The 143,544-nt window shown below is 44.5% G+C and overlaps 2 protein-coding genes and 1 non-coding gene across 4 annotated transcripts; 1 reads left to right on the top strand and 2 right to left on the bottom strand.

Annotated features, from left to right (window-relative positions):
* Positions 1 to 5,047: 5,047 nt before the first annotated feature.
* LOC115838448 lies at positions 5,048 to 5,244 on the bottom strand. The gene has a single exon (XR_004033475.1). It is a non-coding gene; the product is annotated as a small nucleolar RNA SNORA74 (small nucleolar RNA).
* Positions 5,245 to 38,716: 33,472 nt separating this feature from the next.
* Positions 38,717 to 83,845, top strand: RAB1A (RAB1A, member RAS oncogene family). 2 transcript variants are annotated; one of them, XM_030828291.1, is made up of 6 exons: positions 38,717 to 39,023; positions 64,036 to 64,108; positions 72,238 to 72,333; positions 80,635 to 80,730; positions 82,652 to 82,783; positions 83,026 to 83,845. In XM_030828291.1, exons 1-6 carry the CDS (start codon positions 39,001 to 39,003, stop codon positions 83,221 to 83,223), a joined length of 618 nt encoding a protein of 205 aa, XP_030684151.1. In that variant the 5' UTR covers positions 38,717 to 39,000; the 3' UTR covers positions 83,224 to 83,845. The 2 variants fall into 2 exon arrangements, with proteins under 2 accessions (XP_030684151.1, XP_030684152.1); XM_030828292.1 differs by lacking the exon at positions 80,635 to 80,730 and having other exon boundaries at positions 38,732 to 39,023; positions 83,026 to 83,838.
* A 3,324-nt stretch (positions 83,846 to 87,169) lies between these two features.
* Positions 87,170 to 115,318, bottom strand: CEP68 (centrosomal protein 68). The gene is made up of 7 exons (XM_030828290.1): positions 115,174 to 115,318; positions 101,881 to 102,283; positions 98,700 to 100,226; positions 97,273 to 97,395; positions 93,711 to 93,807; positions 88,987 to 89,160; positions 87,170 to 88,061 (listed from the first exon to the last, which is right to left on the bottom strand). The coding sequence occupies exons 2-6, from the start codon at positions 102,235 to 102,237 to the stop codon at positions 88,991 to 88,993; spliced, it is 2,274 nt and encodes a 757-aa protein (XP_030684150.1). The 5' UTR covers positions 102,238 to 102,283; positions 115,174 to 115,318; the 3' UTR covers positions 87,170 to 88,061; positions 88,987 to 88,990.
* Between the last annotated feature and the right edge of the window lie 28,226 nt (positions 115,319 to 143,544).

The following is a 143,544-nucleotide window of genomic DNA, read 5'->3' as shown; positions in this document are numbered from 1 at the left end:
GGTAGCATCCTTTGAGCCTAGGAGTTCGAGGCTGTGATGAGTCATGATCATGCCAGTGCACTCCAGACTGGGTGACAAAGCAAGACCCCCTCTCAATAATCAGTGAATCCATCTTTTTGTAGTTATGCCCAAGGACCAGGTACAGGAAAGGAGTTTGCCCTGAAGCTACAGATACCCTATTTTATGTCAGCTGTGGACAGGCTATGAATAATATTTACGAGGAAAGAAAATAGTTCTAGTTTTTAAAAAATATTTAAATATGTCTTGCTTCTTTGGACTGTCATACTTTCAGTTTTTAACCAGTTTATTTTGTGTAGGTTGATGTGAGGAGCACCTTTAAAAAAGTGTTAACTCTGTGGTTAAAAAAAATCAAAATTGTCATTCAGCTTCTTAATTTCCTAAATTAGCCTCTGAATTTGATTGGTTTGCTTTGAGTTTGTGCTGAAAACTGAACTGAATCTTTGCCAGTTCAGACAGCAATATTGTGACTTGATATCTTCTTCTTCTTTTTTTTTTTTTTTTTTGAGACAGGGTCTCACTCTGCTGTCACCCAGGCTGGAGTGCGGTGGGGTGATCACAGCTCACTGTAGCCTTTACCTCCCAGGCTCAGGTGATCCTCCCACCAGAGCCTCCCAAGTAGCTGGGACTACAGGTGCGCAACAAAGCCCAGTAAATTTTTTTGTAAAGATGGGGTTTCACCACATTACCCAGGCTGGTCTTGAACTCCTGGACTCAAGTGATCTGCCTACCTTGCCCTCTCAAAGTGCTGAGATTGCAGGCATGAGCCACCATGCCCAGCTGACCTCTTCATTCTTTATGGAGTCTCTGCCCCTGGGTGTATTAGGGTGCTCATTTCAAACAATCAAAAGGAATTATTTGATTCCTTTCGTAATTACCCCAGTCTTAAGAAGACTAAGAAAAAAAATAGTTTGTTCCACAAGTGTGAAGAAGAAATTCTGAAATTAGAAGGACAATTTGCATGCATGCCTTTTGTATCTGCCTCTTTATATTTTGGTAAATTTCAGCAATCAGCTGGGTGCAGTGGCTCACGCCTGTAATCCCAGCACTTTGGGAGGCTGAGGTGGGTAGATCACCTGAGGTTAGGAGTTCAAAGGCAGCCCAGCCAACATGGTGAAACCATGTTTCGACTAAAAATACAAAAATTAGCTAGGCGTGGTGGTGTGCACCAGTAATCCCAGCTACTGGGGAGGCCAAGGCAGAAGAATCGCTTGAACCTGGGAAGCAGGGGTTGCAGTGAGCGGAGATCGTGCCATTGCACTCCACCCTGGGCAATAAGAGTGAAATTCTGTCTCCAAAAAAAAAAAAAAAAAATCAGCAATCAGAAGAAAATGTCTGCCCGCCCTACATTACACCTACTTTTTCAGGTTCCTCCTCCCTTAATGGTTGCTCCTTCTCCCAGACCTCTTACCCTTGGGGTGCCCCAGGGCTCCTTCCTTGACCCTGGTCATTATCTGCATTCATTTCCTCCCTTATCTCATTGATTTGGGGGATTTTACATTCCTTTCAGGAATGCCAGAGTATTCAAGAGTGAAGCAACAAGATGTTTCCTACTCTGAAATGGCTCAGTTAAACAAACAAATAAAAGCATGTACAAATAGGCAAATATGGCTGGGCGTGGTGGCTCATGCCTGTAATACCAGCACTTTTGGAGGCCAAAGCGAGAGGATTGCATGAGCCCAGGAGTTTGAAACTAGCCTGGGCAACAAAGTGAGAACCTGTCTCTATTTTTATTTTAAAAAGATAGAGAAATATAGAACTAATATGGCAAAATGTTAATAATTGTTGAATGAAGGTAGAAGGTATATGTACTAAATGTATGCACATTTGTGTATGCTTAAAAATGTTCACGTTAAAAGGATGGAAAAAAATGAATAACTATTATCTATCTACATACTTACAACTCCCAAATTATGTCTCCTGCTCAGACCTCTCTCCTGAACTCCAGATTCACATATCCAAAGCCCACTTATGGCCCCATTTGGATGTCAAAGCAGTGTATCCAAAACTGAACTCCTGATCTACCCTCAAGCCTGCTGCATCAGCAGCTTCCCCACCACAGCTGATGACAACTCCATTTTTTGTAATTGTTCAGGCTTCAAACCTTGGAGTCACTTTGACTCTTTTCTTTCTCTCCCAGCCCGCATCCCATCCCTCTGTAAATTCTGTTGGTTCTGTTTGCAGAACTCATCCAGAATGTGATCCTTTTATACCCCTGCCACTCTACACGCTGGTTTGAACCACTCTCAGCTCTTGCCTGGATCATTACAGTAGGCTCCCAACCTGTCCCACCTGGTCTCCTTGTTTCTGTCTTGTCCCCTTCAGTCTATTCTCAACAGGGAGGCCACAGAGACCACTCCCCCGGCTTTTTTTGTTGTTGTTGTTGAGACAGAGTCTCGCTCTGTCGCCCAGGCTGGAGTGCAGTGGCACAATTTCGGCTCACTGCAACCTCCACCTCCCGGGTTCAACGCCATTCTCCTGCCTCAGCCTCCCGAGTAGCTGGGACTACAGGCGCCTGCCACAATGCCCAGCTAATTTTGTTTTTTGTTTTTTGTTTTTGTATTATTAGTACAGACGGGGTTTCACCATGTTAGCCAGGATGGTCTTGATCTCCTGACTTTGTGATCTGCCTGCCTCGGCCTCCCAAAGTGTTGGGATTACAGGCTTGAGCCACAGTGCCTGGCCCCCACCCCACCTTTTTTTTTTTTTTTTTTTTTTTAAGACATTGTCGGCCGGGCGCGGTGGCTCACGCTTGTAATCCCAGCACTTTGGGAGGCTGAGGCGGGCGGATCACGAGGTCAGGAGATTGAGACCACGGTGAAACCCTGTCTCTACTAAAAATACAAAAAATTAGCCAGGCGTGGTGGCAGGTGCCTGTAGTCCCAGCTACTCGGAGATGCTGAGGCAGGAGAATGGCATGAACCCGGGAGGCAGAGCTTGCAGTGAGCCAAGGTCGTGCCACTGCACTCCAGCCTGGGTGACAGAGCGAGACTCCATCTCCAAAAAAAAAAAAAAGACATTGTCTTGCTCTGTCACCCAGGCTGGAGTGCAATGGCATGATCTCAGCTCACTGCAACCTACGCCTCCTGGGTTCAAGCGATTCTCCTTTCTCCTGCCTTAGCTGCCCAAGTAGCTGGGATTACAGGCGCCGCCACCACATCCAGCTACTTTTTGTATTTTCAGTACAGATGGGGTTTCACCATGTTGGCCTGGCTGGTCTCGATCTCCTGACCTCAGGTGATCCACCCACCTCAGTCTCCCAAAGTGCTGGAATTATAGGCATCAGCCACTGCTCCTGGCCCACAGAGACCCTTTAAAATGAAAGCCAAATTGAGTTCCTCTCTGCTCAAAAGTCCTTTATTCAGAGGAAGCAAGGAAACAGTGGAAACTGAAATCCTTCAACAGCCCCAGGCCCTACCCAATCTCCTTGACCTTCCCACCTGGCCCACTATGCAGTACTTTGGCCTCCTTGCTGTTTCTGGAATAAGCCACTATACTGCTTTCTTGGGACTCTGTGCAACTGTTACCACTTCCTGGATTGTTCTTCCCCTAAACATTTGCACCGTTTGCTTAAAATTAATTCTCAACAAATCTTACCCTTAAGATTGCAACTTGCTTCTCCACACAAGCCAGATCCACCTAACCTTGATCTTATTTCACTATAGCACTCACCACCTTCTCACACATTACCTGATTTCCTTCTGCATTATGTTTCTCGTCTGTCACCTTCACTTGAATATCAGCTTGGTGAGGATAGGAATGTTTTACTTGCTGTTACATATCATGTGCCTAGAACAGTACTCAGCTCAGCGTGGGGCCTGGCACACAATATTTGTGGAATGAATGAATAGGTACACTTCCGTTGTATCTCTTAAGCAGAAGGACCTATAATGATAACGTTTATAGGTCAGAAATGAAACTTAGCTGGGCACAGTGGCTCACGCCTATAATCTCAGGATTTTGGGAGGCTGAGGTGGGAGGATGGCTTGAGGCCGGGAGTTCCAGACCAGCCTGAACAACATAGTGAAACTCCATTTCTACAGAAAAATCAAAACATTAGCCAGGCGTGGTGGTGCACGCCTGTAGTCCCAGCTAACTTGGGGAGGCTGAGGTGGGTGAATTGCTTGGGCCTGGGAGGTCGAGGCTGTAGTGAACTGTGATCGTGCCACTGCACTCCAGCCTGGCCAACAGAGTGAGACCCTGTCTCAAAAAACAAAACAAAACAAAACAAAAGCAAAAACAAACAAAAAAATTAAACTTGGCTGGGCATGGTGGCTCACACCTGTAATCCCAGGACTTTGAGAGGCTGAGGCACAAGGACTTCTTGAGCTCAGGAGTCAAGACAAACCTGGGTAACATAGCAAGACCCTATCTCTAAAAAAAAAAAATCTTTTCGAAAGAAATTAAACTGAACCCAAAACTTTTTTTTTTTTTGAGACGGAGTCTTGCTCTGTCGCCCAGGCTGGAGTGCAGTGGCGCAATCTCGGCTCACTGCAAGCTCTGCCTCCCGGGTTCACACCATTCTCCTGCCTCAGCCTTTCCGAGCAGCTGGGACTACAGGCGCCCGCCACCACGCCCGGCTAATTTTTTGTATTTTTAGTAGAGACGGGGTTTCACCGTGGTCTCGATCTCCTGACCTCGTGATCCGCCCGCCTCGGCCTCCCAAAGTGCTGGCATTACAAGCGTGAGCCACCGCGCCCGGCCCTACTTTTTTTTTTTGAAACAGGGTCTTGCTGTGTCACCCAGGCTGGAGTACAGTGGTGCAATTTTGGCTTACTGCAACCTCCACCTCCTGGGTTCAAGCGATCCTCCCACCTCAGCCTCCTGAGTATCTGGGACTACAGGTGCGTGCCATCAGGCCCAGCTAATGTTTTGTATTTTTAGTAGAGACAGGGTTTCACCATGTTGGCCATGCTAGTCTCGAACTCCTGACCTCAAGTGATCTGCCCGCCTCAGCCTCCCAAAGTGCTGGGATTATAGGAGTGAGCCCCCACATCTGGCCTCAAAACTATTTTTTTTAACAGAAAAGATTGTTTGCACTCAGATTAGGACCAACTCCACGGGAGTCATTTCACTCTCAGAGGTGCAAAACACTGCCCAAAGGTACTTGGCCCCACACCAAAACAGCACCCGGAGGCAAGCCTCAATTAAGACAGTGCTTGCTGTTCCAACAGTGAAACACCATCACAGGTATCACACTAGCCAGGAGAGCTAACGACTGCTGGATAAAACTTCTAAAATCCAGAATCCTGAGCTATACTTTCCTTTCACTTCAGTTTGTTCTTTATTTTTTTTTACTATAGTGGTACCAAGCTGTCTGTGAATGGCCTCTTTTGTGAATGATTTCATTATTCTTTTTATTCCATTTGTTGCAATTCTTGGAACTCCTATCAATTCAGCTGTTTCATTGAAACTTTGTACTTCCTTAAAGGAAAATGACACAACTCAATATATTAGAATCAGTGTGGGTTAAAGTCAGAATAAGAATAATCTCCCTTTGACCTGGCAAAATTTAAACAAGTGTCCTATGGGATATGAAGATGTACCTTTGACATCTACTGTTTTTTTTTTTGTTTGTTTTTTGTTTTTTTTGAGACAGAGTCTTACTCTGTCACCCAGGCTGGAGTGCAGTGGCGGGATCTCAGCTCACTGCAACCTCTGCTTCTTGGATTCAAGTGATTCTCATGCCTCAGCCTCCCAAGTAGCTATGATTACAGACACACGCAAGCACACCAGACTAATGTTAGTATTTTTAGTAGAGACAGTGTTTCACTATGTTGGCCAGGCTGGTCTTGAACTCTTGACCTCAAATGATCTGCCTTCCTCGACCTCCCAAAGTGCTGGGATTACAGGAGTGAGTCACCGCTCCCGGCCATGACACCCACTGTCATTAACACTCACCCACATCTTCTACGTTCCATGGCAAGCCAGGTTCTTCCTAAATGTTGTTAGTCCCTTAGACTAGTATGAAAAATTGCTTTTTGACAATGTAATTAGATTTCTCCCAACCTTTCTTGGCTGATCACCTTTCTTGGCGTGGTGGCTCATGCCTGTAATCCTAGCACTTTGGGAGGCCAAGACGGGCAGATCACCGGAGGTCAGGAGTTTGAGACCAGCCTGGCCAACATAGTGAAACCCTGTCTCTACTAAAAATACAAAACTTAGCTGGGCGTGGTGGCAGGCGCCTGTAATCCCAGTTACTTGGGAGGCTGAGGCAGGAGAATCGCTTGAACCAGAGAGGTGGAGGTTGCAGTGAGCCAAGATTATGCCATTGCACTCCAGCCTGGGGGACAAGAGCAAGACTTCATCTCAAAAAAAACCAACCAACCAACCAACCAAACAAAAAACACAGAATTTGGTCTGGGTGTGGTGGCTCAGGCCTGTAATCCCAGTGTTTTGGGAGGCTGAGGCAGGAATATCACTTGAGGCCAGGAGTTTGAGGTTACAGTGAGCTGTGATTGCCCACTGCACTCCAGCCTGGGTGACAGAGCAAGACCCTGTCTCTCAAATAGTAGACAAGGAAAGTGTGGACCCTGTCTATTATTTTCAACTTGTACCAGGAGAAGAGAAACCCCACTGAATAAAAATGCTGACATTTTTATGGATGATAGTATTAAAAAATTATGGGAGCTGGGCACGGTGGCTCACTCCTGTAATTCCAGCACTTTGGGAGGCCGAGGCAGGTGGATCACCTGAGGTTAGGAGTTCGAGACCAGCCTGGCCAACATGGAGAAACCCCATCTCTACTAAAAATACAAAAAATTAGCTGGGCGTGGTAGCAGGCGCCTGTAATCCCAGCTACTTGGGAGGCTGAAGCAGGAGAATCACTTGAACTCGGGAGGTGGAGGTTGCAGTGAGCCGAGATCACGCTATTGCACTCCAGCCTGGGCAACAAGAATGAAACTCTGTCTCAAAAAAAAAAAAAAAGAGAATTATGGGCCGGGTGCGGTGGCTCATGCCTGTAATCCTCTGTAATCTTAGCACTTTGAGAGGCCGAGGCGGGCAGATCACCTGAGGTCAAAAGTTCAAGACTAGCCTGGCCAATATGGTGAAATCCCGTCTCTACTAAAAATACAAAAATTAGCCAGACATGGTGGCGGGCGCCTGTAATCCCAGCTACTCGGGAGGCTGAGGCAGGAGAATCACTTGAACTGGGGAGGTGGAGGTTGCAGTGAGCCAAGATTGCGCCACTGCGCTCCAGCCTGGGCAACAGAGCAAGACTCCGGGAAGCGGAGGTTGCAGTTAGACGAGATTGTGCCACTGCACTCCTGCCTGGGTGACAGAGTGAGATTCTGTCTCCAAAACAAAAACAAATAAGAATTAAAAAAGAGGCAAAATAAGAGCCTAAAAATACACTACCAAGGTAAAAGGTAATACCAAAAAGCTACCTGGTGTCTGGAAGGAATGTTGCAAGAGTGTTATTGTATAATAGGGCTTCACAAACTTTCATGTTCCTAGAAATCACCCGGGGATAGTGTTAGGATGCAGATTCTGATTCAACAGGTCTTGGGTAGGCCTGAGAGTCTGCATTTCTAATAAGCTCCCAAGTGATGCTGATGCTGCTGGTCCAGGAACCTCAGTTTAATGAGTAAAGTAGAGGACATGTGGACCATGGTATCTGCCTTACTTGAAGGCAGTATCTGCCATAGCTGAAACTGATCATCCTCCTCCATGGTCCTCCATTCAGGACTTTTGTGAGGAGTCGAGAGGGGAGCATATTCATTGGCCCCACAGTGGGCTTCTGACTCAAGGAGAACTCTTCCACAGGCTAGGCTTCAAAATGCAAGATGCAGGGGCCTAAGGCAGCTATGACAATTTAGCTGGGCCACTTGGACTAGGAATTTGCACAAAAGCACAGGCCAGGACCCAGAGGTAGTGACTATAACTCCCAAGGGGCCAGATAGGCTTGCCAGTTCCATTCATTCTGTGTGTCCAAAACACTTCCTCCCCTTTTCTTCACATAGTCTGGATACATTCACTCACTCATTTCTTCCTTCAACAAGTGTGTATTGAGCATCTACTCTACTGGAGGCACAGTTCTGGGCTCCAGATATACAATGGAGAGTAAAATAAGGCCCCTCATCTCAAGAAGTTTGCATTCAGACTTTTCAGACAAATTGGTGTATGAATTATATACACTTCCAGGTGATAAAGAAAGTGAGAGGTGAATGAAAATACTCTTTAATTTTTTCACAATTATACTTTAGAGCAGGGGTTCCCAGCCCTCAGGTTATGGACTGGTACTGGTCTGTGGCCTGTTAGGAACCGGCCCGCACAGCAGGCGATGAGTGGCGGGCCAGCAAGCAAAGCTTCATCTGTATTTACAGTCTCTCCCCATGACTCACATTACCACCTGAGCTCTGCCTCCTGTCCGATCAGTGGTGATATCAGATTCTCATAGGAGCATGAAACCTATTGTGAACTGTGCACGCAAGGGATCTAGACTGCATGTTCCTTATGAGAATCTAATGCCAGATGATCTGTCACTGTCTCCCATCATCCCCATATGGGACTGTCTAGTTGCAGGAAAACAAGCTCAAGGTTCCCACATTCTACATTATGGTGAATTGTATGATTATTTCATTATGCATTACAATGTAATATTAATAATAGTAGAAATAAAGTGCACAATACATGTAATGTACTCGCATCATCCCAAATCAATCCACCCCCCCCATTCTGGTCCATGAAAAAATTGGTTTCCACGAAACTGGTGACTGTTGCCAAAATGTTGGGGCCCACTGCTTTAGAGGGCATTTATTTTTAAACAACATTATCTGAAAATGGCATGGGATATGTTGTTGGTTCCCACTTTAATGCTGATCATTTTTTTTTTTTTTTTGAGACAGGGTCTTGCTCTGTCACCCAGGCTGGAGTGCAGTGGCGCCATCTCGGCTCACTGCAAGCTCCACCTCCTGGGTTCACGCCATTCTCCTGCCTCAGCCTCCCAAGTAGCTGGGACTACAGGCGCCCGCCACCACACCCAGCTAATGTTTTTTTTTGTATTTTTAGTAGAGACGGAGTTTCACCGTGTTAGCCAGGATGGTCTCGATCTCCTGACCTTGTGATCCACCTGCCTCGGCCTCCCAAAGTGCTGGGATTACAGGCATGAGCCACCATGCCCGGCCTGAACATTTTTTAAGTACTATTGTAAGATACAAAAGAAAGTCACATACTTATATTGAATGTATGAACTTAAAAGAAAGACTACAAGTCGGCCGGGCGCGGTGGCTCACGCCTGTAATCCCAGCACTTTGGGAGGCCAAGGCGGGCGGATCACGAGGTCAGGAGATCGAGACCACCCTGGCTAACACGGTGAAACCCCGTCTCTACTAAAAATACAAAAAATTAGCCTGGCGAGGTGGCGGGCGCCCGTAGTCCCAGCTCCTTGGGAGGCTGAGGCAGGGGAATGGCGTGAACCCCGGGGGGCGGAGCCTGCGAGCCGAGATCGCACCACTGCACTCCAACCTGGCCGACAGCGAGACTCCGTCTCAAAAAAAAAAAAAAAGACTACAAGTCTTGGGCAGGGCGCGGTGGCTCACGCCTGTAATCGCAGCATTTTAGGAGGCCAAGGCGGGCGGATCACGAGGTTAGAAGATTGAGACCATTCTGGCTAACACGGTGAAACTTCGTCTCTACTAAAAATACAAAAAAAATTAGCCGGGCATGGTAACGGGCGCCTGTAGTCTCAGCTACGCCTGAGGCTGAGTCAGGAGAATGGCGTGAACCTGGGAGGTGGAGCTTGCAGTGAGCCGAGATCACGCCACTGCTCTCCAGCCTGGGCGACAGAGCAAGACTCCATCTCAAAAAAAAAAAAAAAAAAAAGAAAGACTACAAGTCTTTTACTGTGGCATTTAGTAGGAAAATGACAAAACCATGCATATATTTTAACACCTGCAGCTTTCTTAGCACTGTTTTGTGAAGTAATAGTTAATGCATTAAATGGAGCAACTAAAAGCATTTGGAATTCTGACATTCCAAACCAGTCCTTGTTTTCCTTTTTTTTTTTTTTTTTTTTTGAGATGGAGTCTTGCTCTGTCACCCAGTCTGGAGTGCAATGGTGCAATGTCAGCTCACTCTAACCTCAGCCTCCCAGGTTCAAACGATTCTCCTGCCTCAGCCTCCTGTGTAGCTGGGATTACAGGCACATGCCACTATGCCTGGCTAATTTTTGTATTTTCAGTAGAGACGGGGTTTTACTGCGTTGGCCAGGCTGGTGTTGAACTCCTAACCTCAAGTCATCTGCCCACCTCGGCCTCCTAAAGTGCTGGGGTTACAGGTGTGAGCCATGGCGCCTGGCCTGTCCTGGATTTCTACATTAGGAAGCAGTAAAGCACAGCAGTTAAGAACGTAGGTCTTAAGGTCAAATATACTTTGGTTCTAATCTCAGTCCTGCTTCTTGGGAGCCATGTGGCCAAGGGAAAGTTACTTAACCTTTCTGAGCGCTCACTTTCCTCATCTGTAAAGTGGAAATAATAATAATAATAATGCCACCTTCACAGGATATTATTATAGGGGTTAAATAAAGCTATCTGTGTGTAATTCAATATCTACTGGCCTTTATGAATTGGTATACTCATAAAGAGACTCTCAGGCTGGGCGCAGTGGTTCCTGTCTGTAATCCAAATACTTTGGGAGGCTGAGGCAGGAGGATCAGTTGAGGCCAGGAGTTTGAGACTAGCCTGGTCAACATATCGAGATCCTGTCTACAAAATTTTTTAAAATAAAATGTTAAAAACCTATAAAATAAGAGATTCTCTCCTCCTTCCCTCCACAGTCACCCTGCATTACTATTTGGAATAGCCAAAGGGGTGCTTCCTAGTGCCCATCATGACCCACCCCCTGCCCCCACCGCCCATCTGCATCTTCTCCAGATTTGAATCCTCTTCATCCACAGTTGCTGTCTGTGGCCTCATGGTGCTACACTTTGATTCCCTACCCCCAAGCTGTGGTCTCTGGGTACCCTTAATGCTTCCAGGTCTCAGAGTCCAAGAACAGTGCTAGGACAAACAGAAGTGGGAGAAAGGGGCCTCTTCCTCTTCCTTCTCTGTTATTGACGGGTCTCTCAAAGTCCCTCTTGAATAATTCCATCAATGTCTGCCTCTAACCCTCACAAGTGAGCTCAAAACCAGTCCAAAGAAGGAGGTAGGATCCTTTTGCTCTCCTCCCATTCTCCAGTTCCTTAACTTCAGCTTCTCCACTTCTCTGAATGAGCTCAGTGAGTTCCTGTGGGAATGACTTTCTCTTCACATTCTCAGTTTCAAAATAAAAACTCCCTTGCATATGAATCCATATATGTTAACTGAGACTGACTTAGGTGTAGGGGTTCATGGTAGAAGAAAGGTGACTATGCTGTTTATAGCCACCAGGCAACAAATGCCCTGACTTACATGCCTTTAAATATTGACTGCACTTCATCCCACATGAGTTGCGTGACAACTCTTGCAACTTTGAGTAGTATAGAGAATAATTTTGTGCACAATGCACTCTACTAGAGACACACTTAATTTTTTCTGTTACCAACAGAACAAATCAATTTCACAGACATAGTGTCAAACGTTTATTAATAAGATTTTGTGCAAAGGAAAGAAATGGTGTGCTGCTTGTACCTTGCTTTCCCAGTCAATGAGAGAAGCAATATTAATTCTCAACTCCTAATGATCTGAATGATTTTTGAGGTTAATGAACTAAATTCAAGGTTGGGACTCAGAAAAAAAGAATAAAGAGGGCCAATTTTTTCTGAATGTCAGAATGAGCTCAGGGAGTTCCCGTGGGAATGACTTACCTAAGCAATTGGATTTCAGGGATGACCAAAATCACTGGATTGATTATAGTGCAGTTCAACAGGACATTTGGAAACATATTAGATAAAATTCCAAGGAACAGTGAGTGTGCCCATGGATATCACACAGAAAAGAGCTTTTGGTGAATGAAATATTAAGGTTGCATGTTTTTATGTAGAGTATATATTGCTGAATGTTTGATTTGATTTTTTATTGTGGTAAGATACATATAACATAAATTTATCATTTTAACTAGTAAGTATACAGTTCTGTGGCATTAAATACATTCCCTTTGTTGTACAAATCATCACTACTATCCATTGCTAGAACTTTTCCATTATCCCAAAGAGAAACTCTATACCCATTAAAAGATAACTCCCCAGACTTGGCGCAGTGGCTCATGCCTGTAATCCCAGCACTTTGGGAGGCCGAGGTGGGAGGATCACTTGAGGCCAGGAGTTTGAGACCAGCCTGGTCAACATGGTGAAACCCCATCTCTACTAAAAATACAAAAATTAGCTAGGCGTGGTGGCGGGTGCCTGTTATCCCAGCTACTCAGGAGGCTGAGGCAGGAAAATTGCCTGAACCTGGGAGGTGGAGTTTGCAGTGAGCCGAGATTGAGCCACTGCACCCCAGCCTGGGCCACAGAGCGAGACTCCATATCAAACAACAACAACAACAACAAAATATAACTCCTCATTCCCTCCTCCCTCTAGGCCCTGGTAATCACCATTCTACTTCAGTTTCTATGAATTTGACTAATCTGGTACCTCATATAAGTGGAATCATACAATATTTGTTCTATTGTGACTGGCTTACTTCACTTAGCATAATATCTGCAGGGTTCATCCATGTTGTGGCATCTATCAAAATTTCATTCCTTCTTAAGGTTGAATAATATTCCACTGTATTTATATGTACCACATTTTCTTTATCCATTCATTTATTGATGGACATTTAGGTTGAGCTCACCTTTTGGCTATTGTGAATAGTGCTGAAAGGTACATTTTTGACTAATGGAGGACTTTACAGTTATCTCAAAGTACTCTGAAAATAACTTTTTTTTTGTTTTAAATGGAGTCTCACTCTGTCACCCAGGCTGGAGTGCAATGGGGTGATCTCTGCTCATTGCAAACTCCACCTCCCAGGTTCAAGCAATTCTCCCCGCTCAACCTCCCGAGTAGCTGGGATCACAGGCACCCACCATCATGCCCAGCTAATTTTTTTTTTTTTGTATTTTCGTAGAAAGGGGATTTCACCATGTTGGCCAGGCTGGTCTTGAACTCCTGACCTCTGGTGATCCACCTGCCTCGGCCTCCCAAAGTGCTGGGATTACAGGCGTGAGCCACCACGCCCAACCTTGAAAATAACTTTTGTATGAGGAAATTAAAAATAATTCAAGTAAATTTCCCAAGATAATGTAGAGTTTTTATAATTAAGAAAACATTAAAGATATTATAAATCTAAAAGAAACAGAAATTATTGAACATGTTAGAAAAATATCAAGAAATAGCATTCTATAGCTGGGCGCGGTGGCTCACGCCTGTAATTCCAGCACTTTGGGAGGCCGAGGCAGGTGGATCACGAGGTCAGGAGACTGAGACCATCCTGGCTAACATGGTGAAACCCCGTTTTTACTAAAAATACAAAAAATTAGCTGGGCATGGTGGCAGGCGCCTACAGTCCCAGCTACTAGGGAGGCTGAGGCAGGAGAAAGGCGTGAACCCGGGAGGTGGAGCTGGCAGTTAGCTGAGATTGCGCCACTGCACTCCAGCCTGAGCGACAGAGCCAGACTCTGTCTCAAAAAAAAAAAAAAAAAAAAAAAGAAAATGAAAAAGAAATACCATTCTATATATCGTAAGTGAGGAGAAGAATGCGAACCTGTTATTAGGTCTATGCATCATACAGTTCAAAGATAGGTGTTTGCTCTTGGCTGCCTGCCTGATTTAATAATTCTATTTGCATTTAAATGTGGCCAGAACATGGGCAAGAGGGACAATTTTGATCAAATTGTAGTGTTCCCAGGCCAGGCATATCATGTAATCCCATGCCTGTAATCCCAGCACTTTGGGAAGCTAAAGAGGGAGGATCACTTGAACCCAGGAGTTCAAGACCAACCTAAGCAACATAGTGAGATGCCCCCACCACCTCTACAAAAAATAAAAAAAAAAAATTATAGTGTTCCCTTAATGAAAAAATCTTGTCTTTTCCTTTCTATATTAATTCCAGTTCTGAGCTGTAGCTTTTGACCTTCGGATAAAAACTGAATAGAGTTTGGAAATATGTTTAGAACAAACCCACTAAAACAGTGTTTTTCAATTGGAGAACTGTCTGAAACATTTGGCAATGTCTGGAGACAGTTTTGGTTGTCACAACTAGAGGAGTGTGACTAGCATCTTGTGAATAGAGGCCAGGATACTGCGAAACATCCTACAATGCACAGGACAGCTCCCACAGGAAAGAATTATTCAGCCCAAAATGTTAGTGGTGCCACTGTTAAGAAACCCTAATTAAATGAACAATGTCTATCAAACAAGTATAATTAACCCAGAAAGAATTGGTATTTGAAAAAGGATGATAGCTGGGTGCGGTGGCTCAAGGCTGTAATCCCAGCACTTTGGGACAAAGTGGGAGGATTGCTTGAGCTCAAGTGTTCAAGACCAGCCTAGGCAACATGGTGAGACCTTGTCTCTACTAAAAATAAAAAATAAAAAAATAGGCCAGGCATGGTAGCTCATGCCTGTAATCCCAGCACTTTGGGAGGCTGAGGTGGGCAGATCACCTGAGGTCGGGAGTTCAAAACCAACCAGGCCAACAGGGAGAACCCCGTCTCTACTAAAAATACAAAACTAGCTGGGCGTAGTGGCACATGCCTGTAATCCCAGCTGCTCGGGAGGCTGAGGCAGGAGAATTGCTTGAACCCAGGAGGTGGAGGTTACAGTGAGCTGAGATCACGCCATTGCACTCCAGCCTGGGCAACAAGAGAGAAACTCTGTCTCGAAAATAAAATGAGATAAAATAAAATAAAATAATAGCTGGGCGTGGTGGCCTGTGCCTGTAGTCCCAACTACTCAGGAGGCTGAGGCAAGAGGATGGCTTGAGCTCAGGAGATCAAGGCTTCAGTGAACCAAGCATCCAGCCTTCTGGGTGACAGAGTGAGACCCCATCTCAAAACCAAACCAAACCAAAACAAAAATGCAGAGTTATTATACATAACTTCACTCCATTCCAGCATGGGTGACAGCCTGTCAAAAAAAAAAAAAAAAGAAGAAGAAGAAAGCAAGCAAGCAAGCAAGAAAGAAAGAAAGAGAAAGATAAAGAGAAAAAGAGAAAGAGTTAATCAAAATGGAGCTAAATTTCCAGTTCTCATAGAGGTGCTCAGTTCAGCTGGTAACAGGACTCCAATAGTTCCTTCCTTCCTCCCTCACTTCCTTCCTCCCTCCCTCCCTTCCTTCTTTACTTCATTCCCTTCTTCTTTCTTCCTTCCTTATTTTTTTCCTCCCTTTCTTTCTGGTGTAATGATATGAGGGACACTTATACCATCTGCACTACTCATTTTGGAGTTCTATCGTTCATTTTAAAGTGGTAGGGGCTGGACAGAGTGGCTCAAACCTGTAATCCCAGCACTTTGGGAGTCCGGGGCAGGCAGATCACCAGAAGTCAAATCAAGACCAGCCTGGCCAACATGGTTGAAACCCCGTCTCTACTAAAAATACAAAAATTAGCTGGGTATGTTGGTGGGCGCTGGTAATAATCCCAGCTACTTGAGAGGCTGAGGTGGGAGAATCACTTGAACCCGGGAGGTGGAGATTGCAATAAACCAAGACCACACCACTGCACTCCAGCCTGGGTGACAGAGTGAGAATTCATCTCAAAAAAAAAAGAAAAAATTAAGTGTTGGTGGAAAGTATAATGGGTGGAGGGGTTTCAGATTGGAAATCAGGCAGCCTGACAGTCCTACTACCTTGAAGTAGAAAATATTGACCATGTGACTGCAGGCATAGCTTTCCTGACCATCCATTTCCTCCTCTCACAAATGGCCAGGGCCAGTTTTCACTGTGGGATCTGCTCTGGCTTTATGAAGGGTTCACTGCTGCCACCACTTCTAACTAGTTCATGTCTCGTTTAGACTAGTTGGGTGCCCAAGTAAGTCCAGTGTCTTCATTATCACCACAAAAAGTAGATATAATAACTACGTTGCCCACCTCAAAGGGTTTGGAAGGATCTCGTGCAGTTACTGAAAATACTTTCAAAAGCATAACAACTATACAATGTGAGGTCCTAAGGAAAGGAAGAATTGGAAAATACTAAAGATGACAACCCAAAGACCAAAATCTGTATGGTCTCATCTGGGGACTTAGGTGAGGTTATTTTTAAGTTTGTTTTTTTTTTTTTTTTTGAGACGGAGTCTCGCTCTGTCACCCAGGCTGGAGTGCAGTGTTGCGATCTTGGCTCGCTGCAAGCTCCGCCTCCCAGGCTCACACCATTCTCCTGCCTCAGCCTCCTGAGTAGCCGGGACTACAGGTGCCCACCACCATGCCAGGAGAATTTTTTGTATTTTTAGTAGAGACGGTGTTTCACCGTGTTAGCCAGGATGGTCTCGATCTCCTGGCCTCGTGATCCACCTGCATTGGCCTTCCAAAGTGCTGGGATTACAGGTGTGAGCCACCGCGCCCGGCCTAAGTTTGTTTTTTTTAAGCTGAGTTTTTATTTTTTGCGGCCATTTAATTTGAGGGAAAACAAAGGCCATTATGGCATTGAATTTTATCTCAGAGTTATTCAAATCCCTTTTTGGTCACAGGAGAGTAAATTGTAACAGAAAAGAAAAAAAAACCTCCTAAATAATTGGGTCGTCATGGCTTGGATCCATGTGAGCTCTTCTGGGACAAGATTTAATCACTTCATAAATTGCGTATGTTGATTGTGTTATAAATAATAATCCTGTGTGCCTCATTAAGCCCCAATTGCATGTTCTTATGTGAAACTCATTCCTGTTCTTGCCAGCCTGACTAGATGCATTGTCTGTGGAGGTCTGTCTTGGGAAACAGGTGCACCTGGCTCAGTGTTAGCCAGGTGCCAGATGTCTCAAGAGCAGTGAATTTATACGCTCATCAGTTTTGACAACCCATGCACTACGTTAACTGTGTAGACTTCTCTCCTTTCCCTCCCACCTTAACTGGAGGATCAGTTAAAATTAATAAAAATTACCAGATAGGAAAAGTAGCTTGCCTCCTGAGACTTGGGACAATCTGTCTTATACTACATTTAAGACTTGAGATGGAGTTTCACAAAAGGCAAGCCTGTCCTAATTTCTTCTAACAAAACCATTTAAAATATATTTACCTTGAGCCAACTTTTTTTTTGATGCAGCAATGCAAAATAAACCATTGGCTGGGTGCAGTGACTCATGCCTGTAATCCCAACACTTTGGGAGGCCGAGGCGGGTGGATCACCCGAGGTCAGGAGTTCAAGAACAGCCTGGCCAACCTGGTGAAATCCTGTCCCTACTAAAAATACAAAAAAATTAGCCAGGTGTGGCGGCGTGTGACTGTAATTCTAGCTATTTGGGAGGCTGAGGCAGGAGAATCACTCGAACCCGGGAGACGGAGGTTGTAGTGAGCCGAAATTGTGCCACTGCACTCCAAAAGTAAATAAATAAATAAGTAAATAAGTCATAGAAGTAGAATATATTTTCCTTTTTTTTTTTTGAGACAGAGTCTCACTCTGTCACCAGGCTGGAGTGCAGTGGCGCAATCTTGGCTCACTGCAACTTCTGCCTCCTTGCCTCAGCCTCCCGAGCAGCTGGGACTACAGGCATGTGCCACCACGTCCTGCTAATTTTTGCATTTTTAGTAGAGATGGGGTTTAACCATGTTGGCCAGGATGGTCTTGATATCTTGACCTCATGATCTGCCCACCTTGGCCTCCCAAAGTGCTGGGATTACAGACGTGAGCTACCGTGCCTGGCCCTAGATTTTCTTTTAATAATAAAGAATGTAATAAGGAATTCGCACCTGTTTTGTTTTTTTAATTTAATTTAATTTAGGGTTTTTGTTTGTTTGTTTGTTTTTTGACAGAGTCTCATCCTCTGTTGCCCAGAGTGGAGTGCAGTGGCACGATCTCAGCTCACTGCAACCTCTGCCTCCTGGGTTCAAGCGATTCTCCCGCCTCAGCCTCTTGAGTAGCTGGGATTACAGGCGTGCTCTACCATGCCTGGCTAATTTTTGTATTTTTAGTAGAGACAGGGTTTCGCCATGTTGGCCAGGTTGGTCTCAAACTCCTGACCTCATGTGACCTGGCCGCCTTGGCCTCTCATAGTGCTAGGATTACAGGTCTGAGCCACCACACCCAGCCCCACCTTTTTATAATGGTCACTTTACAAAAGATCTATTTAAGTAAAGTTGGACAATATGAAGTTTGCCTTCCTAAGACAGCTGCATAGGACAGTGCTAGTCAAGGTGGGATCCACTGACTAGTACCAGTCTGCAAATGGTTTGCTACCTGTCCATGACAATATAAACACAGAAATTGGGAGTAACTTAATAGCTAGGTAGATTTACAGCAATCTAAGTATATGATTCTTTTTCTAGTACTTTATTTTCATTTCCTTTGGCAGAAGTCTTGGTTCATGCTGGATTGGAAATTTAAGAAGCTGATCCTTCTCCGAGAGCATGTGAGAGGTGCTGTTGTGGGGAGTTCTTCCAGCACTATACCATCTTCTCCAAGTAGTACCGTCCTCGTACATGTTTTCAGGCAGCAGAATTATGCTGTTCTATTCTTAACTGTTCTGCCTCAAAGTGTGAAGACACAGAGCAACCAGAGTTTTCACCTGCAAATAGCAGCTCCTCTGACAGAGAACTGATTTCTATTCCTTCTGTCTTTCTAATCTCCTTAACTCAATTCCAGATAAGACTCATTTTCTTCCAGATCTTACGCCATACAAAAGCATGCCCATGGCTGGGCCTGGTGGCTCAGCCTATAATTCCAGCGCTCTGGGTGGCCAGAGGCAGAAGGATCATTTGAGGCCAGGAATTCGAGAGCAGCCTGGGCAACATAATGAGATCCTGTCTCTACAAAAAAATTTTTTAAAATTAGCTGGGTGCTATGCACGCAACTTTAGTCCTAGTTACTCAGGAGGCTGAGGTGGGAGGATCGCTTGAGTCCAGGAGTTCAAGTTTACAGTGAGCTATCATCATGCCACTGCACTCCAGCCTGGATGACAGAACAAGACCCTGACTCAAACAAATAAACAAACACACAACAACAAGAAGTCATGCCCTGTGCAAGGGGTGTGTGATACTCTGGCTTGGCCCTCTGTTTAGAGAGGTGCTAAGGAGTATCTTTTCTCTCTGGAGCCTTCATATTCCTCCCTTCCATTCCAAGAGGTGGTATGTTGTTATCATTCTTGCATCAGAGATGAGTTAGGGCCGGGTGTGGTGGCTCATGCCTTTAATCCCAGCATTTTGGGAGGCCAAGGTGTGAGGATTGCTTGAGCCCAAGAGTTCAAGACCAGCTGGGGGAACATGGTGAAACCCCACCTCTACAAAAAATACAAAAATTAGCCAGATATGGTGGTGCTCATCTGTGGTCCCAGGTACTAGGAGGCTGAGGTGGGAGGACAGCTTGGGCCTGGGAGGTGGAGGTTGCAGTGAGCTGAGATCCAGTAACAGAGTGAGACCCTGTCTCAAAAAAAAAAAAAGGAAAAAAAAAAAAAAGAACAACATAGTAAGTCCTCTCTGGTCTTAAACTTTCCCCTCTCTTCCCAGATGCATTTACTTTCATGAGGTTGGCAGGCCTACTTCCTGTCTCAGTTTTTGTACTTTGACTATTTTATTTATTTATTTGAACAAAAACTTACAGAGCACAATATCACTTTATTGCTGAATTACAAATCACTCCAAAACTTATTGGCTTAAAATAACAACAATTAATTGTATTATTATCTCTTCCAATTCTCTGAGTTGGCTGGGCTCAGCTAGGCAGTTGTCTCATAAGTTTGCGTTCAGATGGCGGCAGGGGTTGGAGTCACCTTGAAGGCTTCTTCATTCATGGACCTGGTGGGTGATGCTGGCTGTTGGCTAAGACCTCATCTGCAGCTATCAGCTAGAATACCCACATGTAGGCCCTTCATGTGGCCTGGGCTTTTTCACAGCACGGTAGCTAGATTCTAGGAGGGAATATTCCAAGAGGAGTAGGCGGAAGTTGTATTGCCTTTTATGACCTAACTTTGGAAGTCACATGGCATAATTTCCACCATAATCATAGGTTCAAACCCAGATTCAAACTCCCTTCTCCCCATTTCTTCCTTTCTTTCTTTCCTTTTTTTTTTTTTTGTCTGGTCCAAAAATGACAGCCCCTATATCTTGATGAGAGAAATATAAATGTCCCATTGTAAGAAGATGATGTAGGATGAAAAATCCTACCATGGCCATCTTGGAAAATACAGAATGCCACACACACTTATTATGTGCTAGGTACTAAGTGTTTTGCATATCCACAATAAAGATATGGTGCTATTTTGTATGTTTTTAATTTTTACATAAATGGCTTTATGTGGAATCTATCATTTTGTAGCGCTTTTTGTTCAACTTACAGTTTTGAGCTCTAGCAAGCTGATACCTGAGGGCAAATTCATTTCTTTCTCTTTTTTCTTTCTTTCTTCTTTTTTTGGAGACAGGGTCTAGCTCCATTTTCCTAGGCTGGAGTGCAGTGGCACAATCTCGCTCACTGCAACTTCCCAGGTTCAAGTGATTCTTATGCCTCCTGAGTAGCTGGGATTATGGTTACGCAACACCACACCTGGCTAATTTTTGTATTTTTAGTAGAGATGAGGTTTTGCCATGTTGGCCAGGCTGGTCTCAAACTCCTGGCCTCAAGTGATCAACCCAATTTGGCCACCCAAAGTGCTGAGATTACAGACCAAATTCATTGATTTCAATTTCTGCTTTGCATTGTATTCACATTCATATTGTATCATTTTTGCATTCTTTTGTAGGAATATACCACAGTATACCATGTGTCCATTCCCCATGTCCATATATCATCTTCATTTTTTTTTTTTTTTTGAGATGGAGTCTCACTCTGTCACCCAGGATGGAGTACAGTGGCGGGATTTTGGCTCACTGCAACCTCTGCCTGCTGGGTTCAAGCAATTCTCTTGCCTCAGCCTCCTGAGTAGCTGGGACTACAGGCATGCGCCACCATGCCCGGCTAATTTTTTGTAGTTTTAGTAGAGATGGGGTTTCCCCATGCTGGCCTGGCTGGTCTTGAACTCCTGACGTGATCTGCCCGCCTTGGCCTCCCAGAGTGCTGGGATTACAGGTATGAGCCACCTCGCCCGGCCCCATCTTCATTTTTAAATGAAATAATGAACGGGTGTGGTGGCTCGCGCCTGTAATCCCAGCACTTTGGGAGGCAGAGGTGGATGAATCCCTTGAGGCCAGGAGTTTGAGACCAGCTGGGGCAACATGGTGAAACCCCATCTCTACAAAAAAGATTAGCCAGGTGTGGTGGCATGCCCCTATAGTCCCAGCTACTCAGGAGGCTGAGGTGAGAGATTGCTTTTGCCTTGGAGGTGGAGGTTGCAATGAGCCGAGCTTGGGCAACAGAGTGAGACCCCATCTCAAAAAAAAAAAAAAAATCATATAGTACATACATCCTTGAAAAAACCTGCAGTAGCTGAGTGCGGTGGCTCACGCCTGTAATCCCAGCACTTTGGGAGGCTGAGGCAGGCGGATCATGAGGTCAGGAGATCGAGACCATCCTGGCTAACATGGTGAAACCCCGTCTCTACTAAAAATAAAAAAAAAATCAGCCAGGTGTGGTGGCACACACCTGTAGTCCCAGCTACTCTGGAGGGCGAGACAGGAGAATCGCTTGCTCGGGAGGGCGAGACAGGAGAATCGCTTGAACCCCGGAGGTGGAGGTTGCAGTGAGCCGAGATCGTGCCACTGCACTCCAGCTTGGGCGACAGAGCGAGACTCGGTCTCAAAACAAAACAAAACAAAACAAACAAACAAAAAAAACCTACACTGAGTGTCAGCACTTTCCCATGCCACCAAATATTCTCCCAAACACAAAATTTTTAGTGGCTATGTTACAGTATTCATCTATTTATCATGTGAATAGAACATAAATATTTAACTAAGCCCTTAAAGTTGAACTTTTAGGTTGTCTATAATTTTTTTCACTATTATAAATAAAGCCACCACAACTATCACTAACTACAAATATTTGTGAGAATATACATATATTTTTTTTATTTGATTCAAGTGTAGATTGATAGAAATGTGTGTATATTTTTATTATTTCCTTAGGAGAAACTCTTTCAAGAGGAATTATCAGATGAAAAGACGTAAACAATTTTGAGGCTTTCAACACATAAATAATGGGGGCCGGGCGTGGTGACTCATGCCTGTAATCCCAGCACTTTGGGAGGCCGAGGTGGGCAGATCATGAGGTCAGGAGATCGAGACCATCCTGGCTAACACGGTGAACCCCCGTCTCTACTAAAAATACAAAAAAATTAGCTGGGCGTGGTGGCGGGCGCCTGTAGTCCCAGCTACTCGGGAAGCCCGGCAGGAGAATGGCGTAAACCTGGGAGGCAGAGCTTGCAGTGAGCCGAGATCGTGCCACTGCACTCCAGCCTGGGCGACAGAGTGAGACTCCATCTCAAACAAACAAACAAAAAACTATAAATAATGAATCCACATTTTATTTATTTATAGGTTGTAATTAACGTCAGAAACACCTGGGTATGCTCCACCTGACTTAAATAAAACAATGCCCATCAGCTGCAAGCTTCTGTACGCCCTTCCCATTTGATATGATTTGGCTGTGTCCCCACCCAAATCTCATGTTGAATTGTAATCCCCAATGTTGGAGGAGAGGCCTGGTGGGATATGATTGGATCTTGGGGGCAGATCTCCCCTTGCTGTTCTCATGATAGTAAGTTCTCATGAGACCTGGTTGTTTAAAAGTGTTTGGCACCTCCCCTCGCCCTTCCTCCTTCTCCAGCTATGTAAGACATGTCTGCTTCCCCTTCACCTTCTGCCACGATTTTAAGTTTCCTGAGAGACCTCTTCAGCCTTTTGTCCTACATCATAGCCTGCAAAATTGTGAGTCAATGAAACCTCTTTTCTTTATAAATTAACCAGTCTCAGGTAGTTCTTTATAGCAATGCAAGAACAGAGGAATGCACCATTCCATCCCCCTTCCTTCCTCCAGAAAGCCCCACTATGCCTAATTTTTTTTTTTTTTTTTTTAGGCAGTCTTGCTCTGTCACCCAGGATTCTCCTGCCTCAGCCTCCCAAGTAGCTGGGATTACAGGGGCTCGTCACCATGCTGGGCTAATTTTTGTTATTTTTAGCAGAGACGGGGTTTCACCATGTTGGCCAGGATGGTCTCGATCTCCTGACCTCGTGATCCGCATGCCTCGGCCTCCCAAAGTGCTGGGCGTGAGCCACCACGCCTGGCCACTCTGATCCATTCTTTGTCCCTAGTAATCCCTTCAATAGAAATCCTCTTCCCACTCCTGTAGCCTGTTTTGCCAGGATGGTATATAAGCTTCTGAACTCTCTCAGGTATATAGGTAATCACCCTGTGGTTCTTCCCATGTACAAGTTCGTAAAATTTGTATGCCTTTTCCCCTATTCATCTGCCTTTGGTGAGTTGATTTTTTTTTTTTTTTTTTTGAAATGGAGTCTTGCTCTGTCGCCCAGGCTGGAGTGCAATGGCGCGATCTCAGCTCACTGCAACCTCCGCCTCCCAGGTTCAAGCGAGTCTCCTGCCTCAGCCTCCCGAGTAGCTGGGACTACAGGTGCATGCCACCATGCCTGGCTAATTTTTTGTATTTTTGGTAGAGACAGGGTTTCACTGCATTAGCCAGGATGGTCTCAATCTCCTTACCTCATGATCTGCCTGCCTCAGCCTCCCAAAGTGCTGGGATTACAAGTGTGAGCCACCGTGCCTGGCCAGTGAGTTGATTTTTTCAGCAACTCTTCAGAGAGCAAAGGGGAAGTTTCCCTTGGCCTCTACAACAGAATGCTCTCCACCTCCTCCATCAGCCTTCGTAGTGTGCCTCTACCCTCTCACTTCCTGTGCTCCAGCCTCGCTGATTTTGCAAGTCCTTAAATACATCATGTTCCTTCCTGCCACAGGACCTTTGCACATGCTATCTCAGCCTGCCACATCCACCTCTCCACTTCCTCAAGCTAAACTCAACATTTTGCATTAGTTCAAAGATGAGTTTCTCAAAGATGCTTTTTCTGACCTCTGCAGAATTGGTAAGGTGCCCCAGTTATATGTTCCTATTGCACCCTATATTTCTCCACAGCATGTTTCATAACTGTAACTACATATCCTTAATTGCGTAATTACTTTATTTCTCCTAAGGTGCATATTTTTGACATGTTTATGACATAGCTTACCTTAAACATTAACATGGCTTACTATTGTACTGCCATCCTCAACATAATTTTACTATTCCAGGAAACGCTTACCAATGAAGATAAAAGTTGAAAATAGGCCGGGCATGGTGGCTCATGCCTGTAATCCCAGCACTTTGGGAGGCCGAGGCGGGTGGATCACCTGAGGTCAGGGGTTCAAGACCAGCCTGGGTAACCTGGTGAAACCCTGTTTCTATTAAAAATACAAAAAACTTAGCTGGGCATGGTGGCGGGCACCTGTAATCCCAGCTACTTGGGAGGCTGAAGCAGGAGAATCATTTGAACACAGGAGGCGGAGGTTGCAGTGAGCCAGGATTGTGCCATTGCACTCCAGCCTGGGCAACAGAGCAAGACTCTGTCTCAAAAAAAAAAGTTTAAAATAATTTTATTATTGATTTCAGGGACTTCCAGAAAGACCCGTCAATTCTTTAAAATGAGGCATCAAATGAAAAATTGTATCCCAAGATTCTTTGAACCCCTTGCCTCAAATTGCTGTGCCTACCAATCCTAAATTGTTGTATCGTGTCTCTTATCCAGGGCCAGCCAAGACTTCCCTTTTCCCTCATTAAAAGATTCTCCTTAAACCAAATTTTTACAGCTCAATAAATAGCCCAATCTTGCCCTTACTCTCCTCTGAGGTGCCACAAACAAAGACTATCTAGAAAGTGCTCTGCATTACCAGAATAAGCAACAAACTAAATTTTGTCTTAGTGACATTGCTTTGGTGATATTTTGAGGAAGGCATTTTTGATACTAACATCTAATCAATGTGTATATTTAATGTGGTAGCACTTTTTTTTTCTTTCCTGAAAAGCTGTTATGAAACCCATTGTGGCAATCAACGATGCCTCAGATTTGAGGAAATACAGTAATTGATCAATAGATCTCTCTCATGAAATTTTTTTTTTTTTTTGAGACAGAGTCTCAGTCTGTTGCTCAGGCTGGAGTGCAATGGCACGATTTTGGCTCACTGCAACCTCTGCTTTCCAGGTTCAAGTGATTCTTCTGCCTCAGCCTCCCAAGTAGCTGGGATTATAGATGCATGCCACCATGCCCACGTAATTTTTGTATTTTAGTAGAAATAAGATTTCACCATATTGGCCAGGCTGGTCTTGAACTCCTGATCTCAAGTGATCCACCCGCCTCAGCCTCCCAAAGTGCTAGGATTCACAGGCGTGAGCCACCACGCCCAGCCTCTCATGAGAATTTACATTATCCATGAGGGTCTAGACTTGGTGAGTTTTGATCACTGGTAGATCTCCATATCACAACAGAATAGGTAATTAATACATAATTGAGTGAATGAGTGGATCAATGAATAGTTGAAAGATCAACACAGAATGGATTTCATGGAGTATGCAAAGGCAACTCTTACTGATAAGACTTCCTGGCTGACCCTCTTGTGGCAAAGTGAGTAGGAAAAGATAACTGCACTTTCTCACCCTTCCACTCTAACCCAATTCCAGAGAATACCGCTCAATATATAACATTTTACATAGAGCTCTGATGTGAACTCATATTGTCATGTAGCTGCTTATCTGCTCGTTCAGGATTCTGATTTGCCCAGCCTAGTTATGTGGTATCACCATTAGATGAAATAGAAGTTGTCCACAGGGTTGTTGTCAATGACAAGGGAGCGAAGATGGGTTCCTTTGGGGCACATAGCATGTTGTTATGGCTTGGCTGACAGAAGAGTGTCAGCCCACATTGAGTAACCAGTGAGGAAGGCTATGGTGCCACACCCATAGGTGGTGCCACAGCAGCAGCAATCTGTCATAAGAGAGCCATTATTGAGATTTATCAAACAGTGGTTTGGTTGATAGAAGCCTCTCATTGTTACATACATATTAGAATACAAGTGACCAGAGGACTGTGACTTGCTTTTTTATTGAGTTTATCTAGAAACTTCACATACTAAACATTTCCTCAGTGCTTAAAACATCTTAGACACTGTGTAAAGTGCTTTGAGACATATAATTTTTTTATTTTTTAGAGATGGGGTCTTGCTATGTTACACATGCTGGAATACAGTGGCACAAGACATCTCCCAAACTCCTGGGCTCAAGCAATCTTCCTACCTTAGCCTCTCAAGTAGCTGGAACCACAGACACATACTATGGTGCCCAGTGATATATTGATTTTTTTTGTGTGTGAGATGGACAGTCTGGCTCTGTCGCCCAGGCTGGAGTGCAGTGGCACGATCTCGGCTCACTGCAACTTCCACCTCTTGGGTTCAAGCGATTCTCCTGTCTCAGCCTCCCAAGTAACTGGGACTACAGGCACATGCACGCCTCGCTAATTTTTGTATTTTTGTATTTTTATTTATTTATTTTTGAGACGGAGTTTCGCTCTTGTTGCCCAGGTGGAGTGCAATGGCGCTATCTCGGCTCACTGCAAACTCCGCCTCCTGGGTTCAAGCGATTTTCCTGCTTCAGCCTCCTGAGTAGCTGGATTACAGGCGCTCGCAGCCTTACTTGGCTAATTTTTGTATTTTTAGTAGAGACGGGGTTTTACCATGTTGGCCAGGCTAGTCTCACCGCCCGCCTTGGCCTCCCAAAGTGCTGGGATTACAGAGGTGAGCCACCATGCCCAGCCAGAAAGTGGACTTTAAACTGCATCTTTAGAATGAGGAAGACTTGAAGAAATAGAGAAAGGAGGCATGCTTCAGGTCTAGATTTTGGGAAAGGAGACAAAAGCAGAGGGAGTTTACATTTTTGAGGCATCCTCTATGGAAGGCACTGCCACAAACATCAGCTTCATTTAATCATCTCAAAGAATGTGTAGGATAGTGATGGTAATGAGGGCCCTGCCCTCAAGGGTACAAATATGACATTTATAACAATGAGACAACAATAGATGTTAAGTTAGAAAACACTGAACTGAATATAATCAGGTGTGGCTCAGCTCTTGTTTGCTGGTGATTTTTTTTTTTTTTTTTTTTTTTGAGACAGAGTCTCACTCTGTCGCCCAGTCTGGAATGCAGTGGCATGATCTTGGCTCACTGCAACCTCTGCCTCCTGGGTTCAAGCGATTCTCCTGCCTCAGCCTCCTGAGTAGCTAGGAGTACAGGCACATGCCACCATGCCTGGCTAATTTGTGTATTTTCAGTAAAGATGGGGTTTCCCCATGTTGGCCAGGCTGGTCTCAAACTCCTGACCCCAAGTGATCTGTCTGCCTTGGCCTCCCAAAGTGCTAGAATTATAGGAGTAAGCCACCACACCCGGCTTGCTGGTGGATTTCTTGGGTTCCAGGAACTAAGTCCTAAAGCTATCCTGATTGACTAAGATCAGGTAGGTGGGTGAGAGCTGGGTAAGGTTGGAGGTATGCTCTGAAACAGGTCGTCCAGGTTGACTAACTGAGCCTTGTGTCACCCTGAGCCCAGGGTATCTGGAATGGTTCCCAGCCTATTTAGAGAATTTCAATTTGACTTCATCCAACACACTTGTGGCCTGTCCTACCTATTGCTGAAGGCCACACGATGGTGGCCTTGGCAGTACCCTGGCCTCATATGGAATATTTCACCATGGGAGTCAGGGAACTAGGTGTTCAGTTAGATGTTCCTTTCAGAGGATCAAAGGCCTGGACTCTGGTATCTACGGTAGATCCCTTCTTTTGCCCTTTCTTCCCACTGACCATTCCTGGATGGACAGAATTTTTTTTTTTTTTTTTTTTGAGATGGAATCTCGCTCTGTCTCCCGGTCTGGAGTGCAGTGGCACAATCTAAGCTCACTGCAACCTTTGCCTCCCGGGTTCAAGCAATTCTCCTGCCTCAGTCTCCCAAGTAGCTCGGATTACAGGCGTCTGCCACCATGCCCCAATAATTTTTTGTATTTTTACTGGAGAAAGGGTTTCACCATGTTGGCCATGCTAGTCTCAAACTCCTGGCCTCAGGTGATTCCCCCACCTTGGCCTCCCAAAGTTCTGGGATTATAGGCGTGAGCCACCATGCCCTGCCTGAAATTTCTGATCTGTTAGGCATCAATGTATTACTCCTCTTCCTGGAAGATGGGCTGATTTATTTCTGGCTGAGGAAAAAGTAAAAAGATTTATGTCATCCTAAAGCTTATTAATATGACAGTTCTGGCCAGGCTCGGTGGCTCATGCCTGTAATCCCAGCACTTTGGGAGGCCGAGGCAGGTGGATCACCTGAGGACAGGAGTTCAAGACCAGCCTGGCCAACATGGTGAAACCTTGTCTCTACTAATAGTACAAAAATTAGCCAGGTGTGATGGCGTACACCTGTAATCCCAGCTACTAGGGAGGCTGAGGCAGGAGAATCGCTTGATCCCAGGAGGCAGAGGTTGTAGTGAGCCAAGATCACACCATTGCACTCCAGCCTGGGCAACAAGAGTGAAACTCCACCTCAAAAAGAAAAAAAAAAAAATTACAGTTTTTCCTGAGGAGCCCATCAACGAATATGTCCAACATCTATTAGGTATAAAGCACTGTGCTAAATGCTGCTGGGAAAGAGTACAGAAGGGTAAAGAAAGCTTCCTGCACTCAAGGAGCTTAGCTGGAAAAACAAAACATACACACGTAGAAAACATACACATGTAAAATTATAACTAATTGTATACTAATTGCTATCCAATGGAACTTTCTGCAGTGATGGAAATGTCTCTATCTGCACTAATATGGTAGCCACTAGCCACATGTGGCTGTTGAGCACTTGAAATATGGATAGCACAACTGAGGAGCTGAATAATTGAAATTTAACTTAATTTTAAACACATTAAATAGCCATATGTGTCTCATGGCTTCTTTTTTTTTTTTTTTTTTTTTTTTTTTTTTTTTTTTTTTTTTTTGTTGCCCAGGCTGGAGTGCAATGGTGTGATCTCGGCTCACTGCAACCTCCACCTCGCAGGTTCAAGCGATTCTCCTGCCTCAGCCTTCCCAAGTAGCTGGGATTACAGGCATGTGCCACCAAGCCCGGCTAATTTTGTATTTTTAGTAGAGATGGGGTTTCTCCATGTAGGTCAGGCTGGTCTCGAACTCCCGACCTCAGGTGATCTGCCCAGCCTCCCAAAGTGCTGGGATTACAGGCGTGAGCCACCGCGCCCAGTCTTTTTTTTTTTTTTTTTTTTATGTCTTCTTAACTGGACAGCTTAGTATGAGACGTTCCATGCACACTAAAAAGAAGAACTGAGGTAGATCACAAAAGATGAAGGTCATCCATTTCAGGTTGATGTGGACAGGTAAGGTTTCCAGGAAGGGGTCCCAACTAGAGTTGGGACCTTAAAGACATGTAGGATTCTGAAAGGACAATAAGTAGAAAGTAATACTAGGTTCTGGGACTTTTCAGAGAACTGTTGAGGAAACCAGAGAGTAAATATGGAACAGAGTAGAGTCCTCTTCTGGCTTTCATTTCATCTATGGTGTTAAAAAGATAATTGGAGGCTGGGTGCAGTGGCTCACACCTGCAATACTTTGGGAGGCTGAGGCAGGCAGATCTCTTGAGCCCAGAAGTTCGAGACCAGCATGGGCAACATGGTGAAACCCCATCTCCACAAAAAATAAAAACATTAGCTGGGCATGGTGGTGCGCACCTGTGGTTCCAGCTACTTGGGAGGCTGAGGTGGGAAGATCTCTTGAGCCTGGGATGTAGAGATGGCAGTGAGCCATGATCGGGCCACTGCATTCCAGCCTGGGTGACAGAGTGAGACCCTGTCTCAAAAGAAAAAAAAAATACAACAAAAACAAAAACAAAACTCAACACTGCTCGAGAATTTATTGTTTGTTCCAGTCAAAACTTGATGATAAGGAGATAAGCCCTGAACCCCCTCTTAGAGCAGTTACTTTAGAAAGTTTGCAATTATATGGCCAAGTGTGGTGGCTCATGCCTATAATCTCAGCACTTCGGGAGGCAAAGCTGGGAGGATCACTAGAGCCCAGGAGTTCAAAACGAGCATGGGCAACACAGGGACACCTCATCTCTCCCTCTCTCTTTTTTTTTTGAGATGGAGTTTGGCTCTTGTTGCCCAGGCTGGAGTGCAGTAGTGCGATCTCGGCTCACCGCAACCTCTGCCTCCCGGGTTAAAGCAATTCTCCTGCCTCAGCCTCCCGAGTAGCTGGGATTATAGGCATATGCCACCACACCTGGCTAGTATTGTATTTTTAGTAGAGACAGGGCTTCTCCTTGGTCAGGCTGGTCTTGAACTCCTGAACTCAGGTGATGTGCCCGCCTCGGCCTCCCAAAGTGTTGGGATTACAGGCATGAGCCACCACGCCCAGCCATCTCATCTCTATTAAATATATATATGAAAGTTTGCAGTGATAAATCCCTTTTCTTCCCTTTGAGATGTAAATCTACCACCCAGAATGGTTCTTCAAGGACCTGAAAGCCTCTCTTTGAAAGGCCAACATTCAAGGAGGTAACTCTTGCCCTTACTCCCAGCCCAGTGGGCACCTTGCTGTAACTTGCACCACTGCCTCCTGTCATAAAGATGCAAAAAGTTTATTTCTCCTCCAGATAAGTGCCAGTGAACAATCCCAGGTAGCCTAATCACATGGACTAGCCCCCTTAACACCCGTCAATGCCTTTCCCTTAGCACATCACAGCCTTTAAAAAGTCTCCTGCCTTTTGCTTCCACGATGTTGAGTTTGGCTTACACTGGGCACTCTTCCCTATTGCAATAGTTATTTCTGAATAAAGTCTATCCTTAATATTTTAACTAGTGCCTGGCTTTGTTTACCTTTGATAGTTCTATTTTTTTGTGCTGATTCAGAAGGGGAACAATGTCTAGTATTTCCAGTACTTTCACACCAGGGCAGCTCTAAGTCTGACCTCAAGCCATACAGCACTGCCTGTCTTCCTCCTCCATCCCACTCCAAGCCTCTCCTTGTCTGTTTGCTCACTTGGGGCCCTGGTTCCCTTGTGGGAAGGTAAGCTGGATATCTCTGGGTTGTCTTTATCTCCTCCCTTCATGCCTTTAGAGTCTATCTCCTCCTTTCTGGCATCTCCCCTTCTTTCCCTTCTTGATGCAACTGCCCCAGGTCAGGATACAACATCTCTTGCCTGAATGAATCGAATTACCTTTTTTTCTTATTTATTTATTTATTTATTTTTTATAGAGATGGGAGTCTACCTATGTTGACCAGACTGGTCTCATGGAACTTCTGGCCTCAAGCAATCCTCCCATCTCTGCCTCCTAAAGTGCTGGGATTACAAGGCTGAGACACCACGCCCAGCTTTAATTACCTTTTAACTAATCTTCCTACCTCCAGTTTCCACAGAGTTCCCAAGAGTTCCTTCTAAAACACTGAACTGGGCTGGGCACGGTGGCTGACGCCTGTAATCCCAGCACTTTGGGAGGCCGAGGGAGGCGGATCACGAGGTCAGGAGTTCGAGACCAGTCTGGCCAACATACTGAAACGCTGCCTCTACTAAAAATGCAAAAATTAGCCAGGCGTGGTTGCAGGCATCTGTAATCCCAGCTACTATGGAGGCTGAGGCGGGAGAATTACTTGAACCCAGGAGGCAGAGGTTGCAGTGAGCTGAAATCGTGCCACTGGACTCCAGCCTAGGCAACAGAGTGAGACTCCGTCTCAAAAAATAAAATAAAATAAAATAAAATAAAATAATAAAATAAAATAAAATAAACACTGAACTGATGAGCTCACATCCCTTCCTTCTCATTACTCTTCTTGGCTCTCCACTGCCTACTGAATAGAGTCTAAATCCCTTAGCAGGCATCAGGGCTCCCCATGATCTGACCTTAGCCTAAACTTCTCCTACCTCATCTCCCGTGGAACCTGTGATCACTATTCCTTAAACACATGTGCATTTTCACACGTTTGTGATTCTGCTTACATCCTCTTGTCATTCTGAGATAAATGGCCTCCTCACTCCCATTTCTGCCAATGATCAAAATTTTATCCCTTTTTAAGACCTAACTCAAATAATACCTCCTTCATGAAACTGTTCCCAGTTGTTTGAGTTGGAATTGTTTCTTTCCTCTGTACTTCCACTTTCATTTTTTTTTTTAGATGGAGTCTCACTGTCGCCCAGGCTGGAGTGCAGTGATGCAATCTCAGCTCACTGCAACCTTTGCCTCCTGGGCTGAAGTGACCCTCCTGCCTCAGCCTCCCAGGCAGCTGGGAACACAGATGTGTGTCACCATGCCTGGCTAATTTTTGTATTATATTTTTGGTAGACATGGGATTTCACCATGTTGCCTAGGCTGGTCTCAAACTCCTGAGCTCAAGTGATCCACTCACCTCAGCCTACCAAAGTGCTGGGATTACAGGCGTGAGCCACCATGCCCAGCCCACCTTGTATCTTTTTTTTTTTTTTGAGATGGAGTCTCGCTCTGTCTCCCAGGCTGGAGTGCAGTGGCACGATCTCAGCTCACTGCAACCTCTGCCTCCTGGGTTCAAGCGATTCTTCGGCCTCAGCTTCCTGAGTAGCTGGGATTACAGGCGCCTGCCACACTGTGCCTGGCTAATTTTTGTATTTTTAGTAGAGACGGCGTTTCACCATCTTGGCCAGGCTGGTCTCGAACTCCTGACCTTGTGATCCACAGGCCTTAGCCTCCCAAAGTGCTAGGATTACAGGAGTGAGCCACTGCACCCGGCCAACTGAGGTATAATTTATGTACAGTTAGGTTACCCCTTTTTGGCACACAGTTGTTGTTGTTGTTGTTTTTGAGACGGAGTCTTGCTCTGTCACCCAGGCTGGAGTGCAGTGGCACTATCTCAGCTCACTGCAACCTCCACCACCCAGGTTCAAGCAATTCTCCTGTCTCAGCCTCCCCAGTAGCTGGGACTATAGGCGCATGCCACCATGCCTGGCAAATTTTTGTATTTTTAGTAGAGACAGGGTTTCACCATAATGATCAGGTTGGTCTTGAACTCCTGGCCTCAGGTGATCTACCTGCCTCAGCCTCCCAAAGTGCTGGGATTACAGGCGTGAGCCACCACGCCCGGCCTCAGCACATAGTTCTAAGAGTTTTGACAAGCATATGCATTTGAGTTACTAATCATCACCACAATGAAGATATAGAATATTTCCACCAAACCAAAAAGTTCCTAGCCTGGGAAACATAGTGAGACCCCATCTCTTTAAAAAATTTAAAAATTAGCTGGGCATAATGGCACATGCCTATAGTCCCAGCTACTTGAGAAGCTGAGGTGGATCACTGGAGCCCAGGAGGTTGAGGCTACAGTGATCTGTGACCATGCCACTGCACTCCAGCCTGGGTGACAGAGCGAGACCCTGTCTCAAAAAACAAAAACAAAAACAAAAAAATTCCCTTGTGGCTCTTTGTAGAAAATTCCCTCCTCCCATTCCTAGTTTCTGGCAATCATCGATCTGATTTCTGTTCCTATACAGTTTGTATCATTTTAATCTATTTTTGCATTTTTCCTATAGGGCTTGTCTGTGTTCTCATCTTTCTCCTGCTGGATCTTAATTTCGTTGAAGACAGAAAGCTGTAATAATTTATCTTTGTATTCCTCACTGTTCCAAACACAAGTACAAAACACATTTACTATGTGTCAGGTCATAAACATTTGATAAAAGCAGGAGGGAGGAAAAGGAAAAGGAAGGAAGAAAAAACTTTTAAAAAGAAAGAAAAAAGCAAGCTAATGAACAAATGGACAAACAGCCCTAGGATAATTCTGATTCAACAACAGGGCAGCCAACAAGGCTTACACTAGTTTAATGAATTAGATTCTGAGTTATTCACTTGAGCTAGAAATGTGAACTACTTCTAAAAACCTAAACATAAAATATATATTAAAATTTGAGCTGGGCGCAGGAGCTCACGCCTATAATCCCAGCACTTTGGGAGGCTGAGATGGGCTGACCACCTGAGGTCAGGTGTTCGAGACCAGCCTGGCCAACATGGTGAAAGCCCGTCTGGTCTCTACTAAAAATACAATAAATTAGCTGGATGTGGTGGTGCGCATCTGTAATCCTAGCCACTCGGGAAGTTGAAGCCAGGGAACAGCTTGAACCTGGGAGAGGGGAGGTTGCAGTGAGCTGAGATCGTGCCACTGCACTCTAGCCTAGGAGACAGAGTGAGACTCCATCTCAAAACAACACCACCAACAACCACCTGTAATCACACCAGCACACACAAATCGAACCACGATGAAACTTACAAAAATAAAAAAATATATATATATTAAAGGTTTGGAGTCCAGCCAAAAACTTTTAAAAAGTTTGATTTTTAGCCACTTTAAATTTGGAAAGGAAGTCTTAATGTAATTGCACATAAATTTCAGTGGGGGTAGAAAACACCCACCTACCATTCCCAGGCTAAGCTGCCTCTGATCTCTTCGCATAATATTCTACAACACGGTAGCTAAGCCATGAGGCTTTCTGTCCTTGGTACACAGCAGAGACTTTCAGAGAAGCTGAGAGAAGTAGATGTTGGGGCCCAGGACATACCACCTCAAATATCACTCTAGGGGACCAGAATATGCTCTCCTAAAATATTCTTCTTTGGTGGCATATTTTGAGCTGGTTATTCTGAGAAACTGCAGACACAGGAGTAGCTCTGAAAAGCCGTCCTTTTGTAAAATATGTTTATGTCTATGAAGGAAAGAAAGAAAGAAAAAAGCAAGCTAATGAACAAATGGACATTAGTAACATATCTATCTATCATCTATCTATCTATCTATCTATCTATCTATCTATCTATCTATCTATCAGAGAGGGCTGCCTCAAGATAACTTTTATTACCTGAGAGACTTTTTATCTGCATGGCAGGACAATCTTTCTTTACCATGCATTTCCCCTCTTGCCCTCCTGTAGCTTGTCATTACCTCTCCCAAGGCCCCAAGCCCCAGTATTTTTTTTTTTTTTTTTGAGATGGAGTCTTGCTCTGTCACCTAGGCTGGAGTGCAGTGGTGTGATCTCGGTTTACTGCAACCTCTGCCTCCCGGGTTGAAGAGATTCTCCTGCCTCAGCTACCTGAGTAGCTGGGATTACAGGTACCCACCACCATGTCCGGCTAATTTTTTCAATTTTTTTTTTTTTTTTTTTTGAGACTGAGTCTTGCTCTGTTGCCCAGGCTGGAGTGCAGTGGCACAATCTCGGCTCACTGCAATCTCCGCCTCCCAGGTTCAAGCGATTCTCCTGCCTCAGCCTCCCGAGCAGCTGGGATCACAGGCATGTGCCACCACGCTCAGCTGACTTCTATATTTTTAGTAGAGACGGGTTTTCACCATATTGGTCAGGCTGGTCTTGAACTCTTCAAATGATACACCCGCCTCGGCCTCCCAAAGTGCTGGGATTACAGGCGTGAGCCACTGTGCCCGCCCAATTTTTTGTGTTTTTTGTAGAGACAGGGTTTCGCCAGGTTGGCCAGGCTGGTCTCGAACTCTTGACCTCTAGTGATCCGCCCACCTTGGCCTCTCAAAGAGCTGGGATCACAGCCGTAAGCCATAAGCCACTGCGCCTGGCACCAAGCCCTATCAAGCCCTATTCTTTTTTTTTTTTCCTGAGACGGACTCTCGCTCTGTAGCCCAGGCTGGAGTGCAGTGGTGCCATCTCAGCTCACTGCAAGCTCCGCCTCCCGGGTTCACGCCATTCTTCTGCCCCAGCCTCCCGAGTAGCGGGGACTACAAGCACCCGCCACCACGCCCAGGTAATTTTGTTTTTGTATTTTTAGTAGAGACTGGGTTTCACCGTGTTAGCCAGGTTGATCTTGATCTCCTGACCTCCTGATCCACCCACCTTGGCCTCCCAAAGTGCTGGGATTAGAGGCGTGAGCTACTGCACCCGGCCACCAAGCCGTATTATTTTCTGTAGCTCAGGATGCTTCAATCATCAGACCCTTCTTGGAGTCTCTTATTTTGAGGAACTCCCATGCATATGTACTTAATCAAATATGATTTTCTCCTGTTAATCTGTCTTAGGTCAATTTAGTTCATAAACCAGCCAAGGAACCTAGCAGGGTGGAGGGAAGTCATTTTTTTGCTCTCCTACAGAGAAAAGTAATTAACATTTACCAAGGGTCCCAAAGCCATTGTACTATATGCTTTACATTCTGTTTATTCAATGCTTACAACTATCCTGTCACTTAGATTAAAAGTTACTAGGAGGTAATTTTTTTTTTTTTGGTGGTTGTTGTTGAGACTGAGTCTCGCTCTGTTGCCAGGCTGGAGTGCAGTGGCACGATCTCGGCTCACTGCAACCTCCGACTCCCTGGTTCAAGCCATTCTCCTGCCTCAGCCTCCCGAGTAGCTGAGATTCTGTAATCTCACGCGCCACCATGCCCAGCTAATTTTTTGCTATTTTTAGCAGAGATGGGGTTTCACCATGTTGGCCAGGATGGTCTCGATCTCCTGACCTCGTAATCTGCCTGCCTTGGCCTCTCAAAGTGCTGGGATTACAGGCGTGAGCCACTGCGCCCGGCAGGAGGTAATTCTTTGCTGGGAAAGAAAATAATTAATTAAAGGAAGTTTGGGAGTATTCTTCCCAGGGGAGGACAGATTGTATTTTTGGCTGAGGACGAGTTCCGGACAGTTTTCTGAGGGTTTTTTGGGGTGTGTGTGTGTGTGTGTGTGTGTGTGTGTGAGGACAGATTGTATTTTTGGCTGAGGACGAGTTCCGGACAGTTTTCTGAGGGTTTTTTGGGGTGTGTGTGTGTGTGTGTGTGCCTTTACTAGTGACTTAGGTTACAGTTTTATGAGATTTTTTCTCCCCCACAAGACAGAATCTTGCTCTGTCGCCCAGGCTGGAGTGCAGTGGCCTCTCGGCCCACTGTAATCTCCGCCTCCCGAGTTCAAGCAATTTTCCTGCCTCAGCCTCCCGAGTAGCTGGGATTACAGGCATGCGCCACCATGCCTGGCTAATTTTTGTATTTTTAGTAGAGACAGTGTTTCACCATGTTGGCCAGGCTTGTCTTGAATTCCTGACCTCGTGATCTGTCCGTCTTGGCCTGCCAAATTCCTGAAATTACAGGCGGAGCCACCGCGCCTGGCCAGTTTTCTGAGTTTTTATTTGAAATCAAAATAAGCTTTTTCTTTTTAATGGGCTTTAGAGTCCAGGGTAACGAACACTTTTTGTTGCCTATTACTGAACCATTCAGGGTATTCCTGGGGTGGTGACCATGTTCATTTCAGAAACCAACATGTGAAGAAACTCGGATAACTTTTGATAAGTTCATCAACTAAGGCCCATGGCAGAATTTGAGGGCTAAGGGGTGTAATTAGTGTATGGGTAAAAATAAGTGCCTTCTTTCTATATTTTGGCGTTGTAGGAATGTAAAGTGATTCTGCAGTAAGTCTCAGGAGACAATTTTCTTAGTTCTTAGAAGTTGGAAGATAAACTTTGGACAATGTATTACACTATGCCCTTTGTAATTAAATAACTCAAGATAGTGTGTTAAAGTTTAGTGTAGATTTAAATTCCTGAGCTGATGAAAGAGAGCTGTTAAGACCATAGGTTTTTTAAAAATGAGTTAATATTACTCCCAGAAATTGTAGGCACTATATAGTGATGAATTGCATGTTTTTATTGCTTATTATTTTCCAGTCTTGCAGAGTGGCTCAGGATTAGTAGCAACTAAAAGATAATAATTACAATTCAACCTGAAGGCTGGGACGAAGGTAGGACTTGGATTTTAGGCTGGCTCTGGGCTGTGTCCCTTCCATCCATGGGATGTGGAGCCATTGAAGGTTGTGGGGTCACGATGCAGGTACTGTCTCAGAAAGATACATCTGACTGTGTGTGCAAATGGGCTGGGGCGGAGAAGAGAGAGAGAGGTAGAGTCCATTTGGAGACTACTGCAATAGCCAGGCTGACGAGTTAAGAGCGGGGCACAGTAAGAATGGGAAGAAATCTAAAAAGAAAATGGTAGTGCGCGGGGCCAACAATGGACGATGACCGAACCCAGGTGGGGATGGGTGAGTGACGAGAAGTGAAAGAACGGCTCCGTGCTGTCCAGGGAGCCCCTTGACTTCCTTTCTGTCCTTAGAGCGGACGTCCTCCGACCAGCTCCCAACCAGCGCCACCAGGGTGGCGCAAGCCTCAAGCTGGTCAGGTCAGCAGAAGCCGCACGGGAGGCAGGAGCTGACACGCGTGTCCCCCGGCCCCCTCCGCGTCCCTGCACCCCGGCAGTCCCTCCGGTTTGACCACTCCCTCCAATCCCTTGCCTCCCCCGACCGCCAGCCTCCGTCGGCCGCCGGCACCGCCCTTCGCCCCTCTCCGCCCCTCTCCGCCCCCTCCCCCGTGTGGCGCTGACTCGCCCGGCTGCCACGTCTCACTGATGACATCACCAGGGCCGCTCGGCCTTAGCCAATCCGCCAGGGGGAGTCCGAGCGAAGTCCTAGCCAGCGAGTCAGAGGGGAGGGGAACGGGGAGGGGCCGAGGGTGGGGAGGTGAGGGAGTGGGGAATGGGGCGGGCGACAACCCTTCAAGTACGCATGCCCCAGAGGCGCGGCGCTTGGCGGGAAGCTGAGTCCTGGCCTTGCGTCGCACTGTCTGTCCTCAGCTCGCGTAGCCGCGCTCGCGACTCCCTTTCCCGGCATGCCAGGCGGTGCGGCCGCCCTCTGGGCTGTGTAAAGGCCCCTCGGTCTAAGGCTTCCCTATTTCCTGGTTCGTCGGCGGCCATTTTGGGTGGAAGCGATAGCTGAGTGGCGGCGGCTGCTGATTGTGTTCTAGGGGACGGAGTAGGGGAAGACGTTTGCTCTCCCGGAACAGCCTATCTCATTCCTTTCTTTCGATTACCCGTGGCGCGGAGAGTCAGGGCGGCGGCTGCGGCAGCAAGGGCGGCGGTGGCGGCGGCGGCAGCTGCAGTGACATGTCCAGCATGAATCCCGAATAGTGAGTTCAGGAGAGCACCGGTCGGCTGGGTCCGTGGGCCAGCTTGGGGGATCTTCAGGGGGTCGAGGAGGGTTGGGGCAGAAGTCGGGGCATCGGCTGGGGTGAGGCGAGGGTGATGGGTCAGGAGAGGCTGGCGGCCGGGAGTCGGGCCCCATTGTCTGACGCGGAGGGGCGGCCGCGCGGGGGAGGGGTCGGGCCGGAGGGGTGAGCCGCCTGGGCCTGGACCCGGTCAGGTTAGAGGGCCTGACTGCGGGGCGGGTGCTGAGGAAGTCTGCCGAGGGGCCTGGGGTGGTGTGAAGGGGTAGCTTCTCTGGGAGGCAGTGACTTTTGAAGGAGGACTTGTGTCTAAGGGGAAGGGATGGGGTGGGAGAGCCCTTCTAGAGGACACCGTCAGACCCTGCGCCCGCACTCTGCGGAGCTGTCAGGATCCTCGGGGTGGAAACCAGCTTTACTTGTAAATCCTGAGCTTGTTGGCTCTCTCTCCTTCCATCCTCCCCGCCAGGTTTCAGGTAATATGGATGCTTTACGGGACTGCGTGGGATTGAGGGGAATGAGTAGATCGTGAGAAGCAACTGAACATTTATTAGTTCTCTTTTTGAGTTGTGTCTTGGAAGAGTTCTTTAAAAGCTCGCCGGGTCCATTGCCCTCCTATAAAAACCTGGGCATTTGTGAGAATTTTTTTTTTTTTTTTTTAAAGAGGACACGTAAGTCATTTTGTCTTCTGTAGGTCAAGGGGGAAAAAAAAAAAAACTAAAGCCAAGAAATGTCTTTTGATACTCGCAGATTAAAGGAAGCTTGCTGTCAAGTTGATAGAGAAACGAATGGGACCCATGATAGATCTGTATGTAGGTTTTGGATTACCTGCTTGGATGCTTGCAGATAGGGAATGAGGTTCCATGACGTGTCATGAAAAGTTAATGCATTTCTTTTTCTTGCTTACTCAAGAAGTCACCACAGCAGATGTGACACACCTGGCACCTTTCCTGGGAACTGGTGTTCACTTCCCTTGGGTAGAGTTTGTTGGGCTCTCCTCAATGGCCCTTTAAAAATTTCCTCTACAGTTTACATGTATGTAATGAATAATTGGAAGAGACCGAATTGGTATTCCTTTTCAGTGTCAAAGGCTTTTGAGGGATGGGGGAACATCAGTATTTGTTGTAAAAGTTGAGTTTATTTGCTGGTTTGGTCAATTACTGCTAAACATTTTCCCCTAAAAGGTCCACCCACCGGTTTAGCTGACTGTCATATGTGTGTCACATGGCTCTTGCAAAATGCTTTCTTCAAGTTTTGTAATAGTGTGGCTTGAAGCTGAAATCTTTTGCACTAAACAGCAACCATAGTATTTTATTAGAATTTCATGCTTTAGAAGTTGAGGATAGTGTTCTTGTAGTGACATTTGCTGTGTTGACAGTTTAAAAAAAATTTTTTTCAAGGGCTCCAAGTTGGTTTTGCACAGTTGAACGGAGGTGAACTTGAGGTTCTTAATTTAGTAGTTTTCTTGGTAACAATAAAGAACATGGATTTACTGCTTTATCGAGGTTTATAGACCTCTACTGTTCAGGAAATCTTCTGAATTTGCTATATATATGTTTATTAGTGTAAATAAATCTTCAAGATTAGTTGAGAACTTTGACAAGTTACTCAGCCTCTGAATTTTTTTCCCCTTTTGTAAAATAGGATAATTGGAGTCATTATTCCTGTCAGGGTAGTGGTGAAATTCAAATGTATATAAAAGAATTTGGAAAACTGCATGAGCATTCTTCAGGTGGTATGCATCATTTTCATGAAAGGCGTTCTATTAGTACCAGGATTTAGGAATATAATCCTTGCGCTTAAGAAGTTTAGATATAGGCCAGGCGCGGTGGCTCACGTCAGTAATCTCAGCACTTTGGGAGGCCGAGGTGGGTGGATCCCGAGGTCAGGAGATCGAGACCATCCTGGGTAACACGGTGAAACCCCATCTCTACTAAAAATGCAAAAAAATTAGCCGGGCGTGGTGGTGGGCGCCTGTAGTCCCAGCTACTTGGGAGGCTGAGGCAGCAGAATGGCGTGAACCCGGGAGGTGGAGCTTGCAGTGAACCAAGATCGGGCCACTGCACTCCAGCCTGGGCGACAGAGCAAGACTCCATCTCAAAAAAAAAAAAAAAAAAAAAAATTATTTATTTATTGTTTCGAGACGAAGTTTCAATCTTGTTGCCCAGGCCGGAGTGCAGTGACACAAGTCTCGTCTCACCGCCACCTCCGCCTCCTGGGTTCAAGTGATTCTCCTGCCTCAGATTCCCGAGTAGCTAGGATTACAGGCATGTGCCACCACCACTCCCTGCTAATTTTGTATTTTTAGTAGAGACGGGGTTTCTCCATGTTGGTCAGGCTGGTCTCAAACTCCCGAGGTGATCCGCCCGCCTCAGCCTCCCAAAGTGTTGGGATTACAGGCGTGAGCCACCGCGCCCGGCAGAAATAGATTTTATACATGTCAAATACCAGTAGATATAGCAAATTCCAGATGTGTGGCATGGATGAGAGCAACAAGATTTCAGGGGGATGGTGGGTTGTGATTGGCTATCTGGGTTTTGGAAGACTTTATAGAAGAGAGACCTGAAAGGGAATTATCAGCAATTAGATTTGGAGGAACAGAGGGAATGAGGAGGAATTTTCAAGGGGGAGAAGAAGGAGGAATGGCTCATAAATGACAAGGACAGTAATAAGTAAATACGGTGTCAAATCATCCATTCTTTTGAAGACTAATGACCTCGAAGGGATCAAACCCAGAAACAGTTTTTATATTTTTTCTGGAATCAGATACATGAGTATCTGGCCTACTATATTTGTATTCTAGACTATTTAGTAAGTGTTAGTGAAAATTACTTAGGGTGAGAAGAAGTGAGTGATATTTTATTAGGGGAGGTCACAAGGGCAGTGAGCAGTCAGATTTTTAGCAATCTGACTTTGGCAGTTTCTTTTTGTTTTAATGAAGCTTGTTATCTTTGTAAAAGTAATTAGAGAAAATATGGAAAATAATGGAAAGAAAGAAAAGTTCTTTAGTGTTTTGTCACGCAAATACAAGCTCATTCGTTTTTAACATCTTGTTCCAAACTCCAAAGTCTTTTGCTTTCTCTTCAATTAAAACTTTAATGGGTGGATGCTTTTCCTGCTTCCAGTATGTTATCTTAATAACTAACAATGGTATATTAGCTAATGTTTACAAATGTACTCCAGATGTTCCTTAAGTTACTTTGGTTTATCATTACTAATTTATATTGTTTCTTTTAGAAATTTATAATCTGTGTTATGGGTGCTGCTAAATTTGGTAGTGAAAATGGAATCTTGACAAAAAAGATTCTGAAGCAACAGAATTTTTAGATTTATTGGTTTACATGAGTTGGTAGCTGTATTACTTTTTTTTGTTTTTTTGAGATGGAGTCTTGCTCTGTCGCCCGGGCCGTGGCCTCCTAAAATGTTGGGATTACAGGCGTGAGCCACTGCGCCTGGCCATTTGTGTTTTTTTTTTTCTATTTTTGTTTTTTTTTCTTTTCTTTTTCTTTTTTTTGAGATGGAGTCTCACCCTGTCACCCAGGCTGGAGTGCAGTGGCGCGATCTTGGCTCACTGCAACCTCTGCCTCCTGGGTTCAAGCGATTCTCCTGCCTCAGCCTCCCGAGTAGCTGGGATTACAGGTGCCAGCCACCACACCCAGATAATTTTTGTATAGAGTACCCAGCCATCTCTAATGTTGATCAGGCTGAAGCAGGTGGATCACCTGAGGTCAGGAGTTCAAGACCAGCCTGGCCAATATGGCAAAACCCTATCTCTACTAAAAATACAGAAAATTATCTGGGTGTGGTGGCTGGCACCTGTAATCCCAGCTACTCGGGAGGCTGAGGCAGGAGAATCTCTTGAACCTCGGAGGTGGAGGTTGCAGTGAGCTGAGATCACACCATTGCACTCCAGCCTGGGCACCAGAGCAAGACTTGTCTCAAAAAAAAAAAAAAAAAAAATGGCAATTAAAAGTGTAATCTGAACAGTTAAAAAAGTAGATAAAAAGGGTTAAAGCATTTTTTGAGGATCCGAAGAAAAATATGGATTTTTTTTGAGCTACGTTTTGAAACAGGCAGTGATTATTTCAGCACATTAAGAAATGCTTAACATGGCCAGGCGCAGTGGCTCACGCCTGTAATCTCAGCACTTTGGGAGGCCGAGGTGGGCGGATCATTTGAGGTCATGACCATCCTGGTCAACATGGTGAGACACTGCCTCTACTAAAAATACAAAAATTAGCCAGGTGTGGTGGTACACACCTGTAATTCCAGCTACTCAGGAACCTGAGGCAGGAGAATCACTTGAATCTGGGAGGTGGAGGCTGCAGTGAGTCGAGATCATGCCACTGCACTCCAGCCTGGGGGACAGAGTGAGACTCCTTCTCAAAAAAAAAAAAAAAAAGAAAGAAAGAAATACTTAACATTATTCTCTTGATTATTCTCGTAACATTTTTCATAATCCACTGGCTTCTAGTGGATTTTTTTAGTGTCAAGAAAATAATTTTGATTGGTTCATCTTTAAGGAATGTGTTAAGAATAAAGCATGTGTACCTGTCTTCAGTATACCAGCTAACTATAGTAGGAAGAAATACAGTAGTCTACTTAGATCAACTATAATTCTTTAATGCAGAAAAAGTTTAAAGTAATTACCTTATTTTTAGCCCCCATCCCCTTAAGTATATCATGGCTCCAGAATCTCTGAAAATGTTACCAGTCTTTCAGACTTTGCTCTTCTTTCATGTTATACTCAAGAAACATTTGAACTTTTTTTTTTTTTTTTGCTTGCATTGTGTTTCAAATAATTTTTTAAAAAACTTAAGTGTTTGAAAGTGAAAGCAGGTTGTCTTTGTGACTTTTGGTGGTGGTTTGAAAAACTCAGAAAAGTTTAAAGAAGAAAGATAACTAGTATTCTCATTGTCCAGAATATGATTTTTTAATGTCTATAGAATATCACCATCTGCAATTCTTCCGGTAATTTAAGTATTCAGTAGTTGTATAAAACCTTTAAAAAATATATATTGAGAATTTTGTGTGAATGAGATGATGAGATGATCTTGTAGGATCATTTAAAGATAAGAACTGAGGCCTGGCACAGTGGCTCATGCCTATAATCGCAGCACTTTGGGAGGCCCAGGCGGTGGATCACCTGAGGTCAGGAGTTTGAGACCAGCCTGGCCAACAAGGCAAAACCCTGTCTCTACTAAGCATAGAAAAATTAGCTGGGTGTGGTCGTGCCTGTGGGTAGTCCCAGCTGCTTGGGAAGCTGAGGCGGGAGAATCTCTTGAATCCTGGAGGCGAACGTTGCAGTGAGCTGAGATCGCGCCACTGCACTCCAGCCTGGGCGACAGAGCAAGACTCTGTCTCAAAATAAAATAAAATGAAGATAACAACTGAAATTTCACATTAAAAATTTTTTTGTAGCGACTATGCCTCCTATGTTGTGCAGGCTGGTCTCAAACTCCTGGCCTCAAGCGATCCTTCCAAAGCACTGGGTGGGCCACCACGTTCAGCCTGAAGTTTTGCATTAAAAAATTTCCCCCTTTCGGATGGGCGAGGTGACTCACGCCTGTAATAGCACTTTGGGAGGCCGAGGCAGGAGGATCACTTGAGGTCAGTTCTAGACCAGCCTGGCCAACGTGGCGAAACCCTGCCTCTACTAAAAACACCAAATTAGCTAGGTGTGGTGGTGTGCGCTTGTAGTCCCAAGCTACTCAGGAGGCTGAGACAAGAGAATTGCTTGAATCCGGGAAAAAGAGGTTGCCGTGAGCCGAGATTGGCCACTGCACTCCAGCCTGGGTGACAGAGTGAGATTCTGTCTCTAAAATATAAAAAATAAAAATTTCCCCCTTTCATCAAATTAAGTTAAAGTGAGGGATGTTAGTTTTTAACCATCAAATATTTTAGTTTTGTTTTTTTTTTTTAACGTTGTCTTAAAGATGGAAGTGCTTCAAAATCAAATCTTCCCTTGCCAGTTCTCTACTTGGCTTCCTTTGTTTTTCTTTTTGAGACAGAGTCTCACTTTGTCACTGGAGTGCGTTGGTGCGATCTCGGCTCACTGCAACCTCCGCCTTCCAGGTTTAAGTGATTCTTCCGCCTCAGCCTCTCAAGTAGCTGGGAGTACAGGTGCGTGCCACCACACCCGGCTAATTTTTGTCGTTTTAGTAGAGACGGTTTCACTATGTTGGCCAGGCTGGTCTCAAACTCCTGACCTCGTGATCCACCCACCTCAGCCACAGTGTTGGGATTACTGGCGTGAGCCACGCGCCCGGCTTCTACTTGGCTTTTAAAGGGAATTTTGCTTTCCGAGTAATTTTATTTCTCAGATATCTTGGTCTTTTTAATTCTGGAAGCAATCTTAATAATTTATGTATGTGCCCTGTAATCCCAACACTTTGGGAGGCCGAGGCGGGCAGATCATGAGGTCAGGAGATCGAGACCATCCTGGCTAACACGGTGAAACCCCATCTTTAGTAAAAATACAAAAAATTAGCTGGGCGTGATGGTGGGTGCCTGTAGTCCCAGCTACTTGGGAGGCTGAGGCAGGAGAATTACTTGAACCTGGGAGGCAGAGCTTGCAGTGAGCCGAGATCATGCCACTGCACTCCAGCCTGGGTGACAGAGCAAGACTCCGTCTCAAAAAAAAAAAACAACTTAACGTATGTGCTAACATCCTGCTATATTCACGTTCCATAGTAATCTGTTGGCTGTGTGTTGTGTATGTGTGTGTGTTTTCTGTCCTGGGTAGTTTTGACTATACCTATGTGATGGTTTCACTGTTTGTAGTTTCAATAGTTAAGTTTTATTTTGGATAGTAAAGAAGAGCTTTCTTATTTTTTCTTTTTCTTTTTTTTTTTTTCTGAGACGGAGTCTTGTTCTGTTGCCCAGGCTGGAGTGCAGTGGTGCGATCTGGGCTCACTGCAAGCTCTGCCTCCCGGGTTCACGCCATTTACCATTCTCCTGCCTCAGCCTCCCGATTTGCTGGGACTACAGGTGCCCGCCGCCAGGCCCAGCTAAATTTTTGTATTTTTTAGTAGAGATGGGGTTTCACCGTGTTAGCCAGGATGATCTCCTGACCTTGTGATCCACCTGCCTTGGCCTCTCAAAGTGCTGAGATTACAGGCGTGAGCCACCACGTCCGGCCAGAATAGCTTTCTTTTGTGGCAAGCTATATACTTTCGTAATATATGAACATGTTTAGGGTAAAATAAAATGCTTTTCAAGGTTTTGAGTTTTAAAAAAATTTGCTAGTCAACTTTGAGTGTCTGTTTTTTGAGATACAGGGTCTTACTCTGTCACCCAGGCTACAGTGCAGTGATGCAATCATAGCTTGCTATAGCCTCCAACTCCTAGCCGGGTTTCAGCGATCCTCCCACTTCAGCCTCCTGAGTAGCTGAGACTACAAGCGCATGCCACCACACCTGGCTAATTTTTTTTTTTTGTATTTTTTGTAGGGACGGGATTTCAATATGTTGCCTCAGGCTAGTCTCAAATTCTTGGTCTTAAGAAATCCACCTGCCTCAGCTTCCCAAAGTGCTGGGATTATAGGCATGAGCCCTACACTTGGCTGAGTGTCTTAAGATGAAGAAAAACTGAAAATGGGTGTAGTGTGCCAGTGCATGAGGTATTTTAAATGTGTAGCTTACCAGCTTTTTTTTTTTGAGACAGAGTCTCGCTCTGTCACCCAGGCTGGAGTGCAGTGGCACGATCTTGGCTTACTGCAACCTCCGTCTCCCGGGTTCAAGCATTTCTTCTGCCTCAGCCTCCTGAGTAGCCGGGACTACAGGCGTCCACCACCACGGCCAGCTAATTTTTATATTAGTAGAGATGGGGTTTCACCATGTTGGTCAGGCTGGTCTCCAACTCCTGACCTCAGGTGATCCGCCTGCCTTGGTCTCCCAAAGTGCTAGGATTACAGGCATGAGCCACTGCGTTCGGCTGCTTATCAATAAGCTTTTTACCACTTTGTCGCCACTACATTTTGGATTTTTCCTTTGAGAATTAGGCAAAATGCCCAGACTCCTCCCCGGCCCCCCCTTTAGAGGGAGAGGGGAGCAATTAGACTATTCCTTTGTTTCCCTATAGAAGGTGGGGCTGAGATCACTGCTTTGATATCTGGAATGTAATTTAGGGAAGAAAATTTAGGTCTTGGCCTTTCTTTGGAACCACCCTGGGAACGTTGCAGATTATAAATAGGGTAATGGTGGAATGATATTCGGGGGAAAAATGGTCCTGAGGAGCCAGAGAACTAAGTGTTAGTTTGTTGGCTGACTGAAACATGTGAGAAATAGGGTACAGAGGAAGTAGGAAATAAAGTTTTCCTTGGTACTTCTGTGACAGGTTGGCTCAGTTGGCTGGAACACCCTACACTGCTTTATTAAATCCAAGGTTGTGATAGGTTCCAGTTAAGTTTACTGTGTTCTGTGCTTGTAGATTTCCTAATTAGGACAAGTAGTGTTAAACATGCATGCCTTTATTCACAAGAGGGACCATTCTTTTGGAAACATCACTATTTAATAATACTAGGTGCTATTTAGCACTTACTCTCGGTGCCAGCCACATGGCTATGGTTTTTTTTTTTTTTTTTTTTTTTTTTCAAGGCATGGTCTAGCTCTGTCTCCCAGGCTGGAGTGGTGGTAGCACAGTCATGGCTCACTGCAGTCTCAACCTCCTGTACTCTAGTGATCCTCCTGTCTCAGCCTCCTGAGTAGCTGGCACCATGCCTGGCTAATTTTTTTTTAAGAGATGAGATGTTGCTATGTTGCCTATGCTGGTCTCGAACACCTGGGCTCAAGTGATCCTCCCACCTGAGCCTCTCAAAGTGTTGGGATTACAGGTGTGACCCACCTCACTCGGTCATCTATGGTCTTTACATAGGGCATTTTGTACAGTCTGCACCTCAAACTAGTGATCTTCAACAGTGAAACTCAGTGAATTATGTAATTCATGTTTTCCAAGAACAATGATGGATTTAATTTCTCTGAATGTATTTCCTTTGTATAACAATAGTACTTAAGTGGAATTACTCTTTGTCCTTTCTACTCTGCTTATAGATATTTTCTAGTATCTTGATTTGGGACCGTTACATTTAACCCATTTATGGTCGTGTAGCCATACTCACGTTACATTTAATGCATCTGCTCCCTTTGTGTCTATATACTCATAACATTTTGCATAAAGTTATAGGCGGTTCACACCAAGTCTGTTCGTGAACCTCAGATTAAGAATACTTGATTTAGGAGATTGAAAACAGAAAAGAGAATGTTAACTATCATTATCAATATTAAAGTGTGAAAATCTGAGAGTGACAAAGCTTAGTTTTTAATCTGGTATCCCAAACTAATTTGAGTTTTTTTTTTTTTTTTTTTTTTTTTGAGACAAGGTCTTGCTTTGTCCCCCAGGCTGGAGTACAGTGGTGCGATCTTGGCTCACTGCAACCTCCACCTCCCAGGTTCAAGTGATTCTCCTGCCTCAGCCTCCGAAGTAGCTGGGATTGCAGGCTGCGCCGCCACGCCCAGCTAATTTTTGTATTTATAGTAAAGACGGAGATTGACCTTGTTGGCCAGGCTGGTCTCAAACTCCTGACCTCGTGATCCTCCCGCCGCGGCCTCCCACAGTGCTGGGATTACAGGCGTGAGCCACTGTTCCCGGCCTGATTTGAGTTTTAAAATGTGGAGTTTAAGATGTTAGTCTTAAAGTGGGTTAGATGAAATGTATAAAAATAGTCAAATAGCTAAATTTATAAAAGGTCATTTGAAACAATTTTGTGAAATATATAATGTGGATAATTATGTAGTGCTTTATGTGTAGATTGGTGGTTAGCATCTGCCTGATGAAGAGCAGTTGGATTCATTACTTACTAAAGTTAGTGAAATCCGAACTCCAAATTAGACATCTTCACCAGGCTCTTTTGAGCTGAGCTAACTTACTCTTTTTTATTTTTATTTTTTAATTAATTAATTAATTTTTTGTTTTTTTTTTTTTTTTTTTTTTTGGTAGAGACAGGATCTCCCCATGTTACCCAGGCTTGTCTTGAGCTCCTTGGCTCAAGCAGTCCTCCTACCTTAGCCTCCCAAAGTGCTGGGATTACAGCTGTGAGCCACTGTGCCAGGCTGAGCTTATTCTCTACTAACACAAGTATTCCAATTTAATTTAAGCAGTGAAATCACACTTTTCTTTGTATTTGATCAGGTTCTGGGTGCTAGTTTATATATGATTTGATTCATTCTGGTAGGGTTTTTTTTTTTTTTTTTTTTTTTTTGAGACAGAGTCTAGCTCTGTCGCCCAGGCTGGAGTGCAGTGGCTTGATTTTGGGTCATTGCAGCCTCTGCCTCCCAGGTTCAAGAGATTCTTCTGCCTCAGCCTCCTGAGTAGCTGGGATTACAGGCGCCCACCTCCATGCCTGGCTAATTTTATGTATTTTTAGTAGAGACTGGGTTTCACCATGTTGACCACGCTGGTCTCGAACTCCTGACCTCAGGTGATCTGCCTGCCTTGGCCTCCCAAAGTGCTGGGATTACAGGTGTGAGCCACCACACCAGGCCTCAAGAACTTTTTATTTTTGAGACAGGGTCTCACCCTGTCACCCAGGCTGGAGTACAGTGGTGAGATCATGGCTTACTGCAGCCTCAACTTCCCAGGCTCTGGTGATCTTCCCATCTCAGCCTCTGGAGTAATTAGGAATACAGACACACGCCCATGCCTGGCAGTTTTTGTATTTTTTTTCCTTTTTCTTTTTTTTTGTAGAGGCTGGGTTTCACATGTTGATCAGGCTGGTTTTGAACTCCTGAGCTCAAGCGATCCTCCCTCTTTGACCTCCCAATGTGCCGGGATTACAGGCATGAGCCACTGTACCTGGCCTTTTGTACATTAAAAACTTTTTATTAAAAAACCCAAATCTTTCTTGTGGTTGTATATACATATATACATAGGTATCCACATGGAGCATTTTACCTTGGAGGAAGGCTTGGTAAAGAAAATAGCCCTTTCAGCTGGGCGTGGGGGCTGACGCCTGTAGTCCTAGCACTTTGGGAGGCTGAGGTGGGCGGATTGCCTGAGCTCAGGAGTTTGAGACCAGCCTGGGCAACACAGTGAAACCCCGTCTCTACTAAAATACAAAAAATCACCTGGGTGTGGCAGCATGTGCCTGTAGTCCCAGCTACTTGGGAGGCTGAGGCAGGAGAATTGCTTGAACCCGGGAGGCAGAGGTTGCAGTGAGCCGAGATTGTGCTACTGCACTTCAGCCTGCACGACAGAGCAAAACTCTTGTCTCAAAAAAAAAAAAAAAAAAAAAAAAAACAGAAAAGGAAAATAGCCCTTCTCTATCATCAGAGTATATTAAGAGTTGAGTTTTTTTTTCTGTTTTTTTAAATTTTTGTTGCTTATTTTAAGTTACAAAACATAGACTCTGCTTACAAATTAAGAAAATGGCTCATGTTCAAACAAGCATAATCAATATAACAGTTAATACAAGTTAAATATTGTAATATGTTTACGGAATAGCATGGCAAAATAGTGCAAAAGATTTGGGGAAGGGGCCTATAATTTCTGTTAACAGAAAGTTTTAGTTATGTTGATTCAACTGGAGAGGAACAGAGCTCACAGAAGGACTCCAGAACACTTGATGCTTGTCTGAGTGGGGTCAGCAGCACTGAGTTCCCACCAGCCAGAAAGTTTGTGTGTGTACATTATTTCCCTTAACTGTCAAAATAATCCCGTGAAGAAAATGTCCTAGTTTTACAAACAAGGAAACAGAGGCAGAGAAGAGTTAAATGACTTGCCCAAGGGCATTCAAAGTAAGCAACTGAATTGGAGTTTTAACTCAAAGGCTTGGATGTCCCAGTACAAGTAGGCTGTTTCTGCTTTACTACATGTGGTTACTTCTAAGAATTTAACATTTTAGGCTGGTTGTGGTGGCTCACTCCTGTAATCTCAGCACTTTTGGAGGCTGAGGTGGGTAAATGGCTTGAGCTCAGGAGTTTGAGACCAACCTGGGCAACATGGTAAAACCTCGTCTCTACAAAAAAAAAAAAAAAAAAAAACAAAAAAACTAGCTGGACGTGGGGTGGCACGCGCCTATGGTCCCAGCTACTCGGGAGGCTGAAGTGGGAGGATCACTTGAGCCTGGGAGGTGGAGGTTGCAGTGAGCCGAGATTGCATCACCGCACTCTAGCCTAGGTGACAGAGTGAGAGCCTATCTCACAAAAAAAAAAAAAAAAAAAAAAAAAAAAAAAAAGTTTAAAATTTTAGTCAAGTAATTAGGCACTAACATTTTGTGGTCAGTTACTTTAAGAATTCATGATTGGAGGCCTGGTGTGGTGGCCCATGCCTGTAATCCCAGCACTTTGGGAGGCTGAGGCATGAGGATTGCTTGAGGCCAGGAGTTCAAATCAGCCTGAGCAACCTAGTAAGATCCCCTCTCAACAAAAAATTAAAAAATTAGCTAGGCATGTTAGTGTGCACCTGTTGTCCCAGCCACTTGGGAGGCTGAGGTGGGAGGATTGCCTGAGGCCAGGAGTTTGAGACCTGGGCAACATATGAAGACCCTGTCTCAAAAAAACTAAAAAACTAAAAATAAAAAATAGCCAGCTGTGGTTGGTGTGCTTGTGGTCCCAGCTACTTGAGAGGCTGGGCAAGAGGGTTGCTTGAGCCCAGAAGTTGGAGGCTGCGGTGAACTGTGATTGCACCACTGCACTTAAGCCTGGGTGACACAGCAAGACCCTGTCTCTGTGGTGGCGGTGGGTGGGGGTGGGGAAAGGATTTAAGAAGGGTTTGTGAGGTATGTATTATTTATAAATGGGCTTTTAACTTTACCCTTCACATCTTGGGTTGAAATTAATTGTGTCCGTTCTCAGTTTTTCTGTCTTGTTATGTATTTAAACTTGGAGCCTTAGAAGTCATGGATATCTTTCTATGAAAAGCAAATGAAGCAGAGAGCTGCCTTCTCTTGCTGTAGAGTGCACACTTGCTGCAGAGCATGTTACTGTTTTATGCATTGCTAGGCTTTGGGAGTTGTGACTTGTATGATCATAGTACTTACAATTATTAGTTGGCAATTTTTAAACTTTAACTTTAGATTATATATGTAAACTCCTGTGTTCCTTTGTCACTGATAATCTGAACAGAAGCTTTGGATAAATAGCTTCAAAGTTTTTGTCTGAACCTCTGAAATTTGTATTGTTACCTCATGGTTTTGGTAGGAGGAAGGAGAAATAACAATGGCCACTTACTGCGCTTCTGTATGTGCCGGACAGTACGTGCTAGGTGTTTCAGAAGCGTGATTTATAATCCTGACAAGAAGCCTAATTGGGTGGTAGTGGGTGCTAATTGAACCTTATAGATGAGGAAATTGAGGCTCATGGTGGTAAGTGAATAATTTGCATCAAGATCCTATGGCTGGTATGCAATAGAGCCTGAATTCAAGTACAGGTCTTCCAGGTCCAAACCCATGCAGGCTTTGAGAGGTAAGGAGGTAGAGAACGTTGACACCCCCTTCTTGGTGTGTTTTTCTGCAAATACTTGTATGCAGATTAAAGACTGTCTACCCTTTTGTCATCTTGTGTCACTTACTGCTTCCTTTGGCACTACCAAAATTTCTTTCAGCATTTCAGCTTTGAATTTTTATTTTTATTTTATTTTATTTATTTATTTTTTTGAGATGGAGTCTCACTCTGTTGCCCAGGCTGGAGTGCAGTGGCGTGATATCGGCTCACTACAGCCTCCGCCTCACAGATTCAAGCAATTCTTCCTGCCTCAGCCTCCTTAGTAGCTGGGACTAGAGGTGCCCACGACCACGCCCAACTAATTTTTGTATTTTTAGTAGAGATGGGGTTTTACCTTGTTGGTCAGGCTGGTTTTGAACTCTTGGCCTCAAGTGATCCACCCACCTCGGCCTCCCAAAATGCTGGGATTACAGGCATGAGCCACTGCACCTGGCCAGCTTTGAATTTTTAGAATACTGTTCTAAATAGAACTATATTGGAACCTGGAAAATTAATCTATTATCTCTAAATACCGAAGAAAAACATGTAATTTTAGTGGTTGATTATGGGAACAATTTTTTTTAAGATGGTTCATCTGAATGGAAACATTTTTTTTTTAATTGCTTGACTATTTCTTTAAATTTGGAGAAAAGACCATTGCCCTCTCAGATTCCTGGTAATTGGTCATATTGATCATTTGTATTGACTGACAGGCTGCTTTGTCCACAGCTGAAGGTTTAATTTTTTTTAAATTATAAAAGTAATATGTGCTCACTGGAAAATTCACAGTACAGAAGCATATGAACTAACTAAAAGTTCTTACCTCTTGTCTCCAGCAAGGAGTAAGTGTTTCAACCTGAAGGTCGGTTTTGAATTGTGTTCTGTGGAGCATACTTAAAGTGAGTGAAGAAGAAAAATTTATGTCAAACATGATTATTGCAGCTGAAGTTTTTATTGTTTCACACCCCAAAGGTTATTAAAATAGTATATAGTTTAGTAGTCTTGATAATTTTCCCTTAAGCTTTATTTGGCCAGTGTATCAGGATTTTGTTTTAAATTTGATATGTGAGCTTAGTTTTATGCTATTTTCAAATAAGACATTTAGAAGAAGATAAAATAACATTCCTGTCTTTGTCTGTTTGCTGCTGCTATAACAGAATAGCACAGACTGGGTGATTTATAAACAGTAGAAGTTTATTTGGCCTGTGGTTCTGGAGGCTGGGAACCTCAAGAGCATGGTTCTGCCCTTTGTGCTGTGTTATCATATGGTGGAAGGTGGAAAGGCAAGTGGGTATGTCAAGACAGAGAGCAAGAAGGGGCTTGAACTCACTTTTACAATAGAGTGACTCCAGAGATAGCTAACCCACTTTTGAGAGAATGCATTAATCCATTCATGAGGGCAGAGCCCACGTGACCTAATCACCTCTCATTAGGCTCTCATCCTTAAACTGTTGTATTGGGGATTAAGTATCTAACATAGGAACTTTGGAGGATACATTTAAACCATAAGAATTCCTGTCATGCAAATGAATCCATTCTAGATGAAAGAGAATGAATTTAGTTTCCATTGAACTTTATAAATAGGCCTTTTCTAAGGTACTTACAGCTGATATTATAAAATTTATATTTCTGTTTTTATAAGTTTGTATTTGTATTTCTGTTTGTACAAATACAATTATACACTATAGTTCTCTGCTGTTAGACAATTTTTTTTTTTTTTTTTTTTTTTTTGCGATGGAGTCTTGCTCTTTCTCCCAGGCCAGAGTGCAGTGGTGCAATCTTGGCTCACTTGCAAGCTCCGCCTCCCGGGTTCACGCCATTCTCCTGCCTCAGCCTCCCGAGTAGCTGGGACTACAGGCGCCTGCCACCGCGCCCAGCTAATTTTTTTTGTATTTTTAGTAGAGATGGGGTTTCACCATGTTAGCCAGGATGGTCTCGATCTCCTGACTTCGTGATCCGCCCGCCTTGGCCTCCCAAAGTGCTGGGATTACAGGCATGAGCCACCGCGCCCGGCCCTGCTGTTAGACTTTTTTTCTTCCTTAGCATGTTTCCAGAGGGTGGAATGTTGAAAGTTGGGTTAATGTCAATCAGCTTTCTTTTGTAAAGTGTTCACTGACATGCGAACCTTGTCTGAGAATGTAAATTTTATTTCATGAAAGAAGAAAACAATATATTCTCATTTAACCCAAAATTTAACTTCATATACTTGTGGCTGTATTCGGAGTGTGCCGTTGCTGTCTGTTTACAACCTGACCTACTCTACCTACTTAGAAGTAATTTGTGTTATGATAGGTGTGCTGTGCTGACATATGCTGAACATATTTGTAAGGGTGTTAAGTCATTGAATAAAATGCTTTTCTCCTCCTTTCAAATAACACTTTTTATTCCTGGTTATAGAAGTCATACAAGCTTACTGCAGGTTGTTAAAAAGGTATAAAGAAGAAACCATCAATCCATTATAATCCTGCAATTTAGACTTCCTGCTCCAGCCTTTCAGAGTGCTGAGATGAGCTAGCCATGCCCAGCCCCTCAAAAGATTTTTTAAAAAACAAAAATGAGGTTATACTTAAAAAAATTCTATATTCCTTTCACATAACAGTGTTATTTTGGAGGTTTTAGAATTTCCAGTAGCATTTTAGATTCAGAAACAAGCTGATTCATCCTCTACTTTGTACTTTAGGCAAGAAAAGAATTTTACCTAAATAGAATTTTGAACTGAAAATCTGTTTTTCTAACTTTTTATTTAAAGAATACTGTTCCATGCTTTCACAATAGTGACTTTTAATTTTTTTATTTTATTTATTTAGAGATGGGGTGTCACTCTGTTGCCTAGGCTAGAGTGAGTGCAATGGTTCTATCCTAGCTCACTGCAACCTCGAACTCCTGGGCTCAAGTTACCCTCCTGCCTCAGCCTTCTAAGTAGCTGGGATGACAGGTGTGCACCACTGCACCAGGCTTTTTTTAAAGGTATAGAAAATGGTAATGCTTGCATACAAAAATGGCATAGGTACATACATCAGTGGACATCAAGACTATGTTCAGATCATAAATGTACATATATGTACCGATGCCATTTTTGCACACAAACAAATTGGAAATAGAACTCTAAACTGAAATTTGAAACAAGGGTTCTGGGGTGGGCCCTCTTACTGATTTGTAATTGTATAGTTCAATTTTTCCCCATCCGTTAAGCAAAAGACAATTCTAATGTTAGCAAAAACCCACATATCCTGTCATTGATCATTTTTTCCTTAATTTTTTTTAAGAGATGGGGCTTCGTACTATGTTGACCAGGCTGGTCTCGAACTCTTGGGCTCAAATGATCCTCCAGCCTCAGCCTCCCAAAGTGCTGGAATTAATAGGTACAAGCTGCCGTGCCTGGCCCTGTTGTCTGTCATTTAACTTCTTGCAAACTGAGTAGAATAAAACTTGTCCTTACTGTACCTTATTGCTTTTGTTTTATTGTTGGAACCTCCAATATTGCGAAAGTAGACCAAAAGTTGACTTATAGGAAAAACTGATAGCAAAAATAATTTTTCTCTTGTTGCTGTATTTGATGCCCACCATCCAGTTGTTAAAGCCTACTGTTAATTTCTCTCAGCCTACTCCTTTCTGTCCAGGCTTATTCTATGCCATTCTTACCTTAACTGTTTTTAGCTTTCTCATAGAGTGAACTTTTTAAATTAAAATAAAATATCTGCTCGTAGTATTATAAAATTCAAGCAGTTCAACAGAATTTTCACTAACAGAAATACTTGCACCTCAAAAGCAGCTTTGTTTTACAAACCCAGCCCAATTTGTGATTAGATTTAACTCGAGAAAACATGAAATGTCTCTCATATTGTTTAAAAATATCATAAGTGGCTGGGTGCGGTGGCTTATGCCTATAATCCCAGCACTTTAGGAGGCTGAGGCAGGTGGATCACTTGAGGTCAGGAGTTAGAGACCAGCCAGGCCAACATGGTGAAACGCCATCTCTACTAAAATACAAAAATTAGCTGGGCATGGTGGCACACACCTGTAATCCCAGCTACTCAGGAGGCTGAGGCAGGTGAATCGCTTGAACCCGGGAGGTGGAGGTTGCAGTGAGCCGAGATAATACCATTGCACTCCAGCCTAGGCAAGAGAGCAAGACTCTGTCTCAAAAAAAAAAAAAAAAAAAAAAAAAAAAAATCATGAGCTAGCTTTTTGAAGCGATTGTTTGTCATTTTTCATTTTGTTTTGTTTTGTTTTTTGAGATGGAGTCTCATTCTGTTGCCCAGGCTAAAGTGCAGTGGTGCGATATCAGCTTACTGCAACCTCCGCCTCCCAGGTTCAAGCGATTCTCCTGCCTCAGCCTCCTGAGTAGCTGAGACTACAGGTGCATGCCACTACGCCTGGCTAATTTTGTATTTTTAGTAGAGGCAGGGTTTCACCATGTTGGCCAGGCTGGTCTCAAACTCCTGACCTCAGGTGATCCACCTGCCTGGGCCTCCCAAAGTGCTGGGATTACAGGCCTGAGCCTTGCCCGGCCTCATAATTTTTTAACCTTTATAAAAACCTTTTAAAACCTTTTCTAAAACCCTTTTTATTTTGAACTAAATTTAGATTTACTGAAATTGTGAAATCAATGTGGAGTTCTTGTATACCCTTCTCTCCACTTCTCCTAATAGTAACATCTTACATACATGGTACATTTGTCCAAATTAAGAAATAAACATTGGTACAGTGTTAACTAAACTATAGACTTAATCTGGTTTCTCTAATTTTTTCACTAATGTTCTTTTTCTATTCTAGGAACTAATTCAGTATACCATATTGTATTTAGTTTTAGGCCATGTTAGCAACCTTCAATCTGTGACAGTTTCTCAGTCTTTCCTTCTTTTTTGTGATCTTGACAAGTCTGAAGAGTGCTGATAGGTATTTTATAGAATGTCCGTCAGTTGTCTGTCAGTTTGCATTTGTCTGATGTATTTTTTTTCTTTTGAGATGGTGTCTTGCTCTGTCGCCTAGGCTGGAGTACAATGGTGTGATCTTGGCTCAATGCAACCTCCACCTCCCGGGTTCAAGTGACTCTCCTGCCTCAGTCTCCCAAGTAACTGAAATTACAGGCATGTGCCACCACGCCTGGCTAATTTTTTATATTTTAGTAGAGAAGCGGTTTCACCGTGTTGCCCAGGCTGGTCTCGAACTCCTGAGCTCAGGCAATCCACCCGCGTTGGCCTCCCAAAGTGCTAGGATTACAGGCGTGAGCCACCATGCCCAGCCAATATTTTGAGGGATATACTTTGGTGAGGTCATGCAGATATCCTGTTTCTCCTTAGTTTTACCCATTAATTTAGCATTTATCCAGTAAGTCTTCCTTGCAGCAATTATTTTTTCTTTTTCTTTTTTCCTTAAAATTTTTTTTTAAGAGATGGGATCTCACTCTGTTGCCCAAGTTGGAATGCAGTAGTGAGTTCATAGCTCACTGCAGCCTCAAACTCCTGGGCTCAGGTGATCCTTCTGCCTCAGCCTCTCAAGTAGCTGGGACTACAGGCATAGATCACCACACCCAGCTAATTAAAAAAAATATTTTTAGAGATGGGGATTTTGCGATGTTGCTTAGGCTGGTCTTGAACTTCTGGCCTCATGTGATCCTCCTACCTAAGCCTTACAAGTAGGTGGGAATTACAGGTGTGAGCCACCACACCCAGCATTGCAGCAATTATTAATGTAGTGCTACTGGTCATTTTCTGTTTTTCTCATTTCTTCAGCATGTATTATTGACTTGTCTCTTCTCTCCCATTTATAATCATTTATACTGCTATGAATTCATGAGTATTTATTTTGTGGGTTATAATCTAATACGTACTTATTTATTTTGTGCCTCAAATTGTTCTGGCTTGTCCGTTTTTTTTTTTTTTTTTTTTTTTGAGACAGTCTTGCTCTGCTGCCCAGGCTGGAGTGCAGTAGTGCCATCTCTGCTCACTGCAACCTCCACCTCCTGGGTTCAAGCGATTCTCCTGCCTCAGCCTCCCGAGTAGCTGGGACTACAGGCGCATGCCGCCACGCCCGGCTAATTTTTTGTATTTTTAGTAGAGACGGGGTTTCACCATGTTAGCCAGGATGGTCTCGATCTCCTGACCTCGTGATCTGCCCACCTCAGCCTCCAAAAGTGCTGGGATTACAGGCGTGAGCCACCACGCCCGGCTGGCTCCTGTATCCTTTTAACATGCCGTGCCCTCATTATTTTTTCCCCCCTAATATTTTGGCCAAAAATGTTAATCAAGGATGGCACAAATTTTCTGTAGCTGTATCTCACAATGAAAGAGGCCTGATTAAAAATGTAAAACTAAAATGTTCTCTGATCTCTTAGCACATGCTTTGTAAAAGGCACAGTGCTAGATCCTTGTATACATAGATGAATAAGTCAGCTTACCTTCCACACCCACAGATAGCTATGTCAGACATAAGGGTGGAGAAACACAGACCCCAAACTTCTCGAGGGTAGAAAATACGAAGTTATAGTAGATTAGAACTACAAAAAGCTAGAGGAAGTTCTGAATTGGAAGCAGTGGATAGGATTTACTAGAATAATTTACGAGGGTGACAATTGTAAATCTTCATAGGTTTCTTTTTTTTCCGTTTTCTTTTTTTTTTTGAGACGGAGTCTTGCTCTGTTGCCCAGGCTGGAGTGCAATGGCGCAATCTCTGCTCACTGCAACCTCCGCCTCCTGGGTCCAAGTGATTCTCCTGCCTCAGCCACCCAAGTAGCTGGGATTGCAGGCATCTGCCACCATGCTGAGCTAATTTTTGTATTTTTTTTTTTTTTTTTAGTAGAGACGAGGTTTCACCATGTTGGTCAGGCTGGTCTTGAACTCCTGACCTCAGGTAATCCACCCACCTTGGCCTCCCAAAGTGCTGGGATTGCAGGTGTGAGCCACCATGCCCAGCCAAATCTTTGTAGGTTTCTAAACTAGCATAATTTAGTTTTTTTCACTTAAGTCAAAATTATATTATTATAGGATAAAAACTTAGTGATCCGAATTCATGAGGAATGAAGAATAAATACATTTAAAGTCTTACCATTTGCTAAATTGGTCTTGGCTCTTTGTACCAAAATTCTGTCCTTGTGCTCTCTAATTTTATATTTGTATATTTTCTATCAACATTTTTACTGTGTGGTGTTTTGTAAATTATAGAAACATTTTAAAGCAAACTCAGAACAATGAATTCTCACGAATATTCAGTATATTTACAGTTGAGAAATAAACTACTTCTGTAGTAGGTAATTTAAAATGTCCCAATGCAAGTTAACCTGTCACTGATCACGCTATTCAGGTGTGTGTCTTTGATAAGGGGAGGTGGGGAAGTTTGTGGGTTTGATTTTATTTGCCTTTCTCATGTGACTGTTGTCATGTTAGTAAACAGATGGTTTGCGAGAGAACCAGTAGTCTTTTGCAAAGATTGTCTTATACAGAGCACTCAACTCTTCATGTTAATGAATTTAAGCCTTAAATTATTAGAAACTCATAAATAATTTTTTTTATTTGTTTTTTTGAGAGGGAGTTTCACCCTCATTGTCCAGGCTGGAGTACAATGATGTGATCTTGGCTCACCGCAACCTCCGCCTCTCGGGTTCAAGGGATTCTCCTACCTCTGCCTCCCGAGTAGCTGGGATTACAGGCATGCACTACCATGCCCGGCTAATTTTGTATTCTTAGTAAAGACGGGGTTGCACCATGTTGGCCAGGCTGGTCTCGAACTCCCAACCTCAGGTGATCCACCTGCTTCAGCCTCCCAAAGTGCTGGGATTACAGGCTCACTGAGCCACTGTGCCCAGCCATAATGTTTTAAAATGAGTGTTATATTTGTAAAACTTAAAAAAAATGTAGTGGTTGAAAAAGGTAATTTAAAAAAAAATTGACTATTAATTTCTTGAAACCATAATGTAACTTGTAATGCAATTAGGAAGTCTTCATGTTTCTTTCTTTCTTTTTTTTTTTTGAGATGGAGTTTTGCTCTTGTTGTCTAGGCTGGAGCGCATGATCTCAGTGCACTGCAACCTCTGCCTCCTGGGTTCAAGTGATTCTCCTGCCTCAGCCTCCCAAGTAGCTGGGATTACAGGCGCCTGCCACCACACCCAGCTAATTTTTGTATTTTTAGTAGAGGCGGGGTTTCATCGTGTTGGCCTGGCTGGTCTTGAACTCCTGACCTCAGGTGATCCACAGCACCTGGCCCCGTTCATGTTTTTTAAAGCTTTATGGTTGCTCTGAAATAGAGTTGTTGATTTTTTTTTTTTTTGAGACTCCTCTTTTGCCCATGCTGGAGTGCAGTGGTGCGATCTGAGCTCACTGCAACCTCCACCTCCTGAGTTCAAGCAATTAACATGGGTCAGCCTCCCAAGTAGCTGAGATTAAAGCTGCCCACCACCATGCCTGGCTAATTTTAGTATTTTTAGTAGAGATGGGGTTTCACCGTATTGGCCAGGCTGGTCTGGAACTTCTGACCTCAGGCGTGAGCCACTACGCCTGGCCTGAGTTGTTGATCTTTAAGGTGATACTTCAGGCAACATCTGAGGCCCAGTACAGTCCTTTACTTCAACTGGGTCCAGTACAGTGAATTCAGGGAATGTTTTTGAGTGTTTACTGGATGCCTGGCATGGAGTTCAGGGAGATTGGTACATTGAGTCCAGTTGTTGTGTTGAAACTTCTGTTTAAAAACCTCCCTACTAAGTTCCAGCTACTCAGGAGGCTGAGGCCTGAGAATCACTTGAACCCTGGAGGCAGAGGTTGCAATGAGTCGAGATCAAGCCACTGCACTCCAGCCTGGGTGACAGAGAGAGACTCTAACGACAACAACACCCCCCAAAAAACCAGCCTACCATGGTAGTGTCAGTGCTGTGATAGTTTTGCTTTCTTCATACAGGTAAATTCTTAACATATACTCATTGTTAATGTTCAGTGTTCAGTATTCTTAAGAGTATTTGGGGCCAGGCACGGTGGCTCACGCCTGTAAACCCAGCACTTTGGGAGGCTGAGGTGGGCAGATTACCTGAGGTCAGGAGCTTGAGAACAGCCTGGCCAACATGGTGAAACTCCTGTCTTTACTAGAAATACAAAAATTAGTTGGGCGTGGTGGCACATGTCTGTAATCCCAGCTACTTCAGAGGCTGAGGCAGGAGAATTGCTTGAACCTGGGAGGTGGAGGCTGCAGTGACCCGAGATTGCTTCACTGCACTCCAGCCTGGGCAACAGAGCGAGACTCTTGTCTCAAAATGAACAAACAAAAAAAGAATATTTGGGGCCAGGCATGGTGGCTCACACCTATACTCCCAGCACTTTGGGAGGCCAAGGCGGGTGGATCACTTGAGATCAGGAGTTGGAGACCAGCCTGACCAACATGGCTAAATCCCGTCTCTACTGAAAATACAAAAATTAGCCTGAGCAACAGAGCAAAACTCTGTCTCAAAAAAAAAGAAGAATATTTGGTTTAATTAAGAAGGAACCTTGTCAATAGTAGTAAAGTCAGCCAGCTGAACTGCCAAATACAAATTGTTGGTATTAGGTATCAATCATTTATTAAGGATAATATTCTACAATAGTGATCTTTTTAAAAATTTTAAAATCTCAAACGGAAAGGATGTCTAGTTCATTCTATGCTTCAGTCCCCTCTTGTGATTTACTTGTTTAAAAGATTTTTGTTTCCTTCTCTGACTTCTGTTTTGCTGCTGACTGGCACTTGGGATTTTTAAAAAATTATTTTCCTCATATATAATTAAAGACAATAAGTATAACAAGTATAATATGGTAATTTGCTAAAACCCAAACAGTGTTTTAAGTAATGCATATCATTATGTAAACCTATGTAATAGTTGAATATTCAACTATATATAATATTCACAAAGATAATCGCTTATAGAAGTTTTATATCCTCTCTTCTTTGGCAGTGCAATTAAAACGAAAAAATAAGTTTTATGTCTTGTTTACATGTAAATAATCTAAATTGTGACGTGGTTTTCACTTTAGCATTTTTTGGAAAGTAAATCAAAAAGGACAAAATACGTATATCTTCTACAAAAACGATATATAAATTCTAAGGTTTTTGTCCTTTTGAAATTGCTTAAAAGAATGCATAGAACTGGTGTCTGAGTTGGGAAGGATCTATGAGGGATTTCCTTGGAGACCATGGGTGAATAATAATGTTGTCTTAGTTCCATGAAGGAATCTCTGGGGATAGTTTTTGAGTTAGGCCTGGCAATGTTAGAGATACATAAAGATAGCCTCGTTTTATCACCAGGTGCGGTGGCTCACACCTGTAATTCCAGCACTTTGGGAGGCTGAGGTGGGCAGATCATGAGGTCAGGAGATCGAGACCGTCCTGGCCAACATGGTGAAACCCCGTCTCTACTAAAAATACAAAAATTAGCTGGGCGTGGTGGTGCATGCCTATAATCCCAGCTACTCGGGAGGCTGAGGCAGGAGAATCACTTGAACCAGGGAGTTGGAGGTTGCAGTGAGCCGAGATCGCGCCACTGCACTCCAGCCTGGCAACAGAGCAAGACTCAGTCTCAAAAAAAAAAAAAAAAAAAAAAAAAAAGAGAGCATGGTTTTCAATGGTTCTGAAAAATGCTTTAATACAAGTGTAGAGTGTTAGTCAAGTTTTGCACTTGGATAAACAGCCTGTGAATTTACCACATTTCTGGTTTCTAATATGGGCTTTCAGAAGTTAAATGAACATTGTTTTGAGGGGAGAATTCAGAGAGAAGGATCATGAAAACCCCTTCATTGGAGGAATGCTATGAAATTATTTGATCTTGGAATTTTTTTTTTTTTTTTTTGAGACAGGGTTTCCTTCGTATTGCCCAGGCTGGAGCTGGAGTGCAGTGGCATGATCTCTGCTCACTGCAACCTCTGCCTCCTGGGTTCAAGCAAGTCTTCTGCCTCAGCCTCCCGAGTAGCTGGGATTACAGGCATGCGCCACCATGCCCAGCTAATTTTTGTATTTTTAGTGGAGACGGGGTTTCACCATGTTGGTCAGGCTGGTCTTGAACTCCTGACCTCAAGTGAAGTGCCTGCCTCAGCCTCCCAAAGTGTTGGGATTACAGGTGTGAGCCACTGCGCCTGGCCTGATCTTAGAATTTGAAGGAGAGACTAATATTTCATGGGCAAAAACAATGAAAAGTTACCTTTCTGTATTCTAATACGGTAGAGGAGTGGGATTTATTTAGAATGTTTTAAGTATCTTAGGCAGTCCAAGAGTGCATATCACTTATTTTTCTTTTCCTTCTTTCTAAGTGGAAGTTCACTGATGTTAGAGATCATAGGTGACATTGCCTACTTTTTACATAATTTTGTCATGTTTAGTGATCTATCAGAAGGGCTGTGGCTGTTTGCAGTTTTGGCTTAAGCCATGCATGGGCTTTATAGGAGACGTAGTCTTCACAGTGAGTTGTTATTTGTAGCTGTGTTTTTGTTATGTATAGCTTACAATAATGCAGTGTGCTTTTTATTAACATCATTTTCTTTTTCTTTTTGCAGTGATTATTTATTCAAGTTACTTCTGATTGGCGACTCAGGGGTTGGAAAGTCTTGCCTTCTTCTTAGGTTTGCAGTAAGTTGAAGTTGAAATGTCTTTACAATTAATGGTACAATTAATGCTATGTATGTTTTCTAGGTAGATAAAAAAATTAAACAGTTTTATTCAGAATAAGTTTTTTTATTATAAATTTTTTTGCACACAAAACAATAAATATTTTCTAAAAATACATACAAACAAAAAGATGCATATCAGACATATTAGGGAGGTTGCACATGGGAAGATGGGGAATAGAAATGGGGGGTAGGAATTAAAGAAAATAAATGAGAGAGGGACTTCGTATGGATCAATGATAATAACTCAATCCTCTATTTGACGAAGGAGAAGGAAGAGGAAGAAAAAGAAAGTGGGACAAAGGATCAGAAAGGGAGGAAAATAGAAAAAGGTAGAGTATGACTCCAGGGTAGACCTGTTTTGTTGTTGCTGGGTTGGTTGGTTGGTCTGTTTTTCATATGTTTTGTCATGTTGGCCAGGCTGGTCTCGAACTCCTAGCCTCAAGTGATCAACCCTCCTCGGCCTCCTAGAGTGCCGGGACTACAGGCGTGAGCCACCACGTCCAGCCCCCACATTGCGTCTGGCCTCTGTGGTAGATCTCCCAGATGGGGCGACTGGGCAGAGGCGCTCCCCACTTCCCAGACGGGGCAGCCGGGCAGAGGCGCTCCTCACTTCCCAGATGGGGCGGCTGGGCAGAGGCGCTCCTCACTTCCCAGATGATGGGTGGCCGGGCAGAGGTGCTCCTCACTTCCCAGCCGGGCAGAGACGCTCCTCACTTCCCAGACGGGGCGGCCGGGCAGAGGTGCTCCTCACTTCCCAGACCGGGGCAGAGGCGCTCCTCACTTCCCCAGACGGGGCGGCCGGGCAGAGGCGCTCCTCACATCCCAGACCATGGACGGCTGGGCAGAGGCGCTCCTCACTTCCCAGACGATGGGTGGCCGGGCAGAGGCGCTCCTCACTTCCCAGACGGACGGCCGGGCAGAGACGCTTCTCACTTCTTCCCAGACGGGGCGGCCAGGCAGAAGCGCTCCTCACTTCCTAGACGGGGTGGCGGCGGGGCAGAGGCGCTCCTCACCTCAGACAGGGTGGCTGGGCAGAGGCGCTCCTCACATACCAGACGATGGGCGGCCAGGCAGAGACGCTCCCCACCTCCCAGAGGGAGCGGTGGCCCGGCAGAGGCCGCAATCCCAGCACCCTGGGAGGCCAAGGCAGGCGGCTGGGAGGCGGAGGCTACAGTGAGCCAAGACCACGCCACCGCACTCCAGCCCGGGCAACACGGAGCACCTAGTGAGCGAGACTCCATCTGCAGTCCCAGCACCTCGGGACGCCCAGGCGGGCAGACCAGTCGAGGTCAGGAGCTGGAGAGCAGCGTGGCCAACATGGCGAAACCGCGCCTCCAGCCGGGGTGGTGGCGGCCGCAATCCCAGGCAGCCCGCAGGCCGGGGCGGGAGAATCATGGGAGCCGGACGCAGGGAGTGTGCAGCAAGTCGAGTATAGTCCAGCCTGGGCCATGGAGGGAAGAAAAAGAAAGAAAGAAAGAGAAAGAAGGGAGGGAGGGAGGAAGGAAAAGTTAATTCTTCCAGAATTTATGTATTTAAAGACTCCAAATATACATCCCCAGTGGTATCTTGGACTGTTAAATAGAAAAATATTGTTGCTGTTAAAAGAAATTCAGTGAAGTATGGTTATAAAGTCAGAATGTCTAATATTTTTGGTCAGAGTCTAACAGCAGTTCCAATATAGGCAGCAAGTTAAAGGGGTAGTTGGTGGCCTGTGTTGAAAGCGACTTGGTGAAAATAAATCTTAAAGTTAAACTTTAGTAGAATAAAAAGAAAAAGCAGAGCCCGGTGACGCAGTGGATCATGCCTGCAGTCTCAGCTACTCAGGATGCTGGCGGTGGAAAGATCACTTGAGTCAAGGAGTTTGAGACCAACCTGGGCAACATAGCATGACTGTCTCTGAAAAAAAAAAATAGTTAATAAAAGAAAAAGTAGGGTCTTGGACAAACTTCGTTTGCCAATGGCATAGTTGTAAATGCTGAAGCTGACAGATAAAGGACTTTTGACTTAACAGAATCCACAGTGTCCTTCATAGTCTTTATCAACTACCTTTAAATTTAGCATGTTTCCTGGCCAGGTGCGGTGGCTCACGCCTGTAATCCCAGCACTTCTGGGAGGCCGAGACGGGCGGATCACAAGGTCAAGAGATCGAGACCATCCTGGCTAACATGATGAAACCCCGTCTCTACTAAAAATACAAAAAATTAGCTGGGTGTGGTGGCACACGCCTGTAATCTCAGCTACTCGGGAGGCTGAGGCAGGAGAATCGCTTGAACCCAGGAGGCGGAGGTTGCAGTGAGCTGAGATGGCGCCACTGCACTCCAGCCTGGCAACAGAGCGAGACTCTGTCTCAAAAAATAAAAATAAAAAAAAAATAAATAAATTAGCATGTTTCCCTTCTTACTGTCTAGATCATTGTTTCTCAGAGCATGGACCAAAGACTCCTGGGGGTTACCAAGACCCTCTCAGGTAGCCCATGAGGTCAAAATACCCTACTAAGATGTTAGTATTTCTAAGGAAATATTTACTTGGTAATAATACTAATATAAAAGATGTTGGCGTTTTTCAGTGATGACATTGGCTCTGGTACAAAAGCAATGTGGGTAAAATTGCTGGTGGCTTGGTACATATCAAGGCAGTGCTAAGCTCCAAATTGTACTCATGGTGATGGCATTCTTCACCTCTGTGCACTCACAGGAACAAAAACAAGCCCTGCCATTTTTACTGAAGAATGTCCTTGACAAAACAGTTAAAATGATTAGTTTTTGAAAAATATTGATCCATGAGTATTCCTTTAAAAATATTTGTGAAGAAATGGGAAGTTCACATAAAACAATTTTTTTTTTTTTTTTTGAGACAGTCTGGCTCTGTTGCCAAGGCTAGAGTGCAGTGGCGTGGTCTCTGGCTCCCAGGCTCAAGCCATTCTCCCACCTCAGCCTACCAAGTGGCTGGGACCTCCCAAGTGGATGCGCCATCATGCCTGGCTAATTTTTGTAGTTTTTGTAGCGACAGGGTCTCACTTTGTTGCACAGGCTGGTCTTGAACTCCTGAGCTCAAGCAATGCACGTGCCTCAGCCTCCCAAAGTGCTGGAGAAAGCACTTCTTACTGCCTACTGGCTAGTGTGTTGGTTATTTTGGAGAAAAGAAAAGCATTTGTAGTTTTTTGAGTTGTAAGCTGAGCTAACTGCTTTATTTTTTTCTGTGGAACACCATTTCTTTTTTTTTTTTTTTTTTTGAGATGGAATATTGCTTTGTTGCCCAGGCTGGAGTGCAGTGGTGCATTCTCCACTCACTGCAACCTCTGCCTGTCGGGTTCAAGCAATTCTTCTGCCTTAGCCTCCCAAGTAGCTGGGATTATAGGCACCTGCCACCAAGCCCAGCTAGTTTTTGTATTTTTAGTAGAGACGGGGTTTCACCATGTTGGCCAGGCTGGTCTCGAACTCTTGACTTCGTGATCCTCCTGTCTCAGCCTCCCAAAGTGCTGGGATTACAGGCGTGAACCACTGCGCCCGTCCTTTTTTCTTTTTTTTTTAAACTTGAAAGAACAGCTAACAGATTAGAACAGAATTGGCTATTTGACAGATTTTCTCAGATGAACTGTGATAGTCATTTCAAGGGAAGTAGCTGCAAACATTTGTTGGCTGAAATAAAATTTAAGTTTACAATGGAAAATTAGAATTTGAAAAAACTTACAATTTGCCACTTGACAGTATCCTAAATACTTATGACTTTTCTGATGAGTGCCGATATTAATGAAGGTTATTTAAAAAATATTAAAATAATGTATAATTCTTTTTATATAACAGTTAAAAATAAAACCATGAAGTACCAGAATAAAACATAGGTGGCTCTTTAATCTTGGTGTGTGAAGGTATTTTTTAAAATAAGAAAAAAGAAATCACTGCTAAATTTGATTGTATTAAAATTAATTTATCACAGGCACAAAAATGTTAGAAAACTAATGGCACTAGCAAATATATATATATGAGGATTGGTATTCTCAATATATAAGGCACATTTGCACATCAATAAGAAAAGAATATTTCTCCTAATGAAAATAGTGGCAAATACATGAGCAGTCAGTTGAAAAAAGAAGTAATACAAATTGCCAGCTGGGTGCGGTGGCTCACGCCTGTAATCCCAGCATTTAGAGGCTGAGGCTGGCGGATCACCTGAGGTCAGGAGTTCGAGACCAGCCTGACCAACATGGAGAAACCCTGTCTCTACTAAAAATACAAAATTAGCTGGATGTGGTGGCGCATGCCTGTAATCCCAGCTACTCGGGAGGCTGAGGCAGGAGAATCGCTTGAACCCGGGAGGCAGAGGTTGTGGTGAGCCGAGATCGCACCATTGCACTCCAGCCTGGGCAACGAGCAAAACTCCATCTCAAAAAAAAAAAAAAAAAAAAAAAGAAGTAATACAAATTGCCAGTAAACATGAAAGAAAAAGCTCAACTTTATTGGTAATTAAAGGCCTTTAAGTTAAACTTAGGTATCATTTAATTTTTATTAAATTGGCAAATATTAAAATTAAGCATAATTCTTAAGCAACTCTCGGTAGGTGGGAAGAATCTAGCTATTTAGCCTCAGGTGTTTGTGCCTCAAGGAAAACCCTCTCTGGGATGTCCATTGCTTGAAGTCAAAGGTTTTCCAATAATACCTGGAAATTATTTTTAAAATGCTGATCCCCATACCCTCAAAATATTAATAGAGACAATTGTGGTGAGGACTATAATAAAGAAATGTGCAGTAAGCTCTGGGGGCACAGAGGGAAGAATCTATTGGCTGAGGAGTTGAAGAAATTGTTTGGACACTCAGTATTGCCTGAGCTCAAAACTGAAGGATGAATAAATGCCACATGACCTTGGGGCTGGGGAGTAAGTAGGGTTATGCAGAGAGAGGTAACTGAGGCTTTTCGGCAGAAGGAATAGTAACGGCTCAGGCATGGGAGTAAAGGTCACTTAGGGATTTACAAGAATTCAGCATTTCTTTCTTTTTCATTTTCTTTTTTTTTTTGAGATGGAGTCTAGCTCTGTCATCCAGGCTGGTGTACAGTGGCATGATCTCAGCTCACTGTAACTCCCACCTCCCGGGTTCAATTGATTCTCATGCCTCAGCCTCCCAAGTAGCTGGGATTACAGGCACGTACTGTGCCTGGCTAATTTTTGTATTTTTAGTAGAGATGGGGTTTCACCACGTTGGTCAGGCTGGTCTCTAACTCCTGAGCTCAAGTGATCTGTGCACCTCTGCCCCCCAAAGTGCTGGGATTACAGACCTGAGCCACTGTACCCGGCTAAGAATTCAGTATTTCTATCCAAGTACCTGGAGGATAGATGTGCTACATGAATATTTATTGCATTCATTTTGTTCTCTGCATTTTTTTTTTTTTTTTTTTGGTTTGAGATGGAGTCTCGCTCTGTTGCCCAGGCTGGAGTGCAGTGGTGCAGTCTCGGCTCACTGCAGCCTCCACCTCCCAGGTTCAAGCGATTCTCCATCTTGGTCTCCTGACTAGCTAGGTTTACAGGCGTGTGCCATCACACCCACTAATTTTTTGTATTTTTAGTAGAGACAGGGTTTCACCATGTTGGCCTGGCTGGTCTTGAACTCCTGATTTAAAGTGATCCTCCCACCTTGGCCTCCCAAAGTGCTGGGATTACATATGTGAGCCACTGCGCCCGGCCTCTACATACTTCTGTAGTACCTGATACTTATTAGGCACTCAATTACAACATAACTTTTTTTTTTTTTTTTGAGACAGAGTCATGCCTTGTCGCCCAGGCTGGAGTGCAGTGGCACAATCTCGGCTCACTGCAACCTCCACCTCCCAGGTTCAAGTGATTCTCCTTCCTCAGCCTCCTGAGTAGCTGGGATTACAGGCGCCTGCCACCACGCCCAGCTAATTTTTTGTATTTGTAATAGAGATGGGGTTTCACCATCTTGACCAGGCTGATCTTGAACTCCTGACCTTGTGATCCACTCACCTTGGCCTCCAAAAGTGCTGGTATTACAGGTGTGAGCCACCATGCCCGGCCCATATTTCTAAAAACATTTTCTTATAAAATGACATTGCCATTATCAACCTACAAAATACATTTTCCATTTGGTTGTTTTGTTGCTTAGTCTTTTAATCTAGAGTTTTATACCTTACCTTTTTATTTATTTATTTTTTATGTCATTGACTTTTTGCAGAAACGAGCACTTGTCCTGTAGATTGTCCAATATTCTAGATTTGTCATTTTGCTTCCTTGTGATGTCCTTATGCTTATTTATCCCTTTTTCTGTAATTAGAAGACCTAGAACTGCACTATCCTTAGAGTAGCTACTAGCTCTACATAGCTATTTAAATTTAAATTAATTAAAATTGAAAAAGTTTGGTGGCTCACACTTGTAATCCCAGCACTTTGGGAGGCCAAGGTGGGAGGATTGCTTGAGTGCAGGAGTTCAAGGCTTCAGTGAGCTGCGATTGTACTCCAGCTTGGGAGACATCAAGACCCTGTCCCTTTAAGGGGGAAAAATAATTGAAAAAATCAGAAACTTAGTTTCTTGTTTCACAAGCTGCATATGGCTAATGGCTACCATATTGGCTAGCACAGCTTATAGAACCTTTCCATTGTCACAGAAAGTTCTGTTTGGCAGTGCCGTTCTCATTAGACCTGATTTGATTAAGGTCCATCTTTGTTGACAGAGTACTTCTTAGGTTGTGCTTTGTGGTTCATGTGATGAAAGCCTGGTCTGTTCATTCATATATCTTTTCACAAGAAATATTTTTATTCCATTGTGAATAAAATTTCATGGCAGGTACTTGCGAGAAGCAGTTACAATTTTAAAAATTTAACATTGGGTTAAAAAATTGACAGGAAACATATATTCACAGGAGAACTTGTGCACAAATGTTCCTAGCAGCATTATTCATAATAGTCAAAAAGTGGAAACAACCCAAATCAATTTATGAATGGATAAAATGTTGTATATTTGTACATGTAATATTATTCAGCCAATAAAATGGGCCAGGCATGGTGGCTCACACCTGTAATCCCAGCAGTTTGAGAGGCTCAGGCAGTTTGAGACTAGCCAGGAGTTTGAGACTAGCCTGACCATCATTACAAAACCCCGTCTCTACTAAACATACAAAAATTAGGCAGGCGTGGTGATGCATGCCTGTAGTCCCAACTACTCAGGTGGCTGAGTCATGAGGATCGCTTGAACCCCGGGAGACAGAGGTTGCAGTGAGCTGAGATCATGACACTGCACTCCAGCCTGGGCAACAGAGCAACACCCTGCCTCAAAAAAAAGAGAATGAAGTAATGAAGTACTGTTACATGGTACAACATGGATGAACCTTGAAAACATTCTGCTAAATGAAGGAAGGCGGACACAGAGGGCCACATATTTTATGATTCCATTTATACGAAATGTCCAAAATTGGCAAATCTAAAGAGACAGAAAGTAGATTAGTGATTGCCAGGGAGTGAAGATGGGTTCTTTCTGGAGTGAAGAAAATGTCCTGGAATTCGTGATTGTAGTTCGCAGCCTTGTGAATGTATAAGGAGCACTGAATTGTCCACTTCAAAAGGGTGACTTTTATGTTATGTGCATGATATCTAAAAAAAAAAAAAAATCATAATTAGGAAGCAAGATTGACTTATAAGAAAAAGCGGAGTGAAGTGATTGTTGTTTTGTGGTGAATAACTTGGGTGGGTGGGTCGCAAGAGTTTTGCTGATTAGTGATTAGAAAAATTAATAATCATTGAAAATATAAAATATTTTTCTATATGATATATATAAAGAATTTGGCAAGAGATGATGTTTGGAAAAAATAAAGAAAGGCTATTGTAGAGATCTTAAGGAAAGAAGAAACTACAGTTAAGTAGTGCTTTGTAATCAGAATATGAAGTAAGTACTGAAAGTGGATGGAGTGGCTGTTTTCAGCATGTTATACTTTATACATTTCATTCATAAACTTGGACTTTAGATAAAAGTAAACATGATATTTTTTTATTTACTCTTGAACAACAGTTTTTTTTTTTTTCACTTAGACTTGCATCTGTTCCACTGAACAATACATTTAATTGTTAATTATTTCCCCTTTCAGGATGATACATATACAGAAAGCTACATCAGCACAATTGGTGTGGATTTCAAAATAAGAACTATAGAGTTAGACGGGAAAACAATCAAGCTTCAAATAGTAAGTGACTTGGCTAATAATTTTTTTGGAATTTATTTTGGTTAATTTGTAATGTATTGTTATTTTGTATATATTTAATATGCTAACAAAATTGAATGTAAAATGTCTTAAGAATCATGCACTTAAGATAGAAAAGTAGAATAAGAATTATTTAGATTAAAAATAATGTTTTCAAGATTACTTAAGCCTCATTGAATTTTCTGTTCATGAAGCAGAGAAACTCATGTTTTAAGTCAAACTTGGTCCTCATCTTTTTCTTTTATCAGTGGAAATCTAAGTTCAAGTTTACCTTGTCCTGCAGTGCAAATGTTATAGACCGTTTTTGTCTTTTACTGTGCTAAGTGCATAGAACATTAAAGGAACCCTAGGAAGAGATTCTTCACATGTGGCTCAATTGAAGAGAAGTACTTATGTAGTTTTGTTTTAAGTATTTTTCTTAGACAATGTGTGCACCAACTCTGTAGAAACACAGAATTTTGTTGGAAAAAAGAACTTAGTTTTTGTTACATGTTCATTTTACTGCTCAAAAAAATGAATGCTGAAAGATTTAATGACTTGCCTACAGTTACTGGTAGAACCAAGTGACCGAAGCTCTGTCTTCAATATTTTGTGTCCCTGTGCCATCCTATCCCCCTTATCCATCTTTACACCCCCAGCCCCCAATTAAATATAGGCAATTATAATAGTTCAGTTGTGCCTCTTCAGTATGGGTCTGAGTCCTGTCAGTGTGGACATATCTGTGGTCTTTTAAAAGATAAATCAGTATTTTTCAGAGTAGGCTATTAGCAAGAAGTAGGCTATAAACACAGGAAACTGGTGACCGCCCCTTTTCATGGAACTGGTGACACATGGAATTGGAAGGAGTCCTGCATTGGGAGTCAGAAGACTTAGATTTGTTGTCTTGGTTCTAGTATTTACTTGTTAGAGAATCATGGGTTTGTGTCTCTGGGAAAAAGGCCGAAGTAACCCTGAGACCCAGTTTCCTTTCTAAAATGTGTGTGATGACACCTGGTTTACTAATTTATAAGGTAGTTGTGAGAACCAACTCTAAGAGCTTTGTGTATGTGACAATACATGTGAAAGCCCTTTGGAAACTTTTGGGCAGTATATAGATACTACTTATGATATGACAGGCCCAGATAAATGGGTGTTTGATAGGTTAAGTTGCTCCCTTTCCTTATATGATTCTGATGAGGAAAAGAAGGTACGTTACAAAAGATAGGTGGATGTGGATATTGATATAAGTAAACACACTTGATGTGTCAAATTAGGACTTGCAAGGATTTAGTTTTCAGAAATAGCTTGAAATACTTTCAATCAGTGAACACAAATTACCCTCCATATTTTTTTCCATGATATAAGTACAGTGTCAACCTTTTATTTGGCACCATAAAGAGTACATAAAGATCTACCCAAAACTGTACTTTAAAGTACTGGTATGGAATAATTGTATTACCTGTGATCATTGGTGTTCATAAGATTTGGGTGTGTATTTGTGTGTGAAACATTCATATTTTACTTTCCTGTGGCTGGAAGGGATCTTATAGGACACTCTTTGTCTGTCTTTCATCTTTAATAGGAATTTCTTTTCCATACCTGAAGGCCTCATTTTGAACATTTTGTTTGTTTTTTTATTTTTTGAGATACAGTATTGCTCTGTCTCCCAGGCTGGAGTGCAGTGGCGCGATTTCGGCTCACTGCAACCTCCGCCTCCTGAGTTCAAGTGATTCTCCTGCCTCAGCCTCCCTAATAGCTGGGATTACATGTGTGTACCACCATGCCCGGACAATTTTTTTTTTTTTTTGAGACGGAGCCTTGCTTTGTTGCCCAGGCTGGAGTGCAGTGGTGCAATCTCAGCTCGCTGCAACCTCCGCCTCCCAGGTTCAAGCGATTCTCTTGCCTCAGCCTCCTAAGTAGCTGAGATTACAGGCGTGTGTCACCACACCCTGCTAAATTTTTGTATTTTTAGTAGAGACAGAGTTTCACCATGTTGGTTAGGCTGGTCTTGAACTCCTGACCTCGTGATCTGCCTGCCTCGGCTTCCCAAAGTGCTGGGATTACAGGCATGAGCCACTGCTCCCAGCCTTCGGATAATTTTTGTATTTTTCGTAGAGATGGGATTTTGCCATGTTGGCCAGGCCGGTCTCAAACTCCTTACCTCAAGTGATCCACCCGTCTTGGCCTCTCAAAGTGCTGGGATTACAGGCGTGAGCTGCCACGCCTGGGTTTTTGAACATTTTTAAGAAGCTTACCATTTTTTCGAAATAGCTAGTTCCATTTTATACATAACTTCGGCCAGGCATGTTGCCTCATGCCTGTAATCCCAGCACTTTGGGAGGCCGAGGTCAGAGAGTCACTTGAGGCCAGGAGTCAACATAGCTCCTGTGACCAGCCTGGTCAACGAAGAGACTCCATCTCTACCAAAAAAAAAAAAAAAAAAAATTAACCAGGTGTGGTGGTCGATGCCTGTAGTCCTAGCTCCCCAGGAGACTGAGGTGGGAGGAATGTTTGAGCCCAGGACTTCAAGGCTGCAGTGAGGCAAGATTGCACCATTGCACCCCAGCTTTGTGGACAGAGTGAGAGACCCTGTCTCAAAAGCAAAATAAGGCTGGGTGCAGTGGCTGTCTGGGCGTCGTGGTTCACGCTTATAGTCCTAGCACTTTGGGAGGCCAAGGTGGGCAGATTGCCTGAGCTCAGGAGGTCTAAGACCAGCCTGAGCAACATGGTGAAACCTCATCTCTGCAAAATATACAGCAAAGAACAAAAAAAACACAAAACCTCTAGTTGCCAGTTATTTTATTTACTTATTTATTCCTAGTGATTTCTTTTTTTTCTTTTTTCTGAGACAAAAATCTTACTTTGTCTCCCACGCTGGAGTGCAGTGGCACTATCTCAGCTCACTGCATGATTCTTTTAGAGACATATTAATTCTTTATATTGAGCTGAAGCCTGTTTCCTTTTACTTCTGTCTCTTCTTATTCCTCTGCCTTGTAGAGCTGCCTGAATCAGATTAATTCCTCTTTTATTGGCAAGCTTGCCCTTCAGATTGATGTTATCACAACCTTTCTTCTACCTCTGAAGTTCCTCATTCTTTCCTGTAATGATATTTTCAGAACCTTGTGCAATTTGGGTTATTCTTACATTTTATAAATGCCTTTTATTAAATTTGATTTCTTAAATCAAGTATGAGATATAACACATGAGGTAAATCCTGTCTTGATTTGGAGCCTGAGTGAATTTCTGTCTTGAACTTCAAGGGCTCATGGCCCTTTCTTCTTCTTAATCAAAGACAACCATTTGTTGTTTCAGTAGCCATATTATTTCTAGTTTGGGTCTTAAGGTTTTTGATTTGCTTGTTTTTTCTTTTTTTTTTTTTTTTTTTGAGACGGAGTTTTGCTCTTGTTGCCCAGGCTGGAGTGCAGTGGCGTGATCTTGGCTCACTGCAACCTCCGCCTCCCAGGTTCAAGTGATTCTTCTGCCTCAGCCTCCCTAGTAGCAGGGATTACAGGCATCTGCCACCACGCCCGGCTAATTTTGTATTTTTAGTAGAGATGGGGTTTCTCCATGTTGGTCAGGCTGGTCTCGAACTCCCGACCTCAGGTGATCCGTCTGCCTTGGCCTCCCAAAGTGCTGGGATTACAGGCGTGAGCCACCGTGCCTGGCCGATTTGCTTGTTTTTAATTAAAATGGGGCCTTGGCCAGGTGCAGTTGCTCACCCCTGTAATCCCAGTACTTTGGGAGGCTCAGGCAGGCAGATCACTTGAGTTCAGGAGTTCAAGACCAGTATGGGCAACATGGCAAAACCCCGTCTCTACCAAAAACACAAAATTCAGCCAGGCATGGTGGTGTGTCCCTGTAGTCCAAGGTGCTCAGGAGGCTGAGGTGGGAGGATTGCTTGAGCCTGGAGATGGAGGTTGCAGTGAGCCAAGATCGTGCCATTTGCACTCTAGCCTGGGCAACAGAGCGAGACCCTGTTTCAAAAAAAAAGAAAAAGAAGAGGGTCTTACTTTACACTTCTATGACTGGTGTTTTAAAAATCTAAACACAGGCCAGGCGCGGTGGCTCACGCCTGTAATCCCAGCACTTTGGGAGGCAGAGGCACGCGGATCACAAGGTCAGGATTTCGTGACCAGCCTGGCCAACATGGTGAAGCCTGTCTCTACTAAAAATAGAAAAAAATTAGCTGGGCGTGGTGGTTCGTGCCTGTAATCCCAGCTACTCGGGAGGCTGAGGCAGGGGAATTGCTTGAACCCGGGAGGCGGAGATTGCAGTGAGCCAAGATCGCACCATTGCATTCCAGCCTGGCCACAGAGCAAGACTCCTCTGGAAAAAAAAAAAAAAAACTAAACACAAGATTTTACTTTTAATCCTATCATTTCCTCTTGCTCGGCTTCAGTAATCCTTCAAGTTTTCTAGGTCTTTTGAAAATCTTGATTCTGTTGATTTATATTTTAATTATCTTTTCCTTTCAGCTTTTCCTGTTCAGGTGTGACATCTGGGTCTTTATCTGAGTTTTGTTAGATTATAAAACATTCAGCAAGGTAGGGCAGGTACTGAGTCCAGTTGTACACCATGGAAGGCCTCTTTCTGTGATTGTTCATTCATGAGGCTTTATGAAAATGTCTATATTACACCAGGCACTTGGAGGTTACAGAGATGAATAAAACATAGCCCCTTAGGAGGCAGACAGTGGGAGAGACAAACATGGGAAAAAGTTACTCTGATTATGAGGGGTAATGAGAATTACATATGAAGGAAAGTATTATTAGTACTGTTAGGATTTAGTGTCAGGAAAGTTTTCAGAGTAGCAAGGAAACATCAGAAATTTTACTCTTTCTGCCAGACATGGTGCATGTATTATTCTGTTCTCACACTGCCACAAGGAACTGACCAAAACTGGGTGATTTATAAAAAAAAGGTTTAATTGACTCATAGTTCTGCATGGCTGGGGAGGCCTCAGGAAACTTACCGTGGCAGAAAGGGAAGCAGGCACGTCTTACATGGCAGGAGGTGAGAGAGTGTGAAGGAAGCAAAGGGGGAAGAGCCCCTTATGAGACCATCAGATCTTGTGAGAATTCATTCACTATCACTCAAATGGGGGAAAACCATCGTCATAATCCAATCACTTCTCCATAATCCAATCACTTCCCTTAGTGATTACAACTTGAGATGAGATTTGGGTGGGGACACAGAGCCAAACCATATCAGTGCCTGTAGTCCCAGTTACTTGGAGGCTGAGGCAGGAGGAACACTTGAGCCCAGGAGTTCAAGATCTGCTTGGGCAACATAGCAATACCTCCATTTCGGAAAAAAAGGAAATTTTACTTTTGGATGCCATTGCTTACTTTAGTCAGCTATAACTTCTTGTTGACATTTAGTCAAAAAACAATTTTTCCTTCTATCTTTGTGAAAGAGGTTGGTGAGCAAGGAAGAAAAGGAAACTTATTTTATTGAGCAGCTTCTATAGTCAGGCACATTTTACAAACATTAGTTCATTTAAACCCCTTTAGCTGTTGTACAAGGTGAATGCTATCTAGCATTTACAGATGAAGAAACTGTTAGGTGACTCTCCCTGATATTAAATAACCAGGAACCTGGATTTGATGTTTTGAAGTCAGGGTGGCTTGATTCTAGAGTTCATGCCTCCTCCAAGGATATACTGAAAGGCTTTGAGCCTCATTTTTTTTTTTTTTTTTTTCTTGAGACAAGATCTGGCTCTGTTGCCCAGAGTACAGTGGTGTGATCTCAGCTCACTGCAACCTCTGCCTCCTGGGCTCAAGTGATTCTCCTGCCTCAGCCTCTCGAGCAGCTGGGACCACAGGCGCACGCCAGCATATCTGGCTAATTTTTGGATTTTCTAGTAGAGTCGAGGTTTCACCATGCTGCCCAGGCTGGTCTCGAACACCTGAGCTGAAATGATCTGCCTGCCTTGGCCTCCAGGAGTGCTGAGATTACAGATATGAGCCACTGCGCCTGGGCTTGAGCCTCTTTATTGATTACTATCTAACTAGTCTTCTGAGCTCTCAGGCTTAGTAATTTGGACAAAAAAGGAAATAAAGTTGTGATTTGTGTTTTTATTTGCTTTTTTAGATTAACAATTATTGACATTTTATATTATTTGTCTTATTTTTTTCTAGTAGTAGAGTATGTTAAATTATAGACATTTGATATTTTACTCCAAAATGCTTCAGTATGCATCTGTATTTTGTTATCACATCAAATAGAACTGACATTAATTCCTTAATACCCAGCTCATCTTCCAGTTTATCCAAAATTGCAACTTGTTTTTAGCTCCATGTTGGCTGGGTCAGGAAAAGAAAGCGATTTCACTGAATACTACTGAACTTTTTTTTTTTTTTTTTTAATTTTGTCATTTAAAACCTTAGTGAGGCTCAGTCCACAGTCATTCCCCTTGTTAAATCTAAGGCTTTGGCCAGGCACGGTGGCTCACGCCTGTAATCCCAGCACTTTGGGAGGCCAAGGCAGGTGGATCACATGAGGTCTGGAGTTCGAGACCAGCCTGGCCAACATGGGGAAACTCCGTCTTTACTAAAAATACAAAAATTGGCTGGGCGTGGTTGTGGGTGCCTGTAATCCCAGCTATTTGGGAGGCTGAGGCAGAAGAATCACTTGAACCTGGGAGGTGGAGGTTGCAGTGAGCCAAGATCACGCCACTGCACTCCAGCCTGGGAGACAGAGCGAGACTCTGTCTCAAAACAAAAAACAAAAAAAACCCCCAAAGATTTTTACATCTAAAAATTGAGTTTGCCTCTAGATATTTTAAACTTTTTTTGTTTGTTTTTTAAGAGATAGGGTCTCCCTCTGTCCCCTAGGCTGGAGCGCAGTGGCAAAATAATAGCTCACTATAACCACAAACTCCTGGGCATAAGCTGTCTTGAATAGCTGCAACTACAGGTGTGCACCACCATGCCCAACTACTTTTTTTTAATTTAGTTGAGACAGGGTCTTGCTGTGTTGCATAGGTTGGTTTCCAACTTCTGGCCTCAGGTGATCCTCCTGCTTTGGCTTCCCAAAGTGCTGGGATTACAGGCATGAGCCACTGCACCTGGCTAACAGTTTTCTTTTTTTTTTTTTTTTGAGGCAAGTCTCGTTCTGTCCCACAAGCTGCAGTGCAGTGGCGCGATCTCGGCTCACTGCAACCTCCACCTCCCAGATTCAAGTGATTCTTCTGCCTCAGCCACCCGAGTAGCTGGGATTACAGGCATGCACCACCACACATGGCTAATTTTTGTATTTTTGGTAGATACGGGGTTTCACCATGTTGGTCAGGCTGCTCTCGAACTCCTGAGCTCGTAATCCGCCCGTCTCGGCCCCACAAAGTGCTGGGATTACAGGCGTGAGCCACCGTGCCCAGTCCCAACAGTTTTTTAAAACCCAGAACTATAATGCAATAATGTTAGCATTTGTTTTTGGAGTTTGAGCCTAAATGGTTGAAGTGCAGTAAATTGTTCTTAAAATACATTTTATGAAAGTATTTGGAGTCATCTTCCTTACATTGTTTTCTCTAGGATGAAGACAACACCTAGCCAGGCATGGTGGCTCATGCCAGTAATGCCAGCACTTTGGGAGAATGAGTCAGGATAATTGCTTGAGTCCAGGAATTTGAGACCAGCAATTTGAGACCAGCCTGGGCAATATAGTGAGACTCCATCTCTACAAAAAAGAAAAAATTAGCCGGGTGTGGTGGCATGTGCCTGTAGTCCCAGCTACACAGGAGGCTCAGGTGGAAGGATTGCTTGAGGTGGGGAGGTTGAGGCTGCAGCGAGCCATGTTCATGCCACTGCACTCAGCCTGGATGACAGAATGAGACCCTGCTTGAGGGGGAAAAAAAAAGACACCTGCGTGGAATGATTAAAGTTCTGTCTTGACTGGCAGTTTTTGAATCAGGTCCCTCCAGTGCTTTTAATCATGGTAGAATGTGCTAGCAAGTTTGTCTTACATGGAAGAGTTCTGTGTTCAAGGGCTTTCGGCCAGTGGCATTCCTAAACACGGTGTTAAAGGCAGTAAGGAATGTGAAAAGTATGACATAGTTCCTGCTCTCAACAGCTTGTAATTTTAGTATTATTATTGTAAGCTCAATTGTAGGTACTACTTCTTTTCTGGACTTTCAGGTACTTATTACCGTGCAATTTAGTGGTATGAGTTGAGGACTAATGTTTCTATAACACATCCTGATAATCTCCACAGTTATGAAAACTAAACTATTTCCCCTCCCTCCTACACTTTTCCCCAACTTTATTTTAATGGAATTGTTTGGATTTCTTGATTGTTTTGTAATAGTGGGACACAGCAGGCCAGGAAAGATTTCGAACAATCACCTCCAGTTATTACAGAGGAGCCCATGGCATCATAGTTGTGTATGATGTGACAGATCAGGTAAGTTCCAAGAGGAGATTGTGTTACAGTGACCAAGTAGGAAGCCATTATTCAATTAATGTCAGATTCATTTACTACTTCACATATAAGCCATCAGTATTAATTTTATGGCAGAAAACTTTGTCCACTCTCAAATAGAAATGTGAATCACTTAAAAGACATTTGTTTTCCTGTAATAAATAGAACATTAGTAATTAGTTTTACGTTTGCTTTCAAGGGATTCTGGTTGTATTTATTGTCAACTAAATAACTTTGATCAAATAGCCAAGACTCTAACATATAGGCAAGAGTTTGTAGGGAATTGTGAGTTGCTTGGCTTATACTGTGTTCTTGGTGTTAAGCGTTAACAGGAATATGGCCTGGTAATTAGAACTTGTCCATCAGAATTGCCAAAAGTGGGATTCGGGGGTCTCTGCCTATGGAGGATGTGGTTCAGAAAGAAAGGATTTGAATAGGATAAGCTGTAGGAGGATCTTAGTATGAGAATGAGTATCTGAAGATTAGCTGTGAGAGAGGGCAGGGCGATGGAGGGAACAATGGGGACAGTGTGAAGCATGTGGTCCAGGGGCCATAACTTTTTTTGTTACTATTTTTTTTTAATCAGAAACTTAGATTTCAGTGTCCTTTCTATCAAAGAAAAGGACAAAAGATAAACGTTCAAAATTGGAATTTATTTTTCTTTTGGCAAATGTTAAATCTCACCTCTAAAATGAAATCATAGCTAATTAGGAGATAACTTACATGTAAGCATTTAGATTCAGTGCCATTAGAAGTGCTGGGTGGGTGATATCTGCAGGAGAAAAAAATGATGCTAATTTAAAAAATCTCTATTCGTATTACCGTGAAATGTTTTTAAATGAAAACTTTCGTCCTCTAAATATGACTGTGGAAAAGAAAATGAGTATATTTAATAACATCTTTCGACATCTCTAGTAGTAACAGTAGGTCATCTTATTCATAAACCAAAATTTTATCAAATTTCAGGCCGGGCGCAGTGGCTCACGGCTGTAATCCCAGCACTTTGGGAGGCTGAGGCAGGCGGATCACCTGAGGTCAGGAGTTAGAGACTAGCCTCGCCAACATGGCAAAACCCCATCTCTACTAAAAATACAAAAATTAGCCAGGCGTGGGGGCCCGTGCCTGTAATCCTAGCCACTTGGGAGGCTGAGACAGGAGAATCGCTTGAACCCAGCAGGCAGAGGTTGCAGTGAGCCGAGATCGCGCCATTGCACTCCAGCCTGGATGACAGAACAAGACTCTCTCAAAAAAAAAAAAAAAAAATTAATCAAATCTCAAAACCAGGTTTTGTAGTACATTTAAATTGCATATTCCAAAGCAGTTGGGTTTGCCTGCGTTGCAGTTTAATATTAAGCTGTATTTCCCTTTCAAATAAGGTATTTTCATTGTTAGGCCTGTAAATTCTAGTTTGTCATCGTTTAGATATTTATAGTCATTTTAATATATCTGTTTATGGCCAGCCACAGTGGCTAACACCTGTAAACTCAGCACTTTTTGAGGCCAAGGTGGGCCAGTTGTTTGAGCTCAGGAGTTCGAGACCAGCATGGGCAACATAGTGAAACTCCATCTATACAAAAATTCCAAAAAAAAAAAAAAAAAAAAAAAGGTGTGGTGGCATGTGCCTGTAGTCCCAGCTATCCCGGAGGCTGAGGCAGGAGGATGGCTTGAGCTCGGGAGGTCGAGGGTGCAGTGAGCTGTGATTGTGTCACTGCACTTCAGCCTAGGTGACAGAGCAAGGCCCTGTCTCAAAAAAAAAAAAAAAAAAAAAAAATCTCTTCACTCCTTAGCAGTGGTTATTTTGTAGCTAGAGTTGTCTCACTAGCTCTTTGTTATTTGTCTGTTAGGTCAGGATGTTTCTGTTTATTCCAGAACTGTATTATCAAACTTTCAAATGTCTTTTTAGGAATCCTTCAATAATGTTAAACAGTGGCTGCAGGAAATAGATCGTTATGCCAGTGAAAATGTCAACAAATTGTTGGTAGGGAACAAATGTGATCTGACCACAAAGAAAGTAGTAGACTACACAACAGCAAAGGTATGTTTAAAGTTTAATTTTCATACTGAATTTGAAGGTGTTGAATTATATATGGGTTCTGCAGTAAGGCCACAGCCTTTTAAAAATATGTGCACTAGAATACTGTGACAGTGACAATTCATGTAGCATCTGTTTGGATCCAATGAACTTAGTTCCTCATGCTCCATTATGGATGGTAGAAATGCACTAAGAATTATTGAAAACGATTTTTCAGTGTTAATTGTGCCTCATTATTCTCTTAGGAATTTGCTGATTCCCTTGGAATTCCGTTTTTGGAAACCAGTGCTAAGAATGCAACGAATGTAGAACAGTCTTTCATGACAATGGCAGCTGAGATTAAAAAGCGAATGGGTCCCGGAGCAACAGCTGGTGGTGCTGAGAAGTCCAATGTTAAAATTCAGAGCACTCCGGTCAAGCAGTCAGGTGGAGGTTGCTGCTAAAATTTGCCTCCATCCTTTTCTCACAGCAATGAATTTGCAATCTGAACCCAAGTGAAAAAACAAAATTGCCTGAATTGTACTGTATGTAGCTGCACTACAACAGATTCTTACCGTCTCCACAAAGGTCAGAGATTGTAAATGGTCAATACTGACTTTTTTTTTATTCCCTTGACTCAAGACAGCTAACTTCATTTTCAGAACTGTTTTAAACCTTTGTGTGCTGGTTTATAAAATAATGTGTGTAATCCTTGTTGCTTTCCTGATACCAGACTGTTTCCCGTGGTTGGTTAGAATATATTTTGTTTTGATGTTTATATTGGCATGTTTAGATGTCAGGTTTAGTCTTCTGAAGATGAAGTTCAGCCATTTTGTATCAAACAGCACAAGCAGTGTCTGTCACTTTCCATGCATAAAGTTTAGTGAGATGTTATATGTAAGATCTGATTTGCTAGTTCTTCCTTGTAGAGTTATAAATGGAAAGATTACACTATCTGATTAATAGTTTCTTCATACTCTGCATATAATTTGTGGCTGCAGAATATTGTAATTTGTTGCACACTATGTAACAAAACAACTGAAGATATGTTTAATAAATATTGTACTTATTGGAAGTAATATCAAACTGTATGGTGATAAGTATTGTTTTAATTCTTATGGTTAAAGGGAAGTAGAGCCTTGCATTATATTCAACACAGCCATTTATGTGTGCACAATGCAAACTAAGGTATTCTAGACCTATCTTAGAGCAGCATCCAGTATTTGCTTTCTAGATAATATGCCCAATAACATGACCTAGAGAGGCTTCTGTGCTGTGTAGGGATTTAACTAACTTCAGTGGTTCAGGGAGCTCAAACTATATGTAAAACAAGTTTAGAATGTATGCTGTCTAGCCCATTATCTCTGATCCTTCTCTAAAACCATTTGAAATAGCTTCATTGATCAACATTTCATAACTGCATCTGTGGTAGAGGTAGAAAGCAGCACCTTTCCTAATTGGCAAATGATCGGACTAATGTGTGCTAATGTTTTTCTTCCATGCTTTCAGTCAGATTCAACTATTTTATCCTCCACAGTTGCTTAACTTGGTGTTGGAGGAGGGTTTAAACATTAAGATAGGAAGCAGGAAATTTGATATGCTCTAATTTTAGAAATTATATCCCCAAAAATTAAAACATGAATACTGGGTGGTAATAATAATTGAGGGAAATGTATTTATTTTGGTGAGATTTTGCATATGTGAAGATTTTCTGAAATAGGACCTTCAAGATCCTAGGGGGTTTTGTTTGTTTTTTAATTGTGAGGAATAAAAAATCTTCTGCCCACACTGGCATTTTAAGGTGACTGAGGTCAAACGTTGTTTCCTTAGGTTGAAATAGCAGCCAAAACATTCTTCACGCAGGGGCTTGGGATATGGCTGCTGGCAACACATTTTGTTGTGGGCTCCTTAATTTAATGATAAAATTTAAGCTAAACACAAGCCAGAAATTAATAGGTTTTTAAATTTTTATTTTTCACTGAACAGGCAATTGAAATACATGGTACAAAAATAAGTGGTAAGATAATTGTAAAATGAAATGGACAGAATATTCAATTTTCCATCTATGAAAATTTCACAATAAAAATCATAGTTTACTTTGTATTATAGGCGTGCTTGGTGGATCTATTCATCCTCACATAAGGCAACTGACAAATTCCTGAAGTTACCAATAGTTATTTTGGTGAAGATCTTTAATGCTTCAAAAGTTTTGTTTTTGCCTTAATACTGTATAAAGGGGGAAAGAGTTCAGAAACTATTTTCTAAAGTAGCTAAATGACACAAAACAAATGTCAAGATACTGTGATGCCATGCTGTGCACTTCATTTTTATACAGTAAAAGTTGTTTAAATCGTCAGCTTATTCTTGGTGAGTTAGCGGAAACATTACATGAACTTAAGATGAGCATATTTACAGACTTAAGTTTGGAAAATTCCAGCGTTCTTTTCCCCGTGGCAGTAAAGATTGGGATTTACCACAAATTTCAGCATGCCTCAAGATTTGCTTCTATGTATACGCCAATAAATGCGGTTCTGGAAAAAATATATTCCCCTTTATACCCCCATTTTCAAGTACAAACGGTTCAAGGCTACTATGGGCTTTAATAATCTGTTCACTTAGTAAAGGGAATTACCATTTGTTCTGAATATAAGGTGCTGCCATAAATTAATTTACATAGTGAAGAGTGTTCTTAAATCTAAGCAGCTGCACACTCTGTGAAATCCTTTCAGAATGATAGTCATTGTGGTCCGAGCAGTAATTTCCTATTCTTTGACCTTGGATTGAATTTCCCTTAGCCTATATCTTGCCTTGCCAGCATCTTACCTCAAACCTTCTTTGTTCCATTTCCACCTGAGCTTCAAAACAGCCCTGTGTTGACATCGTCTTCCATTTGCTGAGCTTACCCATGGATCCCCAAGAACCCAGATCTTGAAACTGCTGATCCAGCTTTGAGTATCATCACTTCCCTGTGGATTTAACTTCCATTAATTTTAAGGGACTACTAAGTTATTCCAGTGTGGCATCACAATGCAGTTAGCAAGCTCAGCTACTTGACTCTAATTTGGCCATGTTTGCTCATAGAAATGCTGCTGGCAGCATCTTACTAGGCTGAAACAGCTTGATTTTTTTTTGTTGTTGAGACAAGAGTCTCACTCTGTCGCCCAGGCAGGAGTGCAGTGGCGCCATCTCAGCTCACTTTAAGCTCTGCCTCCTGGGTTCACGCCATTCTCATGGCTCAACCTCCCAAGTAGCTGGGACCACAGGCGCCCACCACCACGCCTGGCTAATTTTTGTATTTTTAAGTAGAGATGGGGTTTCACCGTGTTAGCCAGGATGGTCTCGATCTCCTGACCTCGTGATCCACCTGCCTCGGCCTCCCAAAGTGCTGGGATTACAGGCGTGAGCCACCGTGCCCGGCCTTCAGCTTGAATTTTAAGGGAAGTCTTAAACGTAAAGCACGGCGGTATAATTAACAGTTGTGTTGATACTCTTCAGTAGCATTCACAGTCAGGTCCAGGCAGTTAGCACCCTTTAGTCACACCTTATTCAGAGGATGAACAAAAATATCTTAGATCATCTCTAGGTAAGGTAGTACTTTCTTGGGAAACAGGGTATTGCGTAACATTCTGTGCAAATTCCTGTCAGTTGAAGCTGATTATTGGTTGAATGGGAATAGAATGCCACATTCTGCATTCAATTAGTTTAATATTGGCCAGTTTGTTTCTACAGGGTTTTCATCTCCAACTTTTATGCTAATTAATACACTTCTATGCCTGTCAAGTATTAGTAAATAAATGGATTTAATTTCCTAAGGGTTATTCAGTAACATACTCAGTGGAAGGACATGTTCCTACTTATAAATATACATCTAAGAGAAGGTAAAATATATCAATTTAAGAAGAGGCCATCAGACATCTCTACCTTTTTAACCAACTATGTTTTCAAGAATGTTTTACATACAGGTTTATAATTGACAATTATTTGCTAGAGTGGTTTTTCTCTTTTAAAGTCTCACTGTGTATGGAACTAAGATTAATATGGCAAACTCATAAGCCATTTTAATTCTGATCATGCCCTTAAGCATTATGATAAAGCATACCACAGCAGCATCAGGCACTTGAAATACTGCATTTTATGTGTAGCTACTGTTGAAAAGCTAATCTTTAAAGAATTTAATGGCTATTTTCCAGTGACTATAAAGTTTCAGAAATTCTGAAGCAGAAAAGTCACATTAATAATAGGACTTTAGTTTCCATTGTTACTGTGCTTTCTCCTCCTTCCAGGTTCATTCATGGCCCAACAGAACTTTAAAAGTGCTTTTCTGTAGAATCTGCAGTTACCAGCAATAACTGATCATCTTGCTTCAAAAAACTATAGAATTGATGCTTTGAATGGTTGATCCATAGTTTCTTTTTTAATCAAAGTACTTATGTGTCAATGCCAAAGCAACAAAGAATTCCCCTTTTTCCTTCACTATTGACAGCTTCAGTTTCTGTACTTATTGTGTCATCCTATCCATTCCCTTCCCTGAGCCTGGACTGCTCTTCCAAGGGGGAGACTAGGAGTGAAGGGAGGAGTCCTCCCAGAGTTGCCCTTTAAGCTTGATAATTAGCTCCACAGCCATGCTAAAGCATGACTGTAGATCCCCAAGTCCCTGACACATTCTCTTCTAAGAAACTGGTTAGCCAAGAAAGTAAAGACGTAAGCCCTCAAGATGGCAAAAGGTGTCATAATCTCCCAGTCATCTGTAGAGGTGCTTCATTTAACCCTTTTTCTTGTGCAGACAAAGGGTTAAAGATCTCTTCTTTCTACCTGTATCTTCAAAGAGGGATTGACAAGCCCAAATTTCCTCTTATGAAAAGACCCAAGGTTTCTGACCAACAATTCACTTTTTTCGGTTTCTTAGGTCCTCCTGCATGCCTGAGTATGAGTATTTGGAATCTCCTAGCAGCCCTTGGTAAATGACCTTACCGGGTGGAATAGTTTGAGCTTTATCGGCTCTTTTTTAATGGGATAGAGGGGAAGGCAACACATCTTATTTTATCAAAAATTGCAAAGCTACACGCTCTTTGTGGAGAAGCACCAAAAGGAAAACCTTAGTTTGGAAGGATTCACTATAAATAAAAATAGTAACTCAGCCCTCCATTCAGGGAGGAGAAAGGCATTTTAAAGCTAGCATGTTGAAGGTTTCCCCCTTGACTTCAGTGTTGAATGGCTCTTGCAAGGACTTTTTGAAGGTCTTTTTTTTTTTCTCACCAGCCAGTGTTTGGCCGACAGGTTGCATCTCTGCCTGAGAAGATGCCTGAAAGAGAAAAGGCAGCATTTGTTACAGGCATAATGTTGTAGAGGAAGGAACGAGTCCTCTGCATTCATTTTAGAACCAAGATGACGTCTCACAGTTGCTCTGATAAAAATACAGGGACTCCCTGCTCTTAACATACCTATAGTGCTCACCTAGAAAATCTATGAGTTAAGCACTACAAACATTTTGTTGTAGGACAGGACGTTTCAGAGAAAGGACAGTCCAATTGCGGAATTATGAAAAGCATTGGCAGTAGCAACTCTGTGGTGGACACACCCACCCTTGCTCTCCTAGCTCCTTTTCTGTCATTCTGTTTGACTTTCTCAAGGAAGCAAAAGAAAGTTGTACTACCCGTTAAGTCTCCAAGGTGTCTTAACCCCTCCATCCCCCTTTTTGGAAGGGAGCGGTATAGAAGATATGTGGAGACCCTTTGTGCAGGGCAGGGGTGGTGGTGCAAAGTTATCAGTAACTCTGGGTTTCTCTGGGCACTTGGTGCTGTCAGAGATGCTTGGAGATGGAGTACCAAATGAGCTGGGGAAAAGATCCTGCAGAACAGGGGCGGCCAGGTCATGGCCCCATACTGGAAAAGTGTACCTGTGCAGAAATAAAGTAGGTGTACAGATAAGTTTTGCTGCTCTTGTCTTGGGATGACAGGGTTGGTGGTGAAGAAAGTGCCATAGAAATGGCAGCACAGAGGCACCCTCATCCTCAGCAGGCAGCAGGGGTGAACAGTAATGGAAAGCACCACAGTGAGCCTTCATCATTATAGGTAGACCAGCAACTGCTTTTTTAGTACCATTGGCTGTCTTCTTCCAGTATCTCATTTGTTTCAATTATAGTTCTTGGCTCAACAAGCTTCTAAGTAGTGGCCAACTGTTACAGCAGGGTTGGTGGGCAAATTTTCTTTTTGAGTTCCTCTACTTACCAGGTTAAACCCCTTCACATGGGCGCTCCATTGCCGCCATGGGCTTTTTGTCAGGGATAAGGGTGCAGCCAGCCAGCATGTCCAGAGAGGCCAAGATAGAGTCATACAGGCGATCTGCGTGGCTCTCCAGCTCACCAGACTGCTTCGCGATCCTCCCAAGGACATCCTCTAAAACTAACAATGAGGTTCAAAGAAATTAAACCAGAAATAAAACCCATGCCAAGTGTTGTCCAGTAAGCATTTTCAAAAGAACATATAAGGGTATAGTATTTTGCAAAGTAGGACCTGGCAGTAGTTTCTGAATGTCTGCCCTTTTTTAACAGTGATTCTCCAGGAACTTCTGTTGCACTGAAGAACGTATGTTGTTAAATTCTGATTAAAGCTGAGAAAAGAATTCACTGACTCCACTTTGAAATTACATAATTCACAGAAGGGCACAGAGACATGGTTTTCTGATGGCTGGTATTACCTGACTTTAGAGGTAAGACAGACTTTAGAGGTATCTCTGTAAGGGCACATCCAGATCCTCTTGGGCATAAGGCTTAAATAAAACGACATGCCAAGGTTCAGATGCTTACCCCTGCTACCAGGTCTATCAGTTTCTATTGGCTGGGAGGAATGTTATTTCACATGGGTGGTCTGGTAATAGATTTGGGAGTGCTTTAGGCCCCCTTTTTTTTTGTGGGCCTCAGTGAACAGACTGAAAAAGAAAATGACCTGGCCAGGTGCAGTTGGGTCACGCCTGTAATCCCAACACTTTGGGAGGCCAAGGCGGGTGGATTGCCTGAGGTCAGGAGTTGGAGACCAGCCTGACCAACATGGAGAAACCCCATCTCTACTAAAAATACAAAAAAATTAGCCAGGTGTGGTGGCGCATGCCTGTAATCCCAGCTACTGGGGAGGCTGAGGCAGAATCGCTTGAACCCAGGAGGCAGAGGTTGTGGTGAGCCAAGATTGTGCCATTGCACTCCAGCCTGGGCAACAAGAGTGCAACTCTGTCTCAAAAACAAAACAAAACAAAAAAATGACCTGAGAGCAGGCTAAGGGAAGATTCACTCCCACAGTGTCAGAATTGTTCATGTGAGGAAGGGATGGGCTAGGGTCAGAGTGCATCACACACAGCAGGCTTTTTTCTCTTTTCAAAAATTTATTTTTGTTAAGCACAAAGGCTGTCTTAGTTTCCTGCGCCTTCATCAGCTGTGCTTATACTCTCCCTAGTTTCCTGCCACAGCTGTAACATCTGTCAGTAGAGGAAGGGAAAGGGGAGGCTGCCTATCTGCAGACAATGCTGACTGGATGGGTGGAAGGAGAAGGAACACAGGCTGGCTGTATTGAGATCTCCTAGGGAAGCCACATCAGTGCGGTGTCATCAGGGCAAAGTGCTGTCCACAAAGAGAGCTGGCAAAGTGTGGCAGAGGATTGCAGTCAGAGCGCACGGTAAAGCTTGGCCGTAAGGGTGGCTGGGCTGGGTCCTACCCTCCAGTTTTTTTTTTTTTTTTGAGATGGAGTCTCTGTCACCCAGGCTGGAGTGCAATGGCGCAATCTCGGCTCACTACAACCTCCACCTCCCAGGTTCAAGCGATTCTCCTGCCTCATCCTCCCGAGTAGTTGGAATTACCGGCACCCACCACCACGCCCAGCTAATTTTTGTATTTTTAGTAGAGACGGGGTTTCGTCATGTTGGCCAGGCTGGTCTCGAACTCTTGACTTCAGGTGATCCACTTGCCTTGGCCTTCCAAAGTACTGGGATTACAGGCATGAGCCACTGCAGCTGGCTAACCCCTCCAGTTTCATTAGACCTTTGCCCAGTCTTCTTGTGCGATGTCACAGAAACCTTTATTGGTTCAGGGACCTTTATGTTTTTGAACTTTTATTTATTTATTTTGAGACGAGTCTTACTCTTGTTGCCCGGGCTGGAGTACAGTGTTGTGATCTCGGCTCACTGCAACCTCCGCCTCCTGGGTTCAAGTGACTCTCCTGCCTCAGCCTCCTGAGTAGCTGGGATTACAGGCGCCCGCCACCATGCCCAGCTAATTTTTGTACTTTTAGTAGAGATGGGGTTTCACCATGTTGGCCAGGCTGGTCTTGAACTCCTGCCCTCAGGTGATCTGCCCGCTTTGGCTTCCCAAAGTGTTGAGATTACAGGTGTGAGCCACCGCACACGGACGCTTTTGAACTTTTATTTAGACTGTTAGAATGTTTGGTTGGGGCCAAATAAAAGAAGTTGGGAAGGATTGGAATAAACATGTTTGTAGGCTGGCTCTATGGACTTTGACAGTGTGCTCCTGGCGGAAGAAAAGTTAAGTTTTGCACCCGCTGGAGAGAGACACTGATTTCTCAAGGGGGAAACAGCCACATTCCTGATTATTTCAAGCAGATGGATGGGGAAGGGCTATGTGTCAATCTGAAAGAGTCTAGATACGTATCTGAAAACCAAAGAAAACCCCGAAGCCGGTAAAAAACCTCTAGATAGAGCAAGTGGGACTAAGCACAGAAAAGTAGTATTGAATTGATTTTAAAATGAAGGTCAAAAAACCTGAAGCTTTTAAGAGGCCTACTTTTTTTTTTTGAGAAGGAATTTCGCTCTTGTTGCCCAGGCTGGAGTGCAATGGCACAATCTCGGCTCACTGCAACCTCCGCCTCCTGGGTTCAAGCGATTTACCTGCCTCAGCCTCCAGAGTGGCTGAGATTACAGGTGCTCCCCACCACGCCCGGCTAATTTTTTATTTTTAGTAGAGATGGGGTTTCTCCATGTTGGTCACGCTGGTCTCGAACTCCCGATCTCAGGTGATCTGCCTGCCTTGGCCTCCCAAAGTGCTGGGATTACAGGCGTGAACCACCGCGTCCGGACTAGAGGCCTACTTTTACATGTGGCCTCTGTGAAGAGAGGAGCTGCTCAGACCTCTGCACCTCCAGACACTGGGAAGCTGCGGAAAGCCAGTGCCCAGGGGCTCTGCCAGGCTGCCACTTCTCCTGTGGCCTGAGGCAAATCCACAACTATCCATCTCACAAGGCTGTGATTAAATGGAGAACACTGATGTGCCAACTGCTTCAGTAAAATGCTGGTGTAAATTACATGCAGCAAAGGAGCCTGGCACATGGAATTTCTGCCCCAATAAAAAATCTAAGAACCCTAGTGAAAATGCCAGAAGAGCCAAAACAAAGGCCTTAAAAGGGCAGGGGATTGCAAAGAGCCCACATAATTCACACTAGAGAATCACTTACCTGCTGAAAACCATTCAGTGGTCCCTGTCCACTGATGCCTCTCAACCCTAGAGATTTTTCTTCCCAGGGTACACTTAGCAATGTGTAGAAACATTTTGGGTTGTCACAACTGTGGGGGAAGCAGGGATTTACCGGGCCCAGGGGTGCTGCTAAACATCCTGCAATGCATAGGACAACTCCCCACAAAATCATGTGGCCAGTATGGCAAAAGCGCCAAGGCTGAGAAATCCTGCTGTACACCCTTCACAGTATGCACCTGCCCACCATGCTGGTCAGGAAAGTGCCTCTTCACTGCCTCTCAAGCCTGTGGGACCTGCCCAGCTTTGCTTCTGCGGTTGGATTCCAGTATAAATCCCATCTCACTCAAAAACGTAAAATGAGGCATAATATAGGCAGGCTCTGTCAGCACTCGATTTACAGTCTTGCAGGAAACTGCCATCAGTTCAAGGCTTTACCCTATCATTCTCTTAGCTCATCCTCCCTAACATATCCTCATCCCCCATGCCCTCATCCTGTAAAGACAATGAAAACTGTAAATCCTTGGCACCCAGCATGCTTAGATATATGCCTGAGGTCTGTGATTTTCACTTTCCTAAATGGGGAACCCATCCTACAAAATGGGCTCAAGTAGCCAGGTGCGGTGGCTCACGCCTGTAATCCCAGCACTTTGGGAGGCTGAGGCAGGCAAATCACCTGAGATCGGGATCCCGTTCAAGACAGGCCTGACCAACATGGAGAAACCCCATCTCTACTAAAAATACAAAAAAACTAGCCGGGCATGGTGGCGCATGCCTGTAATCCCAGCTACTCAGGAGGCTGAGGCAGAAGAATCACTTGAACCCGGGAGGCAGAGGTTGCGGTGAGCCAAGATGGCACCACTGCACTCCAGCCTGGGCAACAAGAGCGAAACTCCATCTCAAAAGCAAAACAAAAAAAGGGGCTTGAGCTTGGTTTGCACACTACTGCCACCCTGTCCCCTCTCATCAGTTCTTTATTCAGTCTGTTCCCTGAGGACAGACTGACTGTCCTCAGATACTTTTGAGCAATACAATCCTTTTCTGAAATAAATATTTCCCCAAAGCAGAACACAAGGCAGATAATCAGAGAGGAATTCAACCTGGGCTAGGTAAGGTGGGGAACCAAAGGGATACCGACTAAATACCCTAGCCACAAACTAAGGCTGGTGGATTAAAACTAGGATTCCCACCCAGACTACCACCAGAAAAATACAAAAGCAGAAGCAAAAGATAGTGTCATTCTTGCAGGCTCAATGCCTCATTTCTAATGGGCTTGGTTTTATGACCATGACTGCCTCTATGCAGGTGTGTAGGGGCAGTGATGGGCAGCGATGCGTGGAGCTGGCAGATGGGGCATCTCGGGCAGTGGGTGTGGGCAGGGGCTCTTGTGGTACTGGCTCCTTACCAGGGATAGTGCGGTCCCTGGGCCTGCTGCTGACAGGGATTAAGCTCTGGCTAAATCCAAAACCTTAAGCATCTCACCTGGGGTGTTCTCCAACAGGCACTGAAGAAGAATCTCCCCCTTCTGTAAGACACTCTCCGTCAGAGACTGATGTTCATCTATATCTTTCTTAAATTGCTTAAGGTGTATCAGAAAAAGAAAAGGAAGAAGCTTCATTACTATTGTTTTGTAAACATTATTTGAAAAGCACAGCATGCAGGGTAGCCTTATTCCCCTCTAATGTGGAAGATTCACCCCATCAGGTCTGCAGAATTCCCCATGTAAACAGTGCAACAGTTTAACTTCAGCTTCTTTGAACCCAAGGTAAATAGTCAGTAGTTTTTCCTGTTTAGTTTGACATCAGAAGCATCTTCCCTGACAGAGGCTGGCTCACAAACAGCTTGGAGTTAGGGTCCCCTTCTAGCGCCCTCACCTCATGGGGTTCTAATTCAGGGCTATGGGAGTCTCAGAATTTATTCCATTCTAATGCACCACAAGAGATCTGCCATTAAACTGACCGCAGAGAGCCACTGTCTCTACCTCTGCTCCTCCCTCCATGTCCTCGCTCTATGCAGACCACAAGGGTAACTACCTCAACATCTGGGAAGCTGTGAGTTTCCCAAGCAACTCATTTGTTTTCCCCTCTTGGCTACCGAGCTGGTGTTCTTGATGTTCCTTTAGCAGTTAAGAAGTGTAAAGTCAGCCAGGCGCAGGTGGCTCACACCTGTAATCCCAGCACTCTGGGAGGCCAAGGCGGGTGGATCACCTGAGGTCAGGAGTTTGAGACCAGCCTGACCAACATGGAGAAACCCCGTCTCTACTAAAAATACAAAAAAATTAGCCGGGTGTGGTGGCGCATGCCTGTAATCCCAGCTACTCGGGAGGCTGAGGCAGGAGAATCGCTTGAACCTGGAGGCAGAGGTTGCAGTGAGCCGAGATCACGCCATTGTGCTCCAGCCTGGGCAGTAAGAGACTCCGTCTCAAAAAAAAAAAAAAAAAAAAAAAAAGTAAAGTCAAATCCACGACCACCTCTTCTACAGGGTGTAGAACTTGGTGACTGATTTTTATAAATTTTTAAATCTTTAACAGAAATAGAGACAGGGTCTCACTATTTTGCCCAGGCTGGTCTCAAACCCCTGAACTCAAGCGATCCACCTGCCTCAGCCTCCCAAAGTCCTGGGATTACAGGTATGAGCCACCGTGCCCAGCCAGAACTTGGTGTTTTACCATTTTGAAGTGATAGTTTTACCCTTGGATTTACTATTTTCCTGTCTTCAGTTTTCCTTTACCCTGATACCTATACTTATTATTTTATTCTCTGGTACTGTAGCATGGTTTATGTGCTGCTGCAACCCCCCTGTGTTAAGACAAAATACAAGTATATAAGAAAATGAGTCACAGTTAAAATATGTGAACACACACACATGCTCGCTTATACTAGGTCTTAATCCAAGCAGGAGTCAAGATAGCACATACATACGCATGAGCCATGCACAATTCTGTGCGGGGAAGGGGCTAGCAGTACAGTCCCACTTTGTGACAGCTGTATGGGTGACACAAGAGGCCTATGCCTCACTGACCTGCAGGAGTGACTCCCAGCTCAAATCTCAGCTCTACCTACAAAGCAAGCTGGTTGTTTCTGTCTAGCCTGGAAGCTGAGGTACAGAAGGCTGGCAGGAGGGGTAAGATGGAGGGATGGAATTATTCTGTTTGCACCTGCTCTGACAAGCCAGGAAAGGCCACTAAGCTAGGTCTCCCAGGGCAGCTTCCTCTCCCTGTAGTGGTACTGGTCCTGGGCCCTGCACAGCTGTGTGCATGCACGTGGAGTCTGTATACAGGACCCTTGGAGTCAGCCTTTCTCTCCTTCCTCAAGCTCACTCCACCCTAGTGGGAATGCTGTTTCCTGCAGTGTGGAGAGGAACTCATTGTGGAGTTCCTCAAAGTGAGGAATTCAAAGCAACCTCTCTCCACACTGCAGGAAACAGCATTCCCAGTAGGGTGGAGCAGCTGGCCCAGCCTGCCCAGGTCAAGCAAGGCTCCTCCCTATACTTTAGTTGGCCCCAAGCTGGAAAACAAAGCCTCTCCCTCCCTCTAGCTGGAGTGCGGTCCCAGGAAGGCCCTCAGTCAGCTCAGCCCTGGCCCAAGCACATGTAAATTGTGTCCTCTGCTGCTGAAGATATGGTCAGGTTATAAGGTTGTAGGAATTCAAAGAATTGTTTTAGAAAACTCCTTCCAGACTAGCCTCAGGCTCAGATCATGGATATCCCTCTGCTTCTTCATGAAGAGATTAGAAAGGTGCAGCCAACCAGATATGCTAGAAGGCAGGAGTTCAGCCAAGGTTAACGTTAGACTTAGGGATGACAACTACATAATTTATCCTCCAATTCAGGACACTTCTGAGACTGAAAGGGGACCTATTATTATGCCAGAACAACAGGCACAAACTGGGACGCAGTCATCCTAAATCTAGGACCAAGTTAACAAAAATCCACATTAGTATTTTCAAAATAACAAAATCTTAATGAAAAAGAAGAAAACTAAAACCAAACCCAAATACATACACACGCACACAAACTGATGTCAGTTTTTGTTTGTTTGTTTTTTGAGATGGTCTCAGTCTGTGGCCCAGGCAGTGGTGTGATTTTGGCTCGCTCACTGTAGCCTCTGCCTGCAGGGTTCCAGTGATCCTCCTGCTAGCGCATGCCACCACACTCAGCTAATTTTTTATGTGGTTTTTTTTGTTGTTTTTTTTTTGTAGAGACGAGGTCTGGCTATATTGCCCAGGCTGGTCTGGAACTCCCGGGCTCAAGCGATCCTCCAGCCTCAGCATCCCAAAGTGCTGGGATTAATAGTGTGAGCCAAGGTGCCTGGCCTAGATTTCTATTTAAATACCATCAAAATGCCCTATTGTAGATTCTGGAGTCAGTACAATTTCAACTCAGATCTTTAAATAGCGGTGCAGTCCAATAGGACTTTATGTGGTGATGGAAGTGTTCTACATCTGCACTGTTCAACGTGGTAGCCACTAGACAAATGTGATGGTTGAACACGCAGAATGTGGCTAGTGCAAATAAAAAAATCTGAGTCTTTAATTTTACTTCAATAGCCATACATAACTAGAGGCGTCATAATAGTGCAAGTCTGTCTTTATAATCCCTGAGACATTTGGAAAATTATATTGCAAATCACCCTAAAGTATTTTTGTTTTTATTTTTAATTAAGAAAAAGCTTTTTTTTGAGAGGGGGGTCTTGCTATGTTGCTCAGGCTGTACTCGAACTCCTGGGCTCAAGCAATCTTCCTGCCTCAGCTTCCAGAGTAGCTGGGATAAGAGACTTGTCCCACTGCACCTGCCAGCCCAAAACCTAAAGTATTTTTGATTTGAGACAAATATATCTTCAAGCTCTAGTTGGCCTGGGGAATAATTCATGCATTTTACAAAGCGTTCCGCTTTAAGAATGTGAAGCTCTAATTAGATTTCAGGTATAATAGTCAACTGAGCTATAACATACCAGACATTGGTTATTTGAGATTTTACTTTGTAATCGAGTAATTTAGCCACCACTCTTGTGAGGGAACAAGCCAGAGCCAGGACCGCATATTACCCGGTAAAGCTGCAGAGAAGACTTGAGACTTGTAAGATTGGACCTGGCTGCAGTCCCGTGGTCAGTAACATCTGCAACATTATACAGCCAGCAGATCAGCTCTTCCAGCTGACAGCAAAATGTCTGCAGAGACAAATAAAAGGACACATGGTGTTACTGATCGAACAGCTATTTATGTTATCAAAAGGCTAAAAATATCAGGAGGGCTTGGAGACAGACTGTGCACCTTTAGTCTCCTTTCTCCTCCTTGCTCACCTGTCCCCACTCCATGACTCTAGACCTCCCTCTGCCAGAGCAATGAAAACCACAGCCTGGTGTGACATCAAAAATGACAGGCTGAGAAAACCCAGCCTTGCAGGTGGGAATGGAGCAGCCCAGAAGAGGCGTGCCTGCCATGGAAACCAATTCTTGGATCAGCACCATTACTAACTAGAATCAGCATCTTGGAGCCAGATACGTCCATGTTTCTCTGGAAAAGTCAATGTAAAATAAATGACTAAAATCATGACTAACCTGAAGCTATAGCCAAGAACAACTTTACCTCATGGCATCTCAATCTTTTATCAGTAAAGAAGGGTCCATGATAATGTGTCCTACCTACCTCACAAGACAAAATAACCACGTCACCTCCCGGGAAGGTGAAAGCCCTCCGCGAGTGCTAGGACACATTCCTGGACAGGCACATTCCTGAACCTTCAACATGTGTCTGGGAATGCACCGAAGCCCTCAACATCAATTATTTAATGCACACAACATCCCAAGAAGGCAGGGCTCCACATTTTACAAACGAGCAAACTCAAGAGGCTGAGCCAACATTCCAAAGACAACAGTGCCATGTTTCAAATTCAGATGCCTGACACCGATAACCCTATTCCACGCAGTGTTCTTTATACCTCCAGATATTAAGACATTTGGTCCACAAGACGGTCCGGTGGCCACAAAGTCTAGGAAACAGTACATGCAATGCCCCTAACTTTGCGCTTAAACCACTTTGGCAAATGAAGCTCTGAGAAGTCCTGCAGTCAAGAAAACCACTTACCTTTGTTTAGCCCGGTGTTTCCTAAAGGCATCTGTGCACAAAACCCTTTTTGTTCAGAATACCTCTGAGTTAGGAAGCAGCCAAGGGTTGTGGCTAAAAGCTCAGCCTCTGCAAATAGTCTACCTGGGTCTGATTCCTGGCTCAAGCCCTTGCTAATTACAAGTGGGCATGTTACCTAACCTCTCTCTGTTCTTTTCTCCAAAAAGTAAAATGAGAACAGTGCTTACCTGGTAAAAGTTGTGAGGACTGAATAAGATAAGGTACAGCACAATGCCTGGCAAATAAAAAGTGCCTTGTCAACATGAACATGTTTTATTATGATGTTAGTGGATTGGGGGAAGAGACAAGACACCTGTACACAAAGCCTCCTAATGTTGAGTGTCGTTACCTTCACACATTGCACCAGTGATTCTTTTCCCTGTTCTCCTCCTTTCCTGGGAAGCTGTCCTTCAGCATCTGGGTCTGAGAATGGCCACCGGTCCAACCTAGCTGGCAAGGAGGGGCGTGTTTTCAGCAGTCCAGAGGAGACCCCGAGGGCCTGGCTGCTCCCCAGACTGCCTTCCCCTGCGGAGTCCTGGGCACGGACGAAGGAGCGCAGGAAACAGGGGTTCTGGCCCTCAGTATCCCCATTTCCTCGGAGCGCAGCTCCAGGGGGAAGCTGGCTTTGGCTGGAGCTTGAAGGGAGGGAAGCTGGCCCATCACTGTCTGACACTTCCAGGGGCCTCTGCCCTTTGATATTCCCAGTGGGCAGGGTAACCAAGGTAGAAATGGATCCTATATACGAAACCAGGCTAGAAACCTGTGTCAGCCGAGCAGGCAGGGCAAGATACTCATCGTCACTTTCCACTTCCTCTTCTGATTTCCACCTAGACTCTGTGCAGGTAGGGCGCTGGGCACTCTGGCTGGTCCTCTTCTCCCTCTCTGGCCTGGGCAAGGGCCACCCTCTGTCCCATGTCCTTAGCTGGGGAGAGCCCATATCAAGGTGCTTGCCTATAGGCAGCCAGTCCTTCGCGCCCCTCAGGGCTGGCTCTCTGTGCTCCCAACGAGCATCCCTACTGCCTGGGGCTCTGGGGGTAGATGCAAGTTGGCTCCAAGATGCCAAGCCCCTGCCACCCTGTTTCTGGGATACTTCAGAGGGCCACTGCTTAAGGCTTGGTTCTCTGGGCCCAGAAAATGGCAGGGCAGTGGCCTCTGCTGGTGGGCAGTTGGGGGAGACATTAGTAGGTGATTTGAGGGTACTTGCTGGAGAGACAGAGAAGCTATCCAGGTCTACCCCGGAGTCCTGCAGGACAGGGTCAGCCGGCACACGGCTGTCAAGGTGCTTTGGGAGCTGAGGCCCGGGCCTCAGTGGGTAAGTATAGTCAAGCAGATCTTCATACTCTTTATTTGGGTTCCAGAGAGGGGAGTGGCGGTCGGGTGATGGAGGCAGGGAATCTGGCAGCACACAGGCCCAGTACTCAGCCTGGAAGGAGAGGCGTCTCCTGCCTAGCCCAGAAGCATCACCCCCAGAGAACACAGGCTGTGGTGACCACTGGGGCCGAGGTCCTAGCCCCACCACAGAGGAGGGTTCCTGGGGGACGACCAGCTCCAGGGAGGAGGAGACCTTGGCCAGAGAACCACCACGAGGCTCCGCCCTCTCTTGGTGACCCTGGAGACTGCTGCCTGTGGAGGAAGCAGAGATGCTGCAGCTGGAAGGCTGAGGAGCTGCAGAACCTGGGCTCGGCACGGACTTCCACTGTGACAGGCAAGAGAGACCTGAGCTGTGAGGCTGCTGGCTGAGGTCCAGCGCCTGGGGCAAATCCGCTAGGGATGGATCATCTTCGGTATCAGCATCATGTCCTGAGCAAATAGTTGTTCTGGGAAGGCTCAGAGTCTGAGGGAGCTCCTCGGAGGCAGAAAGCTTGGTCTTCTCCACCTGCAATGATCAAAGGGACAAAAAGCACTCAGGTGAAAATCAAACCCAATTTCTTTCTTAGATGACAACCCAGGAGTTTCCTTGCGGGTCTAGACAGTATTTAGGAAAGACCTTAAAATGAAAAGTCTGCTGCCTGAGGCAAGAACCAGGCAGTGTGCACTGCCAGCAGCAGCACTGAGACCCTGCCTGTCTGGGAAGCAAGGTGACTCCCATTTCCAGTCTTCTCCAAGGTTCTTCCTTCCTCCACAGGTATCCAGGGTGTGAGCAAGCAGAACTCGGACAGCTCTGTCATGCTGAAGCTGGAATACAGTCCCTTACCTCTGAGAAGCGTCTCCTGGCAGACGAAACCCTCAATCACTCTGTCGCTAACAGGACATGTCCAAACCCAGGAGGTTGCCCCAGACCCCATCCTGCTCAGTTCACATGCCGGTGGTTCACTGAACACTAGCAGAATGACTGGTTCATCTCAGCTTCTTCACTGAATTTTTTATCTGCTTGATGAAGAACTCACCCCCAAGGGAAGCAGGACAGCACAGTGCTGAAGGACATGAGTTTTGGAGCCAGACAAACCTGAGGCCAGCCCCTAACTTTGCCACCTTCCAGATGTATGACTTCGAGCCTCACTTTCCTCCCCTCATAGCACCAGCTCCTCAGAAGGTAAGGATTAAATACGCCCATGTGTGCAAAGCACATGGTAAGAGCTTAACGAACAACAGGAATTCTAATAATAAGCATCAGACTCATCCTCGTGAAAGGCCATTTCTATGTCTGTTTATTATTCGCTTCCTGCCTCACCGAATCTCTGACTCACAGGTGCCAGAGCCTCCCACTGCCCCTTGCTCCCAGGCAGGTGGGGCCCAGCCTCTGTTCTCTCCCTGTCCCGCTCAGAGCCTCCTCACAGGATGCAGCTCCACAAGGGGACCCGGCAGCAGCCAAGGCTACAATGACACCGAGAAGATCAAAGCCATTCCCAGGAAAGGCCTTGGCAAGCAGAACAGAAAAGAATGTAAGAGCTGGGCAGAACAGATCATTCCAGTCACCTCCCAATGATACTGAGGGCCTGAAAGATCTGGTGATTTGCCTGCAATCACAGAACCTGGTAGGATTCCCTGCCCCATGTGACTCCCACTAGGAGAAGCTGCCTGGCAGTCAGAGAAGCCCAAGGAATTCTCCTTAAGCAGGGACAGTGCTGCCTACTACAGGGCTCTAAGGTTCTGACATGTCCCTTGGGTCTGAAGAGGATTTAGGTTCAGAGCCCCCAGGAGCCCAAAGCCCTGGACACTCCTTTCCCAAGTCTCTTCAGGGTACCCCTAAAGCCTTTAGATCACCAAGTCAGAAACAGGACAGGGCTCTCCTTGCCAGAATTCCCCTGGCCTAGACCTCTGGGCAGCAGCCTCTTGGCCTATAATCCCTGGTCCTTAAAAAGTCACCATTCACTCTTGAGGAACAGGAGATACCATGGACAGTCCCCCTGGCTGGTCCTGAGGCCCAGCTCTCCAGTTGAACCCGCAAAACAGAAATCATCATACTCAGGCCCCTCCAATTCCTCACCCTGCACAGTAGCCAGGAAAGGATGCAAGATGGTGAGGAAATCCTGGAACAAACTCCCAAAGGACAGCAACGAGTCCATCTACAGTCTTGCCTTAGTACCTACCTGGCTTTCCCCGGAGAGCAGAAGGTCTCCAGACCCCATGGTGGCAGGAGGCAGGCCACTGAGTGTAGGCTCAGACCTCTCAGCTACGGGCTCTCTGCTGGCGTCACTGGCCTGTGGCTGGTGGGCTCTAGAGGGGCCGCCAGGGTCAGTTCCAATCCAGCAAGTAGGGGCAGGTATCCCTTTTGCCCCCCATACAGGGGAGATGAGCCCTCCCTCAGCTTCCAGGCGTAGGGGCTGCTCCCCACTCATGGGCCCTGGGGTGTCCAGCTCCTGCTCCCTGCAGCTCCCTCTCCCATAGGACTGGGCCTTTGTGTCTTCAGATGCTTCTGCTTCTGCCTTTTCTTCACCCAGGGCCATTGAGACTCCCTATCTAGGTCAGGGTTCTGCTGAAGACTTCAGCTGCCTACAAAACAGGGGAGGGGAGAGAAAAATATAAATCTTCTACATCTGTGTTCAGGAAGTCTTCCTCTTTAACAATTAAGGCAAACATATTTTTGGCCAAAGAAAAAAGGAAGCAAATGGTGACTACTTCCTCAGAGGAGCACCGAGTTCCGGCTTTTCCCTGGCCCCAGACCTTTCCAAAGGGGAGGCAGAAGCACACCATTTCCCCTCTGCTTTCATGGTGGATGGTGCCATCCCCACCAGCAGAAACCCAGGAGGGTCAACACAGGTCCAAAGTCCAATCAAGGCTGGGGTCCTGCCTAAGTCACCTTTTTGTCCTTTTAGCCCAACCCCACTGGGTAAGAGGCCTGGTGGGACCCTTCCTGTGCACAGGCCCATAGTGGTTCTGTTATCGTAATGGTCCCCTCAGCAAGCAACTCAGGCCTGGCTCTGACTGTTCTATCCTAGAGAACAGCAAGTCAGGGCATGCCCAGGCCTCAGCTGGGCACTGGAAGAATGCCCCCCAAGATGCTTGGCTCTGCCTGGCAGAGGAGGCAGGACCCTCTTTTTTCTTTTTTTTTTTTTTTCTTTTTTCTGAGACAGGGTCTTACTCTGTCACCCAGGCTGGAGTGCAGTGGCGTGATCTCAGCTCACTGCAGCCTCAACCTCCCTGGGCTCAGGTGATCCTCCCACCTCAGCCTCCTGAGTAGCTGAGACTACAGGCACATGCCACCACGCCTGGCTAATTTTTGCATTTTTTGTAGAGATGGGGTTTCACCATGTTGCCCAGGCTGGGACCCTCTCAAAGCACAGAAACCACATCCAGGCTGTGGAACAGGTGAGGGCTTCTTGTTCCAAGGATGGCCAGTGACCAAAGAGAAAGAGATCAGCAACTCTTCTCAGGCTGGCCTGGGTTATGCTGCACCTGGTGATGGAGGGAAGCTGTGGAAAGCTGGTGGGTAACAGTGGTAGGGTTAAGTGTAACACAACATGTGTGCACGTGAGAGCAAGAGCCAGGCGGCAGGCAGGCAGGCGAGGGAACACAGGCTGAGCACTCAGGGAAGGATGATGATCTGGGAGCTGAATCTGCAAACAGGGCCATTCCAACACAAAGAGGTTCAGGAACAACAGAGGGACATCACCCTCAGCCTAAGCATGCCAGCAAGAGTTGGTGCTGGGAGCCCTGGTGGGATGGGGCAGGGGGCCAAAAGGCCAACAGGAGGAAGACCAATGCTGGGAGGACATGGAAGGGGAGGTAACGGAACCATGAATGCCCAGGATGTCGGCAGCCACCTGGAGTGCACTGGGCCAACCTCAAAGCTTAAACGTGGGCAGAAATGGCCTTGTTTCCTCAGTCAGGAGGCAAAGAGATGGTAATGGGAGATGCTGGTGGAGAGCCTGCAAAGGGGGAATGGCTGCAGGCTCATCCTACTCAGCTCTCACGCTGGGAAATACCACCTAGATGGGCACTGCACACACTGAGGCCACCTTGCACTGGAATCCAAGAGGGCCCTTCCCTACCCTGCCTGATGGGGCACACCAGGCTCCAGCCTGATTCAGAAGTGACCCTGGAGAAGAGCATGCCCTTTGCATGGACTCTCGTCTAAGTCCCATAACCACCAGGTGGGGCAGGAACTAATCAGAAAAACAATTATTTTTGACAGGTAATATACAGCTCAAATGTAAAATGCACAACAGATGTAAGTCCCTCTCTGCCCTTGTCCCCCATTCCTTTGCTAAAATGAGCCAGGGCAGGCAGAGCATCTATGACAGTGGCTGGCATGGTATGGACATTAAGTGTTGGCTGTTGTCATTAGTGTCACAGGGAGGCGTTGACAGAATCAGTGTAACAGGTCACCTTACAAGGAAGGACAAAGAAGCCAAATGGGAGAAAAAGCAGCCCATTTTTTAATATAAATCAAACAAAATATTTACTACTAGATACTCCCACAAAAACAGTGAACCAGCCTTACTAGTTTTGTGTATGACCCTTGTTTCCTGATGCAAATATCTATTTTCATCCTTCCCCCCCCTCCTTTTTTTCCCCCGGAAACCAAGTCTTGCTCTGTCACTCAGGCTAGAGTTCAGTGGTGTGATCTCAGCTCACTGCAACCTCCACCTCCCGGGTTCAAGCGATTCTCCTACCTCAGCCTCCTGGGTAGCTGGGACTACAGGCATGCACCACCACGCCTGGCTAATTTTTTTGTATTTTTAGTAGAGACAGGGTTTCACCATGTTAGCCAGGCTGGTCTCGAACTCCTGACCTCAAGCAATCCACCCACCTCCCAAAGTGCTGGGATTACAGGCATGAGCCACTGTACCAGGCTTATCCTTCCCTCCCTTTTTTTTTTTTTTACATAAATGTAGCAAACTGTATAGGTGATACTATTCAGAACCTTGCTTTTCTTTTCTCTACAAAAACTATCTAGGGGATCATTCCTTAAAAATACAGCAGGTCCTTCAGTAACATCACTTGGTACGATATCTTTTTTTTTTTTGAGACAGAATCTCACTCTGTTGCCCAGGCTGGAGTGCGCTGGTGCGATCTCAATTCACTGCAACCTCCGCCTCCCTGGTTCAAGCAATTCTCCTGCCTCAGCCTCCCAAGCAGCTGGGATTACAGGCATGTGCCACCATGTCCAGCTAATTTTTGTGTGTGTGTATATATATATATATATATATATATATATAAATTTTTTTTTTTTTTTTTGAGACAGTCTCGCTCTGTCTTCCAGGCTGGTGTGATCTCGGCTCACTGCAACCTCTGCCTCCTGGGTTCAAGCAATTCTCTGCCTCAGCCTCCCAAGTAGCTGGGATTACAGGCGCCCGCCACTACATCTGGCTAATTTTTCTATTTTTAGTAGAGATGAGGTTTCACCATCTTGGCCAGGCTGGTCTTGAAATTCTGACCTTGTGATCCACGCGCCTCAGCCTCCCAAAGTGCTGGGATTACAGGCGTGAGCCACCGCGCCTGGCCAATTTTTGTATTTTTAATAGAGATGGGATTTCACCATCTTGGCCAGGCTGGTCTTGAACTTCTGACCTCGTGATCCACCCGCCTCAGCCTCCCAAAGTGCTAGGATTACAGGTGTGAGCCACACCGCCCAGCCGGTCCAATGTCTTTTCATTATATCATTGATAAGAAACCCTGATTCCTGACTGAGGTCACTGTCTGTATGGAGTGTGCACATTCTCCCCATGTCTGCCTGGATGAGATCCAGTTCATCTGGATACTCAGGTTTCCTCCCACATCCTGAAAATATATACTTAGGTGAATGGGGCTGACTACATGGTCCTGGTCTGAGTGTGGGTATATGAGTGAGCGTGCCCTGCCATGGGATGGCATCCTGCCCATGATTGGTTCCCTCCTTACACCCTCAGCTGCTGGGACAGGCTCCAGCTACCTGCGACCTTGAACCCATTTGAGTAAGCAGGTAAATCATAATCTTGTGTGTTTTTTCTTTTTTTAAGATGAAGTCTCGGTTTGTCACCTAGGCTGGAGTGCAGTGGCGTGATCTTGGCTCATTGCAACCTCCGGCCCCTGGCTTCAAGCAATTCTTCTGCCTCAGCCTTCTGAGTAGCTGGGACTACAGACACTCACCACCATGCCTGACTAATTTTTGTATTTTTAGTAGAGACTGGGTTTCACCATGTTGGCCAGGCTGATCTGGAACTCCTGACCTCAAATGATCTGCCCTAGTTGGCCTCCCAAAGTGCTGGGATTACAGGCATGAGCCACCATGCCTGGCTCATCTTACTTGTTTTTATTCATCTTTCATAAATGTATGTACAGCTCACATTTATTTTAATATTTAATTTAGAAGTGTTTTAGTCTTTATTTAGAAGTTTGGTGATGCTTTCATGACCAGAAATATGCCATAGGAGCTTAACTCTTATTTATATCAATTAGGCTATGGTAAAATTGGTTTCGTTATATGTCCTTTCAAGTGGCAGAGTCACGGTTTCCAAGAACCTACTGACAACATCAAGTGAGGACTTACTGTACAAAGACAGCTTCCTCTTTCTTTTTTCATTACTGACCAGTACTGTATTCTGGTGTAAGGACGTACTAGTTTATTTCACCAGTCCCTTATTAGTGGACATTTGGGTTATTTCTAGTCTTTTTTGCTAGTCCAAAAAATGCTATGATGAGTCACTATGCACACACATTTGTGCTGGCACATCCTCAGCATAAATTGCAGAAGTAGAGCTGCTGAGGTGAAGGGTGCTTTTGGCACACACTGCCAAGTGGCCCTCTGCTGAGTGGTATCACTCTACACTCCACCAGCACATGTGTGGGCCAGTTCCCACGGGAGCCAGGGTCTTTAACCCTCATGTCACCGATGGGGAAACGAAGGCTCTGAGTGAGACAAGTCCAGGACTGCCCAACTCCAGAGCCCAAGCTGTTTATGAGCCAACTGGGGAATAAGTGATCAAACAGTTAAGCCACAAAGCAGAAGAGAGAGAAGGCTGGTGGAGGGACAAAGAGAAGAGTGACAGGTCTTGCTGAGACAGAGATCTTACGGAGCCACATCCTCACCTTGTGGCTCATTAAGAAACTGCACATGAAGATGTTTACAGGCAAGTTGTGTTTTCACAACTAGGGGAACATGCTGCGCCCGTGAGCTAGAAAAACCAGGGTGAAGGCTGGGTATAGCCCATAATTCCCAATTGCTACTTCTTGCTCCATTTTTTTTTTTTTTTTGAGACGGAGTCTCGCTCTTTTGCCCAGGCCGGAGTGCAGTGGCGCTATCTCGGCTCACTGCAAGCTCCGCCTCCCGGGTTCACGCCATTCTCCTGCCTCAGCCTCCCGAGTAGTTGGGACTACAGGAGCCCGCCACCACGCCCAGCTAATTTTTTGTATTTTTAGTAGAGACGGGGTTTCACCATGTTAGCCAGGATGGTCTCGATCTCCTGACATTGTGATCTGCCCGCTTCGGCCTCCCAAAGTGCTGGGATTACAGGCGTGAGCCACCACGCCCGGCCTCTTGCTCCATTTCTAAAAACTCTCAATGGCTAGAGATCCCCCACACCCCTCACTAAAGGGTGTGATCTTGAGACAGGATGCTGGAGTAAGATGATGATGGGGCAAGGGAGGGGTGCAAACAAATTATCCTTTTGTTTTGTTCATGTATTTTTTATTTATCTTGTCTGGACCTCATTATTCAAAAAAGAAGGTATCTATTTATCCTGGAGAGATGGGGAGTGGTGAGCTATTACAAACTATTCAGTTGACATCCCTAAGTAACTTACAAGGATATACACAAACCGAAACTAGGTTAGTAGTGTGGCCAAAGTCCCTTCAGCAACCAGGTAAGAAGGTCTGAAATTCAATGGTTTTCGAGGAAATTGTACGTCTGTAAAGACGGAATGAAGGTAGTTACTTTCTTAGACTGGATAAACAGTCCCTTCATAATCTTATTAATCTGCCTGACAAATCATGCTTTTTCCCCTGTACTATACAAGTTTATTATGAGAACCAAGACAGACACATGTGAAAGAAAATAAAAACCAATCTATAATGCATTCAAAACTGTCTATGAAATGTTACCAAAAAGCAACGAAAGGGAGAAATCAGTTGGGATAAAAATAATCTGGGAAAACTTCCTGAAGTAATGACTGAAGACAAACCACTTTTAAAACAGCAATCATGCCAAAGAAAACACTGGCCCAGGTTATGATAAACGCACAAGTTTTGGATTCCTAGGACTCAACCCTGTCTGCATCTGTCAGGTGGCCATCTATAACACTGCATGAAGGTCTGGTCTTCATTTCTATAGATCCGAGATTTTACATATCATTCCTTCTAACCCTCTGGGGCAGGGGTGGGGGCGACAGATTCGGGTTGCACCTTCTAATAAGAGACAGCTTATCCTTCTCAGACTGGTGAACAGCACTTGTTGTCTTGGACCCACACTGTCTCCCAGGTCATCAGCTTTAAACAATTTCCTAATGTGGGGCCTCCTGTTCTCGGATCACACATTTTACAGTATTCCTGGAGGCTAGCAGCTCCATGATGGGGCACAGGCCCGTCTCCTCCCAAATGAAGGAAGTGCTAGGAGGTTGGACTGAATGACAGGAAACATCAGAGCACAGACAGTGAACTCAACCTTACCCTCTGATAAAGGTCTGTACACACCAGAACTGCCTTGTCCTTTGTCAAACCAAGAGACAAGCCACATAAGCTTCAGGATATTCTAGGGACCATCTGGACTTTGCTATTAAAATTCTGTTAGTTTCCAGAACCTGAAGAGGCTGTATGATCCACCAGATATAATTAGGAGTGATGTAGGCTTGGCTTACTCTTGCCCTACAGTAAAAATATGCCCACAAATCATGCACGTGGTAACACAAACTCTAAGCCTGGACATCTGACCCTTCTTGGTATATGCTGCATCACCCTAGGCCACTCCTGTCACAGCTGCCGGGCTTCCTCCCACTCACTTCTGTCCAGGATGGAGAGAGGAGGACTGGGAACTGTGGGAGGGGTGAGGCTCTGCTCTTGCTCTTGACTAAACCCCTCAAACAGATGAATGATCAACCAGAGAGCAATCCTCCTTTCAACAAAAAAGGACCTCCCGCAGGACTCTTTTTTGTTTGAGATAGAGTCTTGCTCTGTCGCCCAGGCTGGAGTGCAGTGGCACGATCTCGGCTCACTACAACCTCTGCCTCCTGGGTTCAAGGGATTCTTGTGCCTCAGCCTCCCGAATAGCTGGGATTACAGGCATGCACCACCATGCATTGCTCATTTTTTGTATTTTTAGTAGGGACAGGGTTTCGCTATGTTGCCAGGGCTGGTCTCGAACTCCTGAGCTCAGGCAATCTACCCGCCTAGGCCTCCCAAAGTGCTGGGTTTACAGATCTGAACCACCATGCCCCGCCTCTTTTTTTTTTTTTTTTTTTTTTTTGAGATGGAGTCTCGCTGTGTCGCCCAGGTTGGAGTACAGCAGTGAGATCTTGGCTCATTGCAACCTCTGCCTCCCGGGTTCAAGCAATTCTCCTGGCTTAGCCTCCCAAGCAGCTGGGACTACAGGCGCATGCCACCATGCCCCGCTAATTTTTCTATTTTTAGTAGATACGGGGTTTCACCATGTTGGCCAGGCTGCTCTTGAACTCCTGGCCTCAAGTGACCTGCCTGCCTCGGCCTCCCAAAGTGTTGGGCTTACAGGCGGGAGTCACCGCGCCTGGCCAGGACTCTTTAAGTCATGAGCTCCCTTTGAAACAATCTCATTTATACCAACTTTGCCCAGGGAGCTCTGTTCTGGCAAGGGCTTGTCTCTTACCTGAGCGCACAGTCACCTGTGCCAGCCACAGAGGCCAGGTGTTGCTAGACTGAGCAAGCCCTATGAGTTCAGGGCCAAAACCTCCAAACTTGTTTTCACAGGAGGCCACAGGTATAAGTGATAACTGCCATGAACACACAGTGGCAGAACCTGCCCAGAGAACCAGACAAAGAGGCTTTCCCTGCTGCTCTTTCTCCAATAACATGAAACTGTCCACAAGGAAACAGAAGGCAGGACCCAGCAGAGGTTGCTGGAAGAAGTCTGGGGGAACTAGATTTATGGAATAAAGGAGCTTAAAGGCAGAGGCCAAGCAGGCGTGGGAGGCCACATGAAAGGAGGTAAAGACACATAGGGGAAGCCAACAAAGGGGCCAGTCACAAGAGGCGACTGAGGCCTGCTTCAGGGTGGGGTGGGTGCCAGGAAAACTGTGGCTGGAGGCCTGAGACTGGGAGGCCAGCAGCAAAGAGCAACTGCTGCTCCACCTGCTCCCGCCCTGCTGGGAAGTCCCCTTGGAGCCCCGCAGTTCCTCACACCAGCCCTGTCTTTCACTGTGGGGTAGGTCACTCTGAGCACTTTGTCCCCCTTCTCTGCAGGTAAAATCAAAGTAAAGTGAAAATTAAGAAAAGACTCAAAGCTACGGAGGGTAGACTGTGTCTGCTGTGGCTTGGCCATGGGCCGAGGCCATCCCCAGGATCCTTGGGCACCGGGAGCCCCTTCTTTTCTCCCCAGGGCTGCTTCTGGAGGTTTTGCTTAGAGTCAAAAGAACAGAAGGAATCTCCCAGGGCCCTAGGAGGAGCCAGTGGGTCCCTGCAGATCAATGCGGTAGGGAGGGCTGTGGGCTAGGCTGCTTGGCTGTCTGTTCCCTAGCCTTCTCACTCACTTATCTGTTGGCTGACTGACCAGGGCCACCAGACAGCCTCCCAGCAAGGCCAATCTTCTCATTTACAGGGCAAGGTCTTTAGGTAGCCATTTTTTTTTTTTAAATTTGAGATGGAGTCTTGCTCTGTTGCCCAGGCTGGAGTGCAGTGGCGCTATCTCACTGCAACCTCCACCTCCCAGGTTCAAGCAATTCTCCTGTCTCAGTCTCCTGAGTAGTTGGGATTACAGGCACCCACCACCACACCTGGCTGATTTTTGTATTTTTAGTAGAGACATGGTTTCACCATGTTAGCCAGGCTGGTCTCGAACTCCTGACCTCATGTGATCCTCCTGCCTTGGCCTCCCAAAGTGCTGGGATTACAGGCGTGAGCCACTGCGCCCAACCTAAATAGCCTTTAAAGAGATGTAAGTCACATCTACAAGGAGCTTGACTGAGTCCCAGCTACTCCTCCCCTCAACCCCAAGCTCTCTGGCCTCCTCGGCAGTCAGCAGAGTGTCCCTGTGTAACAAAGCTCAACGTACAAGGATGCTAAGGGCTGAATATGTCAATCAACTGTACCTTTTTTCCCACCAAAAAGCAAAGCAGAAGAACACCTTCCTTATAACAAAAATCACTGTCAGAAGAGGCTGTACCTGGACCACATGACTGCATTTCCACAGACCACTGCTTTTACTATACTGAGTTTTTATTTTTATTCATTTATTTTTTTTAAGAGACAAGGCCTCGCTATGTTGCCTGGGCTGGTCTCAAACTCCTGAACTCAAGCAATCCTCCCTCCTTGGCCTCCCAAAGTGCTGGGTTTACAAGCATGGGCCACTGTACCCGGCCCTGACACTTTTTTGTGAGGTCATCAGGCTACACGTATGAAGACCGAGAAGAATCTTACCGCTCTCAAGAGATACTATTAAGAATACCACTCACTGTACCATACATAGCATTCTCTTTGGAGAACCCATGAGAGAATTCCCTGGCCTCAATAACAGAAACATCTGTCTCCACTCAGCAGACATTTTCACTTTATAAGTACTGGCAAAACTGATAAAAAAAAAATTTCCCTCTTTGCTTTGGCTGCTACAAAGCTCAGGGCCAAATACACAATCTCACCTAAGTAAAATGCATTGGACAGAGAGGTACTTGCCTTTTTGTGCTAATCTCTTCCTTGACTTTCTCCTATTTTTTTCACTCCATGTGCCTCAATTGCTTTTATTAAAAATCTTGTTACATCAAAGTATGTTGGAACAATTCCTCAAATAGTTTTTTTTAACAAGATAGAGAAATTGTTAAAACAAAAAATAGAAAAAAGCTCCTAAACTCAAGATTTTATTCCAATACCATAAGAAAATAAAACCCACTTACCCAATACTTCTAAAAGGCAAATGTAGATACTAGGGTTAGCACTTCACTATCAAAGTGTGACCCAGCACCAGCAGCATCTGCATCACCTCAGAGCTTCTTGGGAATGCAGATTCTCAGGTCCTGCCCCAGAACCTTGCAATGAGAACCTGCATTTTAGCAATATCTCCAGATGACTTGGTAAGCACAATGTTTCAGAAGCACTGGGTTGGTAAGTAAGGCTGTTTCAGCACCCTGAGAAGGAAGAACTAAAATAGCTTTACAACCATTCCTTGGGTGCCTATATGCCAGCCACACACAAGAAGAAAATTTATGGCCCTTGTCTTCAAGGCCTTTGCAACAGGACATTAGAAAAGGCTTACACCTTGTGGCAGGTTTTTAATGGCTAATTACAGAATACCACAGCTGAAAGGGAGTCCCCAGAAATAATAGTATTCCCTAGAAAGAATTTGAGATTCATGATGGCTATGTTAAAAACAGAATCACAGACCTGAATTTCTCCTGTGCCAGTTACAAGTGAGGAGGGGAAAGGTATTTGTTTTGGAAACTGGAAATAATTTAAGAGAAACCAGTATGCCAAGGGAGCTTACAGCTACAAGGAAATGTGCAACTTAACCTGTTTCCTGTAACCAGAAAGTGGTGCAGGAAAACCTGGAAGTGACGCAGTGTCCCCCAGGAGTTGTATCTGACACTTCTAGCTGGCAGACAGGTAGGTCTAAAGCCAACAGGAACATTTCTTGGGCTTTTCACGATGTTGGCGAACAACATTAAAGATAGTAGTTTCTTCATGAGAACAGATTTAAGTTATAAGGAGAGTCCACCTCCATAAGCTCTGCTTCTCTCTGGATGATCAACCATGTAAAGATTTTTTGTCAGCCACATGAGGCCCCCATCTATTTAGCTCCTCTGATTTTACATGACCATTTCAGATAACAGACCCCATTAAAAATGTATCAAGTACTACTGTAACTCTTGGCCAAATTGCTATTTGGCACCAAATCAATCTTTAGTTCGTGGTGAGACTCCAGACACATAAACAGATAATCTTCTATGGAATACTTCCACTGTGGAAAGAGTCAGGAAAGGCTAAAGGGATGTTTAAAAATCAGACATCAGGCTGTGCGCGGTGGCTCATGCCTGTAATCCCAGCACTTTGGGAGGCTGAGGTGGGCGGATCACCAGAGGTCAGGAGTTCAAGACTAGGCTGGACAACATGGTGAAACCCTGTCTCTACCAAAAATACAAAATTAGCGGAACACGGTGGTGGGTGCCTGTAATCCTAGCTACTCGGGAGGCTGAGGTAGGAGAATTGCTTGAACCCGGGAGGAAGAGGTTGCAGTGAGCTGAGATTGTGCCACTGCACTCCAGCCTGGCCAACAAGAGTGAAACTCCCTCTCAAAAAAAAAAAAAAAAAAGAAAAAAATCAGCCATCGGATGAGGTGTCAGGCACCGTGGTTCATGCCTGTAATCGCTTGAGCCCAGGAGTTCAAGACCAGCCTGGGCAATATAGAGAGACGTAATCTCTACAACAAAATAAAAAATTAGCTGGGCCTGGTGATGTGCACCTGTGATCCCAGCTACTCTGGAGGCTGAGGTAAGAGGGACTCGACCCCAGGAGGTTGAGGCCACAGTGAGTTGAGATCATGCCACTGTACTCCAGCCTGGGTGATGGAGTGAGACCCTGTCTCAAAAAAAGGGATCGGATAAGGACCAAAAAGCAGAGAGATGCTGAAGGGTCAAGTACTATACAGATATTTCATACTGGTGAGTGTATTCAAGTATCCATTTATTTTTCTCCTAACAACTGCTAACAGCTAACAGCTACTGATCATTTTCTTTGTGCCAGGAACTACAGTAGGCACTTTACATCAATATCTTATTTAATCCTAATAACCCACCACATAAGTACTATTATTATTCCCATTTTAAGGATGAAGAAACCAAGGCACAGAGAAGTTAAATAACTTAATGACATGCCTGTAATCCCAGCACTCTGGGAGGCAGAGGCAGAAGGACTGCTTGAGCCCAGGAGTTCAAGACCAGCCTGAACAACATGGCAAGACCCCCATCACCATTAAAAAAAAAAAAATTAATCAGAGTTAGTAACACGGCGGAGCTAAAGTCTGTTTGACTTAGAGAGCCTGAGCTTAGCTGCCTTCCTAACCTGTAAGAATAACTCGCTCAAGAAGTTAAATAAATGTTTCTGTTGTGTCACCTTTGGGCTACCACGCTGATTTTGTTTCCTTTTGGCTTCCTTCCATCATTGAGTGCCTTTTATGTTCCACGCCTTGTGCTAGGGGCTGGGGAAACCACAATACAGTGTGATGAGTAAAAATAGAGGCTGCAGAAGGTAGCGCAAAAAAGGGAGGAGCTATCAGTCGCAGGGTGGGGAAGTGCTTTAAAAAGCTTTGCAAAAGAGGTTAAACTGAATTCCTTGGGTTTTTTGTTGTTGTTCTGTTTTCTAAGTGGGCCAGAACTGACTCAACAGAGAGTGGGAAAGGGGAATGGAGGGAACAAAGTAAAAAGTGGTGACTTCTAGATCTTTCAACTAAACCCAAGGCAAACTGACCCAACACCCTTTGTCACACACTTTAACACAACACTCTTCATACCCTAGATCTGAGAACTGTTAGATTATTTACAAACGCTACCTCCCTTCGTGGTCCTGATGAATTCCCAGTGAGGTCCAATCTGCCCTGGCAGGTTTCCGCTCATTTTTGTTACAAACAATACACTAAACCCAACTTACTAATCATCAAGGGCCTGGAACAGGTTTTGGACATTCGTCCCTAGGCTGCTGGGAACTGTTCTAGTGATGACAGAAAGGATAGCCCTCCGAGGCAAAAAAATGAGACATCTTTATTTTTTTTCTCCGCATCTGGGCGCTGCTGCATCCACGGCGATAAGAAGACATCACTGGTCTCCATCTTTCCAGGGGGAAAGGCCCGAGCTGCATTAGCCCCGACTGGGGAGCTGGGTAAACAGCCCACGCCCGGAGAGGCCTGAGGGAAAGTGACCTCCCCCGGGGCCCAGGCCGACCGGCGGCGCAGCTGCTCGGCCGCCAGATGCGCGGACTCGCGCGCTTCCTCGCCGCGCCCGGGCATTCCCAAGCCCAGCCGCCCGCCTCGGCCCCGACCCCTCGGCCGCCACAGCACACGCCGTTCCGCCCGCAAGATGGAGGCGAAGGCACAAGGCGCCCCCGCCCCCACGGAGCCTTTGTGCCCTTGCCGGCGGGGACGCGAGGCCAGACGGCCCGCACCGCAAAGGCCCCGCAGGCACCGAAGAGAGGGGGTGGAGGTGGCCGGGCCGCGCGCGCGGATCTAGCCCGGGCCACCGCCCCCAGCGCCGCGGGCACCCTCGACACCAGTACCCGTGCGCGGGACGCTGCCTACCTACCGCACCGCGAACGCTTCGCACATCCGGAGCGGTCTCAGCAGCCCCATGCGGTGGCCCCGAGCTGGGGTACCCTGACTACAACCGCGGCCCTCCAACCGCAGCCCAAAATGCGCAGGGCGGGACCGAGCGCCAACCACGCCCTCCGGCCGCGCTGACCACGCCCTTCTTCCCGCCCCTTCTCCCTCCGCGGGAGGGCTTTCGGCAGTTTCGCGCAGCCAATCTCAGCCCTAAGTCCGGGGCTCCACCAATACGTGGACGCTCCTGCAAGATGAGCCCGCCCCCTACTTCGTCTTGGCCTATGGGAAGCCGGGACTTCTTCAGCTGCTGTCCTCCCTCGCTTTTGGAGCTCCGACCTCACCTTCGGCTGCTAGCTGGGTTGTGTAAGGGCGGGTCATTCTGGGGCGCTTAGGGGTGGGTGCCGGGGGGCGCGCTTTCCCGCGTGAAGGTCGCGCCAGAAGTCATGCGTACATTCGTCCATTTTGCTCTGGACGCACTGATGTTCCCGGCGCGCCGCCGCCTCTAGGCTGTCGGAACGCCTTTCACTGTTTTTCTGTTTACATTTGCGTCTGCACGACCCGGAGGCGCGACCGAGGCCCGAACAGGTGCTGCAAGGCGGGGCGGGGAGCCAGTGCTGAGGGGAGCTCCCCAGGCCGGGTGGTTGAAGACAGCTTCGGTGGGGAGGTGAAGCTCTGGCTCGTAGAGAATGGGAAGGGTGTGGAAAATGAACTGGGAGCTGCTTAGCGACTCTGAGCAGCCTGCTCTGTTGGGAAATCGGTGATGGAGTCGGAGGGAAGTGGGAGGCAGCTTGTGGGAGGCCAGGGTGCTCACTCTCTCCCCTGCCAGCATGAGACCTAGTAACTTTCATACATCTCTATCTATCTGTTTTGCAGAGATGGGGTTTTGCTGTGTTGCCCAGGCTGGCTTGAACTCCTGGACTCAGAGGATCCTCCCGCCTCGGCCTTCCAAAGTGCTGGAATTACAGGCGTGAGCCACTGCATCCCATCCCCTAGGAGCTTAATGACACTGCCCTTTAGCTTTTACTGCTTAGCAGAATCCGGAGGCATAGAGGAACTACCACCAGGCTGGCATGGGGAAGGGGCCCTCCCTTCTGATGGTTTTCTCTCAGCAGCACTTTCAGCAATCTGGCTTCCACTGAATATCTCCCCAATTCATAAAACAGGCGTCTGTAAATGTCAACCCCAGCTGGGTGCAGGGTACAAATTTTTTCCTACAGAGCTCTTGAGTCCCAGGTAGTTTAGGAGACGAGGACTTGTTTGGTTTTCCCAGACATGTCAGGACAGCTCAGAGGTTTTGTCTAACCCAGGGGCCACAAACTTTTGACGACAGCAGCAGCCAGCCCACAGATGGTTTTATTTGGGCATCCCATAGGTTTTCTTTGTTTGCTTTTGTTTTTTAATAAGAATTTGAATCCCACCAACACCACTGGTCCATTAAGTAACAGCCAGCCTTCACACTTTTGCTGCCTACCTGAAGACATTTGTGTTTGTGACCCTTAATCTTTTCTATACACAGAAGACCTCCAGTGGAGTCACCTAATCCCACAGCCAAGTCACCCCTGCTGGACAGAGAATTGTACGAAGTCCAAACAGGCCTACATATCCTGTATGGTTTCCTCATCTATAAAGAGAGGGGATAGGATGAAGGAGTCCCAAGATTCCTTTTGGTTCTGATGTTCTGTAATTTTGTGTTGTGAGCAGCTTTTGTTTTTGCCTGATGGGAAAACTTTCCTTTGGGGAATTGTCTGCAGTCCCCTGGGTCAGATGGTTCTTTAGCACCACACTTCTCTGGTCTCCCAAGGCAGGATGGGTGTGGAGAAGGGGAGGTGTGGAACCCAGGCCTGGCCAACTATAGTCTCCCTCCTCTTGTTTTCAGATTTCCCCAGGGATGCGCACATGACCAAACCTGAGATGATCTGAGCCCTTGTCGGTGATTTTAGAGAATGAGGCTGGGAGAAAGAGGCTCTTTCCTTTGGTGTTTCTGAGCATGGGAAAAGTAGGCCTAGAGCTGTCTGTAGTTGTACTCCTTGCACCAGCAATGCTGGAGAACCAGGCCTGGAAATGTTAGGAACCAGCTAAGCCATCCTGCTTTGGTACTCTGATTAGGATGCGTACCAGCTCCTTTGGTGGTGATATGAATTATTTTTCAACTCTTCTCCATTCAAGATTCAAGTTTTGGGAAGGACCATTTACTTGGCCTAGTCTAGGTTGTGTGCCTGTGTTCTAATTGCCAATAGGCAAATAATTGCCAATAGCAAAGAGAGTTCTGGTTTCTACTGTGGCTTCTAGTCTGGGAGGCCTAGCCTCATACCAAGACTCAGTGTGTGGGGGCCTCCCCTCAAATAAGAAGAATGAGATGCTGGGTTGCCAAAAGTTGCTTCACTATAGTCCGTCTCTTAGGCTGCCCAACATTCACAGAAGTGCTTTCAAAGGTAAATGAAAATGCCGCCATCCAACAAAATGGGAGCATCTCTCCTATAACAAAATTTACTTATCCCTTCCCCAAAGCAGGGCATCTCAAAGTCTCCTCATTTACTGTATTTGGCCCAAGTCCAACTTCTGTAGGTGATGTTCCATTCTTCCTTTCAGTTTCATCATCATCCCATCCCATCGTTGTAATGTGTAGACTAAATTGTAAAGTTAAGCATCACTGATAGACTTTAGATACAATTGTGAAGAGAAAGGAAATGAAAGAAAAGGACAATAGCTAAAAACTCCATTTATATATAATACAGCAAGAAGAGAAATACTGTTAGAGGTTACAATCCTCATTTTTGTAACTGGTAATGAAGCTTTATTGTCATTTACAATTTTCCTTGTCCGCTACCCATTCCAGGTCCCTCTTTCCTTCACGCAACCCCTCAGCTGTCCAGGATTCTTTGCCTGGTTGGGTTAAGCAAGTTTTTGTTCTTGAGGAGGTTGCCTGTAGGTGGGTTGTCTGTAGTTTGTCTGTAGGTGGTACAGTACATTGCCATCAACTTGTGCCCTGGCATGAGAGTGATGAGGTGCCTCAGGAGACCTCCTGGGTTCTATTACTGCTTCTCTTGTCTCAGTGGCATAACAGCAACCCCACTTCCTCCTGAGAGTCAAGATCAGTCACCAAACAACATGTGATCTGTGGCATGAGGAGACCACATCAATTTCAGTTTCCAGTTAATAGGAACCATTGTTGTAGGTTCTGGTGAAAGCATTGTACTAAAATATCTAAACCAGCTGGTTTGAGGAAAAGCAAAGTATAAATTTTGAGGAGAATCATTAGGTATGATTTGAGAAGTGCCACACCCGTTGTTACCAGCAATGATATTCTGCTGTGGAGGAAACTATTGGTCATTGGTTCAGAGTTTTGTCTCCCAGTGGGCACTTGAACTAATTTTTTTTTTTTTTTTAATTAAAAATTTTAGCCAGCTGGTGGTTTCTTGCTTGGTGGCCGGGAGCCAGATTCCATTCTGGGCAGGAGCAAGGCGCAGCCAGTGGGAATGCAGGAGAGGCCAGGTATGTGTTTTGGGACTTTCGGAGCAGCAGCCTGGGAACCAGCAGAGAAGATTCCATCTTCCAGAGGTTGCCACTGTCTGCCAACTCACTTGTCTCCATCCTCAGTCATCTTTTAAAAATACATAGTGACACTCTAGCTGTCAGGTTCTTCATGGGGAATGTGACTGAAGTCTGACATCATTCCTATTGCCATGAAATCTGAAACTTTGTGTCATTCTCACTGAAAACTGCCTTGGAGTTTGACAAACTCTTTCCCCAGTGATATTGACAGGTTGTTTTGTTTTTGTTTTGTTTTTTTTTGAGACAGTGTTTCACTCTGTCACCCAGCTGGGGCTGGAGTGCAGTAGCACGATCTTGGCCTGCTGCAACCTCCACCTCCCAGGTTCAAGGGATTCTCCTGCTTCAGCCTCCTGAGTAGCTGGGATTACAGGCACCCACCACCATGCCTGGCTAATTTTTGTATTTTTAGAAGAGACAGTTTCATCATGTTGGTAAGGCTGGTCTTGAATTCCCGACCTCAGTTGATCCACCTGCCTTGGTCTCCCAAATTGCTGGGATTACAGGTGTGAGCCACCACACCTGGTCAGATCCAAGGTATTTTGAACTAAACAGAACAGCAACCCACATCCATATAAAGTAACTATAAGAAAAAAATAAAAAACCGTTTTAACTAATAAAAATTCTTCTCACTAACCACAATTCCATCCAACAGCCAAAAAGCAGAGGAAAACTAACATAGTACTCTTCATATGAATTAAATATCACTTAGTAAGCAGCTGCAGCTATAAAGAATACCAAAAATCAGACATTAAAAAACTCAAAATAGAAATGGACACAAAGCAGAAAACTATAAAATGAGAACTGACTAAATTCAGGAAAGAAGTAGAAGAAAAAGCCAAAATAATTTTGAGATATGGAAACTAAATTACATTGTGTCCACGGGAAAATAGGTTAGCCTAAAAATTCAAGAAGGAACATTGATAAATTTAAAACAGCCAAGAGAACCTAAAACAAATTTGGAAAAGAAGGAAAAATATTAGAAAAAAAGTGAGAGATATAGAAGATCGACAGACGTTAACATATGCATCATTGAAGTCTCCAACGAAAAGAAACATAACAATGAAACAAAGCTAGAACTGAAGATAGTTTTCTGGATATAAAATAAAACATGAATTTTTGGGACCAAAGGTACCTTGAGAAAAACTGACCCAGTATCATTAGCCTCAGTGAAATGCAAATCAAAACCACAATTATAGCCACTAGGATGGCTATAATAAAAAAGGTAACGTGTTGATGAAGATGTGGAGAAATTGGAACTCTCGTACATGGCTGGTAAGAATGTCAAATGGAGTCTGGACACAGTGGTTCACACCTGTAATTCCAACTCTTTGGGAGGCTAACATGGTAGGATCGCTAGGGCCCAGTAGGTCAAGGTTGCAGTGGGCTGTGATCAGGCCACTGCAGTCCAGCCTAAGCAACAGGGCGAGACCTTGTCTCAAAAGAAAGGAAAAGAAAAAACTATGTCAAATAATACAGCTGCTTTGGAAAGCAGTCTGGAAGTTTCTCAAAAGATTAAGCATAAAGTTACCATTTGACCCAGCATTTCCACTCCTATATATATATATATTCAAGATAAATTAAAACGTATGTTCATACAAAAACTTGTACATGATTGGTTATTGCAGTATTATTCACAAGAGCCAAAAAGTGGAAACAACCCAAATACTCATCAACTGATGAATGGGTAAGTAAAATACAGTATATCCATAATATGGAATGTTAAAATGGCAGTAAAATCAATGCTACAGAATGCAGATGAACATTTTTATACAGTATGGGTGAACCGTGAAAACATGCCAAGTGAAACAAGCCAGTCACAGAAGACCACATGGATGATTCCATTCGTATGACACATCCAGAATAGGCAAATCTATGGAGATGGTAGATTAGCAGTTACCGAGGGCTGTAAGAGTTGAGGGGAATGGGAAATACCACTAATGGGTAACAGTTTCTTTTAGGGGTAATGAACTAAATTTGATTGTTCTAAAATTGACTGTGATGATGCTTGCACAACTCTGTGAATAAACTAAAACCATGGAACTGTGTACTGTAAATGGGTGAACTGTATGGTAGGGAAATTAGATCTCAATAAAGCTGATTTTTTTTTTAAAAAGATACAGAAGTCAACTTGAAGGACTTTTTCTTTTTTTTTTTTTCTTTTCTTTTTTTTTTCTTTTTGAGACAGAGTCTTGCTCTTTCTCCCAGGCTGGAGTGCAGTGGCATGATCTCAGCTGACTGCAACCTCTGCCTCCCAGGTTCAAGTGATTCTCCTGCCTCAGCCTGCTGAGTTATAGGTGCTTGCCACCACACCCGGCTAATTTTTGTATTTTTTTTTTTTTTCCAGTAGAGACAGGGTTTCATCATGTTAGCCAGGCTAGTCTCAAACTCTTGACCTCTGGTGATCCACCTGCCGCAGCCTCCCAAAATGCTGGGATTACAGGCATGAGCTACCACACCCGGCCTTGAAGGACTTTTTCATTGGCCAAATTTGGGACAATCTGCAAATAAAAAATAATGTTAATTACTATTTAATTACATTTTAAGTATAATTGTATTCAAGTATATTTGAGATAATTATATACTTAAATGTATAATTAACTTCAATATAATTAGGTATATAGTTAAGTATATATGCTTAATATATGATTATATTTAAAATATGTTTATATAAAATATATTAACAAGTATATTAATATATAGTACTATATAATAAATACATTTAACCATATATAAATATATAATAGATATATTAAATGTTAATGTAAAATAAATATTTGTAATCTATAATTATAATTGATTATAATATAATAATTTTTTGAAAATCATGGTCCATAGTCAATCTCAAACAAAACATAAGAAAACAGAGAGAAAAAGAAAAGCTCATCTTTACAGAGTGATAACTGTAAGAGGAATGTTAGATTAGACAATTACCCTTTTGGAAACTCTAATAATTAACCAATTAACCAAGATAAGGATTACTAATGAATGCTAAAACTATTGGGAAAAAAGTTTCTGGAAACAGGGTATTCACACAGACTCCCAAGTATTGCCCCACTGATTATTTACTAATTACAAAAGGGAAATTATGCATTTATAATGGAAAGATCAAGCAGTTACCACCATAACCAAGTGATCAAACATCACCAATAATGGGACTATCAGACATGTGCCTCCTAAGTAGAATTTTTCCAAAAATATTTAACCTAACTTCCTGTTTACCGGAAATACAGTAGATACTGGTATAAGATGAACATCATTAGGAAGTAATCATCTCCAGAATATGGGATATTATGTAGCTGCACTAGACCAGTTTGGTTCAACTTTTATGTAACAAAAGTTATGAGTTGTTTTTCAGTTGATGATGGACCCTCAGGTCATGTAACCTGAGCAGGCCCAGATGAACCAAGTAGGTAGCCACAGCGGGGAACCTAAGTGCTCAGAGGAGCAGGGACTGAATTAGGAAGTTGACACTGCATGGCTGGATCTACGATGCAATCAGATTGAGCTCTGGCATCACTCATTAGCAGGATCCAGTGAGATCATGCCTCCTGGCATTACCTCATTGCAAGATGCAGTCAGATCATGCCTCATTACCCTATGCTTATAAAACCTGACACAGCCTGGAGCTCAGGGAGGCATTGCTTTGGGAGCTGTCTATACCCAGTGTTCTTTTTACTAGTTGTAAGTAATAAAATCCTCTTGTTAAATCCTCCTTGGTTGTGGCCATTGGGTTGTTACTTACCAAGTGACCTAGCCCACCTGTTGTGTAGGCAACAGTTATACAAAACAATTGGCCTGAACTCTTCCAAAATGTCAACAGTATGGAAAAAAATACCTAGAAATAAATGGTATTGGAAGGAATGGTTCTAGATTAAAAGAGACTAAATAGATAATAACCAAAAACAATACAGGAAACTTGAGTGGATACTGGAGCAGGAAAAAAAAGAGCTATAAAAGGTATTTGGGGGATAACTGGAGAAAGTTGAATTTGGGCTGATATTAGATGATATTATGGCACAATTGTTAAATTTGAGGGGAGGTGATGGCATCGTGGTTATGTAGAAAAATATTTTTATTCTTAGGAGATACATGCTGAAGTAATTAGAGGTGAAATGTTATAATATCTTTGTATTAGTCTGTTTTCACACACTGATAAAGACATACCTGAGACTGGGTAATTTACAAAAGAAAGAAGTTTAATGGACTTACAGTTCCACATGGCTGGGGAGGCCTCACAATCATGGTGGAAGGTGAAAGGCACGTCTCGCATGGCAGCAGACAAGAGGAGAGAACTTGTGCAGGGGAACTCCCCTCTTTAAAACCATCAGATCTTGTGAGACGTATTCACTTCCACAAGAACAGCATGGGAAAAACCTGCCCCCATGATTCAATTACCTCCCACAGGTTCTTCCCACAACATGTGGGAATTCAAGATGAGATTTGGGTGGGGACAGAGCCAAACCATATCAATCTTTAACTTAATTTTGGTTGTTTAACAAACAAAACTGTATATCTGTATTTGTAGCTATCTATCTATCTAAGGGGGAGCGCGTGCAAATGTGATAAAATGTTAGTAATTGATGAATCTGTGGTTGGCAGACTCTAAGTTGGCACTCAGTGAATTCTGACCTTCCCTCCTGGAATTCACACCTTGTGTAATCCCTTTCCCTTGAGTAAGGGCTGGGTTTAGAAACTGGCTTCTAGCAAATAGCATGTGGGAGGTTCCTTCCGTAATTGAATTCTCTCTCCATCAATTGCTCAGGTGGAAATGGGCTGCCATGTTGTGAGCTGCCCCATGGGGAAGAGGCTCACATGTGAGGAACTGAGGGAGGCCTCCAGAAAACAGCCAGTGAAGAACTGAGACCCTCAGTCCAATAGCCTGTGAGGAACTGAATCCTGCTGACAACCATATGAATGAGCTTGGAAGCAGGTCCTTCCCCAGTGAAGCCTTCATGTGAGACTGCAGCCCACTTGACACTTTGATTTGTAGCCTTGTGGCAGACCCCAAGCCAGAAGAGTCAGGTAAGCAGTGCCTGCACTCCTGACCCATGGAAACTGGCATGATAAATGTTTTTTCCCATGAAGCTATGTTTTAGATAATTTGTTTTGCAGCAATAGATAACTAATTCACTAGGTAAAGGGTGTATCCATTGTAATCTTTCAACTTTTCTGTAGATTTGCAGTTTTACATGCTGACAGTCAGGTGAACACACTGCTGTTGGCACCATGGCCACTGCATACTACATGCTGTCATGCTAACATTTGATGCTGCAGCAGTAAGTTATTTCTCAAATGATTCTGAGTCTCTGGCTCACTAGCAGGATCATGTGCCCAAGCTCCAGCTTCTAAGGTGTGAGGCCAGAAAGTACCTGACCCTCTCAGCTTCCGTAGTGAGAATTGTGGCCCTGTCTCTCAAATAGGGAGGTATTCAGACACTGAGTAGATGAAAAAAAAAAAAGGTGGGGGGTGGATAAGAAAAGAGGGAGGAGAAACTGAAAAGAAGAGAAACATCTGCTATACTTTCTTCTACTCCTCTACTCCCAACTGCCCAGAAAGCTCCCCTGCTTAGGAGAGAATCAGATCAGCAGAGTTCCTGATGACCTAGTTTTCATGCTTAGAGACTCATTAGGGTAGCTCAACTACTGACTCTTCCTGTCTCTGTTTTCACCCTCCTGCCAGTAACAACCCCCCTCTGTCTGTGTCTCTTTAAAGCCCCAAGAGAGATAATCTGATGGTTTGGCTGGTCACTGTTTAATAGAAGGTGTTCTTGTTGGTCTGGATTTTCACTCTAGGCTACTTCAGAAGGTCTGGATTGGCCAATAGCTTGGATGCCCTTGGGACTAGGCTCTGTCCAATCCGTTTATTTGCCTGCGGGGTGGTAACAAACAGAAACTTCCAGAAAGGAGCTCCTAAGACCCCTAAGTCATGGACTTGTACAGGCATTTTGAGGCTTTTGTAAGGGGGCAGTGTTAGAAACGCTTGTTCCCCAGTGCTGCAAAGAAATAGCACTTGAGTTGGAGCTCGAACTGGCCTGGGAAGGACCTTACCTAGTGATCCTAACTACTGAAATGGCAGTCTGGACAGCAGAAAAAGGATGGACCCATCACACCTGAGTCAGGAAAGTGCCACCCCCTCCAGAGTCATGGGCCACGGTCCCAGGGGAAAACCCTACCAAACTAAAGCTAAGAAAAATTTAACTCTCTTTCATCCATTTGATTATGACTTCTTTCCTCGCTCTATTGCTGACCACCTAGTTATTAATGTAACCAAGTCAATTTCGCCTCAAACTATTACATTTGATGCTTGCCTTGTTACACCCTGTGGAGATTTGCCAAGTCAGAGGCAACTCTCCACTTCAGGAAAGTATCTTTATCCTTCCTAGCGCTCTTCAGACTAAAAATCTGTTAACTGGGATAAATTAGTTTGAGAAGAGTTTGACGAAGATTCCAGTATAAACTGGAAATCTTGTCCTCCTAGAGCAGAGCTTCTCTGCCAAAGTTGGTCCAATGCTCTATAAAATACTAAAGAGCAAGGATTGGCTGCCCCAACTAGCACTTGCAGTTTCTTAAAACCATATATTCATTTTACTAAAGGAGTTACCCCTCCCCATTGTCAGTTAGACCAATGTAATTGAGTACAGATGACCATCCCTGCTCCCCAGAGTTCTTCTATGGTATAGGAGCAGAAGTCTCGGGATCCTTTGAAATGCACTTCATTGCCTTGTCACCTCCTGCACCCCCTTCTCCCTCTCCTAACTTCTCTGCTAATCAAACCTCTTGTTATCTACCCGATGATGAAACCAAAGTAGTTGCTGTAGAGGTTAAAGATTTAAAACAAACTATAGCAATTGAAACAGAGTATCAGGATGCAAATGCTTGGCTGGAATGGATTAAATATTCTGTTCGCACGCTAAACAAAAGCGACTGTTAACGCTTATGCGACAGGCAGGCCAGAGACCCAGATTGTCCCCTTTCTAGTTGGGTGGTCCTCTCATGGACTGGGCATGAGCTGTATGGTAGCTCTCTTCCAGAACCCCACAGCCTGGGGCAATAAGTCATGCAAGACTCTTTCACTGCGGTTCCCTGAGGTTAAGAGCCCTGTGGGTCAGCCCCCGAGGGCCATGCTGCCGCCAGCCCCTGATGTTAACTTCACCTCGCGCCTTTCTCTGTGGAGGGCGGGGGTGGAGGGTGGAGTTAGCATTCCTTGAAGACTTAACGGTGCAGTGAAACCAAGCCTTTTCAAGAGCTTACCAATCAGTCTGCCCTTGTTCATCTCCAAGCAGATGTGTGGTGGTATTGCACGCAACTATTGCTGGGTACTCTGCTCTGCCAAGTAATTAGAGCAGCACTTGTGCCCTAGTCCAACTGGCCATCCCTTTTACCCTAGCATTCCGTCAACACGAAAAAAAAAAAAGAGAGAAAAGCGTAAAAAAAAGAAATGCCTCACATGGGTCCTTTGACTCCCATATTTATATAAATGCTATTAGATCTCCACAAGGAGTACCAGATGAATTTAAAGCCCGAGATCAAATAGCTGCAGAATTTAAGTCAATATTTGATGGTGACAATTAATAAGAACATAGATTAGATGAATTACATTTATTAAAACCAACAGCGGTTTATTAACTACATTAGAGATGCTGTTAAAGGAATAGGTGAGCAATTAGGGGCTACTAGCCAGATGGCTTGGGAAAGTAGAAGAGCCTTAGACATGATATTAGCAGAAAGAGGAGGAGTTTGCATCATGATTAAAACTCAAGGTTGTACCTTCATCCCAAACACCACCGCCCCGATGGAAGTATAACAAAGGCATTGCAAGGTCTAACTGCTCTGTCCAGTGAGTTAGCCAAAAACCCAGGGGTAAATGATCCCTTTACAAGGTGGCTAGAAAAATGGTTTGGTAAATGGAAAGGAATCATAGCCTCAATTCGTACTTCTCTTGCAGCCGTAGTAGGTGTACTCATTCTTGTTGGGTGTTGTGTCATACCAAGCATCCATGGGCTGGTGTACAGACTCATACAGGCAGCACTTACTAAAACCTCCCTTAATTCTCCTCCACCTTATTCAGAGAAGCTTTTTCTTTTAGGGAATCAAGCAGAACAACTAAGCCAAGACATGTTAAGGAAGTTTGAAGAGAAAGAACTATAAAAATTCAAGAAGGGGGTTGTTAAATATAGTGAACCCCAAGTTTCTCTTCAAAGAATCAGTATGTCAGTATGTTCAGCTCTCTTATTCTTTGATTCTCAATTTTAAAGTTTAACTTCCTGGTTCTCTTTGCCCCTTTGCTTCTAGTTTCAGTAAACAACTTTCCCACCAGTCCTAATCAGTAGTTCACATCTGTTCCCCTGCTCACCTGCTCCATCCTGACTCATCCCAGTCACCTGCTTTGACCTGAGTCACCCCTGGTCACCTGCTGTGACCTAAGTCACCTTTAGTTACCTGTTCCTAACTGTCCTTCCTGCCACACTACTCACCCTGCCACTCTGGCTCATACCCCTGCTCTCTTTAAAATAGCCAATCAGAATTAGCTTAGACTGTGGTCCAACCCTAGCCAATAGGGGAACAACACAGCAGTAGGGGCTACCTGCCTCAGGAATAAGAACTCCTTCCCCTTCCCTGTCCAGGTGTGCTGTCACCATTACTCTATTTGCGAGTTACACCCTTCTGTAGAAGTAAAAATTGCCTTGCTGAGAAAATTAAATTTATGTTCGAGTGCTGTTTCTTCGTGGCACTGGGGAACAAGCATTTCCATAGAGGAAAGAACTTGGCTGGGACCTTACCCTCCTGTCTCGCTGATGGAATGAGACATGTGCAGAGGAAGCTGACTTGGGATAAAGACAATGAGTTGATTTGGGGCATGAAAGTGAAAGTGAGATTCCCAGGTGGTGCTGTCTTTTGTCTTTTTTTTACTTTTATTTTTTGAGAAGGAGTCTTGCTCTGTCACCGAGGCTGGAGAGCAGTGGTGCCATCTCAGTTCACTGCAGTCTCCACCTACAGGGTTCAAGCGATTCTCCTGCTTCAGCCTCCCGAGTAGCTGAGACTACAGGCGAGCACCACTACACCCAGCTAATTTTTTGTATTTTTAGTAGAGACTGGGTTTCACTGTGTTAGCCAGGATGGTCTCGATCTCCTGACCTCGTGATCTGCCAGCCTCAGCCTCCCAAAGTGCTGGGATTACAGGCATGAGCACCACGCCCGGCCCTGCCTTTTGTCTTGTTGGAGACATGGAGCTCAAGTTAGGACGTCAGGGATGGAGATGAAGATGGGATGGTCGATCATATAGAGGTAATGCTTAAAGCTACAGACAGGGAGATTTCCATAGGCATGGAAGTGTAAAGCTGGAAAAGCCAAGGGCAGTTGCCGTAACACTATTCCTTCAACCATTTTCAACAGAACTTTGGAAATTTGCATCTGGAGTGAGTAGGTGAAGTGAATTAGATTTGCCAACTGTATGGTTCAGGCTGCATCAACATCTACGTGCAACCCACAGACTTCATGTCCAACATTCACATCTTATGACATTGTCTCATTGTTAAGCATCTTGAGGTAGGATAACTTTCTGAGCTACAAATGTGGAATTTCCCCTTGTATTTCCCTGCTTTTCCTCCTCGGGCAGGCTTCGTTTTACTTTCCTCAGGAGCTGGCAGGCTGAAGGCAGAAATTGCCTGCAAAACACTTCTTTTCCTGGCTTTGTTTTCAAAAGCCTAAGTCCCCTGAAGTGTCTGAGTGTACAGTGTACTGGAGGGAGAGGAGACAGGAAGTGGCTCTGATGGAAACCCTAGCAGGCAGTGGTGGATTTCCCCCAGGCTAAAAGATTGCTCCAAGCCAGGGGAGGGGTCCAGGGTCCTGCAATAGCTGGGACCTGTGCCCTGCCCTCTGTCAGCATCCCAGGGGAGTGGCCAGATCTCCGAGAGGAACAGTTACAGGGCTCCCAGCCTCACCAGATATCCATATGTCCCAAGGGTGGCGTGAAGGCTAGTGGGCTGTTAGAACTGAGGGAACCAGATAAATTGGGCCCTGGTGGCCTTGACAGTGACCAGTAATGATCTATAACTGCAGGGTCTTCCTAGGACCTTGAAGGACGGCCTGATGTAGAAAATCCTGTTGGGTTTGGAGTAGAAATTAAGTTGGTTTAAATTTATTATTATTATTATTTGTTTTTCTTGTTTCCTTTTTTTTTTTGAGGCAGAGTCTCGCTCTGTTGCCCAGGCTGGAGTGCAGTGGTGCAATCTCTGCTCACTACAGCCTCTGCCTCCTGGGTTCAAGCAATTCTCCTGCATCAGCCTCCTGAGTAGCTGGGATTACAGGTGCACGCCACCACACCTGGCTAATTTTTGTATTTTTAGTAGAGATGGGGTTTCACCATGTTGGTCAGGCTGGTCTCAAACTCCTGACCTTGTGATCCGCCCGCCTCGGCCTCCCAAAGTGCTGGGATTACAGGCGTGAGCCACCACGCCCAACCTTATTATTTGTTTTGTTTAGAGAGGGGTCTTCCTCTATCCCAGGCTGGAGTGCAGTGGCATGATGATAGCTCACTTCAGCTTCAAACTCCTGGGCTCAAGTGATCCTTCTGCCTTAGCTTAGGACTACAGCTGCATGCCACCATGCCTGGCTGTTATAATTTAATTTAATTTAATTTTTTTTTGTAGAGATGGGGTCTTACTATGTTGCCCAGGCTGATCTTAGACTTCTGGCCTCAAGCAATCCTCCCTCCTTGGCCTCCCCCAGCCCTGGGATTACAGATGGGAGCTACCATTCCCAGCCTCATAATGGAAATTTAAAAATTTTGTAAGGAATAGCTATACTACATCAATAATACTGCCTGACCATCTTTGTACATATAACTTTTTTATATACAGGAATTTTTTTTGAAAGATAGATTCACAGAAGTAGAATTACTGATTGAAAGGATATAGACATTTTTAAGCATCTTGATACATGTGGCTTAAATGCCACATGTATGGCCTAACTTGATTGAGTCTTTTCAGATTTGGATTTTAAAACTAGAACCCTCTCTTCAGTAGGGTGGGATGGAGGAAACACTGGAAACCTCGTAGGAAGCAATTGCAATATTTCATATGAAATGCGAGGAAGGGCCAGACTGAGATTATGGCCATGGGGAGAGAGAAAGGGACAAAATCCCATATCAGTCAGGAGGTGCTATCAATAACCTATCTCTGCATATGGGTGAAGCAGTGAAGGGGAGGCAACAATCAAGATCCCCTTACTAATTTCCAGTTGAAAATCGAGTAGATGAAAATCCTGTCAACTAAGAGGCAATGTGGCTTGGTGGGAAATGCCTGTGTTTTGGATCTAACAGACCAAGTTCAAATTCCAACTGTCCCAACTAATTAGCTGTGTGGCCTTGGGCAGGTTGTTAAAACTCTCTGAGCCCATATGCCTAGATTTCCTTATTTGTGAAATGAGGATAGTAGCGTTTATGCCTACCAAACAACTGTAAGGATTAAATGTGAGTTTTTTTTTTTTTTTTTTTTTTTGAGACAGTCTCACCCTGTCACCCAGGCTGGAGTACAGTAGCATGATCTTGGCTCACTGCAGCCTCCACCTCCCAGATTCAAGCAATTCCCCTGCCTCAGCCTCCCAAGTAGCTGGCACTACAGGAATGCACTACCACGCCCAGATGATTTCTGAATTTTTAGTAGAGATGGGGTTTCACCATTTGGCCATGCTGGTCTTGAACTCCTGGCCTCAAGCGATCCTCCCCCCTTGGCCTCCCACAGTGCCCGGCCATAAGTGTGAAAATGTCTTTAGCCGCCTGACCCACTGGGGCTTTGAAGAAATTAATGAAAACAGATAATACTAATAGAAGAGGATGTACAGAGGGTTAAATAATATATTTGGTTTGAGGTCCATTTGTTTAAGATGCATGAAATCTCACGAAATGGACTTTATCTTGGTATGCTTTTATTTGTTAAATTTTAATTTTGAAATAATTTTTCCTTTATACTTCTTTCTGTACACTGTTGCTTTCATTTTTTTTAAGAGACCTAAAGGTATGAGAGGGACAAGGAAAGAGGGTGGTGATCCTGTTGCCCTTATGGATAGGACTGCGGAGGCAGTGGTGCAGTTCTCAAGCATGACCACAAGGTGGAGTCCGTAGTAAGTGGAAATGGTTTACCCTGGGTGGGAGGAGACTCGGCAGGATCCTGGAGCAGATTCGGTGGCAGCCGCAGAGCCCTCCATCCAGTTCTGCAGGCGAGTCCCATCTAGCCTCTTCTGCCTTTTGGTGACTGACTTTTCACGATGTAAAGTTAATCACAGTTACACATACCAGCCACCACACACTCCCAGGACCCCAAAGAAACCATGAAGAAAATAATTACAAGTACAACAGTTCACCTTTTGGTGGTTCTCCATTGCCAGTTGCATGAGCTCCCAACTCCTTGACTTCCAGTTCTAGGACTTCCAGTCTATGAGACCCCACTTACCTTTCTGGAATCTTCTGCTAATATTTGGCCTATAGGCTCCAGTCAACTGCCTACTCACGGATCCCTAAACATGCCCCTCATTTTCACCTTGGCCTTTGCTTATTCTGTTCCCTGTTTCTGGAAAGTGATTTCTCCATTTCCGCTTATTGAAACCTCAGTAATACTTGAAGAAGTCATTAAATCTGTGAGGGCTCTTTGTGTTTCAAGTAACATCTGGACAATAAAGGGAATCTATTGGCTCCTATACTGAGAAATATACTGAGGTATCTAGTTAGCTTCAGGTGGCGTCTGTTCAGCAGCTTGGATGGCACCACAGGTGACTTGGTTTTACTACATTTTTGTCTTCTGCCTTTTGCCGTGTTGGCTTGCGTTCAGAACCCCCAGTGGCTCTTTCAGTCCTACCCTAGCAGGTAGGTGTGCTCCGTATCTTCCTTCTGCTTCTTCACGTCTCTATTCTTCTCCTCTCTGCTCAGTGCCCTTGGAGGATGACCTGGCTTAGATATGTGGGCTTCCTTGCCTTCTGTCTTCCACTTGGGTTTGGCCAGTGAGGAGCACCATCATAGGCTCCATGGATGGCTGGGCTATTAATTAAATCTCTGTCCTCCATGGTGCACAGCACAGGCTGCCTTCATCCCTCATCTACGAAGTGACAGTCTTCATATATCTCTCTATCTCTGCATTCCAGCAACCATTCTCTGTAGGCCTAGGTAATGGCCCCAAGATACTTCATTATTCCTTAAGTTTTCCGTACACATGCTCACACTTTTGCAAACAGTCCATGTTTTTTTTTTTTTTTTTTTTAATAGAGATAGGGTCTCACTCTGTCACCCAGGCCGGAGATCATAGCTCACTGTGGCCTCGAACTCCTGGGTTCAAGAGATCCTCCTGCCTCAGCCTCCTAAGTAGCTGGGGTTACAGGTATGCACCGCCAACAGTCCACTTACTAATTGCTCCTCAAATTGTCCAGTTTGAATGTGCCATCTGCTTCCTGCTGGGACCTTGACTGATATAGCAATCCCGAATCACATATCTTCACACTACACTGTTCAGCGGGAGAAAGGCGAGAGAAAGAGGTTCTCTTTTGGCCATTTTAACAGGAAAGAGAGAGAGAGTATGCTTCTTGCCCTGCAAACATCTTTTAAATTCTTTTTTATTTTATTTTATTTTATTTATTTTATTTTATTATTTTTTTTGAGACCAAGCCTCGCTCTGTTGTCCAGGCTGGAGTGCAGCGGTGTGATCTCAGCTCTCTGCAACCTCCCCCTCCGGGTTCAAGCCATTTTCCTGCTTCGGTCTCCTGAGTAGCTAGGGTTACAGGTGCACGCCACCATGCCCAGCTGATTTTTTCTATTATTAGTAGAGACAGGATTTCACCATGTTGGCCAGGCTGGTTTTGAACTCCTGACCTCAAGTGATCTGCCCATCTCAGCCTACCAAAGTGCTGGGATTACAGGCGTGAGCCACCGTGCCTGACCCCAGCAAACATCTTGATTATTTTTGGCCTCAGTCGTAACCTGCCTAAGCTAATAAGAGACTTTCCTGGTGCCAAGGGTGGGTCATTTCAAACCAAACCCCATGGCTGAAATAGGCAAAGGGTGGTTCCCCCAGAACAGAATCAAGATGCAGCAGTGCTAAATGGAAGGAGAAAATTTAGCACCTTCTTCCCAAGTGCCATCTCTTTCTTTGAAACTTGTCCTTATTCCCCCAAGAGGATACAACATGATGGCCAACAAGATGGTGTAGTTCCCAAGATGGAGATTATAGTGTAGTTGGGGAAACAATTATTTAGTTTAACTATTTTTTTTAAACAGGGTCTCACTCTGACACCCAAGCTGGAGTTCAGTGGCACTATCTCATCTCACTTTAGCCTCTACCTCCCAGGCTCAAGTGATCCTCCCACCTTAGCCTCCCGAGTAGCAGGGACTACAGGTCTGCACCACCACACTTGGCTAATTTTTAATTTTTTTATAGAGATGGGGTCTCACTATGTTGCCCAGGCTAGTCTTGAACTCCTGGACACAAGTGATCCTCCTGCCTCAGCCTCCCAAAGTACTAGGATTACAGGCATGAGCCACTGCACCCACCGTGGGGAGACAATTAAGTACACAAAGAATAATGATCTATTACATTAAGTACTAGGAAGGAAACAAATGAGGTGCTGAGAGAAGAAAAACATGGATAACCTATTAAAGATCATGTGACCAGGGAAGGCTCCCCTGAGGAGGTGACATTTAAGCTGAGGCTGGAAAGATGAGAAAGAGACAAGTGATGGGCAAGGACAGGAATTCCAGGCATTCTTTTTTTTTTTTTTTTTGAGACGGAGTCTTGCTGTTGCCCAGGCTGGAGTGCAGTGGCACCATCTCGGCTCACTGCAAGCTCTGCCTCCTGGGTTCATGCCATTCTTCTGCCTCAGCCTCCTGAGTAGCTGGGACTACAGGCGCCTGCCACCACGCCTGGCTAATTTTTTGTATTTTTTAGTAGAGACGGGGTTTCACCATGTTAGCCAAGATGGTCTCGATCTCCTGACCTCGTGATCCACCTGCCTCAGCCTCCCAAAGTGCTGGGATTACAGGCGTGAGCCACTGCGCCCAGCCCCAGGCATTCTTTTTATTTGTTTGTTTGAGACAGAATCTTGCTCTGTTGCCCAGGCTGGAGTGCAGTGGCACAATCTTGGCTCACTGCAACCTCCGCCTCCAGGTTCAAGCAATTCTCCTACCTCGGCCTCCAGAGTGGCTGGGATTACAGGCACGCACCACTATGCACAGCTAATTTTTGTATTTTTGGTAGAGACGGGGGTTCACCATGTTGGCCAGGCTGGTCTTGAACTCCTGATCTCAAGCGATCCACCCACCTTGGCCTCACAAAGTGCTGGAATTCCTGTAGGAATGGGCCACCTTGCCTGGCCGAATTCCAGGCATTCTGAGGTGCACTGGCTAGAGAATGAATAGATACCAAATGTGGAGGCACTTAGATGAGGCCACTGTGGCTGAAGTGAGGTGGGCAAAGGGTAGAGCCACCTGGATGAGGCAGGAGAGGCAGGCGGGGCTTCCTGGACCAGTGTTTGGATTCCAGCTGGGTGCAGAGAGGAGCCCTGAAGGATATTCAGCAGGGGTGAAAATCTGATTTCTGTTTTAAGATCACCCTGGAAATGGGGGCACTCATTTGGAAGATGCTGTGTTATCTAGGTGACAGATGGCAGAGACGTAGAGATGGTGCCAGCTGTGGAGATGGAGAAAACCAAACAAATCGAGCTGTACTTTACAGGTAGAATCAGCATGATGACTAGCGGCTGGAACGGGGTGGTTGGGAGGTAAAGCAGAAGAGTATAGAGTAACTCCTCAGTTGCTGGTTTGATTATTGAGTTGTGGTGATGGGGGAGGGATGGCAATCAGGAGGTCAGCGGCCAGAGGCCACCCAGCATCTCTGGATCCAAAAGGCAAATTCCAACAGGAGTTTAATTGGCTTCTTTTGAGTCAGACGCTTACCTGGTTCATTTGCTAGGCTGAGGTTGGGGGAGCACACAGGGATGGGTGTGCTAGGGCCTGCCTAAACTTGCTAGCAGCCTACAAGAAAGGAGAAAAGAAGCATGTGAATAACTAGAATCCAAAGAATTATAAGGCCTGGGGCAGATGCCTTCTGGGGTGCCGTCCCAGCCCCCCAAGTCATTTCCCTTTCTCTAGAACCTGTTCCACCCACCCCAGGGTAGGGACCAGCCGCAGTAGATGGCAGGCAGAAAGAGATTCTGCTATAAAACACCATACACATAAAAGAAAGAACAGCAACAAATGGACAAAGATGGAGTATGGTTCTGTGCCCAAAGGATTTACAATCCCAAAATGAGTTTTATGATATGCCTGCTTTGATTTCTCATTTATTCCAAGTTATCTCATCATTTATATTGTTAATCTACACAGTTTTCTCCCCCCATCTATTAGATAGCTTTTAAAAATGGTTTTCAAGGCCGGGTACTGTGGCTCTTGCCTGTAATCCCAGCATTTTGGGAGGCTGAGGCGGGTGGATCATTTGAGGTTAGGAGTTCGAGACCAGCCTGGCCAACATGGTGAAACCCCACCTCTACTAAAAATACAAAAATTAGCCGAGTGTGGAGGCACGTGCCTGGAGGCCAGGAGTTCGAGACCAGCCTGACCAACATGGTGAAGCCCCACCTCTACTAAAAATACAAAAATTAGCCGAGTGTGGAGGCACGTGCTACTTGGGAGGCTGAAGCAGGAGAATCGCATGAACCCAGGAGATTAGAGTGAGCAGAGATCGCACCACTGCACTCCAGCCTGGGTGACAGAGACTCTTGTCTCAAAAAAAAAAAATGGTTTTCAAGTTACTTTGTGTGTATTTAAGTTTTTTGCCTACTTGATAAGCCCTCTGTTGGAAACTTCTCCGCAAACCCTTGTTTATGAACCAGACAGGGCTGTGAGTATTCTGATATACTGATGTCTACTAATTTACTGGTGTAAATTATTTCTCTGCCTCTATGCTAACTAGAGATATAGATATATGTGAATAATGAATATATAAAATTTATCAGTTTTCTCCCTCTATCTTAAAAGATTATTCACTGGGCTGGGCATGGTGGCTCATGCCTGTAATCCCAGCACTTTGGGTGGCTGAGGCAGGCAGATCACTTAAAGTCAGGAGTTTGAGACCAGCCTGGCCAACATGGTGAAACCCTGTCTCTACTAAAAATACAAAAAATTAGCTAGGTGTGATGGTGAGTGCCTATAATCCCAGCTACTCGGGAGGCTGAGGTAGGAGAATCACTTGAACCCGGGAGGCAGAGGTTGCAGTGAGCTGAGATTGCAGCACTGCACCCCAGCCTAGGTGACAGAGTGAGACTCCATCTCAAAAAAAAAAAAAAAAAAAAAAAAAGATTATTCACTGCTTCTCAGCTTGATGACCTTGGACAAATTACTTAACTTTCAATTTCTCATGTTTCAAATGAAATTGAGTTACATGTTGAGTTTCAAGTGAAACTCAAATTTCATTTATAAAATGGCAATTATAACAGTGGCAACCTCACTGGATCATTCTGAGGATTAAATGGGATAATCTGTATAAACCACTGATATAGCTTGGATATTTGTCTTCACTCAAATCTCATGTTGAAATGTAATCCCCAATGGTGGAGGTGGGGCCTGGTGAGAGGTGTTTGGATCATGGGGGCGGATCCCTCATGGCTTGGTGCTGTCTTCATGATAGTGAGTCCTTGCAAGATCTGGTCATTTAAAAGTGTGTGGCACCTGTCCCCAACCCACCCACTTTGCTCCTGCTTTCGTCATGTGAAGTGCCTGTTCTTGCTTCTCCTTCCACTATGAGTAAAACCTTCCTGAGGCCTCTCTCCAGAGCAGATACTGGGGCCATGCTTCCCATACAGGCTGTAGCACTGTAAGCCAATTAAACTTCTTTTTTTTTTTTGAGATGGATTCTCGCTCTGTTGCCAGGCTGGAGTGCTGTGGCATGATCTTGGCTCACTGCCCTGGTTCAAGCGATTCTCCTGCCTCGGCCTCCCAAGTAACTGGGATTACAGACACGCACCACCAAGCCTAGCTAATTTTTGTAGAGACAGGGTTTCACCATGTTGGCCAGGATGGTCTCGATCTCCTGACCTTGTGATCTGCCTGCCTCGAACTCCCAAAGTGCTGGGATTACAGGTGTGAGCCACCGTGCCCAGCCTAAACCTCTTTTCTTTATAAATTACCCAGTCTGTCAGGTATTTATAGGAATGCAAGAATGGCCTAATACAACCACTTAGCACAGTATATGGCACATGGTAAACCAAGCATGAAAACTATATCTAAATACTACCAAGGAGTGATCTTCAATATACAGTGTGAAGTGAAAAAAGCAAGGTAGGGCCAGTTGCAGTTGTTCACCCCTGTAATCCCAGCACTTTTGGAGGCTGAGGTGAAGATTGCTTGAGCCCAGGAGTTTGAGACCAGCCTGGAAACAAAGTGAGACCCCCATCTCTAAAAAAATCCAAAAATTAGCCAGGCATGGTGGCAGGCACCTGTGGTCCCAGCTACTTGGGAGGCTAAGGTGGGAGGATCCCTTGAGCTTAGGAGGTTGAGGCTGCAGTGAGCCGTGATCACGCCATTGTACTCCAGCCTGGGCAACAGAGTGAGATCTTGTCTCAAAAAAAAAAAAACAAAAAACAAGGTAGAAAAAAGTATATAGAATATGCAACTATATTTTTAAAAGATATAAACACATACATATTTTAAAACATTAAATAATGATGTATCAAGCTGTTTATAGCAATCATATTTTTGCCAGCAGAATTGTTACTCTGTTGAGTATTTATTGTGGTATGATATATGATAAAGCAGTACAATATGTGACCTTATCATTCTGTCATTCTCAGAGTCAATGAATACCAGAATTCTCAGTGTGGGAGAAAGGGCATGTAGATGTAAGACAGAAAGGGTTAAGTAAAAATGCTGCTATCCTGATTTTATTATTATTATTAACTTTTTTCTTTACACTTGTAACAAAACTGAAATTGCCCCGATGTTGAATAGGAACCATCAGTATGAATTCAGAATGTATTTCCTGGCTCTCTCTATGGAAAATACCTAGAAACGGTGACCAATCCTACAGTAATGAGCACCCCTAGCCTCTAGACTGTGGCCTCACAAGACCATTTCCCACTAAAAGGAACCAGTACAATTTGGAGAAATCACTGGGTCCAGGTCTTGGGCAGGAAACATCTGAGATGAACCTGGAAGAACTTGTTATACCAAAGCACTCTGAAGCTTTCAATGAAAATTGAGGTCACGCTAAAAGGATTCGGGAGCTTGACTTGATTGGCCAAAGATGGGGTGATTTCAACATCAACATGGATTAAAAACTGCAAGGGATTAAAACACATCAAATATATTTAAAGCTATGAGTTAATAATATTGCTAAAAAGAAATGTGTTGTTTCTGTTGGGGGATGCTAGGAAAGCAACTCATTATTTTGAATACTTGTAAATAAAAAATTTAAGTATTTATCTTGTTCTTCTGTATGAACTGTACCACTGGGAACAAAATAGAAGATGAAGGGTGTTTTCTCTTTAAGTATAGGGAGCTTGCTATATTATATAAGGAACTGTGGAATTAGTCTCTCATCATTTGACAACCCTTAATGTAGTAAAGGCTCTCGCTATCAAGCATGAATTGTCAGCATAAGAAAAAAAAGAGACAAATGGACACGAGGAGCCTTCTGCTAGAGCACATCACTGCCCATGAAGTAGTCTTGCAAAAACATGGAACCTGAATCTAAATGAGCCTCTTTTTCCAACAACCAATTTATAGGAACTCAAAGGAGAGGAGAGGAACACATTCGATGATGCCACCAGAGTTGTAATCAGCCAAAACCAGATTGTGGGAAACTCTCCAGGCCAAATTTCCTGCTGGACTCAAAAAATTAATTTCAACGAAAACATTTTGAATGGGGTTGGGGGAACATACAGACTAAGAAACACATCAATCAGTTGCAGATTCTAATTCAAATAAACTCTTTAAAAGTTATCACTTTAGCTGAGTGTGGTGGTGTGCATCTGTAATACCAGCTACTTGGGAGGCTGAGACAGGAATATCACTTGAACCCAAGAGATGGAGACCAACCTGGGCAACGTAGCAAGACCTTGTCTCTTAAAAAAATATAATTTTATAAAGCAATTGGGAATTTGAACTTGGAGTAGATATTTGATTATATTAAATAATCACCATTGATGTTTTTGGTTAGGATAATGGAATTTTGAGGATTTTAAAGAAAGACCCCTTGACTGTTAAGAGATACACAGTGAAATATTTATGGATAAAATTATATGATATCTAGGATTTGCTTCAAAGTAATGCAGGAGGATGTGGATGGGTTTAGATGAAGTGGGATTCAGTAGTGGGTGATGGATACCGTACGAAACATTCTTTATGCTCTTTGCTTACTTTTATATTTTTAAATTTCTCTAATAAAGGTTTTTAAAAAAGAAGAAAAAAATTCTAGGGAGCAAATCAAAGAAAATAAAATTAAAGTTAGCAATTATTCCTTCTATTCCCAAACCCTCATCTCTAAGGTAGCCCATTAATGTAAAAATATCCAAAGACTAGCAGTCTATTTGGCCCATCAAGATTCCATTTTCAAATTCATCCTTTAGGCCGGGCGCAATGGCTCACGCCTGTAATCCCAGCACTTTGGGAGGCCGAGTTGGGCGGATCACGAGGTCAGGAGATTGAGACCATCCTGGCTAACACGGTGAAACCCCATCTCTACTAAAAATACAAAAAATTAGCTGGGCGTGGTGGCGGGCACCCGTAGTCCCAGCTACTTGGGAGGCTGAGGCAGGAGAATGGCGTGAACCCGGGAGGTGGAGCTGGCAGTGAGCCGAGATTGCACCACTGCACTCTAGCTTGGGCGACAGAGCTAGACTCTGTCTCAAAAAAAAATTCTTCCTTTATAGTAACCCTATTAATTCCTTTTTTTTTTTTTTGAGACAGAGTCTTGCTGTGTCACCAGGCTGGAGTGCAGTGACGCGATCTCAGCTCACTGCAACCTGCGCCTCCTGGGTTCAAGTGATTCCCCTGCCTCAGCCTCCCAAGTAGCTGGGATTACAGGCATGCACCACCACACCCAGCTAACTTTTTGTATTTTTTTAGTGGGGCGGGGGGGTTTCACCATATTGGCCAAGATGGTCTCGATCTCCTGACCTTGTGATCTGCCTGCCTCGGCCTCCCCAAAGTGCTGGGATTACAGGCATGAGCCACTGCACCCGGCCTATCCTGTTAATTCCTGTAACATGAGATCATCTGGGCTGGGCGCAGTGACTGACGCCTGTAATCCCAGCACTTTGGCAGGTCGAGGCAGGCGGATCACCTGAGGTCAGGAGTTCGAGACCAGCCTGGCCAACATGGTGAAACCCCATTTCTACTTAAAATACAAAAAATTAGTTGGGCATGGTGGTAGATACCTGTAATCCCAGCTACTCGGGAGGCTGAGGCAGGAGAATCACTTGAACCTGGGAGGCAGAGGTTGCAGTGAGCCAAGATCGCGCCATTGCATTCCAGACTGGGGGACAAGAGGGAGACTTTGTCTCAAAAAGAAAAAAAAAGAAAGTCTGGATGTAATTAATTATTCAGGCAATTTAAAATGACCCCTTGAAATGAAATGCTAATTGTTTTAATTAGACTTTTTTCTAAAATGTCTGATATCATTCTGTGCCATAGGAAATTGAGTTAGTAACATCTTAACTTTTTCTGTTCTTTTAATTTTACGACTCAGTCATTGTTATGAAACCCCAGGCACTGTCGTGGCTGTACTCCAGCCTTGGGGGCTATTTAATTTTCTGGTGTTATTAGTGCTAATTCGAGAGCTCAGAGGCTTTTATTCTTTTCTAGCTGGCGATCATTCTGTTTCCTTCCATCTTGCTGCGGTCAGCATGTCTGCTTCCTCCCTTCCCATGGAATTATGATCTGTTCTCAGCTCTCCCTGTACCCCGCTCACAGCCTAACAGGGTGCCCTGTACAAGTAGGCACTCAATAACCATTTCTTCTATTGGATTAAACCCAGGAAGACTGGAAGTTTGCCAGAGGAAACAAAATAATTAAGCTTGTTAACTCATTAACCTTAATTTTAGACACATCCCTTAAGCTCCTGAGTATAGTTTGGGAATTCATACCTGAGTTCCAAATGGTTGAGGTTGTCAGGGATCTGGGCTGCTGAATTAAGCGGGGTGTATGGCTGTATTATACATGAAAATATGTCTTTGCAGGCACACATAATTGCTGCTAATTTGTACCACAAGAAGAATAAAAGTAGCAAATTGATAAAGAAGACCTATTTCTACTTCTGTAATGAAGACTACATATCCCCCATACATGTACAACTATTATATATCAATTTAAAAGACAATAGCCCTTGATTACCTTAAGTACAACCCCTACCTTCACTGTAGTATACCAGGATATGAAAGTATTGTCGAGGCCAGGCACAGTGGCTCATGCCTGTAATCCTAGCACTTTGGGAGGCTGAGGTGAGGGGTGTGAGTGGATAACCTGAGGTCAGGAGTTTGAGAGCAGCCTGGCCAACAATGGCAAACCCCGTCTCTACTAAAAATACAAAAAATAGCCAGGCATAGTGGTGCATGCCTGTAAACCCAGCTACTTGGGAGGCTGAGGCAGGAGAATTGCTTGAATCTGGGAGGCAGAGATTGCAGTGAGCCGAGATTATGCCACTGCACTCCAGCCTGGGTGACGGAGCGAGACCCTATCTCAAAAAAAAAAAAGAAAAAAAAAAGGATCGTTTATGAAATTCAAAGCTACTTGCTGAAATACAAGCACATATTTTTATAAAAGAAGGTGACATATTTAAAATGCAGAAACAGGTAAATTGGGTGGAAGCAAAATTGACCCATAATCTTAATTTTATTGGTCTTTCCTACTGACACATTTTAACTGTGTTACAAAAACTACTGAAGTTGAACTATGAGATACATCTTAAGTGCATCCTTAGTGGGCAGTTAATTATTTCTCACTAAATAGAGTTTTGCTCAGGCACAAAACCTTGGAGTCATCCTAGATTCCTTTGGGCCTCATCTCACATCCTATCCATCTGTAAATTCTGTCAGCTCTATCTTCAAAATCTATCCAGAATCCAGCCATCTCAATACTTCCACTGCTACACCCCGATCCAAGTCACCGCTCTCTTTTTATTAGCCTCTTAGCCGATCTCCTGCTTCCATCACTGTTCTGTATCCAGTAGCTGCAGCAACTGTTTATAGGAAGACGGTCTCATCACATCTCTTCCTGCTCAGTATCTTCCAGTGGCTCTTGTGATACACAAGTCCTCAACATGCCGTCTGGCCCTTCCTACCTCTCAGGACTTATTCCTGCATGCTCCCCTCAGCCACTCTACCCATCACATAAGCCTTCTTTCTGCTCTTTAAACACACAAGAAGTATTTCTTGGCCGGGTGTGGTGGCTCACGCCTGTAATCCCAGCATTTTGGGAGGCTGAGGCAGGTGGATCACCTGAGGTCAGGAGTTCGAGACCAGCCTGGCCAACGTGGTGAAACCCTGTCTCTATTAAAAATACAAAAATTAGCTGGGCCTGGTGCCTGGTGCCTGTAATCCCAGTTACTCAGGAGGCTGAGGCAGGAGAATCGCTTGAACCCGGGAGGAAGAGGTTGCAGTGAGCCAAGATCGCACCATTGCACTTCAGCCTGGGCAACAAGAGTGAAACTCTGTCTCAAAAAAAAAAAAAAAAAAAAAAATTAAATATTTCTTGTATGAATGGAATACAGTGGTTGGTAAATGAATGAATGAATTTTATGATAATTATAATCAATTACAGTTAGTACCAGCTATATGCTAGCCCTGCCCAGAGAGATGCTCTTTTACCAACTGGTGTAAACCCGTGGTTCTCAGACTTTACCTGGTATCAGAATCATCTGCAGGGCTTGCTAAAACTCAGATGGACTCAGGAGGCCTTACCTCCAGAAAAATTTACATTTCTAACAGGTTTCTAGGTGATGCTGGTCAGGCATACACTTTGGCTTAAAGATTCTAGGCCAACTGGCCATTCTGAGGAGAAATTTGACAGATTTTGGCCTGGTATTCCTTTCTGCCCAGATTGCAGATGCATTTGGGGGAAAAAATTCTGGACTTCATTTTTTGATACTTAGCCACAGGGTGGCCCCCTAGCTCCAATAATTACTCCATAGCCCCCCACTCCCACCCCATTAAAACACCTTTTGTTATTTGGAGAACTTCCAAGCCATTTCTCTCTCTCTCTCTTTTGTTTTTTTTTGCTTGTTTGTTTGTTTGAGACAGAGTCTCACTCTGTTGCTCAGGCTGGAGTGCAGTGGTGCCATCTCAGCCTCACTGCAACCTCCTCCTCCCAGGTTCAAGTGATTCTCGTGCCTCAGCCTCCCAAGTAGCTGGGATTACAGGCGTGTGCCACCATGCCTGGGTAAATTTTTTTTTTTTTTTTTTTTTGGTATTTTTAGTAGAGACGGGGTTTGCCATGTTGGCCAGGCTCGTTTTGAACTCCTGACCTCAAGTGATTTGCCCCCCTCAGCCTCCCAAAGTGTTGGGATTACAGGCGTGAGCCACCATGCCCGGCCTCTCTCTCTCTCTCTCTGTCTTTAAATGTAGCTGTAAGGCCACTAGTTTGTTATTCACAACAGGCCAGCCCTTTCATGCATGGGATATGGTGGTGGTTTCCTCAGTAATGTAGGACTCTGGCTCTGTTAGAAGTGACTGTTGTCTTAGAAATGGCACAGGAAAGTAGGTTTGTAAGTCAGAGATGACATGATATCAGAAAATGAAAGATTTCATTTTAGCCCCCAGGAAGGACCCACAGA

This window comes from Nomascus leucogenys, chromosome 14, assembly GCF_006542625.1.
Source record: "Nomascus leucogenys isolate Asia chromosome 14, Asia_NLE_v1, whole genome shotgun sequence".
Classification (NCBI taxonomy): Eukaryota; Metazoa; Chordata; class Mammalia; order Primates; family Hylobatidae; genus Nomascus; species Nomascus leucogenys.
This window is presented reverse-complemented; position numbering and strand designations above follow the sequence as displayed.

What these genes read in the sequence shown, in the direction of transcription:
- CEP68 (XM_030828290.1), bottom strand. Translation starts at nt 102,237, where the DNA reads ATGGCCCTGGGTGAAGAAAAGGCAGAAGCAGAAGCATCTGAAGACACA. An exon ending in TGCTCTCCGGGGAAAGCCAG is followed by an intron (nt 100,227 to 101,880) that starts GTAGGTACTAAG and finishes TGATCATTGCAG; the next exon opens with GTGGAGAAGACCAAGCTTTC. An exon ending in CACTGGTGCAATGTGTGAAG is followed by an intron (nt 97,396 to 98,699) that starts GTAACGACACTC and finishes TTGTCTCTGCAG; the next exon opens with ACATTTTGCTGTCAGCTGGA.
- RAB1A (XM_030828291.1), top strand. Translation starts at nt 39,001, where the DNA reads ATGTCCAGCATGAATCCCGAATA. An exon ending in AAACAATCAAGCTTCAAATA is followed by an intron (nt 72,334 to 80,634) that starts GTAAGTGACTTG and finishes GTTTTGTAATAG; the next exon opens with TGGGACACAGCAGGCCAGGA. An exon ending in TGTATGATGTGACAGATCAG is followed by an intron (nt 80,731 to 82,651) that starts GTAAGTTCCAAG and finishes ATGTCTTTTTAG; the next exon opens with GAATCCTTCAATAATGTTAA.